Source organism: Monomorium pharaonis, chromosome 8 (genome assembly GCF_013373865.1).
Source record: "Monomorium pharaonis isolate MP-MQ-018 chromosome 8, ASM1337386v2, whole genome shotgun sequence".
NCBI classification, from domain to species: Eukaryota; Metazoa; Arthropoda; class Insecta; order Hymenoptera; family Formicidae; genus Monomorium; species Monomorium pharaonis.
This window is the reverse complement of record NC_050474.1, coordinates 14,653,987-14,775,934: the sequence shown is the minus strand read 5'-3', so window position 1 is coordinate 14,775,934 and position 121,948 is coordinate 14,653,987. Positions and strand designations below refer to the sequence as shown.

Here is a 121,948-nt window from a genome sequence, read left to right as displayed (position 1 = left end):
TTAATATCATCATCAACAAATAAAAACTTAATTTTTTTTTAATTTTTTAATAACAAACACAACATAAAAAACATTAATGTTACAATTTTTTTTATATTTATATTTATATTTTTATATTTATTTTTGTTAACAACCACAACATAAAAAACATTACTATTCATTCCGTTATCAGCATCTTTATCATCATCATTATCATTATTAACATCATCATCAACGATAGCATAAACTTTTTTTTTATTTAAACATCTAGATTCTAAACGTCATTAGCAACATCAATATAATAGCATAAAATAAAACGTCTTTAATAAATTCTTTTAAACTTTTTTTATTTTTTTTGTTATCACCATAACATTAAAAATATTAATATCTAATCCGTTATAAACATCAATTTTTACAGCATCAATATCAAGAGCATAAATATCAGCAGAAATATAAACATTAATATTAATTACATCTAAATTATTATCAACATCAACATCAACATCAACATCAACATCAACATCAACATCAATATCAACATCAACATCAGGATCTAAAAAAAAAAATTAATCGACAACCATAAAAGAAATATAAATATCATACAAAAAAAGACAATTACATTTTACTTTTCTTTACATTTATTTTTTAAGAGTTTAAATAATACATTTGTAAATCAAAATTATAAAATATGATAATTATAACTTTTATATTAAAAAAAAAATTGTGTCTTAAAAATATAAAACATGGATTAATAAACAAATTATATTGAAAAAAGAAAAAAATAATTATATTTCTAAAATTAAAAAAAATATTTATTGATTACACAGGCACACAAAAAAAAAGTGGTTGGTCCGGCGGACTAGACAAGTCAATCCTTATGTATTTCGACCCGCTGAATCCGAATCTGATTCTCATATCGACTACTTCCCAGAAAATCTAGGTGATTATAGTGAAGAACAGGGAGAAAGATTTCATCAGGACATCAAGGAGATGGAGTTTCGATATCAAGGCAAATGGGATGTGAATATGATGGCTGATTTCTGCTGGACGCTCAAACGTGATGTCTCTGTGAAAGGGAAGAAACGTAAGAGAAAGCCATTGCACAGAACCTTCCAGAATAAAAGAGTTAGATATAATAGAAAAAGGGAGTGAATTTTCTACGCTATTTATTCACAGAAGCTCAAACTTCCCACATAGAAATGAAACCTCCAGTAGACGTCTAATGGACGTCTGCCATGGAAGTTTAAACTTCCAGTGGACGTCCATTAGACGTCCTATATAGAGCCATTAGAAATCCACAGTTCCGCACTGTGGACGTCTATTAGACCTTCAATAGAGGTCGTCAAAGAGGTCTATTAGACGTTGTGTGGATCATTAACAGAGGCTTCATGGAGCCTCGATGGATGACTTACGGACGTTTCGTGGATCATTAATAGAGGCTTCACGGAGCCTCGATGGATGATTGACAAAATAAAAATTAAAAATAAAAATTTTATTTCTTTTAAATTATTTTTATCAACAGTACATACTAAATTTAGGACAAATTTTTATTAATTAATTAAATTTAAATTAAATTATTTTATTTTATTCTTACTTGCCTCTGGTTTTGAACCCGGGACCTTAGGATTACAAACCTTGTACTCTATCTGCTATGCCAATTTGACTCATCGATATGGGTACTTGTTATTGTCTACATATACATATATGTTATAAACTGACGCAATTATATTATTTTTTATAAAAGCAATTAAATTTTGCAAAACATTAAAAATAAATAGCATTAATTTATTTACTTATTAATTTCATTGTTAAATTTATCTTTTTCCATAACCTTAATAATTTGATGGAAATTGCGATCTATTTAGCATTAATACTTTGAAGCGTTCAAATGGTTAATTAGATAATTTTAACTATATAAATCATATATTTTAAGAAAAATTGAATAGTTTATTATTCTGTTTTTGTATTCAGTACATGATAAATTTAGATTTTGTGCATTTTTTTGTGCGCAGTAATTGTAGACAAACCGTTATTTTGGAAAACATTATCTTTATGATAATTTTTTTAAATATCAAATAGATCTCTCATTCAGGATGCTATAGTGTTGTCTGATTTCTGAGTCAACTACGACGCGCATGGACGGCTAAAAAATCGGACAGCATTGTGATATCTTTTATGAGATATTAAGCTGATATCATTTAGCTGTGATATCATAAGGATAACAGTTTCAAGAAACTTAAATGAAACTCTTCCATGAGATATCTCAAAGACCTATCTTAGTAGACGTCTCTGATAAATGTTACCATTTGGACATCATTTCCAAGATATCTAAATGTTTTCTTAAAAAAGTTCTCTTAAAGTTTTCATTCTGACAAGCGTGTTGTCTGGGTAACTTTTACCATGAAAATAAATGTTCCATAGAGCTATGGAAGTTTAATGGATCCTTAATGGACGTCTGTATAACTTCCATCATGGAAATAATGTTCCATAGAGCTATGGAAGTTTAGTGGATCCCTAATAGACATCCATCTAACTTCCACTATGGAAGAAAACATCCAATGGAGCTATGGATGTTTAATGGATCCCTAATGGATGTCTATCTAACTTCCACCATGGAGGTAAACCTCCAATGGAGCCATGGACGTTTACTGGATCTTTAATGGACGTCTGTCTAACTTCCGCCATGGAGGTAATCCTTCAATGGAGCCATGGAAGTTTACTGGATCCCTAATGGACGTCTACCTAACTTCCGCCATGGAGGTAAACCTCCAATGGAGCTAAGGAAGTTCACTAGACCTCTAATGGACGTCCATCTGACTTCCACCATGGACATAGACGTCCCATGGATCTATGGAGGTTTAATGGACGTCCATTGGACATCCACTGGATGTCAATTTCTATGTGGGTTGTCATACGTATGGAATTTTCCCCGGATAATGTGGTTACGCAAGCCTGCACGCTCCGGATTATACATTTGTGACCTAAACTGCTTTTATAAGATGTTTTTTTGAGGTTAGGAAAAAATGAGCCAATTTAGCAATTCTGACCTTGGATTTGGATTCAGCGGGTCAAAATACATAAGGATAGACTAGTCTGGTTCGCCGGACCAACATTAAAAAAAAAATTTTTTTTTGAGGTTAGGAAATGCGAGCTAACTTTGCAATTCTGACATTGGATTCGGATTCAGCGGGTCGAAATACATAAGAATAGACTAGTCTGGTCCGCCGGACCAACATTTAAAAAAAATTTTTTTTTGAGGTTAGAAAATGCGAGCTAACTTTGCAATTCTGACTTCAGATTCGGATTCAGCGGGTCGAAATACATAAGGATTGACTAGTCTAGTCTGCCGGACCAACCACTTTTTTTTGTGTGCCTGTGTTATTAATATTTTAAATTAAATTTTAAATTATAAAAAAAAATAATTTCAACATTACTTTTTAAACAAAATCCAAAATTAATTAAAAAAACAATTATTTACTTTTTAAACAAAATCCAAAATTAATTAAAAAAACAATTATTATGTATTTGAAATGAAAAAGTATTATATAATATATTTAATAAATTATTTTTTTTAATCAAATTTTTTAATATAATATAAAATAAATAATAATGTTATTTCTGACTTCCTTTTTAAAACTCTCTCAATCTCAATTTCTTTCTCTCAAATCTTCTTTCTTATCTCTCCCTTACCGTAACGTCGCTGATTTTCCTTCTAATAACTGTTACTGTCAAAATACGGCGAATGTAATGTTAACTAAAAATTAATTTAAAATTAAATTATTTTTCACTCAATCTCTCTCTTACTCTTTCTCTCTCTCTCTCTCTCTCTCTTTCTCTCTCAGATATATTATAATATATTTACCTATAATATATATTACCTGATAATCAACAAACTAAATATTCATGTAACAAAATTAATTTAAAGTTAAATTATTGTTTAACTCACTTCGCTCCCTTACTCTTTCTTTTTCGTTCTTTTTCTCTCCTCTCTCTCCTCTCTCTCGCCCCCCTTCTCTCTCTCTCTCTCTCCTCTCTCCTCCTATCTTCGCTCTCTCTCCCCCCCCCTTCTCTTCTTCTCTCTCTCTCTCTCTTCTCTTCTCTTCTCTCTCTCCTACTCTAATCGCTTCTTGATAAAAAATATACATATAACATGTAACGTTAACTAAAAATTAATTTTAAAGTTAAATTATTTTTCACTCACTCTCTCTCTTACTCTTTCTCTCTCTCTCTCAGATATATATATATATAATATATAATATTACCTGATAATCAACAACACATTAAATTTCTGACTTCCTTTTTAAAACTCTCTCAATCTCAATTTCTTTCTCTCAAATATTCTTTCTTATCTCTCCCTTACCGTAACGTCGCTGATTTTCTTTCTAATAACTGTTACTGTCAAAATACGGCGAAATGTCAAAAGTTTGACAGGAGCAGGAGCAGACGATAGTGTGAAGCAAGTCACACAGCACGAACTTGGCAACCAACAGCCAATCAGCATCGCGGAAAAGCGGTGACAAAATAAATAACACCTCTTTTTTAAAAGAGGATTGAAACGTTTCTCAGAAAAATTTAAAAAATAAAAAATTCCGATTAATTTAGAAAATTTTTTAAATATTTCTAAGTATTTTTAACAGTTTTTGAGAATTGAAAAAAAACTTTAACAAAAAATTAAAAGTTCAAATTATCTCTACGATAATTTTGTAAGAGGAAGAAGAGACTATACATGTTTCAGCGACAGTTGTACCTGTTAAAGCATGTTTAATCTCTGTACCCGAGAAAACGGTCACCCATCCAAGTATCAACCATCGCCGACGATGCTTGACTTCGAAGACCACACGCTTCCTAACGCTTTGTGATGATCCATGAGTATTTCTTGTTTATGCATACATATTTGTTATAGATCATTACAGTAGATGTTGTCAAAAAAATGAAACATATATAGTTAACTTATATTTTTATAAATAAATATAAAGTTTTACAGTTTTTTAAAATCATTTTTACATATGCGTGCGAAATAGCATGTGGAATAACTTATTTAAAAAACTGTTTTTGCGCCATTTGTATAAAATAAAATAAAAAAATTATTTAATATTATCTTTTATAATTTTTTAGTATTGCTAATATGCCATATTGTTTCAATAAATGTAGACATTCAATCTGACTTTGAAGTCAACATTTTTACACATTTGATTTTGCAATACATTCTAGAAATACGTACGATATTCAAAGATTTCTCACTTGCTATATTAATTTACCCGTCTTTTTCAAAAATTACTATACGTCCAGGATGTCCCTGAATACTATTTTGGGATGTCCTGAGGACTTTCGTAGGATGTCCTGAGGACTCTCTTAGGACGTCCTAAGGACTGTCTTGGAATGTCCTGAGGATTGTTTTAGAATGTCCTGAGGACTGTCTTAGGATGTCCTGAGGACTTTCAGGATATCATTTTTAGAACATTCTGTGCTATCTAAAATGTCTGGTATTTATACAGTCATTATATTTAAGTTTATCTTCAGACATTTTGTAGCTAATGAAACTCTTTATACAATATTTTAAGAATAACGTTTTCAGCTAGAATACATATATCCTCAGGACATCCCAAGGATGTCCTCAAGACATGAGTAAAATTTCAATTTATATTAATACTATTACAGAATTTAACATTCTAAACTTACTTTAAAAGTCAAATTCATACATAAAATATTTACAATAATACAACTATTATATCCTGACAAGATTCCAGGACATCCCGGGACATATTCAGGATGATCCTGAGGACGTCCTGTGCTATCTGGGAAGGATGCACTCTTGAGAGATAGACTAAAGAAGATATTAATCCCACCTGGAAAGGATGGAGAAGGAAAGTCTACGGCATATTCAGCCAGTGTTATAAGGCGTAGAAATACCTCTGATTCGCACGCTGACAGTCAAATAAGAATAAATGATCATAGGAAGAGGATCCAATCGGTACCCATGGCGAGACGGATTGAGATCAGTGGAGATAAGAAGATACATCGAATAACATCGACAGAGAGTCAACTCACCCCCATCAACGCTACCAAACCACTTCTACACACGATAAAAGAGAAAGTGAAGAAACTACAACAATATGCAGCAGTTTGAATGTAACCAAAAAATTTACTGAAAACCGCAAATTACTCAAAAGGATGAGTACATGTTAATAAACTTATACGAGCTCTTGAAAAAAGTGATAATTATTAATAATACATCGAGTAAACAGGATGACAGGATAGATAACAACAAGAACCCTCTAAGAACATGATTCTAGTCTTTTGGAACGCCAGAGGAGTTAGAGATAAAACGGAAGTAATTATGAATCAAATTACCGGAACTGATGTATTATGTATAACAGAAACCAAACTAAACACTAAAGATAAATTTACAATACCCGGCTACAATATAATAAGAAGCGATAGAGAAGCGGGCAACAGAGTTGCAGCCGGGGGTGTGGCCATTTGTGTCAACAAAACACTACAGTTTCAAATAAGACAACTTATGTCAAAGCCCGCACACACAAAAATTACAGGCATCAAATTAAAAGTTCAAGACAACGAGAAACCAATAACCATTATTACATATACCGGAAACCAGGATTACATATACAACGCAAGCAATGGAATGTTTTTTTCAACCAGTTTCAACACGAAAGCGTCATATTTGTAGGTGACTTGAACGCACACAATGTCGCATGAAACTGCGACAATACAGATCACAACGGAAGCTTACTGGCAGATATATGCTGCAATAAGAACCTATTCATCATCAACACAGACACGAGATCCTATCCAGATAGCCAAATAAAGGCAACGTGTTGTTATTTTGCTGTCACTTATTCCCTATTAATTTTATCAAACTAAAGCCAAGGTGTTTCCTCAAACTGTCTGTTGTTCTGACATCATGTAAAATTCTACATTAGAATTCAACAAACTGACGACAAGTTGTCAACATGCATGCATAATTTGCAGTCAATGTGACAAGTTTATTATTCCTCAATGCATGCACTTATAATTTTATAAACTCATGAAGATTATATGCTCTCCTGATATTAACTTTGTTCCACGTTAAATTACAATGACAGCAATTTGTGAGCAAGTTTACAACATACATGCAGTGCATTAATTTGCCTGATATGCTTAATCTCACTTGGCTATCTGGGTACTTAGGAGAACCAGGTAAAAATACGTCAAACATAGATCTTGCGTTTTGCTCACTAGATCTATGTAACAAGATAAAACGCAACCAATTGGATGACACATGGGGCTCAGATCATTTCCCAATAAAATGCGACATTAAAATCGATGCTAGAAAATACATAAAAAACAAATAGAATATCCAATAAGAGAACGGATTATTGGAATAAATATAGAGAAGAAATGTCAATCAATCTACCTACTATCTACAAGGAAGCAGACGCATTCATCTTGTACACTGTTCTGGCAAAAACTATGAGAGACGCAGCCATAAAGGCTACTTACAAAGGCAAAAAAAGTAAAGTATCCAGTCAGGATAATCAGGATAAGAACGAATTCATCGATCCCCCCACCAGACCTCAAAAAGCAAAAATTAAAATATGGTGAGATGAAGACTGTCAAAACGCTATTGACAACAGAAAACAGGCTTTAAAAAATTTCTATCAATCAAAGAGCGTAAAGATTTTATAAAATACAAGAAAAATAGAGCGGTAACTAGATTATTATTAAAACACAAAAAGAAAGCATCCTTACACGAATTCATCGAAAGCATTAACAAGAACCATGGCATGGCATACGTATGGAACAAAATTAAAATCTTCAGAAACCCCAGGAGATACATTGAATGGCACAACTGGCAGACGAAAGATAGGGACAAAAAAATTGAAATTGCAATTGACTACAATTTACCATACTGGGTAAAACAGATTGAACCTTTGTCCGTCGAAAATCTACATCCGCTAAACAGACCAATAACCAATCAAGAAGTTGTAAGAGCTATCAGAAGCATCAGAAAAAATTCAGCACCAGGCAAAGACCAGGTCGACTATAATATGATTAGAGAACTACCGGAAGAGTATTTTGAAGTTATTGTAAGGATATTCAACAATTTTTCGACTCGGGCAAAATCCCGGAACAATAGAGAGAGTATCAGGTCTTATTTATAGATAAACCAAATAAAGAAAGCGTTAGACCAATATCTCTATCTTCCTGTTTTGGGAAAGTTTATGAAAGGATAATCAATGAAAGGCTCAACTGGTGGGCAGAAAAGTACAATATTTTCAACAAAAACCAAGCAGGATTCAGAAGAGGAAGATATCATGCCTTGATAATCTCGTCAAAATTGTCACATACATCAACACTGTTTTACTATGCGTTTCTTGCGAGGAAAGGATAGTTTAAACTCTGACAAACAGACAGAAATTGTGTATAGAATTAATTGTTTGGATTGCAGTGCTACATACATATGTCAAACAAAGAGACAACCTTGAGACCCGAATAAAAGAACACAAATCCGATATCAAAAGGCACATTGATAATCAGTCTGTAGTAAGTAACCATCGTGTATCTCAAGGCCACGAATTTGATTGGTCTAATCCGGAGATTTTACACAAAGAAAAGCATACACGTAAAAGAGAAATAGCTAAAATGTTCTTTATTAAAAAACAGAACAACACAATAAATTTGCAAAGACACAGATCTTTTGACTGAGACATATGACAGAACAATAACAATAATTTAGATACTCCGTATCTTTATCGCAAGTCAGTCATTGTTTGTCCGCTACCAAGTCCTAATGTTGCGTAGAGAAATCGTGCATATAAAATTAATAATATCAAAACATTATAGATGCATTTGGCAGCGTGTTCGGACTCGAGATCGTGGCGTGACGTCTGCATGCATACATGACCATATTTGGACTTGTTTAAAGGCCGTCGTCAACGATCATTCTTTTGTCTATAAATAACGCAAATGAGAATTATAAAAAAAAGGGAATTAAAAGTCGAAAAAAATAGCATGTCTTTTGGGCAGAGGACACTCACTTTTGGTTCGGCCCCCGAGTAATATGGATTCTCTCTCTCTCGCGGTCACGCAGTAACCGCTACGATCTCGAAGTCGCGACGCATTACCACTAGTGATCGTGAGATCTACGAATCTTTGACGAGATATTAGCACGGTCATTACGCATCACATCGATACTTGCAGCGACTCAGTTCGCGTGTGCTCCTAGGCGTTGTTGCCGCCTAATCTCAATCACAATACGGCGACTCAGGGCATACGTGTTCCTAGGCGTTGTCGCTGTAAAATAGTGCGTGCGCGATCGAAAGCTTCTTCGTTGTGAAATAAAACTGTCAAGTAAAACGATCAATATCGCGGAGTGTATCAATAAACTCGCCATAAATGTGACTATAATATAATTACGAGACTATTCATTTACAATCCTAAACGTGGTGTGGATGGCAAAACATTCACGCTGATATTCGCATAAACACGTGCTTCTTGATAACGTTTTAAAACTATGGTATCTAACGAAATTGATAAATGAATTTGCACGACTTTATATCTCATAAGACACGCAAAAAACATGTAAGATTGTAAACTTTATTTTTTAACTTATTGTAATGTTATCGTCTACATTGAATATTGTTAATTTATTGTCCAGATTTTCGGGCTTGTTGTGGACACAATGCCTTAAGTGTGGATTTGTATTGAAATATTTATCACTTGATAAAAGGACCAAAAACCATGGTCGAAACGTCGTTGTTATAAGAAGTTTTTAAATAAATTTAGTTAGTTGTGTCAAACTAATAAATCATTTTTGTTATATTTTTATTTAAAAAAATATCATATCGCAACTGTGTGGCTCTTAAAGATATTGTACAACAATCTTTTTTAAATTTTGAAATAAGTAAAATATGTGAAATGTCTAAAACTATTACAAAATATACAGTCTAATAATGTTGCTTAGCTGGCCTACCGATGACGTGGTCACAGACTGTAATATTGGAGATATGTTTATATGGATGTTTATCCATATAAGCCGCCGATCGCACGCGAGCGCTAGCGCGCAATCGGCGGCGCGGCCGAAGATTGCAAGCGGTAGTGAGGGAACGGTAGGCGTTGCCTCTGAAATCAGTCGAAAAAAAGTCAACTAACTCCGAGCACTGAATTATAATAAATTGTTTGGGGAACAACAAAGTATTTAAATAATTACTTTTTAGTTTTTCAATTTGACTAAGAGCCTTATCGGTATACTTCTGTGTCTTATCTATATACCCGGCTTGCATAGAATGCATGACAGTTATTACATAGACTAGATAAATAATTCTTACAAATAACCTTGGATATTCATATAAACATATTTTCAATATTGCAGCTTGTGATCACATCATCGATAAATCAGTTGTGTGGCATTATGGTCTCCATAATTTTTTGTAATTGTTTCAGACAAGATTTTATGCTTTTTACCTATTTTAATACATTGCAAAAGAATAATAAACCGTTTACTTCATCCCATCATTTTTTTGTAAAACTACATTATATTTGATATCTTCAAGTAAACACATTCAGTTAGCCACACAGTTAATTCCAAGTTTTGAAGTTAATTATATTATATAATATTTAGGAGAAAGAAGGGAGGGAGGGAGGGAGGGAGGGACGGAGGGAGCGAGGGAGGGGGGGGGGAGAGAGAGAGAGAGAGAGAGAGAGAGAGAGAGAGAGAGAGAGAGAGAGAGAGAGAGAGAGAGAGAGGGGTGTTTTACAGTCCACATCATTGTAAGTAAGTCCTTTTCAGTGGTGCTGTAATTTTGCTTTGTATATCTTATATATGTCGCGATGTCTGTATGTCCGTAACTCCTCGGACTGCTTCGTCATTGGTCTGATCTTAACGCCACTGGTGTCAAAATTTAGAAAATTTTCCGGAGACTGCTACCATGGGCTCGAATTTTTCAAAAACAGGTTATTTCTTATTTTTCGCGGTTGACACCGATCAAATCAACCGGAATTAGGGAAGTCATTGAAACTTTACAAAATATATATAAAACCTTCAGAAAACCTATCGAAATAGTATCGGACCGCAGGACAGCGTTTGCATCGAAAGATTTTGCCAGTTTCCTCGAAGAGCAGAACGTAAAACATAGAAAATTTGTCGTCGCCGCGCCATGGGCAAATGGTTTAGCAAAACGCGTTAATCGGTTTCTGAAGAGCGCATATCCTATCTCTGTGAGGCAGAACAATGTGGAAATGAACAGCGTGGATCTTGTTTGGCGTGGAAAGTCGCAAAGAGTAAGTTCCAGATGCGCACAGTGTAAAACGGACACCAGTGGGCCTATTCACCCTGTTCTGTAACTTTTTAACGCATGCATTATTATTGTAAGGCCGGTGAATCTCAGTAATGTGTCTGCAATAATGTGAGGTTTAACTCACCATCTTCTTGTTCCACACCGCTTCTTAAATAACTAGAACAACACAGGCGCGCGCTATTTAGCTTTTAATTTTTATATTCAGTAACATAGCCAGATAAAATCATAGGAAAGTGCTCATATTCAGATAATTTAATCGTTTAATTTAGATACGATAAAGAACGATAGAAAAGATAAGGTAATAAATTAATGTATGTTTTCGCTAGCCCTCTTTTTTAACCATTCCTACTGTATATAATTCTTTATTTATATAATTATTATTGCAATTATTACTATTTTTAAAAAGTAAAAAGCTAAATAGCGCGCGCCTGTGTTGTTCTAGTTATTTAGTGTCATTGATAGCATTGATCATATTCATTATTATTAATTATTAAATTTTTTACCATTAATGCAATTTATTGTCTTATTTAAATTATAATAAATTAATTATAATAAAACCAATTATAAATGTACGTTAAGTAATAATAAAAATTTTTTATAAATTATTAAATACAACTAAAAATAGAAAGAGCTGACGAGTTAGCAAAAGATCTTTATATCCAATTTCTTAATTCTATAATAGTTAATAGACATTTCGTTATTCGATCATTTTTAATGTATAGTTTCCCCAGATGTACTATAAATATTAAATAAATACGCCAACATGTCAAATGAAAAATAAGTTAAAATCTTAATTACGTTGCAACTTTTTTAAATATTAATACTCAGTAATTATAAATACATACATAAATTCGTGAAATATGTAAAATTAATGTAACGTGTCATTCTTAAAATTAATTACAAAGTAAATTAAATAAGAGAAATATGAAACTAGTCCACAATTTAACAAAATAAGAAAATAATAAAAATACATATATAATAACAAGACTCGTGACAAACTCATCTCAGACAAAGTATTTAGTCACTGTTAAAACTCAACTAAGTCATATCCAACCGACATTTCAGGAATAAATGTGAGACAGAAAACTCTTGAATTTATTACCTATTCTATTATTATGTATGTATATATTTTTATTACTTACTTTGTTAAATTGCGAATTATTTTTATACTTCTCTTGTCTAATTTATTTTGGAATTAATTTCAAGAACATGAACACGTTATATTAATTTTATACATTTCACAAATTTGTGTGTATTTATTATTAATTACTGTTGATATTAAAAGAAAATACTGTAGTTTAAATCATAATTTAACAATTAATGTTGCAATTATTCTCACCGATGAGAGTTTAACTTATTTTTCTTTCGATGTTGGCGTATTTATGACATTTATTTACTAATTACTAAGTGGCTTCCACGCTACCCATGAGGTGCCACTAATAGCGCGTTAGGTTTTTTTACGTGGACCTTCGCCAGTAGCCCTATTATACCACATTTAATTTTTTGATATTCTTAACACATCTATTATTCATAGATGTGAGGTCTAGCGTTTTAGATCAGTTTTTAATTAATTATTTAACACATCTATTATTCATAGATGTGAGGTCTAGCGTTTTAGACCAGTTTTTAATTAATTATTTAACACATCTGTTATTTATAGATGTGAGGTCTAGCGTTTTAGACTAGTTTTTAATTAATTATTTAACACATCTGTTATTCATAGATGTGAGGTCTAGCGTTTTAGACCAGTTTTAATTAATTATTTAACACATCTATTATTCATAGATGTGAGGTCTACCGTTTTAGACCAGTTTTTAATTAATTATTTAACACATCTATTATTCATAGATGTGAGGTCTAGTGTTTTAGACCAAATTTTTAAACATCATTATTGTTTATTTGAAGTGGAAGGATGATGAATCTCATCATCATCATTATCATCATTATCATCACTACCTGCAGCATATAATGTTAAATGAAATTTGGTTCTTTTAGGACATATAACATATAATTTATTTGTAGACATTAAAGGTAAATGCTTCTCATTAATTTTTATATCGAGAGCATTTTCTTTTCTCGCTTTCAATGCTGATTTTAAGACACAAGTAGCATTGATTGCTGCAGGCGAAAGTTTATTTCGTTTTTTTGTTTTTAAATCAGGTAGAAAGGAAAAGATTCTCTCTGAGTCGGCATTCGAATTAGGCAGTGATCTAACAGTATTGACAAGAGACTTTAAATTTGGAAATTGGTTACTGCGTTGGAAAATTTTTTTCCGCATTTCATCAAAATTTAACATTGTCAAATTATCTTTTTCTGCTTCTGTAAAATCTTGATGTAAAGCAAACCATTCTTTTTTTAATGCATTGTCGTCAAACCCGGTAAAAGTTTGAGCAACAAAAGAAACATCATTAAATGAAGTTTCTCTATTACGATCACGTAATGCTGTCTCTACTTCAAAAACTTTCAATTTTGACAAAAATGGATCGTTTATTGGTAATTTCTTTGAAATGTCTTGAGTAGCAGTAATGTAAAATTGCAAACAGTTTTGTCGAACATTTGCAACTACATCTACGTGTCCTTGTATAATTAATTCATTAAGATATTTTTCACATTCAGTTTCTAAATATATTTCATTTAATGATTTGTGATAATCTGTTTTAGAAAATTCGAAATTAATATTTACAGATTTTAAAAACTCTGTTTTCATAAAAGGTTTACAAATCATGATTAGGAACTGAAGTGATTTCGGTTGCAATAGATGTATTCTCGTTTCTACTGCTTGATAAAATGTATTAAACATATTGAAAAAATGTAAAATATGTTTTAGAAATAATAAATATGCTTTTACATCAAGTTTTTGCATAATATTTAATAAATATTCGCCAGTCTTTATCACAATGTTAAAACATTTTTACAAATGTTCCCAAGCTTTGTTTTAAAAGATGAATTTTTGCCTGTCATTACGGATGCATTATCACATGATAAGGCAACAATGTTTAAAAATGGAATTTGTAATTTATACATAACATTTCTAAATGCCTCAAATAACTTTTCCGCGTTGCAATTTCTTGCATCAATATCGATCAATTTAATTAATTGCGAGCGAACGTCTAATGTTTCAGGATCAACATACCGACTATAAAACGTCATCCATTTTTTATTTGTAATATTAGACGTTTCATCAATAAAAATCGTAAATTTATTATTTTGCAAAATGTCAACAACACGATCGGTTTCAACTGGACATAGTACGTTTGAAATAATTTTGTTACACTTAGTCCGACTCATGTTCATGGCTTCTAATACTTTAGAATCTTTTCCTATCTCTTGGAAAAATGAGAGAATATTATTTGCCGTTTGATGAGAAATATTTTTTTCGGCAAAAGCGATTCGTCCGTAATATTAATATCTTCGTCTGTTTCCTTTATTTCTTTATTTCTATCTGCAGCAATTTTTAAGTGCACTGCGGAATCTGCATGACGATAAATGTGTGACAACCTAGCATCCATGTATTTTTGCCAAAATTCGCAAAAAAAAATGTTTTATCATGTGATGCTTCACGTAACCATGGTTTAAACAATTCAATATCTAACCATTTTTGTCGAAATTTTTGTTTTGTCTGAGAAATAGTTTCATTTATATCGTCATTTTTTGTTAAAGAAAATGTAGCTTTTTGCAGATTTTCTTTGTGAGGCGTAGAATTTGCATGTCTTGAAATACGTGTGTTACAAGACAAATTTTTCTTACATACAGTGCAATGATAAAGCTCGTCATTCAACGGTACTTTGCGTATCCAAAATTTATATTGAGTATCGCTAAGCCAAGCTTCTTGAAAGCTTCGCTTATTTTTTTTCTCTAATGGCTCGCACATTTTTATTGACAACAAGAAAGAAATCAAACGAAGAATCAAAGAAAAGAAAGAATGAAAACAAGGAGAATAAATAAGAGAAAAATATAGAAAAGTTTCTTACTGATTCACAATCGAAACTTTCAGCTTTCTCAATGTAACGTTGTTTGTAAAATGCACTTACGTTCAAAACGTTAACACTCAATCGCATAAAAATAATACATTAACACCGTGAAATCAAGTAATAAACAAATCGTGATATCGTGCTCTCCGCACACAGTCAAACGACAAACGCGGCTCGCACTCACACAATGAAGAATCAGCCGCGTGGCGCTCGGCGGCCGGCGCAACACGTGAACGCGATTTTCAATTGTTTTCATAGCTCTGCCGTTTTGCACAGTTGGAAAGCAACCGCCATGGCACACAGTTTGTCCCATGAGTAATAAATCAATTTATTATTCTCTTTCTTACATTATCATAAAGGTTTCTTTTATATCATATTGTATATTTCTTTTATATTATCAGAATCTAAGGAAGCTGCATCTATGCAGCAAATGCTGCAACAGCTACTGCAGCAACAACAACAGCAGCAGCAGCACCAAGAGGAAGTCCAACAGAAGTTGGACTTCCTTTATGGAAAGCTGCAAAAACAAAAGGAGCAGCAACAGCAGCTGGAGCTGGTACAGCCACAGCAGCCACAGCAGCAAGAGCAGCCACAGCAGCCAAAACGTAAAGTATTTTACATTATTCGTTATTAATATAAAAAATTATTTTATTCCAACGTATTTATTTTTAGAAAAAAAAGAGGGGGCGGTCGCTCGAGGGCCCGTTGGCGTGCCCAGAGGAGAATTCCACCTCGCCGAGGTGGCGGCCGAGGTGGCAGCCGAGGTGGTGGCCCCCCATTTATAATTAATAAATATTACAATTTTTCATAAAAAATATAAAATGATGTAAAAAATACTTCAAATTTTTTAAATATTCTTTTATATTCCTTTCATTATTCCTGTCCTATATATATATATATATATATATATATATATATATATATAATATGTACTTAATAAATTTAAATCTCATCTAGAACGCTAGACCTCACATCTATAAATAGATGTGTTAAGAATATCAAGAAATTAAATGTGGTATAATAGGGCTACTGGCGAAGGTCCACGTAAAAAAACCTAACGCGCTATTAGTGGCACCTCATGGGTAGCGTGGAAGCCACTTAGTAATTAGTAAATAAATGTCATAAATACGCCAACATCGAAAGAAAAATAAGTTAAACTCTCATCGGTGAGAATAATTGCAACATTAATTGTTAAATTATGATTTAAACTACAGTATTTTCTTTTAATATCAACAGTAATTAATAATAAATACACACAAATTTGTGAAATGTATAAAATTAATATAACGTGTTCATGTTCTTGAAATTAATTCCAAAATAAATTAGACAAGAGAAGTATAAAAATAATTCGCAATTTAACAAAGTAAGTAATAAAAATATATACATACATAATAATAGAATAGGTAATAAATTCAAGAGTTTTCTGTCTCACATTTATTCCTGAAATGTCGGTTGGATATGACTTAGTTGAGTTTTAACAGTGACTAAATACTTTGTCTGAGATGAGTTTGTCACGAGTCTTGTTATTATATATGTATTTTTATTATTTTCTTATTTTGTTAAATTGTGGACTAGTTTCATATTTCTCTTATTTAATTTACTTTGTAATTAATTTTAAGAATGACACGTTACATTAATTTTACATATTTCACGAATTTATGTATGTATTTATAATTACTGAGTATTAATATTTAAAAAAGTTGCAACGTAATTAAGATTTTAACTTATTTTTCATTTGACATGTTGGCGTATTTATTTAATATTTATAGTACATCTGGGGAAACTATACATTAAAAATGATCGAATAACGAAATGTCTATTAACTATTATAGAATTAAGAAATTGGATATAAAGATCTTTTGCTAACTCGTCAGCTCTTTCTATTTTTAGTTGTATTTAATAATTTATAAAAAATTTTTATTATTACTTAACGTACATTTATAATTGGTTTTATTATAATTAATTTATTATAATTTAAATAAGACAATAAATTGCATTAATGGTAAAAAATTTAATAATTAATAATAATGAATATGATCAATGCTATCAATGATTGATATCAATTGATCTGCTTGTTGATCGCGATGCTCGAGATGAGCGGGGGACATGCAAGGGGACGGGGGGAGCATAGGCGCCTTTCGTCAATCCTCAATCGCTGGCCGCTGAACGCACGCTTTCGTGGCAGCCTTGAAGGAAGAGAGACGGACGCCTCTCTCTTTTTAATAACCGAGTAGCGGCAGGCGTAGCGAGAGCGACCGAGCCGGCCCGAGACTCGAGGTACGAACACGACCGACTCGGGTGCTCGGCGGTGTTCGGCGGTGCTCGGCGGAGCACCCGAGGTGCTCGCGGCCCAAAACTTGCACCACTGCTTCTAGGTGCTTAAAACAATGAAACATCGCATTAAACAAATAGCGATCATGCGTCCGAACGCATGATTTCGTGCGGGCTGCAGCATACGCGTGAACCCCAGCATGAAAAACTGTGATTAGGAATGGACGCAGTTAAAAGACGCGGACGATAGTTGCGCGCCGCGTGAGTGGAAAATGTAAACACGCTTGCAAAAACTCAGTTAACAATTATAAAACCAAGTACGATAGTTAATTAATTAACAAATTAGGTGACAGGTGATGATTTATCGCCTCGTCTTCCTAGCCCTTTATCCCCGAATACCCTCGTTTTCCGATATATAAGTCGGGATTTTCGGGCGAAAACGGGAATCTTGCCTTTTTGTATCGCGCTGTAAAGCTGTGAGGCTCGCTGTAGTAATTCGGACTTAGAATATTTTCAATTTTTGATGTTCGAACTTAGAATATTTTTAATTATTTCGTCCTCGGACTTAGAATTTTTCAACTGTTGATGTTCAAACTTAGAATATTTCCAATCATTTCATTCTCAGACTTAGAATATTTTCAATTTTTGGTGTTCGAACTTAGAATATTTTTGAAAGTTCTTTTTATATTCTACTTCGCATACGCAACAACTCAACACTATTATTTCAATTGTTTAAATAAAATTATTCACATGTTAGACTCATTAACCCCAAAATATCCGTTTTGATCAGCCAATCTAACATGAAGTTCACATCGACAACACGCATACTATGACAACACGTTCTCATATCTTTATTGGTTGCTATGTTTCCCCATTATTCTGCATTAGAAAGAGAACCTCATATTAATGATGGTTATCCTTTTCTCAGTGACGGATACCCTTACTACCTTCATAAGCAGTCTATTCTAGTAAGTCTGTGGGAGTGCCTCGCAGGCCTCAGCCTCACCGCCGGCCAAGGCCGTCCCGCGGATCGTTTCGATCGAACCGGTCAACCCTGGCACGGTCATCCCAGCTGTGATGACTATGTACGCCTTCGATTGAAATAAACCTATATCAAATTAAAATAAATTACTAATTGCTTTCGTCGCCCCACTATTCCGATCCTAACCCCGCCGGACGTAACAGAAAAATAAATAACTAAATAGTGAATAAACTAATAAGTGAATAAATAAAAATACAATTAGAAATTATTTCAATTTCTTATAATTTTTTATTTTTAATTATTAATGATTTATTTGGGTACTCGTGTTTATTCAATTATAAAAAAATTTTTAAATATTAATTTCATTCAATTACTTAATCCGAAGACTGACGTTATATGTCGTATAAACGTTCCTTTACAACAAAGTTATTACATCGATGTAATAAATTAAGCCTAGAGCACATGATGCTTTTCTTATTTGCTGGATTGCTTGCGCCTGTGCTATATGTCCTGATTGATTCTTACAATTATAAGAACAAATTCAGCACGCATAGCATAGGTGAAGGAAGCAATTCAACAGGTAAAAGCATCGTGTATTCTAGGCTTTTTATCGATAGAAAGACAGTAATTTGTTTCGCAATGTCCTTTTATTTCTTTTATAAATTTGGAAATCCTCCAGAATGAAAGTATACGCATTACTACCAATCTGTGGGGTGAAATTTCTATCAAAAACGGAAAAAAATTGTTAATTCGCTGTCACATCATAACAATGTTTGCTTAATATAAAAGATCTACAGTTTATATTTCCGAAATTTGTATTCTCAGACTAGTAGACGACAAGAACAGTGTCGAGTTTCAAAGATTAGATTTTGATGGCTAAATAAAACTAAATTGCGAAACTTTAGGTTATATACGCGTAAAAAATCGATAAATAGAGCAATATAAAAAAATTTTACGTTCTCAATGAGAGGGTCCCGTTAGCGTACGGTGTGATAGCGCTGATCCCGATAGCACACATAAAGATTTAGTAAATTCCCGATAGCACACGTCCCGATATTGTATAGTAAAAAAGGTATATTAGCCCAAAAGCGCACAAAGTAAAAAGCGCATTATTCCGATAGCGCACATCCCGATATCACACAATGAAAGAAGCATATTATCCCAATAGTGCACCAAGTAAAAACCGCATTATTTCGATAGCGCACATCATGACACTGCACATCCCGATAGTGCACATTTCGATAGCGCACATCCCGATAACGCACATTCTGATAGCGCATATCCTAATAGCGCGCGTGAAGTCCTAGATGCGCACAGATCAAAATGGACACAACAGGTTGAGTGAAACGGATACAGTAACAAACAAACACAGTGCGAAACGGACACAGTAACAAACGGACTTACCACATAGATTTGCGACTTTCCAGGGCACCCCTACAAGTGGGGTGGGTGCGGAAGAGGGGGGACGCGAACCCCCTTGTGTGTATGTGTGTGTGTGTGTGTGTGTGGCCACATCGAAGGAGTGTCCACGCTTTGTACTGTACCACATGGGTTTGCGATTTTCTACGCGTAGCGAAGTCCACTCACACTCCCCTCTTCCCCTGTTTACATTCGACTACATTTAGTAAACACTACGTGTCTATAAAGTTTTATTGACAATTTTGCACAAATTTATTTCTGTCTGATTAACACTGTGTCCGTTTTATTCAGCCTGCTGTGTCCATTTTGATCTGTGCGCATCTAACAAGGGGACCTTACGGGTCATAGATCACCGATTTTTTTTATACTTATAGGATTTGAAGATCAGTACCCGGACTTCAATTTTCTAAAGTAGTACGATGCGCTTCTCAAAAATACTAGAGAAAATCGATTTTGAAGATTTCCGATATCTGTAAGTACAGAAAATTTTACCCTATTGTCAGAGCCGCTTGTAGCCGAGCGCACAGAGCTCTAGTTTCGTAAGCGCGGAGTCGCTGGTTCGATTCTCGCTCTGGCCTCAATTTTTTTTTCATAAGTTAATAAAGTTTTTTTTTTTAATCCTATATCTTAACATTTATCAAATTGAAATGCTAATTAATTATTAAATATTTATTCGTTATTTTTTAAATAAAAATTAACATCTTTTTATTTTTAATTACTACTTGATTGAAAATGCGAATATTTATAATAAATTAAAATTTGGTACAAAAAATGGAAAACATTAAAGAAAATGAAATACTTTTTAAGAGATTACGAGTAAATACAAAAATAATATAAAAAACAAAAATAATATTTATAAAAATGGTTGTTTAATTTTTATGAGTTATTAATTCATGTTATAAAATATATTAATAATAAATACATTTGACATTACTCGTCAGTATTACATGAGCCAATTTAATTTTTATTTAAAAAATAACGAATAAATATTTAATAATTAATTAGCATTTCAATTTGATAAATGTTAAGATATAGGATTAAAAAAAAAACTTTATTAACTTATGAAAAAAAAATTGAGGCCAGAGCGAGAATCGAACCAGCGACTCCGCGCTTACGAAACTAGAGCTCTGTGCGCTCGGCTACGAGCGGCTCTGACAATAGGTTAAAATTTTCTGTACTTACAGATATCGGAAATCTTCAAAATCGATTTTCTCGAGTATTTTTGAGAAGCGCATCGTACTGCTTTAGGAAATTGAAGTCCGGGTACTGATCTTCAAATCCTATAAGTATAAAAAAAATCGGTGATCCATGACCCGTAAGGTCCCTTGTAAGACTTACTCACGCTATTAGAATGTGCGCTATCGGGATAATGTGGTTTTTACTTTGTACGCTATCGGAATAATGTGCCCTTTCATTATGCGATATCGGGACGTGCGCTATCGGGATAATGTGGTTTTTACTTTGTGCGCTATCGGAATAATGTGCCCTTTCATTATGCGATATCGGGACGTGCGCTATTGGGATAATGCGCTTTTTCCTTTATGCGCGCTATTAGGCTAATATACCTTTTTTACTGTGCGATATCGGAACGTGTGCTATCGGGAATTTACTAAATCTTTATGTGTGCTATTGGAATGTGCGCTATCGCATCGTGCGCTAACGGCACCCTCTTGTTCTCGATACAAAATCCAATTTACAGATTGATATTGTGTACTTTAATTCTGAAAAAGAATTTCCAAATCTATAAAAGAAATACATAATCTCATACAAAATCTTTTAGTAATGTGCACAAATGACGAAATTATCGATCCCGATCAAGTTTGAGAAACAGTCCAGCATCCTCTTAAAGTCGTTTGGTAAAGAGGCTTAAGGTTACTATATCAACATAAAAAGGTGTAAACGGACGCATGCAATGACGATAATATCAACCATAAAAATTAAATATTTTAATTTTATTATTTTGTAAGGTATTCCAGTGTACAGAAGGCAAAGAAAATAACTATTCCAACTTGATAAGAATAAGATAAACGTGACCATATAAACGCAATTTACATTAAATAGAAGTTATAATATAACATTAGCATGAATCAAAGTTACAAGCTGCATAAACATATTCATTTCTATAATAATAAACGCTTTGCAAAAATCAATTTTGTAACTAATTTGTAATTAATTGTCATAAACAAATTATTAAAAATTGACTGTAGAAAAAAACTGATTATATCCATCGATTCTATGAAAAAACTCTAAATAAACATGTATGACTTTTTCTTAAATCACACTTATTATGCAAAAAAGCTCAATAAACTTAACCAAGCTAATTGTAAAATTGTTTTTTGTAAGAAATATTTTTCATACTTGTATTCCTTTTCTTATTGTTAATGCTTAGCTAAACCTTGCTGTCTACCCGTTGTTGATAGGAACAATTTCAATAATTTATATTATTTATTCTTTTTTCCATAAATAAAGCACGATTTAAAAAAATTGTTCCTTTAATTTTTCCAATAGAATCTATTGCTGTAATTAGTTTTCTTCTACAATTTTTAATAATTTGTTTATAACAATTAGTTACAAAATTGATTTTTGTAAAGCACTTTTTACGATTGTTATTGGTTTGTTAAACGAGTCCGAATAGCAAGTTTAATCCTTCACATCTTCGAAACGAAAAGTGGACTCAACTTATAATTAATCTCACCATAAGATATCATTTAGCTCACAATTCGGGTCCAAAATCGCGAGCCCCAAATAGGCGAAATTTCATCTGCTTTAAGAGTCATTCTTTACAGTAGAATTAAGGTTTTCATTATTCTAATGTTTAATGCAGCCTGTATATTAGATGATGTTGATACAGTTTACATTGGATGTGCGATATACTGTTTTCCGTTATGGTTGTGGTGGATAATAGTTACGCGGCGGTGCAGCTGACGGAATTGGATTATTCGCTGAAAAATATGACGCATTTGTCGAATAAGAATATGGTTGGAACGTGGTCTGATTGGCAGAAGGTGGTGCCGACGGTGGTGTAGGGCGAATAGCAGCAGTTGATCCTATATGATGTATCGTTGGCACGATATGATTCATTGTATTCACAGGAGGAGGAATCGAAACGTTTGTAGGTGGAAATGCCGGTGGATAATTTGTATTGTTGGACGCAAAATTCGTTGAATACGTGGGGAAATGCGCCGTCGAGGTATCTATCGGTTTTATCGTATCTGTGACGTCCGTAGTGGGACATCCATTTGCAGAAACTATTGACGCTTCGATGCTTTTACAAGACTTCCCAGGTGTAACTGTAACATTCATCGACTTTTTATTACCTGCTTAAATAATGTATTTACTGATTTTTATATATAAATCTGACAAAATGAATCTTCACTAAATACAAGTGTGCATGCACGTATGCATACATATTTTCAATGTAATTAACAAAGTAAATGGTCCAATTACTGATAATGTCTCAAATACTAAAAATCTTATCTTAAATTATTTTTTTAATATATTAATTATATTATACATAATTGTATTTCATTTTACTTGATTCTTAAAAAAAAATTCTTAAAAAAAATTTTTATAACATTTTAATAAAAGCAAAAGGACTCCGTAATTTTCTCATGGAAAAGTACTTTTGGACGAATTGGCTGTAAATATACACTGGCGCAAAAAAACAAGGACACAAATTTTGACCAAATTTTTAGGCAATCTTCAAAGTGATGCAATTTTGCGAAAAATCATCCAAATTACATATAACTTTTTTTAATTAAAGGGCAAAAACTCTACTTTGAGAATTCCTAGGCGAAAGTTTGATTTGTTAAGTGTGAATCTTTTGTATCGCATGAAAACCAAACGTGTTTTTTTTTAAATTGAAAAAAGTAAAAGTTTGTCATTATTTTTCACAAGTTTCTCGTTAAAATCTAATATTAATCTAGATTCTTAAAGTTCATTTTTTTCTAAGCAATTAAAAAAAACATGTCGATACAATGTTTTCTGTTGATTGCACACGAGTTTGAAACTTGCACTGCATTTTAGGATCTTTTAAAGAATAAATACAGTATTCTTTAAATATTATGAATTTCAATATTAATATGATATTGCACATTGATTTTATTCGTGTTTAACTCAATCATACTGCCGTCATCAGAGTGACCCGATGTGCACCACGTAGAAGTTGATCGAATTTTACACATTATATGAAAAGGGCCGATTTTTTTAAATGAAATTCGAACTTTTATTTTTTATGTATGAGTATGTGTATATTTATGTATGTCTGTGTGATCTGAGCAGGCTGCTAAAATGGCGAACCTTCTGTTGACTTCAGTAAAATTAGCGTGTCAGCTATCCGTTATATTCAGATCAGTTAGTGCAAACTTCCACCGATGAATTTCAAAGCCACATGATGTGCAAAATCCGACTGTCAATCTCCACGTGGTGCACATTGGGCCACTCTAATGACGGCGGTATGATTGAGTTAAACACAAATAAAATCAATGTGCAATATCATATTGATACTCAAAATTTATGATATTAAAAAAATACCGTATTTATTCACTAAAATACCCTAAAATGCAGTGTAAATTTCAAACTCGTGTGCAATCAACATCGTATCGACATGTTTTTTATAAATTGCTTAGAAAAGAATAAACTTTAAGAATCTGGATTAATATTAGCAAGATTTTAACAAGAAACTTGTGAAAAATGATGACAAACTTTTACTTTTTTCAATTAAAAAAACATGTTTGGTTTTCATGCGATATAAAAGGTTCACACTTAACAAATCAACTTTCGCCTAGGGATTCTCAAAGTAGAACCCTTTATCCTCTTATAAAATAGCCATGTAACCCTAAAGTTGCCTGCTAATCGCGATTGCATTGTTGCCGCTTTATTCCGATCGCGATTGGCTGTCTCGCGCTTGACTCGCTTCGTGTGCGAGAGTCGTGGTTTGACAGTTTAGTCGAGAGTAGCTGTCATTGCGATTGAATTTTGACAGCTGTCAAATTTGGTGAAAAGAGTCGATCAAGTAAGTTGTAATTTATATAATCCAATTATGATATTTAACTATTTCTTAACAATTTATATAACATATGTGTGTGTGTGTGTGTGTGTGTGTGTGTGTGTGTGTGTGTGTGTGTGTGTGTGTGTGTGTGTGTAAATTCTAGGATTATATATTTGTAATCGAAAAATAGACAAGAAAAAGACGGAAATAGATTGATAAATAGAGAGCGAGAGAGAGAAGGAGAGAGGGGCGGGAAAGGAAAGAAGAAAAGAAATATAAATCCAGTTAATGATATGAAAAAAATACATACTTATCTTTTAATATTATTTATATGAAAAACATAATTATTTATGAAATAATATTTATTACACAATACTAAGTTTTTTCAGAGATAAATACAGAGAGAAATAAAGAGAGAGAAAGGAAAAGAAAGAAGAAAAAAAAACAAATACAAAATCAGGTAATGATATAAAAAAATGCATAGCTGTTTTTACAAAAAAGTCATTTATATAAAAAATATATTTATAATATAATACTTAATACACATCATGTTTTTTTGTAAAAACAGTTATGTGGTTTTTTATAATATTAAAATAAAATGATGAAAAATAAATATTTTACGAAATACTTAATAATTTGTATAAAATGTTTCCTTTTTGCAAAAAATGAAACTATGAAATATTTTGCAAAATGTTCACTTTTTATGATTTTATTTTAATAATGTGCACAAAATAAGAGAAAGAATCAATTGGTATAAGAAAACCACGTAAGTGTTCTAACAAGAAAAAAACCATGATGTTTTGTGCATATAAATATTACATAATATTATGTTTTTTTGTAAAAACAGTTATGTAGTTTTTTTATACCAATTAATCCTTTCTCTTATTTTGTGCATAATATTTTTAAAATAAAATGATAAAAAATAAATATTTTACAAAACACTTTATAATTTGTATGAAATATTTTCTGTTATGCAAAAAAAAACTATGAAAAAACTATAAAATATTTTGTAAAATATTCATTTTATTTTAATAATATTATGCATAAAATAAGAAAAAAAATCAATTGATACAAAAAATCACAAAACTGTTTTTACAAAAAACATGATATTAATAATTGTTTTTTATATAAATATAATTTTTAAAAAATAACTATGTATATTTTTGACATTATTACCTGGTTTTATATTTGTTTTTCTTCTTTTTCTCTCTCTCTCTTTTTCTCCATTTATATATTTAAAAAAAAAAACAACATCGTTTTCTGTATAATAGAGAAAATTTTATAAATAAATTATAAAATATTTTGTAAAATATTTATTTTTTATCATTTTATTTTAATAATATGCACAAAATAAGAAAAAAATAAAAAACCATGACATTTTGTGCATATAAATATTTGTTAGAATATCATACTTTTTTATAAAAAACAGTTATGTGGTCTTTTTATAAAAATAGATTGTTCTTATTGTTTTATACATAATATTATTAAAATAAAATAATAAAAAATGAATATTTTACGAAATATTTTATAGTTTAGTTTTTTGCATAACAAGAAATGTTTTACACAAATTATAAAATATTTCGTAAAATATTCATTTTTTATCGTTTTATTGTAATAATATTATACATAAAATAATAAGAATCTATTGGCATAAAAAGACCACATAACTGTTTTTACAAAAAAAAAAAAAAAAAAAAAAAAAAAAAAAAAACGTAATATTTCAACAAATATTTATATGCACAAAATGTCATAGTTTTTTGTAAAAACAGCTATGTGGTTTTTTTTATATCAATTGATTTCTTTCTTATTTTGTGCATAATATAAATTATTAAAATAAAATAATAAAAAATGAATATTTTAGAAAATATTTTGTAATTTGTATGTTCCAAAATATTTCTTATTATACAAAAAACTAAGCTATAAAATATTTTATAAAATATTTACTTTTTGATTACTTTATCTCAATACTTTTTTGCACAAAATAATGAAGGAATTTATTTATTATATAAGGAAAAAAAAATTAAAAGACAGTAAAGATCTAAAAAAAAATAGAAAAAGTAGTTTTATGTTAATAATATTATGCACAAAATAATAAAAAGGATCTATTAATATAAAAAGATCATATAACTTTTTTTTTTACCAAAAAACATGATATTGTGTACTAAATATTTATATGCACAAAAAGATGAAAAAAATTATTTAATATAAAAAAAATAAAATTTAAAAGAACAGTAAAATAAAGGTGAAATAAAGTCTATTATAGTTTTTGGATATCTCGAGTGGATAAACAAAATACAAATTTTTCAATTTGTACGAAAGAGAGCGCACTAAAAGAAGCGGTGAGCCGCTTTAGCTACAGCACGACCCACTGTGTTAGTCACTGTGAAGTTGGCACCGCAAGTTTTCATGACAGTTCTACTTGCACCCCAAATAGTCCTAGAGGTCCTGATAAGTTTCAGAAATAGTTCCGTTGATGTAGTTAAAAAAAATGAAATTTAAAAAATGAGCTGCTATTTTTCCTGGCACCTTATTAATAAAAATTGAACGTTTTAACAGCACCTGTAGTGTTCTACTTGCACCCGTAATAGTTCTAAAGTTTCCGATAAATTTTAGCAATAGTTCCGTACATTAAATATATTTAAACAATCTTTTAATTTGGCTGTTGGCACCGCTTCACAAGAGTAAAGTACTCTTGTTTAGCGAATTTCGGCCAACTTTGTGGCCTTCTCTAACAGTTCTGCAATAATTCCAAAGCTTTTGTAGATTTCGTCGACAGTTTCCGTCTTTAAGCATTTTTTAATAATTTTTTTATTAGACGGCTGGCACAGCACTACAAGAGTAAACTACCATTTTATAGCAAGTTCCAGACGAGTACATAGTATTTTTCAATAGTTCTGCAATAGTTCCAAAGCTTTTTGTAGGTTTTGTCGACAGTTCATTTGACTAACAATTGTATTTATACGTAACCTCTTTCTAAACCTCTCACGATAAGTATTTATACATGTCATGAATTACTGGTTAACAATAGAGCGACATTGTAAGTTAATTTACAAATAAAATATTATATTAAAATTAAATATATTTGACGCTCAATACTGTAATTATGTTGGTAATTTAACTTAAACAAATCATATGGCCTTTTAATTTAATATAAAAAAGTTTCTCAAAATTAACTTTTATTTTAACTACAAACAAATTAATCTTAACGTAAATTTAATAGAATTAGTATATATTTACGTAACTTTTAACATAATAGAATTAATTTCATAATCAATTAAATTTCATTAACTTACAAGGGAACCTCGCGAACCCAAAAATTTTGATTTTAATGAAACTTGGCATAAATGTAGAGAGGGTAAATACATGAATTTAAAAATTTTTAGTTGGTGCTTATAAACAGTTTAAAGGAGTGAAACCACCCTTCAAAGATGAGACATTTTTGCGTTTTCTCGATATATCTCGCAAACTAAACAAAATATAAAAAAATATTTCATACAAAAGTCTTACAGTATAAATATCTCTATTTAACTGTTCTATTTATTATTTAAAAAAAATTTTTTTTCAAAAAAAAACTTTGAAAAATAAATTTTTTCTGAAAAAATAAATAACACAGTTAAATAGAAATATTTATACTGTAAGACTTTTGTATGAAACATTTTTTTATATTTTGTTTAGTTTGCGAGATATATCGAGAAAACGCAAAAACGTCTCAACTTTGAAAGGTGGTTTCACCCCTTCAAACCGTTTATAAGCACCAACTAAAAATTCCTAAATTCATGTATTTACCCCCTCTACATTTACGCCAAGTTTCATTAAAATCAGAATTTTCGAGTTTGCGAGGTTCCTTTGTTAGTTAAAAAATAGATTAACTAACCCAACTCTAAAATTTAAAAAATGTCAATTACATTACTAACACATACATATTAGATACCATAAAATTGGCTGAAGTTTAAATACAATAACGTAGTATTCATATCTAATAGTACGAGCCAGAATCAAATAAAAAATTGTTTAAAAATGCATAAAGGCCTGAACTGTGGACAAAACTTGCAAAAAGCTTTGGAACTATTGTAGAAATATATTGCTATGGAGAATGCTATGTACTCGTCTGGAACTCGCTATAAAAAAAGAGTTTACTCTTTTAATACGGTGCCAGCCGTCTAATAAAAAAATTGTTTAAGAATGCTTAAAGACCGGAACTGTCGACAAAACCTACAAAAAGCTTTGGAACATTATTGCAAAATTGTTAGAAAATGCCATAAAGTTGGCTGAAACTCGCCAGACAATGGTACTTTACTCTTGTGGTGCGGTGCCAACAGCCAAATTAGAAAATTGCTTAAATATATTTAATGTACAGAACTATTGTTAAAATCTATCAGGAACTCTAGAACTATTGCGGGTGCAAGTAGAACTGCTGTTAAAACGTTCAATTTTTATTAATGAGGTGCCACGGGAAGTTAGCACCTCATTTTTTAAAATTTCATTTTTTTTTAACTAAATCAACGGAACTATTTCTGAAATTTATCAGAAACTCTAGAACTACTTGGGGTGCAAGTAGAACTCTTATGAAAACTTGCGGTGCCAATTTTACAGTAACACGCATAACTCGGTGAAAAATAACCCATCGAATTGATATCAAATTAAGAGAGAATTGATATAAATTGCATTGATTAAATCAAATTGATGTCGATTTGATGGTTATTTCTCTGGAAAATCTATCTTAAAACGATGAATTTTACAACCGTATAAAAATTATTTACAGAAATGCTAACAAAATTTCTCTATTAGTAAAATATTATCAGAGATTGATATAGGTACAAAATGAATGAAAAATGTATTAGAGACGAGAAATGAGCGTAAATAGTTGTTAAAAATTCTATGTAAATATGTAATCATGCCATGTAACCCCCTTCCAAAGTTTGAGAAGTACAAGAAATAAACAAGTTGTGTATATATTATATGCGGTAGTAATTTTATTATGCAGAGTAATAACAAATAAAAAAATAACAGTTGGCGCGCGCGAAGCGCGTGCATGTTCTAGTCCTTTCTAAAAAAAGGCATGTTAAATCGATACTCGCATCTCTCGAAGTCTTCTCGAAAGTCTCGAATTATTATTAACTCTTTTCCGCGATGATCTGATTGGTTCTCTCGCTTAGCTCACTTCGTGCTGCGAGAGAGCTGTCAGCGCGAAGATGTTATGTACATGTATGTTATGTACATGTGACGCGTGTGCCACGCGAGGTTATTATCGAGAATGTATATGTGACGTGGTGCCACGCGAGTTTATTAACGAGACCAAAGGTAAGTAATCCTTTACTACTATAATAATAATCTGATTATTGAAAAAGTTAAGACAGACGATTATTAATGGAGGATTGATGAGAACTTGGTCTGTCAGGAAAAACGTGTCATCATCGAAAATAATTCCAAGCTAGCCTTATCCTTAAAAATTATTCTTTTTAATTACAGTTTATGTAAATGCTATTTACGAAGGAAAGAGGCGATGAAAGAAGCGGTGGAGGGGAGAGACTTGCTTGGATACACGGAGGAAGTCTGCGTGTCATTGGACTTCAACCATACGACTTATTCTTGTGTTTGACGCCAAGGCGGGCATTCCGCAGACCAGCACTTTTATTAATCGCCTAGTAATAACGCCATCAACGTTGTAATAAAACTCTATTTAGAAATTTCAATAATTGTAATATTATGATGCAGGTTTTCTTGGATTGTAATAAAATTTTGATAGAGATTTGATTCTGAAATAACGTGTCTTTTTGCAGGTATGACAACGAATACGGTTACGCGTATCGTATAGCCGGTCTGGTTCAATACTTTAACGCCGATTCCGGTAATGTTCCTGTAACTAATATACATGTGACGTGTGTGCTCATCAACAAATCTATTATCAATAATCGTCCATCATAACTTCTTCAATAATCAAATAATTATTATAATAATAAAGAATTATTTACCTTTGGAAAATCTCATCTAATCTCACTATTTTCTAATAAACTTTTTAAACACATTGTATAAGTTATGTCATTTTATGTCTTACTTATAACATAGGTTGCGGTTTTTGATATATGGTAAAAAAAAAATGCAAGGATTTTTTAAAGTTTTTTTTAGAAAATAAATCTCGTATTTCTATTTTTTTTGATATAGTTATTTCCCTTAAGGAAAATAACTAAAAAAAAACTTTATTAAGTATTATTTACTATTTAATTAAATAGTAAATAATACTTGATAAATAAAGTTTTCGTTAGGTGCGGCAATAATAATATAATTATATATTATAATTATTAATAATATATATATATATAATAATAAAATATATTTTATTATTTTTATTTAATGTAAAATATAAATATAAAATAATTTTAATTTTAATGTAAATATTAATTAACTTTATTTATTAACTTATTAATATAATTAACAATATTTTTTATATAATTTATAAATATAAACATAAATTTAATTTTAATTTTCTTTGTTTAATTTATGTAGAGTTCTTTTTATTTTATCTCTGAAAAATATTACAATTATTTATTGTATGTAAAAATAACAAGTACATAATAATTTTAATTTTAATGTAAATATTAATTAACTTTTATTTATTAACTTATTAATATAATTAACAATATTTTTTTAATATAATTTATAAATATAAAGCATAAATTTAATTTTAATTTTCTTTGTTTAATTTATGTAGAGTTCCTTTTATTTTGTCTCTGAAAAATATTAGAATTATTTATTTTTTATGTAAAATAGTAGTAAAACAAGTACATAATGTACCATATTTTTTTTTTAAATTAGTATTATGTTAATTATTAGTTATTATTATTTTATTATTTTTTAAGTTGGTCTTTATATGTATCTGGCATTGCAATTTTATTTACTTGATCGTCTTCCGCTTTTCTTTTTTGAGGTGTTTCAATAACTCTAACTAATTGAATTAAAGACATTTTTCCTTCTTTGCGTTTTATGTCTTTTATGTCGTTAATTACAAAATATGGTGGAACAGCTGTAAAATTAATTTATTAATTATTAGATTATAAATTTAATATAAAAACAAAAAAGAAAAAAGTAAAAAAAATAAAACAAAAAAAATAAAAAAGCAATAAGAAAAAAAAATAAAAATGGTAGTAATAAACAAATAATTAAATAACAAGCTTACTTAAAAGATATGTAATATATATTTTTACATACAAAAATATATTATGTATGAAAGTAAAATAAATAATAAAGGAATAAATAATTAAAATAATAGTAATAAAGAAATGAATAAAAATCTATTAAAAATTATTTTAAACTGTTATTATTTTGCTTGTTGTTAACTGCTGAAAATTATTATTATTTTAAATTATATTATATTATTATTTATTATTAATATTATTTCTATATCTTTATAAAACTGTATTACCTGAATTTTGCATCGTTCCGACAATTTCAATTTTGTCTCCTTTGTTAAATTTTAAAGCAGCATATTTTTCTGTGTCAAAATTGGTTATATGAACTTCTACTTTGTATGTTCCGTCAGTAATTGAACCGCAACCTATGTTTTTATTTAGTTTAGTATTAAAAATTGACGCAAAATTTGTTTTAATGTATGCTTCCAAAACTGTAAAAATATGAAAAATTATTATTATTATATAAGTTAGAATTATAATTATAATTATTATTATATAAGTTAGAAATATATAGTTATAAATGTGTTAAAACTTAAATTAATAATATACAAAACTTACTAATACATTGTGAGGTGTTTACGACCTCACTTAATGTAACAGGTTTTGGAGCGATTTGCTCTAATTTGGGATGATATTTCCCTAGATTAGTGATTACCGTATTTTTTCGGATTAACAGTTTGTAAGGAACATTTCCATTATTGTACATATTAATTTTTGGCATTCTTGCTTGTACTCCGTCTAAATGAACAACCTTTTCAAAAGTATTTTAATATTATAATACAATCATTTAATAGAAAAAAAGATAACATAAAAAGATAAAAAACAAAATTATTCGAAAAAAATACAAAATTTGATTGAATCAGTTGTTCTACTCGATCCACGTCATCATTCCAAGCTACAATTTGGATTTTTCTCCCGGCACTATTATTAATAAAAAATTTTAAAAATTTGTATTGTTGGTTATTGCCAACAATACGTGGAGATTCAATACTGTCAACGTAACCGATTACTTCTCTGTAAAAATTATAGAATATTATATAAATTATTATTATTATATTTATATTATTATCGTTATAATTATGTTATGTTTATTTTACTGTTATAATTATGTTATGTTGACTTTACTGTTATATTTGTTATGTTTATATTTGTTATGTTTTTTTTATTATGATATAATGTAATGAAAATGTGATTTGTAAAGAATTAATTGTTTATACATTATAATAAGTTACTTACACGGTTGAATCATATATTTCAATTTTATCTAAAACATCATTTGGTGTTAACTGATTTAATAAATCATCTTCATTAAGAATTTCATCAGCTATCGACTGATTTAATAAATTATCATTTATATTTTCTTTCGGTTCATAAATATTTACATTTTTTGAAAATTTGTCTTCAAAATTCATTTTTATATATTTTTAAAATAATTTTTAACTGAAATTTATAAATTCTATATATTATTATTGTATTATATAATCTTATTGTATTATTAATTTAAAATTGTTATAAGTTATTTGATGTTATCTTTAATATGCATTGTATAAAGGAAACCAACGCTTTGTTGCACATTGCTAGAATAGTAAGGTCGCATAAGTATTTAAAAGAAAAAATAAAAATTAAAAAATCTAAAAAATCCAAATTATTTTAAATTTTAATTAAAAATAAAGATTTTTATTTACAAAGTTACTCAAAGCTTTCTTTCTTTTCTTAACTTCTTTTCTGGGGGCAAAAGAACACGAGAGAGTGCGAGAGCACGAGAGCACAGAAGCGCAGAAAAGAGCGAAATAGCATGGAGAGAGAGAGAGAGAGAGAGAGAGAGAGAGAGAGAGAGAGAGAGAGAGAGAGAGAGAGAAAGAGAGAGAGAGAACAAGCGAGAGAGTAAGAGAGCGCGAAAAAGTGTGAGATAACGGGAGCACGAGAGAGTGACAGAGCAAGACAGCGCGAGAAAGCGATAGAGCGGTAGAGTGAGAAAGAGTACGAGGGTACGAGAGTACAGAAACGTTTGAGAGCGAGACAGTGCGAGAGTAAGAGAGAAAGAAAAAGAGAGACTGATAGAGCGAGAGAATGCGAGAGTGCACGAAAGAACTAGAGAAGAAGAACGATAAAATAAAAAATAAAACGGCAATTAAAAAAGAGCGAAAGCAATTAGTAAGAGAGAAAGCAAATAGTGAGATGCAAAAAGTTGTAACTTACTTTTTCTGAATTCTTTCCTTTCTTCTTCCTTTTTTAAATTTCTTCCTTTCTTCTTTTTTCTTTTTTTATAATCTCTTTTTTCTTTCTTCCCTTCCTTATTAACTTTTTCTTAATTTTCTTAATTTCTTTAAATTTGTTGTAATGATAAATAAATGATCATTTAAATAATTAAATTTATTTATACAACAAATGAAAATTGTTTATTTATGTTTAAAATATTAACTTCATATGGCAAAGAAATACTTAAAGTTGAATATGCTTTACTAAAACCCATCGCACATGAAATTGCATAGGCTGTATATGCATAGCATAAGACTGCTAAACCAATGAGCAGCCAACATAAAGTTATTATATTGATTTACATGAGATGCTTATTGGTCCAGCAGTCTTATGCTATGCAGCTTATGCAATTTTATGTGCGATGAGCTTACAATCCTTAGGACTACTTCAATCAACTCCGATTAAACTTTAATCAACGATTAAAGTAAGGGATATGTTCGCATTGCATAAAATTAGAACCTATTAATGTTATGCAAACGTAGAAAATGCAAACACGGTCGAAAACATTTTTTTTGTTATCAACAATTACATTTATAGGTTCCCTATTCCCTAATGTGACGTTGCTTAAATATGTCTGCTCCAACTAAGGCTGCGTTTCGATATTCAATGCCAGTACTGAAATTCTACAGTGTATGTGTGTGACGTAAACTACAGATTTTCAGTACTGGCAGTGAATATCGAAACGCAGCCTTAGTATGTCCAATTTTCAAATTGAATTGCAGACATGCGCGTGTGTAATTAGGAAACCTCAAATCTTTTAAAACAAGTTTAGGTAGCACAGCATGAAAGAATCCATGCACTTTCCTTTTTTTAAAAATGGGTGCTACCTAATATTTCTTTTTTGCATATGTAAAAGTATAACTGTAACTGTAGCAGCTTTCTTTTTTCGTAAATTTATTTGGTAGTAATTATTTATTTGCATATAATTTAACCACTGCATTTGTTGATTATACCAAGTGATTTAGTTTATAACTGAATCATCCTCCATTAAAAAAGATTTAACGACATTGTTATTAATTAATGATTTAATCTGTGACACAGATATGACGCTCAAAAACTATTTGCGGCGAATTATCTGCTACTTCGGGGCGAATTATTTGCTACTTGCTAAAAATTATTTGCAGCGAAAAATTCGCTAGATGAAAAGGTATCTTAATAGAATTACATATGATTGGTTCTCTTGCTGCGTTTACTTCACGAGATATTCTCATTGCGGAGTTCACACATTTTGACAGATCACACGTCAATGTCAAAATATAAATTATTTTGCAAATAGCGAGGATCAACAAGACAAAATATAAATTATTTTACAAATAGTGAGGATCAACAAGCCAATCTTTCAGCTTTCTTGCGTAAATATGAGACATTCGTTTCTTAGGTATAGTCATAATAAGATTAAGGATATACGTATAAGGACGCTAATATTCTTTGTAATTTTATTTAGTGTAAAGTTAAGAAAGGAAATAAGGAAGGAAGAAGAAAAGGAAGAAAGGAAAAAAAGAAAGAAGAAAAGAAGGAAAGAAAGAAAGAAATAAGAAAGAAAATAAGAAAAGAAAAAAGGAAGGAAAGAAAGAAAAAATAAGGAAATTTTAAAAAAAGAGGATGAAAGAAAAGAATTCAGAGAAAGGTAAGTTACATCTTTTTGCATTTCATTATGATTTGCTTCCTCGCATTTTTTGTTTGCCGTTTCATTTTTTCATTTTATTGTCATATCCTCTTTCTCTCTCTCTCTCTCTCTCTCTCTCTCTCTTTCGCTCGCTCGCTCGCTTTTACTTTCTCGTGATCTCGCGTTCTCTCGCTTTCTTGCTTTATCGTTTTCTCACTTTCTCTCGCGCTGTTTCGCTTTCTCGCTGTCTCGTTCTCTCACTCTTTCTTGTTCTCGTACTCTCTTCGAGTAACTGTGAAAATAATGATCTTTAATTTTAATTAGAATTAAAACAATTTTGTATTTTTATTTTTAAATTTTAACGTTTTATTTTTTTAAATTAAATCTTATATCTTTCTAAGCGCGTTTTGAATACAAGCCATAAATAAAAAAATGCTTAAATAATATTCAAATTTTATTAATTTAAAAACGTTCTAAATGCAATAATATTTAATACATAAGTCTACAAAACAAAGTCTAAAATAAACAATGCAATAATTAATTTAACGCATATCAAAATATAAATCTAAAATACCCATTTGTATATTTTTTGGCACTATGCATAAAGAATTCAGAAAAAGATAAGTTATTTCTTTCCATCTCTTTATTATTTGCTTTCTCGCATTTTTTTGCTTGGTGTGTTATTTTTTCATTTTATCTTTCTCTTTCCCTGGCTCTCATGTACTCTCACGTTCTCTCGCTCTTTTATTTTGTCGTTAATACTTTTATAGATTTTTATTTTATTAGATTACACTATTTTTTTAATAATTTATTAGTGAATAAATTGTCTTTTGAGCCTTAGAAAATATAAATTGGCGTACTACGAAACATGCATATTGCTTTGCAGTAGTTCCAGTGTGAACGATGGAAATATAATCAATTAAAAACAAAGAAGCAAGAATCAAAATAAATGCTGCAGTTGATTCAAAAATTAAGCTTAATGCAAAACGTGTAGGAAGAAAACGTTGCCTTGAAAAAATTGTAAGTAACCTTAATAACTAAGATAATAAAATACATGCGCATATATTTATGTTTATATGTGTATACGTATGTACAGATGTATACTATCTTTAAAAAAAAATCGGTCCAACATCTAAATATATAAATATATAAATATATAAATATCTATTTATTATTAATTTAAGAAGAGTAGCATATTGAATAATTATTCATATATTCTTAAACTTTTGACCGGTAATGTTTTATATGCATATATGGAGGAATTAAAGCCATAATAGTGTAAGTTACTTTTTTAACTTTTTTTAGTTTATAGATAGATGCAGTCTACACAGGCAAATATGTAAAAAAAAGTGGTTGAAAAAAGTGACTTACACTACTATGGCTTTATAATATATGCTTGTATGCGTATAATGTATGTATGTGCGTATGTTTTATGTATACAAGTGTGTATATATGTATATATCATTTAACTCTGTCACTCTTTTATTATTACAGGATAAGATTGAATCAAAAATATATTTAGATAAAAAATGTTAGAGAGAGAAACAATGAAATTAATTTAAAACAGTTTTTTTAAGTCATATAAACATCATCACAAATAATACAGGTTGAATAGAAGTTTGTAGATAATTAATTTTAAAAAATGTTTACAAAATTAAAGAAATTAATGTCCGAAGAATTTTTGATAAATTTTTAGTATCAAATTTATGTATAAATATTTCTCAAAAATTTATTATGACAAATATTTCGCGAAAAGAAATAAAAATATTTTTAGAATTTGTAAAGAATTTCGAGTCTTCTATTACAATTAAATTTGTGTTTTATTGTATTATTTTACTGTAATATTCGTATATATTGTCCAATACTGAAAATACAAGATCTATGATTCACATTACATATAAAATAAAAATTTTTTGTAAATTAATTTTTAGAAAATGATTATATGCACTTTTCCAGTTAAAAAAATATTATAGCAATATTACTGCAAAATATTGCCTAGGTTAATTATATTCATCATTATATTTATAGAAGAACAATTATTTTAAAATTATCTCTTTATTCTTAAAAACTATACCTTGTGAATTGCTAAAGTATATATTATTTACATAGAGTAATCCTACTTGAATGCTGGAACAAATTTACACGAATTCTCATCATGATATATGGAACTTCTTGAGGCATTCTTGTTATATTTTATATAAATTTATGAAACATTACAATTTAGAAAGAAAAATACTTGAAATATAGTTTAAGAATTCTTTACGTTATTTGAGGATTTTTTTAATGGAACCATGTAATTCTTTTACATAATATAATTTCTTTAATTAAAAAAAAATTATTTATTTATTTATTAATCTTTTAACATTGGCTATATTCAATAAAAAAACAACTTTGCAATTGTTGTAAGATTCTTTAATGTGATTGATTCTTACCCTTAGTTTCCCACCAAACACAAAGTTACATGTAACGTGCTTGTTAGTTGTAATTTCCTACTCAATAATATAATTGTAATATAACACACGTGGAAATTACAACTAACAGGCACGTTAGATGTAACTTGGTGTTTGGTGGGTTCTCACTAAATTTATATGTCTAAACCAATATTAAAAAACCGTTACAAAAGTTGCAAAGTAACTTTTTCTGATAAACGTAGCCATTATTTATACATCTCCAGACACAACTTACAATTTTTGCCTAAATATATTTTTTATTCTTCTTTACCTTGCAAAGACAAAAAGGTTAGCAGAGTTAAATGAAACATCTTGTATATATCCGTATACATGATAGTATAGTTTAAATATTAAACAGTTCATAAGTGTGTTTTAATTTTACTTGTTTTTTTTAACAATCTACGGTATATTATATTATATTACAATAGTTATAATTTTAATAATTTCATTATTTGTTAAATTAAAAACATTAATACTGATATAATTTTTTTTTGTTTCAGGAACCCGAAGATAGTACAAGAACTTTAGTTTACGAAGATCTATTAAATTATTATTATTATTATTGTAAATTAATATTAATATAATTAGTTATTTGTGTTTAAATTATTGTATTATTTATTATTACTATTAATATAAAATATTATATATTATAACATTAAATAAATCAATTATTATATAAATTTAATAATTATATATATTAATATTATTTAAATAGTCTTATGTATATATTAGAATATAATATTGTATTAATAATATATGTTTAAAAATAAATATTTAAAGAATTATATTTATGATTAATGTTGATGATGATAATGTTGATGATAATAATGATGATGATGATGATAATGATGATGTTGACGATGATGATGATAATGATGATGACGATGACGACGATGATGATGATGATGATGATGATAATGATGATGATGATGATTTAAATTAGCATTTAAATTAAATATAAATATATTGTTTAAAAAATAATAATAATAATAGCAATAATATATCGTATATTAACGATATATTAAAGTTTAAAAAGTAAATATAAAAACTGTATTTTAATAACTGAATTATATTTATTTTTTAATTATTGTATGTCTATATTTTTGTAAAATGTCAAAACGTAAAGTAGAGCGTACCTTAGAAGAGAAAGAGGAGTTTCAGCAACGACGTCGTGAAAAACACGCGGAGTATCAACGTCGTCGTCGTCAAAATATGTCAAAAATAAATAATTGTAGAAATCATGTTTGTATTGCTGGTACAATACATAATAATCGTATAATAGAGTTGAATGATGAAATTGGAGAAAATTCTTCAGATGTTACTTTAGCACACAAACGAGTTATTTGTACTTCCGATACAATACATGATAATCGTGTTATAGAATTGAATGAAGAAATAATTGGCGAAAATTCTACAAATATTATACCATTAGATCGACCACGTGCAGAATATCAATTCCATTATCGATCACGACAAAAACAACAGCCACGTTTAAATATTAATAGTGCAACATTAATTAATGAGATAGTTGAATATTATATTGGTCCTATGGACGTGTCTTGTGTTCATTGTAACGCAAAACATTTTGCATCTGAAAAAATATCTAATAAAGGAAATTCATTTCATGATTGTTGTAATCATGGTGCGGTGCATTTAGAACCTTTGCCCCAATTTCCACAATTCCTTCGCTGTTTATTTGATAGTAGTCATGCAAAATCAAATAATTTTTTCCAACATATTCGTAGTTACAACAGTTCATTTTCATTCGCGTCATTTAACGCTAATTTGGTTAATTTTGGAAATAGGAGACCTGGTCCATATTGTTTCAAAATACATGGCCAAATTTATTATCAAATTAATACAGCATTGTATGCTGATCAAAATGAAAATCCTACTTACGGTCAGCTTTTTATTGTAGATTCTAATGAAGCAATAAATTATCGTCTTAATGAAATTTCAAATTTAGATTTTGAAATCATACAAAATCTTGAATGTATAATGCGAGAATTAAATATATTTGCTCACTCTTATCAAATGATGAGTGAAGAATTAGAAAATCAACAACAATTAGAAATAGAATCTGGAGAATCGTTGCCAGAATTACAATTATTATTTACGTTAAAACCAGGTATGGATCGACGCCGATATAATGCTCAAAGAATTAATGAAGTTGCTGCTGTTTTTCGTACAACTGCTGATGGAGAAATTCCAGAATCATATGTAACAGTATGTAATAGAAATACCAAAACTTTGCAAAATATTAGTAGTATGGATCCAAACGTTGAACCATGGATATATCCATTGTTTTATCCATATGGTACTCAAGGATGGCATCGTCATTTAACAAAATTAAATAGTAATAAACGAATAACTCGGGGACAGTATATTAAATATCGCATGGCTATTCGTGATGAATTTAATGTTTTTTTATTAGGACGTCGTCTATTTCAACAGTGGCTTGTAGATGGTTATGTAAAAATTGAAAAGGATAGAACAGATTATTGCAAAGCTCATCAAAAGGAATTGCGCACTGAAACATATCAAGGATTAAGAGATTATATGCAAACTAGACGAATAATTTAAATGGACGTATTGGGAAAATGGTTATACTTCCATCTACGTTTATTGGATCACCACGAAATATGTTACAAAATTATCAAGATGCAATGGCAATTGTTGGTAAATTTGGAAAACCAGATCTTTTTATTACAATGACTTGCAATCCAAAATGGCGTGAAATCGAAGAAAATCTTTTGCATGGTCAACAAGCTTCAGATAGACCTGACATTTGTGCACGTGTATTTAACATTAAAAAAGACTATTTAATTGATTTAATTGTAAAACAAAAATTTTTTGGTGAAATAGCAGCTTTTGTATATGTCATTGAATTTCAAAAACGCGGTTTGCCACATGTCCACATATTGATTACTTTAAAACACAATTTCAAAATAACAACTCCACAGATTGTTGACAAATATATCTTTGCTGAAATTCCTGATCCTTATGAAAATCGTACTTTACATGACATAGTTATGAGACACATGATTCATGGACCTTGATAGATGGAAAATGTTCGAAACATTACCCAAAATCCTATTGCGAAGAAACCAGAATGGATGAAGATGCTTATCCCTATTATCGTCGACGAAATAACGGTAGCAGTTTTGAACGCCCTGGTGGATATGTAGTTGATAATCGTTATTTAGTTCCATATTGCCCTATTTTATCAATTATATTTAATTGTCATATTAATGTTGAAGTTGTTTCAAGTATCAAATCGGTTAAATATCTGTATAAATATATTTATAAAGGACATGATGCTGCTGCTATTACAATTGAACCAGTAACAGAAAATATAATTATAGATCATGATGAAATACGTGATTTTATAGAAGCTCGTTATGTTGGACCTGTAGAAGCAAGCTGGCGTATTCTTGAAAAAAAATTACAAGATAAAAGTCATACTATAATGCGTTTACCTGTCCATCTTCCTAATGAACAAAATATTATAATTGAAAATGGATCCGATGAAGATACAATAACTTCTGCTTTAGATCAGGTTACTATGTTAATAGATTATTTTGCATTGAATTCTCGTGATGAAGAAGCAAAACAGTATTTGTATATAGAAATTCCATGCCATTATACTTTTAAAAAAGAAAAAATTAACGGTAGAAATGTATCGCGTTGGAGCAAACGCAAGAGTCATTATAATTGTGTAGGACGAATGTATTCCGTTAGTCCAACACAAACTGAATTATATCATTTACGACTATTATTACTCACTGTAAAGGGAGCTACGAGTTTTGAGAATTTAAGAACTGTACATGGAGAAATTTGTCAATCGTTTTCAGCAGCATGTTTGGCTTTAGGTTTGATTGAAAATGATGATGAATGGAAACGAGCTATAAATGAAGCTGTTGGATGGATGATGCCAAGACAACTTCGTAGATTATTTGTACGTATATTATTACACTGTCAACCGTTGCATCCCAAAGAACTCTGGGAAAGTTTTAAAGTAGCAATGTCTGAAGATTATATTCGACATTTTGGAATGATACAAGGACAAAAGAAAGCATATGCGCAAATCAATGCCATGCTGTGTGCTGAAGGCAAAAGTCTTGCTGATTTTCCACAAATGGAACAATTGCAAGAAAATAACGAAGATGATTTTATGACACTTGAACAAGTTATGGAAATTGGTACCAGACAATATAATCAATTAAATAAAAAGCAAAAAGAAATAATAGATTTAATATTAAACAGATTAGACAATAATAGTCAGAACAATAATTGTTTTTATATTGATGGTCCAGGTGGTTCAGGTAAAACGTTTATATACACAACTATTTATTATTTAGCCAAAATTCGAAATAAACATGTATGTACGATGGCTTTTACGGGCATTGCAGCGACGTTACTGCCTGCGGGAAAAACGGTTCATAAGACTTTTGGATTGCCAGTTCCATTATTTGCTGATTCATCATCCAGCATTAAAATACAATCAAAAGAAGCTCAATATTTAAAAGAAACAGATATTTATATTTGGGATGAAGCGCCAATGGCACCCCGATATGCTTTAGAGATTATGGATCGAACGTTGCGTGACATTATGAATAACGACTTACCTTTTGGAGGAAAAATTATCGTACTAGGTGGTGATTTTAGGCAACTTATTCCTATTAAGATACATGGTACTCGATGTGAAATCGTGAATCTTTCTATAAAGTTTAGTTATACTTGGAAAAATTTTGTAAGTTTTTCTTTAACGGAAAACATGCGAGTTCTTCCAAAGGAAACTGATTTTGCAAAATTTTTATTAAATATGGGAGATGGCTTATTAAATGATTCAAATGATAATATACAACTTCCAGATTGTTGTATTGCGTCCATTAATGCTGATATTGTAAAGGATATATATGGTGATCTAATACAAAATAAAGAATTTAATAAAATGGCTAAATGTGCGATACTTTCTGCAAGAAATGCTGATGTAGATGAAATTAATAAACGAGTTGTCGAATTATTAGATATATCTGAAGAACGAATTTATACAAGTATAGATAATACTAAAAATTGCGATGATAACGGTGACATTGGAAAAGATTTATTACCAGAATATTTAAATACTTTGTCTCCGTCATCTCTTCCTCCTTACAAATTGCGTTTAAGACCAAATTGTGTCATTATGTTGATTAGAAATCTTAGTATCAATGAAGGTCTTTGCAACAGCACTAGATTAATGATTATAGAACTTGCAGATCATTTATTAAAATGCAAAATCTTAACAGGTGATAAAGTAGGAGATATCGTTTTCTTAAATCGTATAACGTTGTATTGCGAAAATGTATATCCTTTCACTTTTAAAAGAAGACAGTTTCCGATAAAATTAGCTTTTGCTATGACGATTAATAAGTCACAGGGTCAGACATTTGATAGAGTAGGAATAGATCTTCGCAAAGATGTTTTTAATCATGGGCAACTTTATGTTGCTTTTTCACGAGTTAGATCTTGGGAAGCATTAAAAGTTTATCTTGGTAGTCAGAGAAATAATAAACAAGTTAAAAACTATGTATATAAAGAAATATATGTGTAATTTCTCTTTCTTTAAATTTTTACACATTAAGTATTATAGTCTTTAATATAATTATATGTGCGTATATCATTAAAAACGTAGTGTAAGAGAATAAAAGGCGCGCGCGAAGCGCGCGCTTTGTATTGTTCTAGTAATTAAAAAAAAGTACATATAATTTGGATGATTTTTCGCAAAGTTGCATCACTTTGAAGATTGCTTAAAAATTCGGTCAAAATGTTTGTCTCTTTTTTTTTGCGCCAGTGTAGTATGTGATAGTTCATGGTGTTCTGATCAAAAGTTCCAATGGACGCGAGGTCCTAAAATCAATCACTTCCGAGATACCGGTGGTCAAAAGTCGATTATGAAGCCTCATAATATTTAAGTAACCTCAGGTATTTATACGAGCACAGTATAGCATGGTGAAGATAAGATCGGGAGCTGATCCAGCTATCGAAGGTAAGATCGAGAGAGCATCCAGTGATTGAAGGCATATCTGAGGTTACTTAAATTATAAGGCTCAGAAGTGGTTGATTTTAGGACCTCGTGTCCATTGGAACTTTTGATCAGGACATCATGAATGATCACATACCATATTTACAGTCAATTCGACCAAAAATACTTTCCCGAAAACTGCGGAGTCCTTTCAATCTTTTAATTAAATAGAAAAAATTACTTATAAACTGTGCAAATATTGATTTTTGTTCAAACAACATTCTTTCTTACAAAAAAATTAATTTTAAAAAGCAAGAAAAATTAGTTGTGAAAATAAGTAATTTTAGGTTAAAATAAAAAAATGTTACATATTAAACTGTTGTATACAACTCACAAAAAAATTTTTTTAATCAGAAAAGATTAATTTATTTTAAATAATAATGTAAAAGAAAGGTCAGTGAATGAATTAAGTCATAAGTAATATAAAAGTATTTGTAATTTATTAATAAGTAGACATTAATAAGTAAAATTATAGTTGTCTAATAAAAAACTATACCAAATAAATCAATGACTCTACCAATATGTGACATTTCGACTAGTACAAAGTCCTCTTCAAATTTAATAAATTTTATAAAAACATTATGAAAACAGAAATTACAAAATATAAATACTCAAGTCAATGGATAAAAACATAAGTTAAAAGGTGAAAAGCAAGTGTAATCTCGCCGTCCTAATTGCTGCAACGGAAAATATAAAAAGTCAGAGCATAAAAACATAGTATAATATAATAAACAGGCCGGGAAAATTTCTTCGTTCGCAAACGAGAAATGACAAGATATCTGTGTTACATCTAGATAACGTGTTACAAGTCAAAAAGAGCGCGAAAACAAAGTATTTTGTTCATTCAGTAGCAAAAACAAATCATCGTAGTCTGATAAAAAAACAATGTAAAATCCCTTGATTTCAATTTTTTGTTTTGCATATTTTGCAAGTATATGATATAGAAAATATGTCTACAAAAGATTTTGCCCGATTCATAAAATTAACAAAGTTATAACACTTAATAAAGGGCAGCGCTCGGACGCCGCATAATAGAGCAGTGTATCCTTCAGATCCAACGTCTCATCGACCTATTTCGGCTAAGATTCAACTAGGATTGTAAGATCATTATCCTATGATCATATTTGGTCATAGAATGCTATCAATTTTTATTCCACATAGAATGCATTAATTTTTTGCTCCAAAATACCTTTACTCTGAAACAAAAATCGTCTAAATAGCAACGTTTCTAGCAGTTATTTTTAATAAAAAATTTATGTCAATTTTAAAAGTTATGAACGTAATGGGAGTGATTATTGGTCAGGAGATATACGCGAATCTGCGGAATGCAACTCGTATCACTCACTCAGAGCGGCGCTCAACCGATTTAACTAAGAACAAAAGAACATATCGTAAAAAAGAAAGAGTAGCTCTGCAAGACTTATGAATAGAAGAAAGGTTTCCTTCCTTCTATTAGCCCTGGACTAGCTGATTAATCGTAAGTAAAATTATCTTTATGTAATCAGTACGAAAAACTTAAAAAAAACTTTAAACACGTTTTTCCTTAAATCACGTTTTCAAGATCCGTATATATATATACACGATATCTCAAAAACTTATGAACCGATCGGGTCGCCGTTTTGTACACATTTTCAAAAGACGTGTACCTATAGTGCCGACCAAAATTACATTAAAATACTTATTTTGACTAAAGTTATAGCCCGAAAACCGACAAAAAAAATTATAAAAATCAATGTTTTATTTTCAAATATCCGCCATTTTAAAAATTTTTCACATTTTTACTTAAATTTTTTGTTTTAAATTATCTAAAGAGCCGGAATTATGTCTACCATTCTACACCTTTTTTTTTTGAAGCCTCGACTTCGACGCTCTGTAACGCTATTTTATGTATTTTATTATAAAAAAAATTTTGTAAATTTAAATAGTAAATAATTTAGAAAAAAGTTTTGATAACAATATTGTTTGTCTACTTTCTTAAAAAAAATCTCAAAAAAGCTATGAAAAAGTACCCGTTATACTAAAATACCTCCTTAACTTATGCTTTTATTCATTGTCTTGAGTATTTACATTTTGTCATTTCTGTCTTCATGTTTTTACACAATTTATTAAGTGACTGTAATGTAGATTAAAAATGTATTGACACTACATAAAAGTAAAAAAATTAATCTTTAATAAACTAAAGCAGTGCTTGAGCCTAGTTGCTCTTTTCGAGCCGATTCCCGAACGCGCCGCCTCCTATGCCCCCACTACCGCGCGCGGCCTTGACGGCCGAGCCGCCGATCTCGCCCGTACGCTTTGTCTCAGGAGCAGCTCTGTATAAGAAATGGTGCCCTGCACCACAAAATTCATCAAAATTACTCTAAGTAAATAATTTTTGTTTTTATAAACAAAAAAGTACTAATTTTTTTATTTCTAATTTATTTTATATGTAGTATAACAATATGTAAAATCATAATATATAAATTAGAATTTTGACAATAGTTTAATTTTTACATCACCCGTGAGGTATTATTATTGATGCTTTTTTTTAAGTGGTTTTCTCAGTAGGCCTAATCCACTAAAAGATGAAATATAATATATAGCTTGGCATTCTTCTAATTTTCCTGTCGTTTTTATATATCTTACAATATATAAAATTTTGTTTTTCTGCCAAGCTGTATATTATATTTCATCTTTTAGTGAATTAGGCCTACTGGGGAAACCACTTAAAAAAAAACGCATCAATAATAGTATCTCACGGGTGATGTGGAAAACTATTGTCAAAATTCTAATTTACATATTATGTTTTTACATATTGTTATACTACATAAAATAAATTAGTAATAAAAAAGTTAATACTTTTTTGTTTATAAAAACAAAAATTATTTACTTAAAGTAATTTTAATGAATTTTGTGCAGGGCACTATTTCTTATACAGAGCTGCTCCTGAGACAAAGCGTACGGGCGAGATCGGCGGCTCGGCCGTCAAGGCCGCGCGCGGTAGTGGGGGCATAGGAGGCGGCGGCGCGTTCGGGAATCGGCTCGAAAAGAGCAACTAGGCTCAAGCACTGAACTAAAGTATTAAAGTATCATATATTTACTTATACAAAGTTAAGCCAGCAGCATGATGCTTGTTTTCGTGTTAAATTGCTTGCTAAATGGTGATACTCTATTCTGATTAATGCATTTTTATCTTCAAAAATGCCAATTAAAACAGTCCATCCAGCAAGCAATCCTATATAAAACAATTGTGTTCCGCTGGATTTATATATGTCAATAATTAAACAGTTTATCCTACATTTATAATTGTTATTGCTACTTACTGTTTGGTGTGTTAGATGCAGATTCTATAGTAGTAACAGTAACAGATCGTTCTCTGCACACTTCGCTAGGTGGTATCATAGGTGGTGAATCTGGTGGTTTTGTATTATTAGCTTGCGAATATAAATCCAGCACCTGATGACAAATATCTGGAAATATATTGGACGCGTTCAATGAGATATATTATCAACGTAATAACAATCAATGACAAAAGGAATGGATAAAAAATACGGTCAATACAAATCAAGTGCGTTAATAATGCGCATAAAACAAAACAATTCGTTAAAATTTAAAACTCAATATATTATTTGAACGTTTCAGCTCTTCCTTTTTCCATATTTACACATTAAACAACGTAATGGTTTGAATTTACAATATAACACGAAATATTTACACCAAGCATATCTTTCTATCACAAATAATTTAATATTTTACTATTTTGTCTCTATACGCTCTATTTGGCCTGCAACACGAATTTTGTTTTCATTTCTTTTTGAGAGAAGACATCCGAGACTTTATACTAAATTTTGTACATTATAAAAAAAATTTCTTTATTGAATTGTGACCATGATCCTATCGCAACGTTTGTAATTGATATGTTTTATCGTTTGTAACTTTTAAAATGATTTATCAGCCCATATAAATTGACATCTCTTTACTAATCTCTTTACTACTAAAACTTTCCTCCTCAAGTTAACAATATCACATATATTTATGTTATATATTACACAACTTTTGCTAAAGATGACTCAAAAAAAGAAATCTTGAACATAATAATAAATAAATTTTAAATTGTAACGAATTATTTTATTTTGCGTGCATTATTAAACGCATATTGACTCGTATTTTTTACACATTTTTATTTTTGACAATTTGACGAGTCCTATTATTTATTGCATTTTAAAAGAGATGGAACTTAAAGAGTCAAATTATTCGAAAATCTTTGACAATTTGTCAAAAATATTTACAATTTTGTGTAACTGAATAAATAAAAGTTAAGATTTGTACAACATAATATAAAAATAAAAAACAAATAAAATAAAAATAGCAGATACTAACTTTTATTATTAATAATAGATCTTATTACTAAAAACTAAATTTTTTTAATTGAAAAAATTAAACTTATAATTGTTGCTTTATTAATATTTATTATATCTATTTTGCAGAAGTTGATACCGGTAAGCCTATTAAAAACGCATTACAATTTTGTCATAATCGGATTATCTAGAGCTAATGTTAAAGATAAATTCAAGAAATAACTCAGAAAACTGGAAAAAAAAGAAAAAAAGTTTCTTTCCTAAGAACCTGTAATAAAAAAAACAATTTTTTAATTATATTACTTATATAAAGTGTTTGGAAAAGTCAAGGCCAAACTTACATTACGTTTTAAGTCGAGTAGATAAAAATAGTTTATGTAAATTCATATCCGAAAATATTTTGCTAAAATTTTATAAATATTTAAGGATTATTGTCAATTATTATAATAATTATAAGAAATGTTCGAAGATATTCTAAAGGGTTTGACAGTCATTAGTTTGACGAACAGAAACTTGCATTCTTTTAGAAGAAAGAATTTTTGTACACTTACATCCCAGATAGCACAGAAAATTTATCATAAATATTCATAAATATTTTACAAATTTATTTTCAAAAAATATATTTGAAAGATTATATAATTATTTTTCATAAACCATTTAGAAATGATACAAAAATTATTATTAACAATTATAGAATATATTTTCAAAATGTACTGAAAAATATTTATGGTATATAAACTCGAAATATTTTTTATATTCTTTGATAATAATAGTATAAATATTTATTTTAAATATTTTCATAAATATTTATTATAATTTTTTTATACCTGGCAAACTCGGATATAAAAATACGTACAAAATATTTATCATAAATATTTTTCCTTCTTATAAATATTTTATAAATATTTTATGAATATTCTGTGCTATCTGGATATTATAATTATAACAATTTGTAAAAATCTTTATATGTCTGAACTTCAGTAAAGTATTTTCAGGTATAAGTTTATTTTATATAAACTTTTTTCTCTTACTCGATCTCATTAACATAAGTAAATTTGATCTCAACCTTTCTGAATACTCTGTACAGCTATATGTTAAGCGTTTCCAACTTCGTTCTGGGCCGCCGTAGTAGAAGGACGTGGTTCGCTACCTCCCGACTCATAGTCACGAATACTATATTCAGTATTGAAATATTTCTGAATCAGTGATTGTTCTATATAAATTGACTTCGGCGCCTGATCTACTACTCAACAGGAAAAATCTTGTCGCCGGTGACCATAATAATTATTTCGGCGCCTGGCTGGGAGGCAGGCGGCGAAATCTCGCCGAACCATCCGGCCATTTTGTATAGTTTTAAACTGCGTTTCAATCGCATGGTCCATTTGTCGCAAGTTTACTAACTATAACAATTAATTACTGGCCCAAAAGGATCAAAATGAGTACAATTCTAAAAGAGGTTGTATCCATACGGCTTATCTAACACAGGAGAGTGATATCAAAGAACTCCAACCCGGGCCAAGGAAGACATTACATAATTATTAAACATTCGAGCAGCATCAAGAGACCTGCAACCAATTACTAAGGTGGGTCCCCACAGCATTTACTCAGCAAGAATACAGTTAATATGATAAAACATAATTTTAATACACATTCATGGTGTATAGCATTATATATAGCTATTTCAAAGTCTTAAGTGTAGCTCAAATTATGACCTGTTTCTGGGCATTTCTATTGCAAATGAGCAAACGAGTTTGTTAAGGTGAACCTAACTTGTTGGAAGGTCGACATTACACAAACGTGAAATTCAGCCTTGTATTACTTTTTCTGTCGAGATAAAAGACATTGAACTTCTAATATATTGTAATTTCCTCATCAAACGCTGGCTTACTGTTCCAATATTATGGTTTTAATTAATATACTAATACCTAACTAAATCAATATCTTGATTTGAAGGATTTTATTGCGTTTTTAAACTCAAAAATATAGACAACATATCTCGAAGTTGAATTTCATTACCGGTCCACGAGCTTAGGACATGAGAAATATGTTTATTCTTGCCAATGAAAATATAAGAATGTCAACGACGGTGGAGTTTTGAGTTGACTTGAGAGAGTAAAAGAGTCTGTTAGGAATACATAAGTTATCGTGTAATTATTATTGCATTGATGTGAGATCCAGCCTTGCACTACTATTTCTTTTGAGTCATAAATCAATTAACCTCTAATATATTATAAATTCCTCATCAAACGCTGATTTACTGTATTAATTTTAATATTCTAATTAAAGTATTAATTTATGGTAAAATTTTCAATATAAATTTGAAGGATTTTTTCGGGGACTTATGATCCAATAACATATCTAGTATATCTCAAGGTTGAATTGCTTTACCAATCCACGAGTTTAGCGCATGATTGATTCGTTTACTCTCTTTCAACGAAAACATAAGAAGGTTAACTACAGTGGAGCTTTGAGCGGACTTAAGGAAATAAGACTGAAATTCGTTGACTTTATCTTATTCTTTAATACTCTTCTCGATATTATTACATTATTATATATATTGAATATTGTTCGTTCAATTATTAATATATTTCTCATCAGTTATTAATTTAAGACACTTTTCAATTTATCATTGTACAATTATAAGACTGAATCGACTCAATATTCAAACAGAATTATCAGAGTCTGTAAATAGTAATAGGATATGGAAGTGTTTGCGAAGAATATATTAAGGGATATAGCTGAATAGTTTCAAGCTGGGTAACACTTAAATAAAAGTGATAATCTCTTAAGCTCGGTACCAAAAAATTAAGCAATTTACATATCTGTGATTAATAATATATAATATTAAAAAAAAATAAAGAAAAATATTTTTAATATAACGGCAGCTGACACGGGAAATCTTTTGTATTTGTTGTATAGTATATGTAATACTCATATTTGTCGATACTCTGGAAGCACACATGAGATATAATTAAGTAGTTCTATAATATATTATTGGGAACTGAGATTTATAGTAGCTGTGCTCACAGGGGTCATTTAAAAAAAATGGAATTAAAGAGGAAACCTCTACAAAAAAGTTATATTAACAAAATTGCAATATATAAGAGTATGAGCAATATCGTATTAACTCGTTTCAACTTACAAAATTTATTAAAAAGAAAATTTAAAAAAATTTAATTAAAAATGAAATAAAATAAAATAATTATTTATATTGCTATATTTATATATTTCTTCCTTTATTTATTTATTTATTTAAATATTTAAAAAAAATTAAAAATTGTACATATGGCATAGTCTGTGATCTTTATCTTGTTGTTATTCACTGCTCTATCCGTCCGGTAAGAGCGCACAATAACAAAGTTCAAAATCCACTATGGTAACTCAACTATCCTATATGAGTGTATTAAATTGAAGTTTACTAAATTGCATAATGGCTAAATGAGAAGTCTTGCATACAAATAATCTCATATAGATTATCAGCTACCAATAAAACCATTTTTATATTCGGCTAAACAGTAAGCCATACTATTCTGATTAGCTGATTTTCACGTGAGAGATAAAATACCTAAGAATATCTGAGACTGAATCTACCTCTTTAAACTGCGTACCGAAAGTGAAAATTTTATATTGTGTATGTATGTTAATGGTTATTTAGTTGTATAATAGTTATTTATGTATTTTGCTAAGACTATCTGAATGTTTATATAAAATCGTTCCTTAACAAAAATCATAATACATTACAATAAATCAACTATTACATATTTTTCCTATGAATTTATGGAACTGTTGTTAAGCTAAAGTGCTTATTTATAAAACAAAAATCTTCCTTAAAAAATTATAACGAAACACCAACTACTACATAAACTAGTAATCTACTCGGAAGAACATTAAGCTGTCATTATTTTGAATAGTTGATTTTTCGTGAGTGTCAGAACACATAAGAATACTTGAGACTGGTACTACCTCAGTAAACTTTTTGCTAAAACTAAGAACTTTTCCATACTGCTGCATATATTCTATACTATTGTACACTGTTGTAAACATCTAGTCATTTATTTACTGTTATTATTTTTCTGCTAAGATTGTTTCTGAAAGTCAATATATAGCATACCCTTAGAATCTTAATTTATCGGTAATTATATTGCACTACGGTAAACCTACCGTCATATATCCTCCCTGAAGTTTTTGGATCGACATACCTGTAATTGCCTACTTATTAAACAAAAAACCTCCCACTCAAATAACTACAAATAGAGGATCCACAACCAACATTAAATTCCATTATACTCGGATGATTATTAAACCGGCAATATTTTGAATAGTAATCCTCACGGGAGCGCTAGTATTTAGAAGAATATCTAACACTGAAATTACCTTAATAAGTTGTTTTAACGGTACACTTAAGACGATTGTACCCACAATTGAACTGATAAATATATAATTGAATACTCGGGTGACCGCACCATATAATTGTTAGGACCTACTCTGTTGACAACTCCTCTAAACACATTTATTTGAATGCTTGGGTGACCGCACCAAGCAATCGTTAAGGACCTTCTCTGTTGATAACTCCTTAAAACATATTTAGTGATTTCAAGATAGTTTATTCTAAATAGAAAAGATGATTAAAAACAGTGGTAAGAATCACAACAAAAGTGATTCCTTTCCGGGTAATCATGATATGTCAACTAATAAAAGAGAAGCGAAGAATACAAGCAATAAGAAAAGGAAGGATATCTCCCCGACTCAAGAAAATACAAATAAAGCGAAAAAGTCTCAAGGTCCAAGTATAATAGATAATCTGATTTTACCTGACCCCATTCACGGCACAGTTGCCCAAGAAGTGACAGTAACATCAGAGTCAATAACAACGTCTAATACGCACACAGAAGATACTTCCTTAATCAAAAAGAATCACATTGAACTTCAGCAACAAAATAGACATTCAAAAACAAGCTTGGCTCCATATTTAGTTCACATTGAGACCTTTTCTGAGGCTACAATAAGGAATATCGGGAACCTGCATCTCATTAGCATAGGTCGGATACTCTATGAAAGAAAGAAAGAGACAAAATGTCGACTCATATACAATAATATATTAAACATAAAGAAAAAGGGAAGAAATCTCGTTAGTGTATGCTTTTCCTCCTACGAAGAGGCCAATAATTTTGTGGAAAACAGGAAACTGATTCCTGACGAGTGGATAGCCTACATACCCAATTTCAATGTACCGCACGGGAGTTATAAAAGACGTCGCCGAGGACAGCGAAGTCTTCAGAGAGACTTTCTCTGAAGAAAAGATTCTAGAAGGGCTTGAAGGCTCTAACGGACCAAGAATCAAGATTAAAATCCACGGAGTAGAAAGACTTATGTACAGGGATCGAAAAGACAATGATTCTTTAAAGATTTCTAACTCAGTCAAAATAACCTTTGAATCAGGATTACTGCCGGAGTATTTATATTTATATAAAGTTAGGCACAGAGTTTTACCTTACATCAATAAAGTGAGAAATGTACAAAATGTTGCAGATGGGGCCATCATTTACGAGGGTGTCATGGTAACACCAGATGCCCAATCTGTGAAGAGAATCACGAATTCAACGATTGTAAAAGTGAAGCCCCAAAATGCGTTAATTGCAGAGGGAATCACGCCTCATTAGATCCTATATGCCCGGCACTTCGGTATTATAGGTTGGTCAATCACGTGATGGCATATGCTAAGTGCTCCAAGTTTAGCGCCAAAAGGCACATCAAAAACAAGGGAATAACTAACTCATCACAGGTTCATCATCTCATGAAATCATATGCATTTCTAGGCTGGAGCAATGTATACCCGGGACCCATCGATCGTTCCTGACACGCAAATTAACAATGAGATCATGCCGATCCGTGCCGTGAGACGATGGCCAGAAGCGGCGCAGGGTAGCGCCCTAATTGATTATGCGGATGTTGAACGAGGTAGTTTTGAAGGATCTTTGGATAATGAATCAAATCAAATAGGTGAGGGCTCATCTAGGACGCTCATGGATTCTCAAAGTGGAAAACTAAATAAGGTTCGGCACCCTTGCCTCCTCAATGGCTTCTGGAAAACTTACACCATGACAATCACGAGGAGACCTAAGAGTGATAGGATCATAGACGCAGATGTTATAATTAGCGACGTAATGAAACTTCTTTCTTCTGGAAAAAACAACGAAATTAAATTAAAAGATCTTACATACTACGTTGCTGCTATTTACGAAAAACTCCTAACTACCTAATGATTAATTTAATTTATTTTAAGGTAGCAATTCATCAAATATCTATTACAATGTATCTTAAAATCCTTCAATGGAATTGTAGAAGGATTGCGGGAAAGAAACAGGAGCTCACAAACCTAATAAATAAATTTGAAATAATCTGCCTTCAAGAAACATGGCTACATCAAAGGAATAAATTTGATTTTAACAATTACGTAGTTTTCAGGAACGATAGACCGGAAAATTTGCTTGGTGGAGATACGGCGATTGTAATTAAAAACAGCATCAGTGCGATATGTTTTGAACTAAATATACCAAGGAATATGGCTTGAGCACACTGCAATTCTGGTGGAAGATGACGCACACTCAAAAAGGAAGATTTTGATTGTTTCACTGTATAGGCCGCCTAATACACACTTGAATCGGACAGGATGCTTCCGTTTAATAAATATCTTAACAGAACTAACAAAAGATTACGATATATACGTCTGTGGTGACTTCAACGCGTAGAACGTAGTTTGGGATCCTGCCAGATGAATGCGATCGGTAGATCCTTGGGCATGGCGATTGATGGATCACCATTCGTCTTTTTGAACAATGGATCTTTTACCAGGATATCAGCAAATACAGAATATGTTAGCGTCCCGGATCTAACTTTGGCGTCGGATCCAAACTGCACGAGGATTTCGTGGTCCACATGGGGCAATTCCCTAGGAAGTGATCACGTACCCATCGAAATAACTATTCCAAAGCTAAATAAGGAACAAAGAACTAAAGAAGGGAACGGAGCTGTTAATAAAAAGAGGAGAAGATTAGACATCTCCAACATAAATAAAGACTCCTTTACGGAATAGGTTTCTGAAAATGTAGAAAGTCTCCTGGAATCTGAAGCGTCTGGAGTCGAACAGTATGCATCCTGGACGAAAATGGTGATCACAAACGCTATGTATGCGGGAGCCCGTATGCATGATGATGAAGGTGGAATGATCCTCTTCGATCGCAAGAAGGGTGGCATGGAGTCAAAAAAGCTCAAACCCTCCAACAAACCAAGAAACCAACCTTGGTGGAACAATGAATGTACTCAGGCGGTCTCTAAGAGAAAAGAGGGATACGACAAACTCGTTAAATGTAATTCACGACTGAACTTAGCTAATTATAGAAAAATATCAAATGAAACCAGAAGAATTATTAAGATAAGGAAAAGAAAAAACTTTAAATCGCTCATTAATAAACTTAACGCAACCACCGGCACAAGAAACTTTTGGCAAATTATAAACAACTTTAAGAGGTGAGCATTTTTAAATCCTATAAACCCACCAAATTTATGGAAATCGACAAAGATCAAAAACACAATTAACAGCATAGCATCTGACTGAGTCAACAATGTATTTGACCAAGTTATGGATTCCAATCCAAATGATGATTTAGACGCCCCTTTTGAAATAAATGAACTGAAGGCTGTGATTTTCAATCTTAACGTGAATAGTTCACCGGGACCGGATTTGATTTCCAATTTTCTTCTAAAGCTCTTACCATGAAGCGCCTGGAAGGCCTTGTTGAACATCTTCAACCATATGGTAAGTGAAGGATCTTTTCCGGCTGAGTGGAAACAGATTGACGTAATACTAATTCCCAAGAATAACAAAAATGACTTCAGACCGATATCTCTTACATCCAATACTTCAAAGATCTTAGAGAAATTGATATTGAAGAGATTTATTAGATGGATAGAAATAAATAATATTCTTCCGAAAACCCAATACAGGTTCAGAAGAGAAAAGTCGTGCGAGGAATGCCTGGCTATGTTTAATTTGGAGGTGTACAGATCCTTTTCAAGGGGACAGGTTTTTGGGGTTCTTTTTCTGGACATAAAATTAGCGTACAATAATGTAAACCCTCAACTCATGTTTACATCAATAACGCGTGGGCAATAGTTACGTGGGCAATAAAGACGTGGTCAATATTGACACGTGGCCATTATTGACGTGGGCAATATCACGCGTGGCCAATATTGACGTGGGCAATATCACTCGTGGCTAATAATGACGCATGGGCAATAATGACGCGTGGGCAATAATGACGTGGGCAATAATGACGTGGGCAATAATGACGCGTGGCCAATATTGACGTGGGCAATATCACGCGTGGCCAATATTGACGTGGTCAATAATGACGTGGCCAATCCATCCCGTGGTCAATAATGACGTGGCCAATCGGGACCGTGGCCAATACTGACGTGGGCAAATGGGACGCTCCCCGGAAAACCAGCAGGGAAGAAGAAGAAGAAGAAGAAGAAGAAGCGTTCCCAATACAAGTAATCTATTTGCGTTCCAATTTCAATAAGCATGCTGATAGTGAGAATACAATTTTTTAATTAAAATGATATTTGCGTGCTGACAGCAACAACAAGATAACTTAGAAATATAGAAAAAAATATGCAAAAGAAATTTTTATTTGAAATAATTTTAAAAGTGATTGTTGAAGATTCTAGCGAAGAATCTAGTGACTCAGACTCAACAGAGATAATAAATAATTATTTTGAAGAAAGTTTAACTTTGTATTTTGTATTATTTTCGGAATCAATTAAAGTTACCTCTTCCATGGCGTGCGCAATTTTTGATGACGTACCTTGTTGCCTCACCTCTTTAGTTACAGCAGCCACAGCAGGAAGTATCGAAAAATTTAATGATGTCACTACTCCTCAACAGCACTGTCGCAGTGTGCTGCGAGGCATTTTGGAACGGTAGCAGTGCTGCCAGTGCTAACAGCAATTTTGAAACACAGCCATAGTATATTGTAACGAACCTCCCGTCCGCCGGCACCACCGACCGCGAACGGCCCGACCGAACATCCGCCGGGCCGCGAAACAGGCACCGGCCCGTCCTAAACGCCGCACAAAAAAGCGAGACGATCACTGTTTTCGCTCTACGTATTTCCCCGCGCTCTCCCAACCTCCATAAAGGGGAGGGAGCAGGCGCGGGGAAACTTGAAGATCCACGAGGATCCCCGATCCTCCATCCGAGCAGGTATAAAGAGCCGCTCCGGTGGAGGCTGCAACACTTCTCGCTCCGAACCGTACACTGGTAGTCCGATCCCGACCAGAGTACGATCCTGAGAAGATTCCTGCGATACGACAATTAGGGTAGAGCGTTCTCTGCCTTCGTCGAGAATTCTCGGCTACGGATATTTCCGTGGACCGCCCGATCATCCAGCTCAAACAAAAACGGGGTGGAGAGTTCTCCGTCTCCCTCGAGAGATCTCGAGATCTACCGGCGCCTTTTCCTCGATCACCAGACGCAAGTCAAAATCACCGCACGTCACAATACCCCGCGCTTCACACCGCGTACCGCGCACCACCGATCTCGAGGTACCGGCGATTACCGCTCGCCGTACCGCTCACCTCGCCACGCCACGAAACGTCGCTACGCGCCTTGGAACATTGCCCGCCGGCTCGTCGCCGCACACCGCGACCCGCGTGGGTTATCCACACGAGTGGGGAAAAACAGCTGATACGACCGAGCGACGCGCTGTACATACATCATTATATTCATCTGTATATATTGTAAATACGTTTCAAGTTAAAATATATTATTCTATCGTTTCACTAAAACCAAAAAGTCTATTGTCTCAGGGACTTTTCCTACACCCGATCCCCGGCGAATTAAAAGTCCGCGTAGAAAATACGGTCCGTTACAATATCAAATTTAACAAGTATCAACAGAGACATGAGTTGGATAGGGATAAGGTAAGAGTTCTTGACTACGGTGCACCCGTTTAGGCCGACGCTCTGATGGCAAAAAAGAATCAAAGGAGTGTGTCGCTGCTGCACTCTGTCGGGCATGCTCCCCCTGGATCTTGCCGTGCGGGCGCAGGCCCGCGTATACGACGCGGTAGATCCGGGAGGGGGGCGGGATAGTGACGGACAGGGTCCGTCGTTTATTGAGGCTCCAGGCCCGGCGGTCGCTGATCGAGGAGTGGAGCGCGCGCCTCGAGAATCCGAGATGCGCGGGTCAGTGGACCGTCGGGGCCCTGGCCCCGGTGCTGGCGGACTGGCTGGACCGGGGTTAGGGCAGGGTGTCTTTCCGGATGGCACAGATGTTCACCGGACATGGGTGTTTCGGTGATTTCCTGTGCCGAAACCGGAAGGAAGACACGGCTCGCTGCCACCACTGTGGGAACGAGAAGGAGGCGGACACCGCGCTCCACACGCTGGCCACGTGCCCGGCGTGGGAGAGGGAGCGCGGTGTCCTGAGGGCCAAATTAAGGCCCGGCGAGGACTTGTCCCTCAGCACGCTGGTGCGAGCGATGCTGAGGGACGAATCCACGTAGGAGGTGGCCTTCTCCTTCTGCGAGACAGTAATGTCGCGGAAGGAGGAGGCCGAGAGGGTGAAGAGGGGAGTCCTGGTGGATCCCCCCCACCGGACATAGGAGAGGCTGGTGCGGGGGGTGCACCTCCCCCCTCGCCGGCGTCGCAGTCGTCCGCCAGACTCGGTGGGCAGGGACCGCGACCGGGCGCTGATGCCCCCGCCTCCCCGGCCGCCGCCACGACGGCTCCGCTCAGCCTCCGGCGAACCGCGGGGGGCAACAGGGGACGCCCCCCAGACGACAGCGACGGGAGGAGAAGTCGCAAGCGCGCGTCGGCCTCGGGTTGAGTGCGAGGTCGGCGCGCGTGAACGGAAAGGATAGCCTGGTCTGGGGGAAAACCGGGGAAACGGGCCGATAGTTACGGCCCTTTCTCCCCCTCCCCCCCCCCGGACCAGCATGGTAACATTCGCCCGCCGCACAGGTGTGCCGCGGGTCGCCGCTGGGGCATCGATGCTGCCCGGGGCGACGCCTGCCCCTACCCGACTCCCCCGGCGCGTGAAATACCCGGGGGACGGAACATCGGTCCCCCGTCTCTCTCCCCCCTCCGCGCGTTGTGTGGACAAGGGAGGAGAGGGGAGAAGTGGTGGCCGGGAAAAGACTAAAACAGCGACGGTTTCCCCTCCGCCCCTCCCAGTCGATGGCCGGTCCAAAATAAAGGACCAGTCGGGTGAGCAAGGCTCTCCAGTATTGGAGACGTCCGCCCCGCCCGCCCGACGTGACGCGCGTGCCTAAGGCGCGTCGGCGCGAGGGGGGGGGGCACCGGCAGTTATGCTGAACAGCGATTCCTGATGGGTCCCCCATATCGCGCTGTCAAGGCCATCCGAGGTGAGTTTAATAGGTAGTACGGGTATTGCACGCGGTCGGGAAGGACTTAGCCTCCCCGATCGCAAACCCGTGAGTCCCACATAACCCCCACCCGTGAGTCATCGGCAGCGGGGGTATGCGTAAATGCATTCCCACCTCGTACAAAAAAAAAGAGTTCTTGATGCAGAGATGCATCAACAGAGACATGAGTTTGATTCGGATAAAGTGAGAGTTCTTGATGCAGAGATAAACATGATATATCAAAAAGCACGGTAGTGCCTCGCGCCAAGTGTACGCGCAGCGCAAGGCATCACCGCTGATTCTTTTACGCAAAACGTCGTTTGCAAAAATCCGTAGTTATCAGATTCTCAATAACGACTAAACCGATGGATTTCTCAATAGGCTTAATGGATAGTTCGCATCCGATTTATATAATAAGTGTTTTTATTTTTCCGCTACGTGATTTACGAACGGAGATATCGCGATTAAAATTTTTCGCTCAAGAATAAATTTGATTAAGAAACGTCGTCGTCGTTATTATTATCGTCGTCGTCCGGCCGTCAGATGGCTATACGAATTGACACTTGCATCGCTGATTGGCGGTCCGCGCCGTCCGTATGCTTATGACGATTTATGCTGGAAGCTGATTGGTTCAATGGTCTTATGCTATGCATATGCAGCTTGTCATTTCATGTGTGATGGCCCTTAATCCGCAGCGTTTACGGTAATGATATGATGACAATTCAAGATTAGTGACGTGTGATGTATGCGAGGTTAGTGTCGAGTCAGTTTATATTTTATTTATGCACAATGTGCATATTATATCGTGAAGAGAAATACTTTGTATATTACATCGTGGAGGGAAATACGGCTGTCTAATTGAAGATCAAATAAGTTATACAAAATTTTCATTTTTGGAATAAGTATTCTGAGATAAGAGTAATACTCGTGTGATGTTTTATTTTTAGTTATATTAAAGAAAAGAAAGGAAGAAACACTTCATTTGAACCGGAACTAGAATTAAAAAAGAAAAGAGTGGACGAGTGAAGACAGGAAGATTATAATTATCAAAGCTCAGAATTTACAGTGTGCCAATGGATGCTGCTGTTAATAAGAAGTTCACAGAGGTTCATCCCCTTTTAAATTGAGTGAAATATCCTATAGAGAATTGACAGAGCAATTTATAAAATCAAAAGAATATCAAAATAATATCAAAAGGATTATTTGAAGGTGTACTTGCTAGTTTTTCAAGTATGCCATTATCTTATGGCAAGCCAGGGTAAGAGAATAGTTACAAGTGTTATATTTTTCTTCTAAAAAATATCGTATTGCAACTGTGTGGCTCTTAAAGATATCGTACAACCATCTTTTTTAGATTTTGCAATAGGTGAAATATATGAAATCTTGTCTTAAATTATTACAACAAATTATATAGTCTAGTGTCACCTAGCTGGCTTGCCGATAACGTGGCCACAAGCTGTAATATTGGACATGGATACCAAAGATTACCTCTACGTCTATTTAGTAATTGTCATGTATTCTATGCGAGTTGGATATACGGATAAGGCACAGAAATATACAGATAAGGTTTTTAGTTAAATTGAAAATTAAAAAGTAAGTACTTAAATACTTTGTTCCCAAAACAATTTAATCTAATTAATACAATTCTTTTTATACATTTACAAAGATCACATTTAAAATTGTTACTTATATTTTTGATTCTCTAACTTATTTTTTTGTAAATCAAGGCATACATGAGATGAAAGATTTCAAAATAATTACAAGTTTACTTCTCAAATATGGAGCGACATGTCATCTCCTATATTTACTTTTCATTCTCTTTGCATAAATTTAATATAGCATTATATTTATTGCTATTTTACAGTTAAGATTGTAGTTAAATTGTAATGGTACATTTATAATTATATTGATTGTTCTTTTACAGTTATTGATAATAAACCTATTTTGCCCATGTTTAAAATTAATTTTCTTGGAATATATAATCATGTGCCAGCTTGTAATGAGACATAAATGTGGCTCTTATAGAAATTTCTCAAGTTTGTTAACTTTGTATGTAACAGCCTATGTTACTTAAAGGCTATAGACCACATTCACAATAAGAGTCACGCTTTTGTTTCCCATTATAAGCTGGCATATGAATGTATGTTCCAAGCGCTTTAAGTAAAACACAGACAAAATAAATTTATTATCAATAACAGTAAAAGAACAATAAACATAATTATAAATGTACAATTATAATTGAGCTATAACTAACAAATTTTTAATATGATCTTTATGTATGTATGGACAGAATGTTATTAATTATAATAAATTGTTTCGGAAATAACAAAGTATTTAAATACTTACTTTTTAGTTTTTCGATTTGACTAAAAGCCTTATCAGTACCTGTGCCTTATCCATATATCCGGCTTGTATAGAATGCTTGAGTTACTAAATAGACTAAGATGTACAGATGATCCTTGGACATCCATATAAACATATCACCGATATTGCAGCCTGTGACCATGTCATCGGCAAGCCAGCTGGGGTAACATAGTCTGTATCGTTTCAGACAAGATTTCATGCTTTTTACCTATTTCAATACTTTGCAAAAAAATAAACCATTCACTTTATTTTATCTTTTTTTTAAAATACGTTATATTTGGTACCTTCAAGTAAACATATTTTGTTGGCTACTGTTACTTCCGACCTTTGATTCTAATTATATTATATAATATTCAGAGAAAGAATTACTTACACAAAGAAAGAAAGAAAGAGAGAGAGAGAGAGAGAGAGAGAGAGAGAGAGAGAGAAAGAGAAATAAAATACACACAAATGCATATATATGTACATACATGCACATATGTATATGTATAGACATTATTACACAATGTTATTTCCCTCCCTCCTCCCTCCCCCCCTCTCTCTCTCACTCAATTTAACAATAATACTCTTTCTAGTACAAAAATTATAATTTATTTATATGTTAAATAATTTACTTTATGTTACTTTTCTTACTTTTTCTTATTATTTCTTAACTACTAATTTTCGCTCTCTCTCTCTCCTCTTCCCTCTCTCTTTCTCTTTTCTTACTCGTCCACTTATTTTTTTCTACTCTTCTAATTTAGGTTCAAATAAAGTTTTTTTTTCTTTTTCTTTTAATATATAATAACTAAAAATAAACCATAACACAAAGTATTAACTTATCTCTGAATACTTATTCCCAATAAAAAATAAAAATTTTGTGTAATATACTTATCTGATTGTACTACACATAGTGTTATACTTCAAATTGGACACAGCCGTATTTCCATCTATGATATAACAGGCATATTATAAAAATAAATTAAAATGTAATCAGAAAAAAAATAAAACCAATATATTGTTTAATTAGATATAGACTTTAAAATTGTCTTAAGGATCTTCATATATATTATAAAAAGAAATGAGATATCTGACACTACAAAATGAGTGAAATCCCAACAAAATTACCTTTTTGAAAAAAGGTATAAAAAAGCGCCAAGTATACGCGCGCAAAAAACGCCATCAAAAATATATTCTTGTACAAAATAATTTTAATTTGGCACTACAAATGTACGAAATATTTTAATAAAATTCTCTTTTTCTTAAAAAACAACAAAGTTTATTTTTTTTACAAAAGTAATGATATGAAGAAAATGCGCCAACTATGAAAATGGATGTTTATACGAACTAAAACATCCACTTTTACAAATAATTATTTGTACAAATATTACAAATAAATATTTTAATACAAATTTTACTACAAAAACTGGGCGCCGCTAAACCGAATAATTTGCCAGCTCTCTTTCTTCTTCTTTTGTGCGTGCATCTGAATGTGTGAGTGCATGCGTATGTGTGTTAGTATATATTCTGTTTATATAATATTTTATTGTTCCCCTTAGGGTTACAATTATATAGACCATTACAATTATACTATATACATTTTATACATTTGTTCGTTACAATTACATTTACACTGTACATATACTATTACATCTACGCCATACTTTCGCCGTGCCCTGCAACGCAATATCTCTCCTTTCCTCTCTCGTCTCTATTTCATATTTATGCCATTCACATCGCTCTTCTATTCTCTTCCTGTTACCTACTCGCTTGTCTATCGCCATCTCTTTATTAATATCTATGTCGCCATCGCCATGCCGCTCTGTGCCCTATCATTCCCTATCCTGTTTCCTATCTCTCCAAGACTTCCGTTTCCGTTTACATTTTATTTACTTTTCACTCACTCTTCACACTCGCATTCACTCTCCCTTCCCTCCTCCATCCTTTTCCTTTTCTCTCTTTCTACCTCTCTTGTCCATCCCTCTCCTCCTCCATCGTCCGCTAATATCCTTCCCACCTCATATTGCCAACTTCCCTCTCCCCTCTCCCTCCAAGTTCTGCACCTCTCCCACATATGCTCCCATGTCTCCTCCTCCCCTTCGCATAATTTCTTTTCGTCCTCTTCCTAGTATCTACCTTCTCTCGTTTCATTCCTCAACCTAAACCTAGCTACTCTTTTCCATCTATTTCCCCCCCACCCCTTCTTCAAATATTCCAGGATCCTTCTCTTTTTACCTATTTATAGTACCTACTAAATTTCCTGTTTCATATTTTTTCCCCACCTTTCCTCTTTTTGCATCCTACTTTCTTTTTCTTCCCAATTCATCGTCCCCCTCCCTACCTCCTCCCTCGTCTCCTCCCAATTTCTTAGTGCTATTCCTCTATCTTCAAAGAATCTCTTTCTCTCCATCTCCTACTCTGATAGTCCTTTCTCCTTTAGTGCCCTTTCCCTTATTTCTCCTAAACATCTCCTAGCCAAACCTCCTTCTAATACTCTCTCCTCATACCTACATGCCCCTTTTCCCGCCTCTCTTTATTTTTTCTCTCTGAAGTTCCTCTCTTACCAAATATTTCGGTGTTCTTCCCTCCACTCCTAACACCCATCTCAGATACCTTTCCTGTAGCCTTTCTGGATTTTGCCTCCCTTTCCACCCCCAATCTCTACTCCGCTCGCTACGGTCCCTACCAACCTGTCAAACAGCCAAATTCTCTTTTTCCAATCCCTACCGAATCTCCTTTTTCCTATCCCCCATACCTGTCCCATTATCCTCGCCGCTTTCTCTACTCTATCCTTAACTTGCGCCTCTTGTCCTCCGTTTCTTTTAAATTTGTATCCTAGATAGATGCATTCTTTTACCTCCTCCCTCCATTTTCTTACCTTCCAGTACCAGTTCGTTTGCAATCCCTACCCCCTCCTTTCCTAAATCTCATTATCTTCGATTTCTCTGCATTTAACTCTAACCCTTTTTTCTCTAAGTATCCCTCAAATCTACCTATCATATACTTCTCATGCTTCCTTCATCCTCTGCTAACATTACTATGTCGTCTGCATACATCAGCGCGTAAATCTTCTCTTTCCCTAGCCTCACTCCTCCCCACCTGACTTTTCTTAGTTCCTCCTCTAAATCTGTTATCAATATGTTAAACAGCGTGGGGCTTAGTGGGCATCCTTGTCTCAGTCCTCTCGCCGTCCAGAAACTCTCACTCAGATTACTTCCTATTCTCACTCTACTTTTCGTTTCCCTTAGTATCTCCTCTGTCCTTTCCACTAGTCCCTCCCTTATCCCCCTTTCTGTCATTGCCTTTATCACTTCCCTCCTATCCACCAAATCGAAAGCTGCCCTACAAAAAATCTACAAAAAATGCTATTAGCTTTCCTTCTTTTCTGCTTATTTCCCTGTTTATCAAATAATTTAGCACGTAAATATTGTCTATTGTTCCCATTCCCTTCCTAAAACCTGTCTGATTTGGTAATATCATCCTCTTCTATTTCCTCTCTCCTATCTGCTAATATCGTCGCGTATATTTTGTACAAAAAAGGCATTATCGTTATACCCCTATAATCTTCCGTTTTATCTCCTTGCCCCTTTTTTAGTACCGATACTACCACCTGCTCCTTTCATTCCTTCGGCCATCCTTCCCCTTCCCACACCCTGTTACATACTGTCCATACTCATTCTTTAATCTCTTTTCCTCCGTATTTCTACACTTCATTTGGAATCCCGTCTATCCCCATCGCTTTATCTTCCTTTAGTTTTCTGATAACTCTATTTCTATCCTGTCTATTTCCGATTCCTCTCCTAACTCTTTTCTCTCTCCCCATCTAATTCTTTTTTCTATACCCTCTAATAACCCCCTAAAATATCCTTCCCATTCCTCTATCTCTATCCCTCAATTTATCCCCTTTTTTCTCTTTCTATCCTTGTTCACTACCTGTCATATCTGTCTGTCCGTTACCGCAACTTCGACCTCCCTTTCTCATCTTTCGTTCTCTTCTGCTTTTTTCTTATTACATAGCTCCTTATATTCTCTTCTCCCCTCCATGTATAATTCTCCTATTTTACCTTTTTCCACTCTCTTAACCTCCTTACCTCTTTCTTTTTTGTCGCGCACTCCGTGTCCCACTACCCTTTCCTCTCCACTTTTTCTCCCCTCCTCTCTTCTACTGATTTCTTCAAGATATTCCTAATCTTTTTCTCTACCTCGTTCACCGTCCTTTGAATATCCTCCCCTCCCCATTCCATGTCCCTTAGCCCTTGCCTGAATTTTTCCCTTCCCATCTCATCCCATATACCCCTATTCCATCCACCTAATCTAGCCTTTCCTTTTCTATCCTTAACTTTCTTACCCTTTAGCCATACTACCACTGGATGGTGATCCGAATATATTTTTTTCACCTATCTCTAATTTTGTCACCTCCTCCACTATCTCTTCATCTCCTAACGCGTAATCTATTACCGATTCCCCTCTTGCTCCTGTGTACGTCCATTCCCCTTCCTCATCCCCTTTTATACTCCCATTCATAATAAACCATCCTCTTTCCTTTATAAATTCTAACAATATCTCCCCTTCTTTATTTATTTTACTATCCTTCAACCTCCTGCTAACCCACTCTTCCCCTCCTCTCCCCATTTCCATCTCCCTCCTTCTCCTCCTGTTCTAGCATTAAAGTCTTCCCCTATTACCGTCCTTACCCCTTCTTCTCTTTCATCCATCCACCCTTAATTACTTCCAGCTTCTTTTCCATGTCCCCATTAATATAACCCCCTTTCTCAGGACCTCTTTACCCCACCTGACATTCCTTCTTATAATCCCCTCCCCTTCATCTACCTTATCTCCCTCCTTTCCCTTTATTATTAATTCCCTCCTGACTCCCATAATTATCCGCCTCTTAACTCTCCCCTTTTTACGTTCCCTGCTTGCGTCCTGTATGCTCCATTCATGACTCTTTGCACATTTCTTTTTTATCTCTCCCCAGTTCTTTTTTTCCACCCATGTTTCTATCAATACGATAACATCCCACTTCTCTAAACCTTTCCAAAAATCATAATCTTTATTCTTTAATCCTGCTACATTCTAAAATGCCACGCTTATATCATTCCTAGCTTTGCATTCCTTCCTCTCTCCTCTCTCCCCATCTCTCCACCCCTCCTCCTTCCCCCAACTTCCTCTACCTTCACTCCTCCCCTTATTCCCCCCGTTTTACTTCTACCTCCATTTTCTCCATTTCTATTCGCTTTTCTTTCTCTCCCTCTCTATTCCATCTCCTCCCTTCTTAATCCCTTAGTTCTCCATAGCTTTCTCTGTCTATCCATAGCTTTCCCTGTCCTACTCTCACATTTTTACCTGTAATTTCTAATTCTCTTGCTATTCTCCTTATCTTCCACCTAACTCTTCTCTCCTCCCACGTAAGATCATTATCTAATCACATTTCCCCTCCCTTCAATTTCCACTTATTCTCCATTACTTTCCTTTTCTCCTCTTCGCTACCTACTTTAACTACTATCATTCCTCCTTTACCTGCCCTTCCTGCTTCTACTTGTCTTACTTCCTCAACTTTAAATTCTACACCTATTCTCTTCATTACTCCCTCTATCTCTTCTTTTCTGTTTTCTCCCCCCTCCCTTAATCCCTTAATCACTATGTTCCTTCTCTTTTCTCTTCTCTTCCTCATCTCATATCTTCTTTCTAGATTCCATACCCTCTCTTCCCATTCTCCCCTCCCTTCTACACCTCTGTTCATCATTTCTCTTCCCCCTCCCCCTCTTCCCTCCTTCCCTCCTATCGCCTCCATTCCACTCCTCCATAATCCCTCTATTTCTCGTTTCAGTCCTAACCCCCATTTCCTCCCTTTCCTTCTTCCATTCTTATTCTGTTTTCCTAAACTCCTCTTTCATTTTTTCTAACTCTACTCTAACCATTTCTTTCTGCTCTCCTGCTACTTCTCTAGTTTCTTTACTTACATTTTTTAATCCCTCTCCTAATTCTCTTCTCATCTCATTTATCATCATCTTCCAGTCTCCTTCTTTCCCCTCCGGTGATCTCGCCATTTTCCTACTCCTTTTGAAAATATCCGCTTCTTTCTCTAACACCTCTCCTAATAGCTCTCTTTTCCTCTTCGCACGCTCCTCTATGCTATCTCCTAGCTGTCGCACCTCACTCTATTTTATGCCTGTTCTCTACCTTCCCGCTTGCCGCCTCTCTATCCTACTGTATACTCCCTGCCCCTTCTCGATTCCCGCTCGCCTAAATGTCTCTCTCTCCCCTCCCGACAATCTAACCTCTATTTCTGCCTACACTATTCTCACTTCCCTTCCCCTTATTCCTAAATTCTTTTCACTCTCTTCAATCACAGCTATCCCTACTTATTCTCCCGTACTTACTTTCCCTTCTTTCACTCAAAATCACACTCACACAGTATCTCTCACTCTTACAATATCTTAACAAACTTATCTCCTATCCCACCGGAAACGGAAGTCCTATAATTCTGTTTATAAAAAAGCGATTTTTAATATCTCAGTCTCTTAAGGCTAGTTGTTCCAACTTCTTGAAAAACTTACTAAGTAAGTGTCTATCTTCATTTCTTTTCTTAAATAAATAAAAACAAACATATATTTACTTGATAGGTGTTTACAAAGAAGTTGCAACAATCGAGCCTTATGCGTGCGTACGTTCGAATATGTATGTCTTCCCCCCCCCCCTCTCTCTCTCTCTCTGACTGGTGAGTACAGTGTGTTGACGCACTTTTCTTCGCTCCGTAATTTTGAACTTTTACTGCTGGTTCTTACCCTTTGGGGTCTTCTTTTTACAGTCTCACGGGCACACTTTCTTGACACTTTCCTCTTATAGTGAGTGTCCACTTATCTCTATTCTACAAGTTACGGCATTTTTTGGGGCTTGGACGCACTGAAATATTTTGGAGCACATCTTCTGTCTCGTCATCTCCATTGGCTGTTTCTCTTCTGCGCCACTTCCTCCGGCTGCCTTTCTCTATGCTTCATCGTTCTGTCTGGTCGCTGCCTTACCTCTGCGGCGTGTGCTCTGCGTGATCTCTGTGCCTACCGGATGTTCAGTTAAATTCTTACTGTTAATTGCAGAGTGCTAATTGAGACTGCTGCATTTTGTAGTGTGCCTTCAAGTCTCATATTCATTACTGACACATCGGGACATCAGTTGTAGCTGCGTTAACTACTATCTGTGCTTTTATCTTACTACCGAATTGTGATTTGCAATGTTGTGATTTGCAAGTTGCTGTACATACTGCTTATCCTGTATGCCTTTCTGTGCATTCTTTACTATTATCTGTAGCAATTTGCCTGCCAATTACTTTATTTTTTGTGTGTACAGTGCTATTATTTTAGTGTTATTGCTGCGCTTGCTACTGTAGTATCATGCCGCCCGTATGTGCTAGATGTAAGAAATCAGTTGCGACCGCGTCTGTCGAATGCGAGTGCAAGAAAGTGTTTCACCATGGTTGCGTTAAGGCTTATTCTCTTGCAAAATATGCCGATGCATGTTGCAAATCATTAACTTCTTCATTGTGTTTACCTCTTACTCCTTCTGAGGATATTTCTGCACGGCCTTTTGAGTCAGATTCTGTCAGCTCAGTGACTCCTTGGTGTGCTGGTGCTGTGGCAATCGCAATCGCAAGAAGATATTAATGCTGACAATACTACTAACAGACTTTTGCGTCAATTAATTGACCAACTAAAACAATCTGAAGCGAGATTTTCAGATTTTGCTGAAGAACAGCGGCGCACCAATAGCGTACTCAATGACAAACTAAATCAACTAAAAGTTTAGCGTGTAGTGTCGAGCAAAATGGTCAGCGCATAGATGCGTTGGAACAGCAATGTGCTGCCCTCGAGAGTGCAGTCCGGGATCTTAAGGGCAATTGTAAGCTTTCTCTTCCTACCTCGCGCGGTCCTGAAGATGCTCTTATTCTTTCCGGGGTTCCTGCTGCGATGCCTATTTCTCCTTCGGAGTGCGCTCAAAACGTATTTACAGTCTTGGGAATTCCGGATCTGTGTTGTCATATCCTTAACGTTAGGTCTGTTACTCGCAGAAATCAATCTGAGGCAGTTAGAGATCCACCTGGGCCAATCTCATCCACCAAATCTCTTATCATCACTGTAGCCTCTAGTGCCGTTCATGACTTAGTAATAGCTAAAAAGCGAGGACAAGGTACTCTTACTCAGAGAAAAATTTGCTGTAATGATTCTAACAAAAGTGTACATGTTAACGAGCTCCTACCAAAAGACACTTATGAGCTTCTTCAAAAAACTAAGCAAGTCGCCAAAGTTAATTCATATGCATATGTCTGGGTAAAGAATAGTCGTATTCATGTCAGGCATTCTGATGGTAAGCCCATCACCTATATCAACTCCAAAAATGACCTTGATAAGCTCATTTGACGTGCTAGTCTTATTTCGTCCTCGTCTCCCGTTGGGCGTGGTTATTTAACTCCCAGCTCTTCTCATTTCCGTGTAGCTCAATTTAATGCCAATTCCTTGCGTGGACACATTAATTTCATCAGACTTCACTTCAATATCATCCCATATCATGTTATCTCAGTCTCTGAGACTTGGCTCCATGCTGGTGTCTCAGATGACTTTGTTGCGTGTCGGAAACATTGGCGGAAGTGTTGCTTGCTATCTCCACAAATCATTACGAGCTACTATTGTTGCTGCGTCATCAGGTGGCCAATTAAAGGACCCTGAATACTTAATTATTGATATTCGCTTACCGCTTAACGAATCGATACTATTCGCGTCCGTCTACAGAAAACCAAAAGGCAACCTTCTTCATGATTTTGTTATGTCGTTAACCAGCGTTTCTCACCTTTATAAAAATATAATTATTGGCGGCGACCTTAACTGTAATCTGTTATCCAACCAGTATGAAGCGACTTATTTGCGTCAACTCATGTTTAGTCTTTCATTGTATCATTCTATCAGATGCCACTCATCACACTGCTACTTCTAACTCATGTCTTGATGTCCTGATAGTGGATGATAGTGATAAGGTTTTATCCTTTGCTAAATCATCCAGCCCTTTCATTGCTGGCCACAATCTTCTCTCTTTCGCTGTCACTCTTTTCTCCTATCAATACTGAACGTTTCTTTATGCGACGCTGTTTTAGAAACATCAATGTCACTGAGTTTTGTGAATTCCTATCTGTTAGTGTTAATAATGCCAATTTTACTCGTACTAATTTGTCTAAGAAAGCTTATGTGCAAGAATCTAGTATCTTACTTTCCTGTACTTTACGTACTGCACTAGATGTGTTTGCGCCCGCCCGTTCTTTTGTCTCCAAAAGGCCACCTCTGCGATGGCTTACTGATGAACTTAAGTCTCGTCTTCGCATTCGCAACACGTTATTTAAGCAAGCTAAACGCTCCAACAGCTTGCTTGGTTTTCTTAGGTACAGACTCTTCAGGAATCAGCTTAATCTGCATATCAAGCGTGCCAAGAGTGAGTTTCTTCTCGGTTCTTTGAACATTACTGAACCTGCCAAATTATGACGAGAGCTAGCTTGCCTTGGTCTCGTTAAATCCACCTTGGTTTCTCCTCTCCATTTTTTTTCCTTGTAAGTCGGTCAGCTGCAGCAATCAGCATCGAGCGCATCACGCGAGGTTTCGCGCAATCCGCTCGACAATTAGCGCAATGCTTCTTAGACAGTACTTGCTGTCTAAGCAATAATTTGGAATACTGACCAATTACGCAATCCTCCCCTTCTTTCGATCCAACTACCGAATTATCGGATATATAAACCGGCGAAAGAAGGTGAGGAGCGGGTCAATCCAAAGTAGACAAACTAAGACAACACACGACACTCTGCTTTGCGGGGTCGTGTATCGCCGAGATAACTTATTGTAAATACACAACCACGACACTCTGCTTTGCGGGGTCGTGGACAACGAGCTCATAGACGCGACACTCTGCCTTGCGGGGTCGCGATCTATTCACTGTAACGAATACAAGAATAAAAGTGTTCAATACAAATAACGGTGTAAGTGACAAAATACCTTCCTCGCGAGATCTCTGGCAGCGATCCCTAATCGTACTCATAACGAGGGGTATAACACTTGTCTCAATTAAATTTTTATTGTACCTCTGTCTCTTCTGCCGTACCTCTGTTTTTCCGATTTTGTGTCAGCTATCTCCTGCCTCACCTATCCTCCTTGTCGGTCTGAGTTTGTATTTTCTCTGGTTACACTTAATACTATCTATAAACTTATAATTGCTCACCTCCTTCACTCTTATGCTTTCGGTGCCGATGGTATTTCCCTTTTTATTTTACGTATTGCTTGGCCTTGTATATCTTCCTGGCTTACTAATATCTTTAATAATTCACTAAAGCTCTCCTCGTTTCCTTCTGAGTGGAAGAATGCTTTAATACGCCCACTATCTAAAATTCGTACACCTTTGTCTCCGTCTGACACGCGATCGATTGCTAATTTGCCTGAACTATCTAAAACTCTCGAAAAGATTGTTACTGATCAGATAGTTGATTATCTAAACTTAAACAATTTACTCGACCCTAGGCAGAGTCGGCATATCGTTCTGGCTTTAACACTCTGCTCTTCTTCGTATATGTAATGATGTCAGGGCGGGGATAGATGGTGGACTTATCACTATTATGGTGTTATTCGATTTTACTAAAGCGTTCGATACTGTCCCGCATCTTCGTCTTCTCATCAAGCTTAAAGAACTTGGTTTCTCCGATTCTGTGGTCACTTGGTTTTACTCTTATTTAACATGCCGTTCTCAGGCTGTAATTGACGATGCCGGAAATCGCTCTGAATGGCTTCCCACTTCCCTTGACGTTCCTCAAGGCTCGGTGCTTGGACCATTTTTATTCTTACTTTTCGTTAACGATATTAGCAATGTCCTATCTTTCACCAGCCATATGATCTTCGCCTACGACCTGCAAATTTATTTGTCTTGCTCTCCAGCAGACATTCTTCGTGGTTTGAATTGATCTCAAGGGATGTGAATGCCATATTTGATTACACTATTGTTAATGGTTTTAAACTTAATCTTACCAAGTCTAAGGCCATTATCCTTGGCAGCCAAAAACATGTTAATGGCATTGACACCTCTCTTCTTCCTCCGATCATTGTTGATCGTACGCCTTTGCTTTTTGTGAGTGAAGTGAAAAATCTGGGCGTTATCTTCACGTCTAACCTGTCATGGCATAAACACATCCTACAAGTTTTAAAGAATGTTCACCATGCTCTGTATAAATTAAAATTTAACCGAAACTCTCTCTACTGAACTCAGAATTAAACTGGTCAATACTTTGATCCTGCCACATATTGATTACTGTTGTGTATCACGGATTGAGTAAAAAACTTAATACTAAGTTGCAAAGACTTGTTAACTGCTGTATAAGATTCATCTTTAATCTTAGGCGAGACGAACATATTACGCCGTTTAGACATCATCTTGAGTGGCTTTCGGTTGAAAACAGGAGACTGTACTTTCTAGGCTGTCTAACTTATCGTATTCTCCACTTGCAGGCTCCGTCTTACTTATATTAATTATTTACCCCTCCTGATCCTTCAGTAAGATAAGATCGCACAATTTCTTTGTCACATGTTTTTCATAGTAGTCCTCTTCACAGGATTACTACTTATAGAAATTCCTTTCATCTCTCGGCGGTCTATTTTTGGCATTCTCTCCCTGTAAACATTGTATCCGCTTTTTCGCTCGACTCTTTCAAGATCCTCCTCCGCTCATTTCTGCAGGCGTCTGAGTTAGCATGATTTTGCATTCTTGTATTGTCTGTCTTACTTTCTGTCATTTTTATTGTCTCCCCTAATTCTCAGCTTTAGCTCTTTATTTGTATAGTTAGTATTAGGATTTAGGTTAGTTATATAGTTATACTTATATTAATGCGATTTTCCATTATGTTAGCTATTTTTTGCGTTCATTTTGTTTTTAAAAATGTATTCTAACTTGTGTTATCATACTTTGCCCTATAGCCTATATGCTTGGGCATAATAAATATCTCTCTCCCCCCCTCCCGCCCCCCTCTCTCTCTCTCTCTTCTCTCTCTCTCGTGGATGAAGTTCGAAATTTGAAAAGTGAGATCAAGGCCCATCACTCTGCATTGAATCATACCGAGCACTCGCTTATTGTTTCGGGTGTTCCGGCGGCAATGTCTGTGTCGCTTATGGCTTGCGCACGTAATTTTTTTAAGGCCCTTGACATTCCGAAATTATCCTACCACATTCTGGATGCAAAAACTGTTGTCAGAAAGACTCTACCAGTGGCATCCAGCGATCAACCATTGCCTGCATCATCCACAACTTCAATTATTGTTGCTCTAACCTCGCGCGCCGTTCGAGACGTAGTTATAACCAGGAAGCGTTTATTTGTAGTAACGGTTCCGATCGGAGGGTTTACGTAAATGAGCTTCTCCCTAAAGATACTTATGAGTTGCTCCAGCTCACAAAGCGTATGGCTAAAGAAAGATCTTATGCGTATGTCTGGGTCAATGACGGTCATATCCAGGTCAGGCGCTCTGACGATGACCCGATTATTCGCATTGACTCCAAGAACGATTTTAATAGGCTCATTTGATGTACATCCTCTGTTCGCTCTTTAACACCTGTCTCACATGGTAACAGTGATTCTCGGCATTTACTTCGCATAGCTCAATTTAATACGAATTCCCTGCGGGGCCGTATAGATTTCATTAGAATACATTTTAATACTAACTTTCATCATATCATTTCTGTTTCTGAAACTTGGCTGAAAGAAGGCATCTCTGATGATTTAGTGATTAGATGCCTTAGATGATTATTTCTTAATTCGCAATGATCGTGTGGGCCCAATGGGTGGGGGGGGGAGTAGCTTGTTACGTACATAAATCACTTAAAGCTTCTATTATTTCTATGTCGGACGGTGGTCACATTAATGAACCGGAATATTTGATTATTGAAATTCGATTACCTAATAATGAATCTTTGTTGTTTGCATCCGTTTACAGAAGGCCAAAAGGCTACTATCTTAATAAATTTGTTGCGTCGCTCACCTGTGTTTCTCATATGTATAAAAACGTAATTATCGGAGGCGATCTAAATTGCAACTTGTTGACCGACCAATTCGAGGCAACTTATTTACGGAAACTTATGTTTGGCCTATCACTTCATATTGTCCAATCTGAAGCCACTTTTCATACAGCTATCTCTAATACATAGCTTGATGTCTTCATAGTTGATGATTGCGAAAAAATTGTATCTTTTTTGAAATCTTCTAATCCTTTCATAGCCGGTCATGACCTTCTGTCTCTCGCCCTGTCCATAAGATTTCAAGCTGACACTGAGCACTTTATTAGGAGGAGAGGTTACGGGCGTATAGTGGACTCTGAATTTCTTGAGCTTCTTAACGTCGAAGTTGACAGTGCTTCTACAGTCATTAGCAACTTATCTTATAAATCTTATGTTCATGAATCTAGTGCAATGCTGACTCGGGCTTTTTGCAATGCACTCGACGTTTGTGCTCCGGCTCGCACTTTTGTGGTTAAAAGACCGCCGGCGCGATGGCTTACTGAAGACTTGAAGAACCGCCTACGCGCTCGCAATACTCTATTCAAGCAGGCCAAGCGTGCTAACAGTCTGCTCGGATATCTCAGATATAAACACTTCAGGAACCAACTGAACTCTGATATTAGGCGTGCTAAGAACGAGTTTCTTCTTGCCTCCCTTGACAATATTACTGATCCTGCCAAACTATGGAGGGAACTGGCTCAACTTGGTCTTGCCAGGTCCACCTTTAGTTCTCCACTCAATTTTTTCACCTCATCCCAGCTAAACTCTTATTATGTTTTTGTTTCTTCTGCTTCGCCGCTATGCTTTGCTGACTTTACTTCTGCCATCTCTTCTTTATCCTGTCCATCTTGTCCTGAATTTGTGTTCTCTCCTGTCACATCTAACAAGATCTATAATTTAATTGCTCATAGCCCCCTTCACTCTTATGCGTCGGGCGCTGATGGTATTCCACTTTATGTTCTGCGTTTAGCATGGCCTCGTATCTCGTCCTGGATTGCAGATCTATTTAATAAGTCGTTGGAACTCTGTTTTTCCATCTCACTGGAAGCATGCTCTTATCCGTCTCCTATCTAAGATTAGTAATCCTAGGTCCCCGTCTGACACTCGACCGATTGCCAATTTGCCGGAAAATGTCCAAAATCCTTAAAAGGTTAGTCGCTGGCCAAATTGTTGACTACTTAAATAACTATAATCTTTTGGATCCGAGGCAATCAGCATATCGGTCCAACCATAACACTCAATCCGCTCTACTACGTGTTTGTGATGATGTTAGGGCAGGGATGGATGCCGGACTCATTACTATCTTAGTCTTATTTGACTTCAGCAAGACGTTTGATACCGTCCCGCATCTCTGACTTCTTACCAAACTAAAAGTACTTGGTATTTCTGATTCAGTTGTCACTTGGCTTTACTCATACTTAACTGGTAGATCTCAGGCTGTAATAGATGAAACCGGAAATCACTCTGAATGGCTTCCAACTTCCCTTGGTGTACCTCAAGGTTCTGTATTGGGTCCGTTGCTATTCTCACTTTTCATAAATGATATTGGCAATGTTTTGTCATTTTCTAGTCATATGTTGTTCGCTGATGACCTGCAAATTTATCTTTGGCTTGTGAACTGCTGTATTAGATTCATCTTCAACTTAAGGCGCGATGAACATATTACACCGTACAGACGTCGCCTTGAGTGGCTCTCTGTTAAAAATAGAAGACTGTATTTTCTTGGTTGCCTAACATACCGCATTCTTTATCTTCAGTCTCCTTCCTACCTTCGCGAACTCTTCATACATCTTGATCCTTCAGTTAGGAGATTTAATCGCACAATTTCATCATCACAAATTTTCCATATTCCTCCTCATCCAACCAGTGCTTATAGAAATTCCTTTCATTTATCTGCGGTTTACTTTTGGCACTCTCTCCCTGATCATATTATATCTGCGCCTTCACTACATACTTTAAAGTGTTTTCTTCGCGCATATCTTCTAGCTTACAAATCTGTCTAAATGTCATTTACTGCGTTTTCTAGGTATAGTCTATCTCAGCGTCCTTATTTTACTCTTATTTTGTTCTATCTCTATGTTGACCTTAGTTTACTTATGATTAGGGTTTAATACTGCCAACTCTTACTAGCTCTTATTAGTTATTAGAAAGTTGTTAATCATTATAACTTTTATATTCAAATCATTATGTTATTAATCATTATTACTTATGTACAAATCAATCAAAATCACTTGCGCTTCGTTGGCTTTATACAAATATGTTATAATTTTATGCTTTATAATCACAATTTGCCTAGGCTTGGGCATAATAAACGTATCTATCTATCTCTCTCTCTCTCTCATGCGTACGTGTATAATGTTACGCGTATGTAATGCCATTGCAATTTCTAAATTTGTAAAAAAATGTAATTTTAAGTAATTATTATTTTATTGTGTAAATTAAATTATAAGAAAGCGATTTTGTATTAAAGCAAATTATTCGGTTTAGCGGCGCCAAGTTTCTGTAGTAAAATTTGTATTAAAATATTTATTTGTACAAATGATTACACAGGCACACAAAAAAAAAGTGGTTGGTCCGGCGGACTAGACTAGTCAATCCTTATGTATTTCGACCCGCTGAATCCGAATCTGAAGTCAGAATTGCAAAGTTAGCTCGCATTTTCTAACCTCAAAAAAAAATTTTTTTTAAATGTTGGTCCGGCGGACCAGACTAGTCTATTCTTATGTATTTCGACCCGCTAAATCCGAATCCAATGTCAGAATTGCAAAGTTAGCTCGCATTTCCTAACCTCAAAAAAAAAATTTTTTTTTTAATGTTGGTCCGGCGAACCAGACTAGTCTATCCTTATGTATTTTGACCCGCTGAATCCAAATCCAAGGTCAGAATTGCTGAAATGACTCATTTTTTCCTAACCGCAAAAAAAAATTTTTTTTTAACGTTAGTTTGGCGGACCAGACTAATCTATTTTTATGTTTTTTGACCCGCTGAATCCAAATTCAAGGTCAGAATTGCTAAATTGGCTCATTTTTTCCTAACCTCAAAAAAACATCTTATAAAAGCAGTTTAGGTCACAAATGTATAATCCGGAGCGTGCAGGCTTGCGTAACCACATTTAGGTTTGCCCAAAGATGGAGCAGAGTTTTTGGCGTCCTGGTTGAAACACAATGTTAAGGAGGCGAAAAATGTGAAAACCTCCTTTTATCGTGACAGAGAAAGAGAATATCGGCAATATTTCTTTGCAGATGAGGAACATTCATTAGTCTATTGTCACGATGTTATCGGATTAATGAACAAACTGAAACCTGGATGTTACAAGTCTGATGAGTGGAGACTATTTATCGATTCTTCTAAGAGAAGCTTGAAAGCAGTGTTGCTGCACAATACTAATGTATATGCCTCCATTCCTGTAGCGCACTCGGTAGTGATAAAAGAAGAGTACACAAACTTGAAAACAGTTCTTGAAAAAATTAAATACACAGAACATAGGTGGCAAATTTGTGGGGATTTAAAAATTCTCACCATATTATTGGGTCAACAATCAGGTTACACAAAAAATCCATGCTTTCTATGTGAATGGGATAGTAGAGATCGAACAAACCATTACATTAGAAAAGAATGGCCGACAAGAACGTCTCTGCAACCTGGGTCTAAAAATATCATAAATGAACCGTTAGTTGAGCCTTCAAAAGTTCTTCTTCCACCTCTTCATATCAAATTAAGACTCATGAAACAATGGGTGAAAGCTCTGAATAAAAATGGTAAATGCTACCAGTATTTACAAGAAAAATTTCCCAACATCTCTGATGCAAAATTGCGAGAAGGAATTTTTGATGGACCTCAAATACGTAAAATGTTGAGAGACGACAATTTTGTTACCAAAATGAATGAAGATGAGAGAGCAGCAGGCTGAGTTTCAAAGGTGTCACAGAAAATTTTTTAGGAAACCACAAAAGTCAAGATTACAGACAAAAGGTGGCGGAAATGATGGAGAACTATAAAAAACTAGGTTGCCTAATAAATCTTAAGTTGCATTTCTTAGATTCTCATATCGACTACTTCCCAGAAAATCAAGGTGATTATAGTGAAGAACAGGGAGAAAGATTTCATCAGGACATCAAGGAGATGGAGTTTCGATATCAAGGCAAATGGGATGTGAATATGATGGCTGATTTCTGCTGGACGCTCAAACGTGATGTCTCTGTGAAAGGGAAGAAACGTAAGAGAAAGCCATTGCACAGAACCTTCCAGAATAAAAGAGTTAGATATAATAGAAAAAGGGAGTAAATTTTCTACGCTATTTATTCACAGAAGCTCAAACTTGTCATACGTATGGAATTTTCCCCGGATAATGTGGTTACGCAAGCCTGCACGCTCCGGATTATACATTTGTGACCTAAACTGCTTTTATAAGATGTTTTTTTGAGATTAGGAAAAAATGAGCCAATTTAGCAATTCTGACCTTGAATTTGGATTCAGCGGGTCAAAATACATAAAAATAGATTAGTCTGGTCTGTCGGACCAACGTTAAAAAAAAATTTTTTTTTGAGGTTAAGAAAAAATGAGCCAATTTAGCAATTCTGACCTTGGATTTGGATTCAGCGGGTCAAAATACATAAGGATAGACTAGTCTGATTCGCCGGACCAACATTAAAAAAAAATTTTTTTTTTGAGGTTAGGAAATGCGAGCTAACTTTGCAATTCTGACATTGGATTCGGATTCAGCGGGTCGAAATACATAAGAATAGACTAGTCTGGTCCACCGGACCAACATTTAAAAAAAATTTTTTTTTGAGGTTAGAAAATGCGAGCTAACTTTGCAATTCTGACTTCAGATTCGGATTCAGCGGGTCGAAATACATAAGGATTGACTAGTCTAGTCCGCCGGACCAACCATTTTTTTTTTGTGTGCCTGTGTTATTTGTAAAAGTGGATGTTTTAGTTTGTATGAACATCCATTTTCATAGTTGGCGCATTTTCTTCATATCATTACTTTTGTAGAAAAAATAAACTTTTTGTTGTTTTTGGGAGAAAAGAGGATTTTATTAAAATTTCGTATATTTGTAGTACCAAATTAAAATTATTTTGTACAAAAATATATTTTTGATGGCGTTTCTTGCGCGTATACTCGGCGCTTTTTATATAAAAGATTAACGTCAGAGATATTATATATTATGGGATAACACCACCCTTGAGACTTTAAATAATTACCTAAATTCGGGAATTTTTTGTGGGTAAATAAATAGCTTTATTGAGAAACTAATATTTTTTCAATAACTAATTTTTAAAATAACTTTTTTAATTATTTTAGGCACTAAAAGCTACTTTTTTTTCGCTTTTTTTGCATTTTTATCTCATCAATATCTTTATTAACACTAAGGTTCTTGTTATTTTCATGAATTATTTATAAAATTGTTTATATCATTAATTAATTGACAAAAAATGCCTTTTTACAGGAAAAATTCAAATCAGAACAAGCATTAAGTAATATTGATGTAACAATTATAATCTAATGGTTTTTTGGGTCGCTGATTACGAATCTGACATCAGAATTTCAAAATTCAAAATGGCAGATCCAATATGGTGGACCAAAAATATTTTAATTTAGTTTATTTGGATAAAATTCATAATACAGAGGTGTTTGGTACGATAACTGCAAATTTTAGATCAGTTTTCAATTTAATAACTTATAAATTATAAAAGAAAGTGTTAAAAAGTCGATTTTTGTCCATCACATGCAATCTGTATAAACCTTATCTTTCTATCCTATGGGTCACTTGGACACAAACTAATGTACACAGTTCAAATGGACAGGATTTATTTGAACACAGGAATTTTGTACGCCGCAAAGTTATACACCGTACATTTCTATACCTTTCTGTTTACCCTTACCGACGGGGTAGGTGCGGGAGGAGGGCCGAAGGACCCCTTTGCATGCGCGCGCGCGCGCGCGCGTGTGTGTGTGTGGCCACGGTTACAATGTAGAAATGTACGGTGTACAACTTTACGGTGTACAACTTTGCGATGTACAACTTTACGATGTAGAAATGTAAGGTGTACATTATTTTGTGTCCATTTGCAACGTGTCCATTTGCACTGTGTCCAATTGTACTGTGTCCAAGTGAAGGCCACTCATGAAAACAATAGTTATGAATATTTATTATAGTTGGAACATTTTAGAATCCACTCAGATTTAGAGCAAAGTGGCTAGTATCAAAATAAACATCCTATAGTATGTTGCGTGAAGAGCGACGACCCCGCGGTTCGTCACGTGACTTTACGACTAAAAATTACCTCTTTATATGTATACAAGTATCTAAATGTCATATAGATTTTGTCTCGAAAACTCGTAAAAATTAATATTTATTGATCTTAAAAAATTAAAAAAAAAAAAAAAAACCATTTAGCGTGCTATACCAAATCTGTCATTTTGAATTTTGAATATTTTTAATCAGATTCGTAATTAAGAACTCCTATACACCAAATTTTAACAAAAGCAATAAATTTGGAAATTTAATGATGCTCCATGTTGAATCCGCCATTTTAAATTTTAAAATTCTGATCAGATTCGTAATCAGCAAGCCCAAAAATTTGTGTATATAATGTTTGTATTTCATGAACGCGCCTGTAAAAATTCGGGTCTCAAAGGGTTAATATGTGTATATAATAAAATGGTATATATTTGTTTTTTCAATAAAGTTATTCATTTGCTCACAAAAAATTCCCTTAGATAATCATTTTAGGGCTTTAAGAATGATGTTACTCCTTAAATTACAAAAAGCAAGGCTTAAATTTGCAAACAAATACAAATTTTCCAGACCATGTGTACTTCAATTATTAGGAATTTGTAATTATTTACCGACACTTTCACTTGTTGATCTTTACCAAATTTGACGTTTTACCCAGATAACACAGAGATGAACAGAAATTCCTAAAGAAGTCATTTTAATGAATACTTGGCAAAGTAAAAAAATGAATACATAAAGAATTCTTGAGGAATTAGCTACAATGAGTTCACATTGAAGTATTCCTTAAGAGTTCATTGCAATGAATACCTCGCGATTTATTATTTGAAATACTTTGAGTATTTATCAGAAATTACTCGAGTGTTTCGATAATCTCAATTACATTTTTACAATTATATATCGCTTAATAAATGCTAATTTATACTTTTATACACGAAATGCGCTATATATAATTAACAAAACAATTAATATACAACTTAAGAGCGTGCTGATCTGCAACGACAGGGTGTCGCGTTGCGTTTCACACATGATATGCATGATGCAACATTCATCCTCGTTTGTGTTAACTATACATATGTTTCATTCCTTCTGACATCTATTGTAATAATCTGTACCAAATATGTATGCATAAACAAGAAGTGTTCATGGATCATCACGGGGCGTTAGGATGCGTACGGTCTTCGAAGTCAAGCAACGTCGGAGATGGTTAACACTTGGATGGGTGACCGTTTTTTCAGGTACAGAAATTAAACATGCTTTAACAGGACTATGGCTTGGCTGAAACATGGTATAGTCTTCTTCCTCTTACAAAATTATCGTAGAAATAATTTTTTATTTTTTGTTTAAGTTTTTTGTAATACTCAGAAACTCTTAAAAATGCTTAGTAGAAATATAAAAAAATTGTCTAAATTAATCAAAATTTTTCTGAGAAACGTTCCAATTATAAAAATCGAAACATTTATCAGAAATCTTAAAAAAAATTTTTTTAATTTCGTTTAAGACATCTACTTAGAAAAGTCCTAATAAATACTTTAAGAAGTTCTGAGGAATTCTAACAAGTAATTCTATATGAATATTTTAAGAAGTCCTGAAAAATTCGAATCATGGTGCATGTAACATCCTACATTATTCCTAAAGTATTCTTCTATAAATTCCTCAGGAATTACTGTTCAGAAAGGAAGACTTACTTTATAAATTCTTTAAGAAGACACTGTGCTATCTGGATAGTTTACTTGTTTTCTAACCGTCTAACTGTTAACACCATTCTTACTTATGCGTATTTACAGGTAAGTAATTCCATAAGATTTCAGAATTTTAGATATATTGTTAATTTTTCATACGTTGTAAAAAAAATGGCGCTGTTTACAGAACCAATTGCATTTTGTTGGATAGCAACAGCAATTATATGGCGCATACGTGGTTGGTGCGACGAGTGCTCCCTTCGCGCTGTACGCTGCTCTTGGTATGTGTGTAAGCGCTCGACGACTGGCTTTGAGCACACGTGTATCAATATAATAAGTTTCTTTTATACTCTATCATACATTTGTAATGTGCATAATATACGGAATATAGTTTGCCAGCCATATATCAGCGTTATTGCTCTCTAACCACCCATAAGGCATATTGTTCTAACACATTTCTATCCAGTACCCTTGGATGAGTGAATTGAAATTAATGCTTTTGCACAACATGATTTGAGCTCATGTAACGCTGTTGTTTTGCACTCCGTTCTTGTCAACAAGTTTATTCGTGTTAGTAATGTCAAACAGGTTTCAATCACTGCTGTTTGACAATCTACTTGTATCAATATATCGTTGGAAATGACTTTAAAGTAAAAATCGAAACGCGTACGGTGTCATATTTTATACGTTAAGCATTAGTCTGATGTCTTAAGAAGAATTAAATTCGATATACTGAACATGTAATTTCATTTGCGCATTGATCCCCGCGCTGACTCACATTACTTTTGTATTTATCAATTTGTTTCATCACATTTACGTATTTGTTGATAAAAAATACTTTTCTCCTTTTTTTAAATATTAATTAAAACTTTACTTTTGTACGTTTATTTAATCCATCACAAAATATTATCAAAGACAAGTTTGACTAATCTCATACAGCCCCCTTAAAAAAACGAAATTACCTTCTAAAAGATCCATAGTCACATCTTCGACAAACATATCCCACCAGCGTAAATGTTTCGGTTGTCTTCCAACCCAATCTACCACTTCGAATTTGCTTAGTTTTCCTGCCAAATACATTAGAGCAACAGCTATGATTTCTGGTTCCCATTGTAGCGACAGAGTGGTACATAAACTACAAAAGTAATATAATAAAGAACTTTTTATCACATCAAATGTTAGCATAAGATAACAAAGATATGTTGTAGTTAATATTATTTTATCATTCCTTTGCACATTTATCTACCTATCATTGACAAATGTCCACGCCATTTGAACCATTTTTTGTAATTTGTTTTTATCACCTGCAAATAGCACAAAATTTTCTTTAGAAATATCTTTAATAATAAATCTAGTAATGTTAATTTTTTATAACAAACATATTTAACCTATATAAATATTACCTTTTAGACACTTTGCATATTTTAGTAAATAACTATATGGGTGTTCCACTTGCAAATCAAATTTAATAGTTTGTAACAAAATTCTTTCCAAGGTCAATACTTCTTCCTGAAAAAAATTTGATTATATAAAATACCTGAATCGAATAAGCACTACTTAATTAATCTTTCAAAGGCTATATACGAATATTGAAATAGAAACGTTACATGAGAATAAAATTTTTATTTCAATCACTCACAAAAACAAAATATACCTTCTATTTAGAATATTTGTAAATAAACAAAAAAATTTTTTATTCTGACATTAGGCATTACTATATAAATAATTGCCAATTTTTAAAATATCTTGCAACATTATCTGATGCTCTTTATATCTGTGGTACACACCTCGATTATATACAAATATATGGGACCTACAGTTTAACATCGCTTTCAAACAGTTAAGATAGAAAGGCTTTAAGGCATAGAATATTCTTAATGACCTGCTATTCCATCAAAGAAAAGAATATAAAATTTTTCCAGTTCTATATACCTAGCATCAAACTCAAGACCTTCAGTGTAAACTGTAACAGATCAGTGCACTATCCGTTACATGATGGGCCTTATTATGTGCTTATAAATATAAAGGGATTTGGTTAGCAGGTGCGAATGTGTGCGGACGCATGGTATGAGTGCGACTGTAAGATAGTAATTAAGGCGGAATTAGGTAAGATAGAGTAAAAGTGTTTATAAGGTAAGATAGGAGAAGAGAGGTGATTAAAATTGTAGGATAATTGGAGGAAATTGCGAGAGATAAAAAAAAAGATCTGGGAAGCAAAAAACAAACAAAGAGGTTAGGAGATTAGGTTGTTGTAGGAGATTGCGAGAAAAAATATACAGGGAGACGAGGGAAAGAGGAATAAAAGGAATAGAGAAAGGGCAGAAGAAATTAACAATGGAAGACAGTAAACAGGGTAATATGGTAAGTTTTAAGAATCAAGAGGAGGATAGTAAGAATAGCATAGATAAGGAGAACCTAAAAAAGATAAAAAAAGAGGTTAAATTAATAGCAATGGAATTAAAGGAATTCAAAGATGAAAAAAGCAGGAATTGAAAATTTTGAAGTTAGAACAGGAAATTTGGGATAAAAAAGTAAAAGAGATAAAAGATGTATAGGTTTAGAGAAAAAAGTCATGGAGTTAGGAGAGGTAGCAAAGAGGGGGAAAATCAAAGAGAAGTTTTTTTGATAAAGGAGAGGAGTATCAGTGTGGAAAGTGTAGCAGTAGGTAGTAGAAGGAGTAAAAGTAGAGGTAGTAGAGCAAGTACTAGATTCACCTCAAAGAGCGGTAGCAGAGTCTTTAGTGACAGGGAAGTATGTAAGCTCAAAAGATGAGTAGAAGAAAGAGAAAAAGAAGAGACAAGAAATAATATAGTAATAAGAGGTTTAAAAAAGAAGGAATTAAATAGTTTACAGAAAGGGTGGTTAGAAGACATGTAATAACCGTTTTTCGCGCGAAACTTAGCTCGTCGGAAAGGGTCTAGAGCGAAAAAGGTTCAGAGATAGCAAACGTGACGATTGATCAATCAATACAAAATTTTATTATTCTCAATTACATTGATTTCGCGATTATTTACAACGGGGCGACGAGTACACAATGATCTAGCTTCGCGATATATACAACGGTATTTACAAGAATTGGTAACGGCGCGCGTGATAGTCGGCCGATCAGCTGTTCGGCTCGGCGGGATGTCTGCGGAGCGCGCGGTGAGACGGGCGGTACGCGCCTCGAACTCGACGCTCGGAGTTCGGTGGCCGGCGGGCGTGCGGCGCGGAAGCGGTATTTTCGTTCCCGGGTGTTCGGTGATCGGCGGGCGCGCGGTGCGGGAACGGGTGTCTCGCGTTCCCGAGTTTTCTCCGAATTGCTTCAGTAATTCCGCGGAGCGTTGGTAAATTTCGGGGAACAGCGTCGGCCCCGAGAACGCTCGGGAGGAGACGCAGAACACTTTGTGCCGGTTATCGGGCCACTGAGATTTTGAGGCGAGGATTGTAGCTAGCGGCCGAGAGCTCTCGGCGGAGACAGAGAACACTCTCCCCGCGGCTTGCTAGCAAAAGGAGGCAAGGAGTTGAGCTAGGCCGAGAACTCTCGGCGATGACGGAGAACACTCCACCGTGAATCGCAGCTCTAGGTTTGGCTTCTCGTCGGAACGGGTTCGGACGGGATGCGAGAAGTAGAGTTCGCTGCTGCCGGGCGGTCCTTATATATGGTCCCCAGCAGCTGCTCGGGGATCTTCGGCGGTCCTCGGCCTTCTCTCGATGACGTATCCTCTCGAATCGGGATGCTGGCTCAAGAGGGGAGGAGATATGCCTCCGAGATGCGCGTTATTTCGGCGGCGCGAAGCTCTTATGGCGGGCGCGTTCGGCCCGGCGGTTGGTCGGCCGGACCACGCGGTCGTTGTTAGCCGCTAGGAACGTAGTTCGTTACAGACATAATAAGAGAAAAATTAGATCTTGAAGTTAAAGTAACAAAGTTTTGGGTAAGCGGAACGGTAATAATAGGATGTTTCGAAAATGAGAAAATGAAAAGGAAAGTCATAAGTAATAAGAGGAAGCTTAGAGGAAAGCGTATCTTTATAGAACAAGATCTGACGTGGGAAGAGAAAAATGTGCAGAGAGTCATAGCTAGGTGAGTAAAAGAGGAGAAAGAAAAAGGTAGAATAGTCAAGACAGGTACAGGCAGAGTAAAAATAAATGGGATTTGGAAAAAATGGGAAGATGTGGCGGTAGAGTAGAGTAGAAAAGTGACAAAGGAGAAGGGGGGAAAATAAAGATGTAGGGATAGACAAGGAAGATGTTAGAATAAATAGAGATAAGAAGTCGAAAAAAAAGGAAATTTTAAAAGAAAAGGAAAACTAAATAATTGCCAAGAAGGGAATAAAAGAAAGAAAAGCCATAGGATACGGTCGGATAGGACAGTTTTATTTTAGAACGTAGTGGGTATATAAAGACAAGACAGGGAATTCTGGGAATATATTAAAGGTTATGATTATGTAGATTTAATTGAAACATGGATGGAGGAAAAGAGTTGGAATAATTTAAAAGGACTGCTTCCAAGTTCACATATGTGTATTGCTATTACACAGAAAGGAGTAACAAGAGGATAAATAGAGCAAAAGGAGGTTTCATAGGAAAAAAAAGGATTGGGGAACTAAGGATAGGAAATCGATAGATATGAGCGGAGAAAGATGGATAGCAACTAGAATAGTGAAAGCATTTAAAGGAAAAAGCTTATTGATAACAACGGTATATAATCAAGGTAGCTGGGAAAGTATTAAAAGATCAATTTTGGAAATAGTAGAAAAAATAGGAACAAAACGATTCTAATAAGAGATTTTTATATAAGAATAGGTAAAATAGGTTTAGAAAAGGAGGTGATAGGAGTTGGTAGAAAAAGCAGAGATAAGACAATAAGTAATAATAAGAAGTAGGTAAAATAGGCTTAGAAAAGGAGATGATAGGAGTTGGTAAGAAAAATGTACAATATCATTTTGATACCTTTTCATGGTATCGAAAGAATATTGTATTTATTCGCTAAAATACCCTAAAATGCAGTGCAAATTTCAAACTCGCGTACAATCAACAAAAATCGTATCATGTTCTTTTTTTAAAAATTGCTTAGAATAAAATAAACTTTAAGAATCCGGATTAATATTAACAAAATTTTAACGAGAAACTTGTAAAAAATAATAACAAACTTTTACTTTTTTCAATTAAAAAAATATGTTTGATTTTCATGCGATACAAAAGGGTTACACTTAACAAATCAAACTTTCGCCTAGGGATTCTTAAAGTAGAATTTTTGCCCTTTAATTTAAAAAAGTTCATGTAATTTGGATGATTTTTCGCAAAGTTGCATCACTTTAAAAATTGCCTAAAAATTCGATCAAAATTTGTCTCGGTTTTTTTGCGCCAATGTATTCAATGTTCATTTATCGGTTTAACTGACATTTATGTCACATTACCTAATATTTTATTATAAATTTTTATCTGGAACATTACTTTTTGTAATTATTTTCTTGCAATTAATTTTCTTGTTTATTAAAAAAAGATCTGTAATGTCGATTTGATTCAAATTGTAAGTTTGATTTGTATTTTAATCAAAGAGATTTGATTCAATTCGATAAAAAAATTTCAAGTTTGATTTAATTTGTTTTCGATTTACTATAAAAGATTCAGTTCAATTCAATTCAATTCAATCTAACAAATATTAACTTATTAGTGCGCAAAAAAGTTCTGGGCTTTTTTATGCAAAATTCAATTTATTTTAATTAAATTTAATTAAAAATAAACTTTAATTAAAATTAAACTTATATACTAAAACCCTTTAATTAAAAATAAACAAAAAGATATTAATCAGCAAAATATTCTCCATTTGCATCGATGACTTTTTGCCATCTGTTTGCCAAGCAGTTTGCGAATTTCCTGATGATAGAAACTCACTGGCTTCGAAGCAATAGTCATTAATTTTCGTATTTCTTCAATTGTCACGAAGTGTGTATCAGCCAAGTGATGCTGCAGCGACCGGAATAGGTAGTAATCGAAAGGCGCCGTGGACTTTGTTCTGAGCAGCTAACATAGAAGGACGTGGTCCGTTCTCTCTCTTCAAATAATTACTACTATATTACTCAGTATTATTTAATTATCGGAAGACGTGATTGTCTCTTAATATTTTTCGTCCTTCGGCGCTTGAATTTTTGGTAAAATTGAAGATTTTAAACTATCAGATTATTGGGGAATCAGAGATTATTGGGGATATTTCGGCGCTTGGTCGAGAGAGGCAAGCAACAAAGTTCTACCCGGCATGACTATATTGGTCTGACCATATTGGAAGAGATTTGCTGTGTAATTGCTGCGTAGTTATTCGAGCATCATGAAAACCGCCATTTCACCAACCAACAAATAGCTGGCTTACGAAAGAATATTATTTAAAACAATACAAAAATAAATTTCAATTGAGTTACCCGTTTAACCTGAGAGGTGAGTTCGCACAGTAATGTAACTCAACAAGTTATCCAACATTTTGCTTTAATAGTATTAATCTTTATACGCACAGACCTATTTCTGAGGCTGAAAATGTTATCCCTGTAATGATGGCTTGGTTCTAATTATAATTTGATATGGTTGCGGGACCAGGCTTATTGTAGAGAATATAATTATCTTTTAATTCCAAAATCAAAATATATGATTATAACATATTAAATTCTAGATTATTCTTATATCAGGCAAATTAAAATAAAATAATTAATTAAAGAATCTCTTGTATTATTATACTTTCTCTATATTGATAATAATATGAATATAAAAGCCTTTTGTGAATAATTTTGTAGTCTGATATAAAGACAATTGTCTAAAGTAGAAATCCTAATATTCGAAGAATAAAGTAGGCCTTAACATTCATCGACTCTCAATTGATAATAACAAACATGGCCCCAAGGCCATAAATTCCAATAAGAATCTCCTGAAATAATACACAGAAGTTGTTGATATCCTAGTCGAGCTTACACACAAATAATAATTGTGTTCTGAAACAATTATTTTGCTACTTTACTTGATTCTTATTCTTTGTATGTATTTTTCTACTTAGCTAGTAATTTGTATTTCAAACTTAATTAAATATCCAGTTTTTAGTAAAAATATGATCACACGTCGCAGTGAGCGTCAATTACAAAATAAACGCATTTGCCTAAGGTTGATTGTACTACTTCAAACATTATAATTCTATTCTCAAAAAAAGTAAGAGAGATAAAAATAATAAAAATAAATATATAATTTATTATATAAAAAAAATATATATGTACATATATAAGTACAAATTTATGCCAAGTGCTGAACATATTCAACAAGTTTTATCGTGGCATAAGCCCATAACTCACATATTGACCCATTTTTCGAGGTCGACTCTCACACTGTGATATAGACCTCAAAAATCTATTTTTGTAAAAAATAATTTTAATTTGGCACTACAAATGTACGAAATTTTAATAAAATTCTCTTTTTCCAAAAAAAAAAAAACAAAAAAAAATTTATTTTCTCTACAAAAATAATAATATGAAAAAAATGCGCCAACTATGAAAATCGATGTTTATACGAACTAAAACATCCGCTTTTACAAATAATTATTTGTACAAATATTACAAATAAATATTTTAATACAAATTTTGCTACAAAAGCTTAACGCCGCTAAACCGAATGGTTTGCTTTAATACAGAATCGCTTTCTTACAATTTAACTTACATAATAAAATAATAATTATTTAAAATTACAATTTTTTATAATAGAAATCGCAATGGCATTATGCGCGTAATGTTATACACGTACGCATGAGAGAGAGAAAGAGAAAGAGAGAGAAAGAGAGATGATGATGATGATACACTTTATTATGCCCAAGCATAAGCTGAAGAGCAAAAGATACAATAAGTACAGATGTAAATTATAATTTGAGAACAGCACAGGTGTAAAGACGCTAATAATACATAAAATTTAAACTAAAGCGCAAATAGGTACAAGCATAGCATTAGCTAAAGAACCAGAACTATTGACAATAGTAACCGTATTGAAGTAAATGTAAAGCATATGAAAAAGGAAGCTTAAGTTGCTAGATTTATATACAAGATTCGCAAAAAGTTAAAAGCTAAAGTTTCATATGAACCTAAGCCTAGACAGTGGATAATGAGATAGGTAAGATGAAAATAGAGAGACAATGACATCATGAAGAGCGGGAGGCGTAAAAGATAAGCTAAGGTCTACAGTAGAACTGACCACTCAGAGTGTAAAAATTGAAATAGAGGCAAAGTACAAATGTAAAGTAAAAGAACGAGTATTAATAAGATGAAAACATGAAAAATGAAAAACTTATGAGATGAAAAACTTTGAAGCCAAATAGAAATAGCTGAGAGAGATTAGATAAAACTATGTCGCTAATCTACATTATGTACATGCACATACTCTAAAATGCTGAACTAAGAATTCGCGTAAAAAAGCAAAATAGCACAGCAATCAGACGGCAATCAGACGGGCTCCGATGCGCTCAGGAACGTGCGAAGAAGAACCTTAAAGGAATCAAGGGAGGACGCGGAAGCAATGTGGTCTGAGAGTGAGTGTCAAAAATAAATAGCGGAAAGGCGAAAAAAATTTCTATAGATGATGGTACGATGAGAAAGGATGTGGAAGGTGGAGGACTGAGACGTGGAATGATCAGATCTCCTGACCAGAGGGTCGGGGGGGGGGGGAGAGTTCACTAAGATACGAAAAAGAGCGTAAATGGAGAATGCGGTAGGTCAAACAGCCAAAAAAGTAGAGCCTTCTGCTCTCAACCGAAAGCCATCCCAAACTGCGTCGGTACAGCGTAATATGCTCATCCCGTCTGAGATTGAAAATAAATCTTATGCAGTAATTGACCAAACGTTGTAATTTAGTATTTAGTTCAGAACTTAAGTCATGATATACTAGGCAACAATAGTCAATGTGCGGAAGAATAAGGGTATTGACAAGTTTGATCCTGAGCTTGATAGAGCATTTTTATTAAATTTAAGTTTGTATAAGGCACGATGTACAGCCTGAGAGATGTGCACAACATGCTTCCTCCAAGAAAGGTTTGAGGTCAGTGTGACACCCAAATTACGCACCTCGCTAACGAAAGGCAATCTGGTCTGGTCAACAGTGACAGGTGGTAATAGATTAAAATCGATGCTTCTAAAATATTCCTGGCTGGCAAAAACAATTACTTTGAATTCGGCTAAATTAAGTTTAAGCCTATTTGCTCTCGCATATTCAGAAATAGCAGACGCATCCCTGGTGATCAGTTCAAGGCCATGAAGTATCTCTGCAGATGAGCAGGAGAGATATATTTGGAGGTCATCGGCGAAGAGCATGTGATTGGAGAATAACAAGACCTCACTGATGTCATTAACAAATAGAGAGAATAATAGAGGGCCAAGAACAGAACCCTAAGGAACGCCCAGGGACACAGGGAGCCATCTCAAACGGATCCCAGAATCGTCAACAACAGCCTGAGTCCTGCCAGTCAGATACGAGAAAAGCCAAGCTAGAACAGTCTCAGAGAAACCTAGGCTTTTAAGCTTAGTAAGCAAAAGAAGATGAGGGACGGTGTCAAATGCCTTGCTAAAGTCAAATAAAACGAGAATGGTTACAAGTCTGTTATCGATCGCCAACCTGATGTCATCACAGACACATAGAAGGACAGATTGAGTGTTGTAACCCAAGCGATAGGCAGATTGTCTATGATCTAGAAGACTGTACTCCTCAATGTAATCAGTAATTTGTTTAATCACTATCCTTTCAAGGATTTTGGAAATTTCCGGTAGATTTACAATGGGTCAGATATCAGATGGAGATATAAGAGCTCGAATCTTTGAGAGCGGACAAACAAAGGCTCGCTTTCAATCCGACGGAAACACCGAAGATTTTAGTGAGTGGTTAAACAAAGCAGTGAGCCACGAAGCAATGCCAGACCAGGCCATTTGTATAATAGAAAGAGGGATGCCATCAAAACCTGAAGCATAAGAATGAGGCGGTCGAGAGGCAATAAGCTTGTACACTTCGCTAAGCGAAACAGAGAAAAAAGAGAGCTGAAGTCGACTAGTAGGGCAAGAAAAAAGCGTAATAGCTAAGGAAAAATCATGATAAGACAATAGCGAAGCACCGGAAACAGAAACATAGTAGGAATTAAGTTCATCAGATTTGAATAAATGAAGAGAAAACACAAAATTTGATTTTGTGAGACCAAGTCGAGCGAGCTCTTTCCAGAGTCCTTTCAGAGTTTCTTTCCGGGTCAGTGATGTTATTAAGAGAGGTAAAAAGAAACTCAGCCTTAGCCTGCCTGATATCAACGTTGAGTTGGTTCCTAAAAAGTTTGTACCTAGCAAACCCAAGGAGGCTGCCCGACCGCTTGGCTTGTTTATAGAGTAAATTACGATATTTTAGACGGGCTCTAAATTGTTCTGAAAGCCACTTGATGCGGGGGCCTCTAATCACGATCTCACGAGCGGGTGCAAAAACATCCAATGCATCATGCAGGGTGCCAGACAGGAGTTTCCACAATCGAGAAACATCTGCTCCATCGAACAAAAAGTCAAACCCAGACTGGACCTCAGTCACCCTCTCAAGGATAAAGCAGAGAAACTCATCACTATTGATGTCTCTGAAAGCAACGCCGCACCATGGATCGCCTAATGTTTTCTTCAGAAAGAAAAGAAAGAGAAAGATGAAGGAGATCATAACCGGCTATAAATGGACAAGAGGACTTGGTGAAGGACCGAATTTTTGTCAAGATCATTCACAACTAAAACGTCCAACCACAAATCAGAGATGGAGGTGTCGTGGGTAGCATCCAAGGGAACAATGTGTAGAGACAGACATGATGCAAGTTCTCGCAGGTGGTTGGCCTCAAAGTTATTCATTAACAAGTTACAGTTTAAGTCACCGCCAATGACAATATTCTTATAGAGATGAGAAACGGCAGTAAACTTTTCTACGAAAAATCGTGAAAAAGATGGCCCTTAGGTCTTCTGTAGATGGACGCAAACAGTACAGACTCACCATGAGGCAAGCGAATTTCGATGATAAGGAATTCAGGGCTATTGATATCGTTACACCTGGACGCAGCAATGACTGTAGCCTTGAGCGACTTATGAATATAGCATGCAATGTCGGTCTTGCCGACATGTTAAGGCCACTAACCAAATCTTTGAAGTTTTGACTTTTCTTTTTTATTAATTTTCTAGTATCTTCTGAAATCTTTCTGTATGTTAGTAAATTTGCACAAGAATGAAACCTCATTAAATCATTGAATGCTTTTTTCCTTTTGACGACAGCCCAGGAGCACTCTTCGTTTCCACCAGGGTTTCAGCTTCATTTTTTCTCACCTTTATTTTTAATAGATTTAACATTATCCCTATTGAAATCAAAAACCTTGACAATTTCTCTTCTCATCAAGAAGTCTCGCACCGGATAATAAGGCACAATCAAGTATTACTGTGGCCCACGCCTCACAATGAGAGAAATGCTCCATTTACTGATTCCTGTGGTAGTCAATTTCCCTCTAGACCTTTCGCTGACTATAGGGTTTCCGAGCCTCACCCTATTACTGTGGGAATCACTAATATTAATAATAATAGGGATATGATCGCTACCTATTGCATCCGGCCTTATAACCCAAGATGCAGACGAACAGGTTCCTCAAAATCAAAGAAATATCGGGAGCACTTATATAATTGGCATTTGCCGAAATTCTGATCTGAGAGCCATCGTTCAAAATACAGAAGGGTGAATCATCAATGACCTCTGCAAGTAGTCTGCCAGCCGAGTTAGTGAGAGGGGAACCCCATATCTCGTTTTGGGCGTTAAAGTCCCCGCATGTGCACACTTTATGATCTACCAATAATGCTGAGATCGTCTGAAAAAATTGAGTCCAATTATATTTATTCATACCACTATCAGATGGTCTATAAAGCGAAACAAGAACAGTTTTCTTTATCCCGTCACCAAGTCCGTTAATTAAGACTGCAATATATTCTAGTCCAAATTCATCCGGCAACCTCAAATTTAAGGCAATCGAATCAATGCTCTTCTTGACAAGAACTGCGGTACCTCCACCCAATGTCATCAGCTCTATCTGATCTATATGTTATAAAATTTTTTTAATTAAAATTAATTCCAGGCTAAAGCCAAGTTTTTTGTAGGCATATCAAGTCAAAGTTTAAAATCAAATTGGAAAATTCCTGTTTTTTCCCAGAAATGCCCCTGGAATTCCATTGCATAATTTTAATATCCATTACTGAGCGGACGATAAGCTATACTTGATGCCTACGAGAAAGACTCAAATTAACTCCCTATGATTCCTTAAATAGTTTAGAGACGAACATGTAATAATTAAACTCTCGCCATTTTTTCTTCTTTAGATCTATCCGAAGAGATTAACTAAGAGATATGTGAGAATATCACGTCCAAATCAATGTCCTGATTACTGGGTACCACTCGAAATGGTGGCAGAGCGGAAGGAGTTTGACAGGGCAACGAGCCCAATCTATCTCTGGAACTAAGAGATGAGATTGATCTCATCTTGGGGAATTCCTTAGGTAAACCATCGATTCTTTACGGCTATGATATTGGCAATTCCCTCTGTCGGGGAGGACCCATTGAATTCTGCGAAGGAGCAGTCAGATTAGCGTTCTTATTTAAGAGATGAAGATTAGAACCTGGTTTCCATTAATTGTGTCAATATTATAATTCGTAGTCCTATGTACACGCCTGTCTAGACTGTGAAGGGAGCCTAAGTCGAGTTGAGAATTCCAACCCGAATAAACTTGTGATTTAAACATGTTACTAATCTGGGAGACATTAGTGATATCTCTATTTTTTATAATTCTTTTTGCTCCAAAGTGAGAACAATTTACGAATGCCATGACATGAGCCACTAGGTTATGATAATGAAATGAGGGACAAGAGCTCTCGAAAGAATCATGGGGACCCCACAATTAACATATTTGAATGATTCATTTTTACAATCTTCGAGAGGGTGATTCTCCCCACTTCATGCACCTTACTGTACCCCTACACATCTTCGTTGAGTGACCCCAATGGCAACATTTCGTACATTTTTTGTTTATTAACAAATGGGGTTATTTATTCTATGTCTGACTTTATATAGATAAACGAATTCCGGCAATAAACTAGACTCAAAGGTAACTTTGACGGTATTTGATAATTTAAGCGTGTTATTATCTCTACAATCCAAAAATTTTAATCTCTCAATGTTAGCTATCTTGAATGAATTGTTTCTGTTAGGCCATTCTATACCCTAATAATTCTTCCTCCCAGATATCCGCAAACACATCTCTAATTAACCCCGTTCTAAAAATTTTAAAATTTGGTATATAAGCAAAAAGGTATATAATCTTCCGGGATCAATTCTTTATGGTCCAAAAAATTATTAGCTTCATCTAAGGTTTTAAAACTGATACTAATTAAATTTTTTTCCTTCCTTTTAATATTCAAGATATTGTTATAAATATGTTTATACTTGGATTCAATTCTCCTCTTATATAGTTTTTGGCCAATGCTAATAGGATGAAGGTTCCCAATATTCTTATCTGATATTTCAGAAGAAGATTCTATGAAGACCAAATACGGATCACCATTTTCCACCAAATAGCAATTTTTTAATTGATTTTCTGTAAAAGCCATTCTTGAAGATTTTTTTGCAGGTCTAGAAGAGTCACTATTAGCTTCAATATTAGGCTCAAGAATCGTTGAAACTATTACTTCACGATCAATTTCCATAGGGAATGGATCATTAACAGATTGCTGGGATAATAAAGGGTCCTGAGTTTTCTTAAGTTTGTTAAGATCCTTATTATCTAGAAGAAGGAGAGTTAATTTTACGTTTTTTACTACTAGAAGTATCCATATAAAAATTTCCCGAGCCGGATGGTCTTATAGGTTCGAGGAAGATGCTTTTTTACTAACAAATTTATCGTTATTCTTAAACATTTTGGATTCGCAAAACAAATATATAATTATAAATGAATTACGTAGTAGATTGTTAATACAAGATCTTCAAGCGACTGTAAGAAATTATTTTATGATTGCTAATGAAAAACAGAATACAGATTAGTTTTGGTTAACTTAAAATGATCCTTTTGAATATAAGTCAATAATATGCCTGAAAGAAATCGAAATTAGCAATATATTTACAATTGACACAGGTGTATTTCAAGAAATAATGCCAGAGTGTTGTTTAAGTTGATACCATATATAAGTATAAAAATGATAAACCAGAAAAAATAATATAATAAAGCCAAAAGAGCAAATTTATAATAGTAGCCGCTAATACACATTAAAGGTGTGACGCGCTATTAATATATATACATGAAAATTTCATGTGACCAAATTCAAAAATGGGTCAAAGTGCAATGTACAAGCAAAATGAGTGAAATATTTTATTATTTCAATTTAATTTGCTAAATATACAACTATAATAGATAGTAATTAACTATACATACAATTACTTAAGTTAATAAATTAATAAACAAAACAATAATTAGAGTAAATAAATAAGGACTATAACACTTTTAAATAAATAACTGTATAATATAAAAATTAATAATTAATAAATTATCTAAAACATCTAAAGAGTGAATATAAATAGGAACAATTATATCGAATTTCCTTCTAACTTAATAAATAAGATTTCAAAACTACAGATTAATATAGCATCAAAAGTGTTCGAGAATCATTTTACTATGTAATAATTTCGCGACCGGCCTGAGAGATGGCAGCATCTATCGGGCTCGGACAGTCCTGCTGTCCACAAAGCGCCATGCAAGCACTGCTCGCGTATGCCCGATGGGCGCAGCAGGCGACGGCGCTGCTTCACCATCATTTCCGGTCTCAGAGTTTTTTATGGCTACCGTGCGTTACGTACGCGTGAAATAGTGTGTACAGTTTTCTTGTGTTCTTCTCATCTCGTAGACATTCCAAACGCTCTCATCGGTACTCAGAACAAGGATCAACTCATTTGTCAGACGCATCTAAGAATTTCCAGTGCATCAACATCGTCTACTCAAATTCACCGCGTGCAGCGCACGCTGGCGCCACGCGGTCTACACGACTCACGGGCATTATCATCACCAGGCCGGTATTCAATTAATATAATTGACCCGTACAAGTGAGAATATTTTACATCTCAATGAAAGACATTGCTAACTCATTCGGACATATCACGTGTGTATTTTACATTTAAACAACTTTAATTCTGTGATAGATCAAACTCGCTCTGATCACTGTGTGAGAGATATTACAATATTAAAACCATCTATATTTTACTCGTGAGCATTATTGCCACTACGTCCTCTCACCCTCCTCCCATCCGTAGGGTTCCAGCGAACTTTATTGCAAGATTCGCATACAAAAAGGAAATAGAAAATGCACATGTCTTGTAAAGCCCCTTTTCTCTAAAATGTGGGACTTAAAACTCCGCATACAATACTTGTGAAAACAATATAAAGTTAATTATTCCATCTCACATTTAAATACACTTTCCAAACTGATGCTCGTAAATTATATAATTATATGTTAAATAATATCGTAAAGGTATCATCTATATTTATGGCTGTATTATAAATGAAAGACTAATTGAATATCACAGTTATAATTGACCTTTATTTTAAGAAATAAAGTTTATTAAAATTAATACGTAAAGTTCAACTTGTATATCCTCTGAAGATTGTTCAACTATAGGATAAATATAAAAAGGGAAATATTGAGCTTGTTCTTAGCTAGGTAGATGAACGTTTATACATAAATAGCATAAACCAAAATAAGGTCGAAGCCTGGTAAGTTAAAGTAGAAGCAAATAAAGCAATCACGAAAGGGTTTCAGAATTACTTTCAGCTTTTTCTCTCTCATTACAAATATTACATATAAAATTATTTAATTGTTATGTTAAATGCATAAATTGATACCGTCCATGTAATTCATTTTTCCCTTTTTGTTCTCTCTCTTTTTTTTACAATTATCAAAATTGCTACTGTGGCTTAAATAAAGGAGGGTATTATTATCTATCAAAAACGATTTCAAACTAATTATAAATGCCAAAATAAAAGAGCCTCTATAAAATCACACGGAAACAATACATTGTACTTAAGTACAGATTATCTTATGATTGTATACCAGGCAAATTCAATAAGATATACAAGAAAATCGACAAGGCGGTAGTCAAAAGAAAAATGTGCTCATGTGGGAGAAAAAAACAGAGTAAATATGAAAACAGAATAGGCCATGCAGATAACGCATGATTGATATCTCTTGTTGAGTTTTGTACCTTGAGACTTACCTCTTTCGGTCAAAGAAGGGGTTATTAAAATAGTCGTCTTATAATCTCTAGCAATTGTGTAAAAATTATGCTCAGAACGCGGATTAAGATTGATTTTCATGGATCCAATTTCGGTTCTTCTGCATAATGCGCATTTACTTTCCACAAAATGGCCGTTTGTGATAACTTCTATTCTATACTCAGCTTATGGAATAAAGAGAGTGCTAGATCAGACGATTACTCTCTCTCCTACAGATTCCAGATCAATCGGACTGATTGATCAACTAATAAAAGCCGACCCGATGGATTTAATGATATTCACTATTATCATAGGACTTGGTTAGGTGGTGTGAAAGTGAATGGTCGTGTGGCGATAGCGGTGTGAGAATAGAGATAGGAATAATCGGAATGAGATTTAGGTTGTAAAAATTGTTGTAAGAAGGAAGAGAGGAGAGTAAAGTTGTAAGATAATTGAAGGCAACGCGGTAAAAATAGGAGATAAGGTCAGAATTTGGATAAACGATTATAGAAATGGAGGTTAGAATACGTAGTCGTGCGCGGGAAAAGGCATAGAGAGGAGAGTGGAAAAAGAGGTAAAGAATGTTAGAAGAGGGCTAGAGAAATCGAATAGGTAAGATATAAGGTAGATACGTGTGTCATAGTGAAGTGATAGAAGATTGTAAAAAAAAAAATGAGTATAGAAATGAGCAAGAGAAAGTTAAGTTAGGTTAGGTTAGGTTAGGTTCGGTTATTGAGGGAAGAAGGGGGGAGGGGGGCCTCGAGCGCCGTGACGCAGGGGTCCCCCCTCCTCCCCCCACTGGCCGCGTGAGGGCGCCCCAATGGGGGGATCTCGGGGCGCCGGGTTGCCCTTTTGGGCGGCCCGGCGCGCCGGGACTGGGGCGCCCCTCACGCACTAAAGCCGGACGAGATTGGGGAGGGGCAGGTCACCGTGGCCGGGACCTGTCCCTCCATTGGTAGCGGAGGAGGGGGGGAGAAGACAAACTCTCCACCCCCCCCCCACTAGAAAAGGGAGTTCGGTCTAGGACTCACTCGCCTGGGGGGTTGCGGTAGAATGCCGATGGCGACCCCGCGACTCCCCCACCGAAAAGGCGAATAGACGACCACCGTGAGGTTTTAGTGGGTAGACTGGGGGTCCCAAGGCAGCCCCAGGAGTCCCACATAATCCCCGCCCAGGTCCCCTCGTAAACGCATTTCCTCACGTAAAAAAAAAAAAAAAGTTCGGTTAACGGGTGTACACTAGAGAAGAGGAAAGCAAGGTTCTATGAAGAGGCAAACAAAATGTAGATAAAAAAATTGAAAAAAGAAAATTAAAGGGTTTTCTGGTCCGAAAAAAAAGGGATAGATCAGAGATGCAGTAGAGAGAAGAGATAACGGGTCTAGGATAATGGCAGTATACATTAAAGAAAAGGAAAGATAAGTGTTATGAAGAGGTGAAAGAAAGGAGAGAGGAGTAAAATGAGAAGAGTAATTTAAAGGACTTTCTGGACCGAAAACAAGAAAAAATTAGATCAAAGATGCAAGAGAGAGATAAGACAAGAGGAAATATTAAGGTAAAAGATTTTAAAAAAAGGAGCGAAGGATACATTTTTATTGGTGCCACATAGTACGGACTGCGTGCAAAAAGTAAAGAAAAAAGGGTTGCGGTCTCCTTTGGGTTATAGATCGGGACTTGAAAACAGCTCACAATAGTACAAGAAGAAAAAATCCAGGAGGTATACGAGAAGAATGTAAAATATAAGAAGAAGTGAAGATGGAAAAAAGATTCAAGGACATAAGGGTGACAGGAAGAATAAAAGAATAAGGAGTAACAAGTACAACGAATTTAGTATGACGAAGATAGTAGATAGTGGAACAGGTTAAGTGCACGTGGAGTAGAGGGATAGGAATTATAAGTAGAGTAGGAAAGGATAGAATTATCAATGTATGTAGGTAATGGAAGAGGTAGAGCAGTTTAATTATCTTATCGTTGTCATTGGTATATTAGAATATTGAAAGTGTGTAGCGAGAAAAATGATTTAAGGAAGATTATATTGTATTCTATGTAGGATTCTCTTCTTGGCAATAGATGCTGAAAAGAAAAAAAAATTTGTTGTATAAAAAGGAATCTTGCGATTATAGGGTAAGATAAGATAAGATACATTACATTAGGTTTATAGGTATATAGGTTTATTTGATAGTGAGAAGTCATGCGACTGGAGATTAGGACAGAAAGCTGGTTAAATGATTGGAGAAATGTAAAAATGTAGAAGGTATAATATATAAGATATAGTATAAGATATAGAAAAAGGAAAGGTATCTAGAAAACAGAGAAACTGAATGCAAATAAACAGGTTAATGTCAAGAGAAATAATGATTAAGAAATTAGGAGTTTAGGTTAAACCAGTATAAGATAAGGTGTGGATGAATGTAAGATTAAGATTTTGAATGTAAACCAAGTCCCTTCTTGGCATTGTATATGCTTGAAGTAATAAAGATTCTTAACTATTATCAGAGTTATAATGATAACAGAAAGCGGAATGCTTTCCATGTATTAACTTGAAGAACAGAAAGACTACGTCCGCTATGGTCGGCTGCTCGGTACGAAGTCACGCCAAAAATTTTAATAGTGACGACGGCGGAATCGGCGGCGCAGAAGTCTACTGCGGATTAAGGGCCATCACACACGAAATGACAAGCTGCATATGCATAGCAGCATAGATATAAAACCGTTGAACCAATCAGCATAAATCGCCATAAGCATACGGACCGCCAATCAGCGATGCAAGTGTCAATTCGTACAGCCATCTGACGGCGCGAAAAGCAACCGTACAAATTTCCACCACTTGGTCGGGCGTTGACGATAATATTATAATAACAACGACGACGTTTCTTAATCAAATTTATTCTTGAGCTAAAAATTTTAATCGCGATATCTCCGCTCGTAAATCACGTAGTGGAAAAATAAAAACACTTTTATTATATAAATCGGATACGAGCTATCCATTAAGCCTATTGAGAAATCCATCAGTTCAGTCGTTATTGAGAATCCGATAACTACGGATTTTCGCAAACGACGTCTCGCGTAAAAGCAGCAGTGGTGCCTCGCGCTGCGCGTACACTTGGCGAGAGACACTACCGTGTCTCTTGATACAAATTGCTAGCTAGTTAATATGTTCTACCTGTAATATTTTTACGCAATCTGTTTATTTAATCGTCTGATTAAATAAACTTATTATACTTCACATCTATGTATATATGTCATATTTCTATTTTTATGGTTTGCTGTTTATATCTATTAATAAAGTAAGTATAACCAATTTTCATGTGTACAGAATTGTATTTGTTAACAAATTTATTTATTTATTTGTCAAGTTCCTCCATTGATAGTCATACCCTACTAAAATTCCCCTTCAGTCTTAATTTTAACCTAATCTACTATTTTCATTTTCATTAAAAAATAAATAAGAGAGGGGTGAATAAATTAAACAGAAATCTTTATCCCATGGACGGACTATAATAGCAGATATAAACCTGTTATCTATAAGTTAACCCAAAATTTGAGGTATGTCCCCACGTCGTTTAATAAATAATATTCTCACAATATTCAGTCTGTGATAAATGTACCTATCCTATATATCTTGCTGTGCTATAATTCCCCATGTTTTTGCTTAGTGTTATATGATTCCACTCAATTATGAAATTTACATATTTATTTTGTATATAAAATTTATACAATAATTGATCAATATATACAATAATTGATTTATTTTATTGACTGTCAACTGTTGACACAGACAATCATATTTGTAAATATTTAACCTTACATAAAATTCATACAGCATCGCATATCAGTTTAATAAACATAACGAGAGTTAAATTAAGAGCCATCCTAACAAAACTGGCCTAGTAATAAAACCGATCCTACAAAAGCGTGAATAAGTCTGGTCTTGTCACAAACCAACAGAAACAATTATATTAAAGCTGAATATTACGAATATTCAGATAACTGTATTCACCAACTGTCTACCCAGTAGGGCTGCCAAATTGGATCCAGATTTTATAGTATCGGATATCCGCCCGGTCAGATATTCGAATATATTAAAACTTCCGATTCGAGTGTCCGGATATTCGGTTCTAGAGATTCGAATCTTTAACATTTGAACAACAAAACAAACAAATATAAAGAGCTCGTTAGTGCTAAACAAAAATAAATAGTCAATAAGTCTTGTCGATAAATCTAAAAGATCAAAAATGATGGAATACGTGTTATGAATAACATAAACTGATATGCGTATTGTAGAAAACTATAAACTTATATATGTTGATCCCAGATATTAAAACACAATATTAAAACAAACAACAAACACACAGAGTATTCGACAAAGCGTTAAAGACAAGTGTAACGTTCGGTAGTCAGAGTAGGTAGAATTTTCTACCTCTGACTACCGTTACACTTGTCTTTAACGCTTTGTCGAATACTCTGTGTATTTGTTGTTCGTTTTAATATTGTGTTTTAATATCTGGGATCAACATATATGTAAGAGGATAACGTTAGTAGAGTAAAAGGATAGCGTGTTAAGAGTAAGAGAGACGGAGGGCGACACAAGCGACTTGCAGCAAAGACGGACCCAACCCAACGCTTGCAGTTCAGTTGTTGCCTGACTCGAGCCACGAGAATTATTGTACTAACAAACGACGCAGTAATAAAGAACGGTTGTTTTAAGTCGGAATAATTCCTTTCATAGATCAGGCCTTACAGTTCATGAGTGGGATCGACGAGTGACCGCAGTTGTCCGGGTAGTTGGCTCAATTAGTGATACACGCGAATCGCAAAGCGAGCAAGAAGACACAACGGCGAGAACAGCTTAGTGCGTGTGGCTCTCGAAGGCGTAATCGTGGTCTCATAATATTGTCCAGTGGTGGGCACCTACGATTATACTAACATTATGACAATTGGTAGTGCCAGCCTCGTGTTCAAAAGCACGGTGAATCGTATCGTGCCATTGCCGCCTTGAAGCATATTCATTGCAACGGAAAAAACGCCATCTTTGTGCGCGGCGGACCCGTTTGCTTCGAGACCCTTCGACGTCAAGGCGATCGGCTGCTGAGTGATCAGCCTACGTCTCCAGTGATTGCCGCAATTATATTAGCATTGTGATGACCGGCGCGGCGGTGCCAGTCTCATGTTTGAAAGCACGGTGAATCGTGTCGTGCCAATGCCGTCCTAAAGCATACTTAGTGCACCAGAAGGAACGCCATCTTTGTACACGGTGGACCCATTTCGAGATCCTTTGACAGAGATGATTGGCGGCTGAGTGACAAACCTACGTCTTTAGTGATTATCGGTGCAAGTGACCGCATAATTATTACGCAATAGCAGCCGATCTAATGATAAATGACTTGAGAGAAATTTTGCGCGCGAAAAATCTCAGTACAAGTGGCAACAAGGCAGAATTGATACAAAGATTGAAACAAGTGGACACAGATGGCGCTTGGATAGCAGAGTGGAAGCAGGGACGCCAATCTCGCCATAACCAAAGCAGTAAAATTGACGAGATAAGACAACAATTGGCAGCAATACAATCTACGTTGACAGCACTGACTGTACGTCTAGAGCAGACACCACAATCACCGAGGACAGCAGCTCCGTCTACAGGATCGACAGACTCACGTACAGACCCAGGAATTCCTCCTCCAACCATTGGTAAAACATCGCAAGAAGCCGTGGCGCTAACCTCCGACCCGCCGCCGCGTGTATCTATAAGTACGATAGCCGAATTACTAGGGTCATCCGCAAAGCGGAAAGTTACGAAGGATGGGCACAACAGCTAGAGTTGATACGCAGAACGTACAGGTTAACCGATGATGTAGCACGTCTTGTTATTACGGGTAAGCTCAAAGATAAGGCCTTAGATTGGTTTCACTCGCGGCCGGAATTTAAATCTACCTATTGACAATTTGATTTTAGAAATAAAAAATATGTAAATTGAGTAGAATGCAATTGCGCAAACAATTCGAAAATCGTATTTGGCAACGTAACGAATTATTCAGCGAGTACGCGCATGATAAAGTAATACTAACTAATAAAGCCAAAATTGACGAATCGGAGTTAGTTAACTTTCTGATTGAGAGTATCCCGGATGATATCTTACGCGATCAAGCACGTATGCAACGTTTTGAAACAAAGGCTGATTTACTTATATCTTTTGAGAAAATTACGCTTAATAAAAAGAATACCACACAAGACGCGAATAGAGACGTACAGAAATAGAATAATGATAAAAAGTGCTTTGTTAAGTCTAACCGCGGAAATTATGAAAATAAAGACGATGCAGAAGGTAGTTCGAAATCTGAGAAAAACGAAAAACGTTGTTATAATTGCGGCATGTACAGTCATTTGTCGACTGCGTGCGATAAAGAGAAAAGGCCAAAAGATTCGTGTTTTAATTTTTTCCTTGGAGCACACGATTAAAGATTGTCCTAACGCGAAAAAAAAAACCATTAAGGAAATACTAAACTGCTCTGTTTTATCACTAATTTTTCGGACACTGAAATCTTTTTATTAATTGCATGGAATTGAAAATCCTTCTCCAAAATTAAAGTACAGATAGTAACGCGGTGCGCTGCGGTCAATTTCATACGAAAAACAAAAAAAAGTTAAAAAATTATAGTTTTGTTGTTGACTTCTGTAGTCGACTCGTGAAAACATTTGCTGTATAAAAGTTTTAGACTTTGTACGTATAAAATAAGCATGAGGCGCACTTGGCATTTCAGCAAAGAATAATACTGTGCTTTTAGAATGAGCCTAGGAACTTTAGAAAAAGTTTTCCGCGTTTAAGGAAATCCTATCTGTTTTATCCACAGAATTATACAATTTGTTCCAAAATCTTTCTCCACAATTAAAGTATAGACGATAATAATGTGCGGAATACATAAACTTTAATTCTGGAAAAGGATTTCTAAATCTATAAAAGAAATACATACAAAATTTTGTTAATGACGTGCCTAAATGACTCTACATTATCGACCTCGGTCAAATTTGACGAGCAGTTTAGCATCCCCTTAATTCTGAGGTTAGTAATGTTGAATTAGATACAAATATTGACCGCGATTATTACCCGACGGTAACATTACATTTTGAGAATAACGAACCTTTTGACATTCAATTATCTACTCCAGGCCCGTCTAACCTGCGGCTCGCGAGTCACTCCTGGCTCCTTCCCCGATCGCGAAGCTCAAACTCGGCTCCCCCCACTCTACCAACTGGTTCAGCGCTTGATACCCCGCCCGCGTCCTGCGGCTCGCGGGCCGCACGAGTCTTTTTCCTCTACCGCGGAGCTCGAACTCGACTCCCTTCACTCTTCCCAGCCCGCCAGCACTCGATGTTTGAACCTTGGCGCGCAGATCGTACGCGATTTATTCATGATTTTTCCCGATGTTTATTCTTTTGGGAGCATCGCGCATTTTGAGAAATTATTATTTGATCATTATTGCTGATATTTCTATTATTACTAATTACTATATTATATTCTCTCTGTGTCATTATATTATTATTTTATTCTATAATTTTATTATTATATTAATATTATAATATTTTACTAACATGTCAAAAAGGAAGCTTGACACGTCCAATCGTCAATTTCAACAGAAATGGGAAATTGATTATTTATTTTTCTTAAATGCGGAAAATAAACCGCATTTAATATGTAACACTGTAATTTCTTCTATGAAATCTTTTAATATTTTTCGCCATTATAGCACAAGTCATGCAAAAGATTACGGGCATTATGATGAAGACAGTAGAAAACTTATTTTAAAAAATTTCAAAATGCAGCAACACACACAAGAAAATGTTAACCATAATTTATCTTCAAATAAAACCTTACAACAATGCCTTGCAGCGTCTTATGCTGTATCTTTAGAAATTGCACGAGCAAAAGTGCTTTTCGGATGGAGAACTTATTAAAAAAGTCTATGTCTTGATGAAAGCACTGATATTTCAGATGTTAGTCAATTATGTATTTTTGTGAGATATATCCAAAACGACTTTACTGTTAATGAAGAGTTATTGTCATGAGTTTCATTACACAATACAACAAAAGGTATTGATATATTTAATGCTTTGGAACATGTAAATAAATTTTGTAATGGTTTTGAAAAATGCACTGCTATTGTAACTGATGGAGCTAAGGCAATGGTAGGAACTGAAAATGGATTTTGTGGGCAATTAAGAAAACATAATATACATTGTCCAATGCTTCATTGTATTATTCACCAAAAGGCATTATGTGGAAAAATTATAAAGATAGCTACAGTAATGAAATTAGTGACAAAAATCACAAATTTAATTAGAGGAGGTAATAAATCATTATCTCATCGCAAATTTCAAGCATTTTTGCAAGAAGTAAATGCTGCATACGGAGATCTATCTCTGCATTGCGAAGTTCGCTGGTTAAGTGCCGGTAAATGTTTAAATCGTTTCTTCGTTCTTAGGAAAGAAATACCTATATTTTTAAAAGATGAAGTTAAGAGCGATACCGCTGATTTGGTAAAATTATTTCAAGATTCAAAATTTCTGAGTAAGCTTGATTTTGCACAAACACAACACTTGAATAAACTTAGTTTAAAATTACAAATTCAAAAACAAACTGTTTCAAATTTAATGCATCACATAAATAAATTTCGAAATCGTTTAACGTTTAAAACAGAACTGAAAGACGAATTAATTCACTTCCCTTGTTGTGAAGATTTAAAAAAAGATTTTCCTTCTATAAGTTTTATCCCATTTTCTGATTTTATAAATAACATTCTTAACGAATTTAATAAACGTTTTACCGATTTTGACAAATTAAAAAGTGATATTATTCTTTTCAACAACCCTATGACATTACAATTGATGAACAAAAAGTTAAATATCGAATGGAGTTGTGCGATCTACAGGCTGATCCTTTGCTGATAAGACGAACAGAAAGTGGATTAGAATTTTTTAAGTTGTTACCAGAACTACTTATCCTAAATTAAAAGATTTCGGCCTTAAAATCTGCTCTATGTTTGGTTCAACTTATCGTTGTGAGTTCATTTTCAATAATGAAGCTAATAAAAAGTAAAAATCGTTCTTCGATGACCGATGCTGCATTGTCACATTTAATGCGGATTGCAACATCTGAAATCTCGGTCAATATTTCAACACTTGTTGATCGAGCGATACAAGCACAAATTTCGCATTAGACAAAACATATTACCCCTTTGGCAGTGGAAAGTATAGTTGTTACCTGTTTTTTTTTCATTTTTGCTATATAAAATTTATAATTTAACAAAACTAGATACGATTTTACATTTTTCTGATATGCTAATATTTACTTTACATGTTATTTATAGATTTAAAACAAAAATAAAAACAAAAAAAAAATTAATAATAAAACCAAAAACCCCCAAAAAATAAAAAACAAAAATAAAAACGTAAAAAAACAAAGGAGCTAGTATATCCCCACGTCCACGTCGTTAACTCTGGATAACGCTAGAAGGAATTATTACAAGTTTTCAAAAATGCAGCATATATGTTTCCGAAATATTACTTGTATTTTTTGTATCTGTATACATATTTCAATAAATTTTTTTTCTTTAGGAGGGATCTGTATTGGGACTTTTTGAAATTTTTCGAATTTACAGATTTCCAATAACTTATTAAAATATGTTCTTATTTTGCATATTTATACTATACATATTTTTATGATTTTACTTCTATCTAACGGGCATATTGAATCCGTCATTTTGAATTTTGTAAATTTAATATGAAATTTGTAATTAGAGACCTAAAAACGTATATATACATATATGCGTGTGTATATATCGTATATCTAATTCTTATTCAGATTTGCACTAAATTATCCCTACATGACTATCATTGTATCCGCCATTTTTTATGTTTAACTTCAGATTTGTAATCAGTAAACCAAAAAACATAAAAACATAAAACTGCAAAATATCACAGAAATCTGTTAATTAAGTAAAAAGAATTGCACCAGTCAACAAATTTTAAAAGACAAAATAGCATTGCAACTTGTTGTATTACTTGAAGTAATATATTATCACTCGATATAATCTCTGATGTATTCGTTTTTTCGTTTCTATTTATGTGTAAATAAGAACATTACGTCGCGCCATGGCCACGCGCCGCGCTCGCTGCACAGGGCGCCGCGCACGGCACGTCATGACTGGGGCATAACTGGGGGTGGGGAAAGCCCGTAGTGGAAGAAGTGGGAGCGGAGGCTCTCGAGCTTCTAGCGGTTAGACAGGCCTGATCTACTCTATTGGATAGAAGAAGCCCCATTAGTTTCATTAAATTACAATTTGTAAAACCGGATCTTATTTTACCTTTAGATGAGGCTAGCAAAAAATATCACGGACTTAATAACTCAAAATTGAATATTATTGGAAAAGTAGAAGTAAAGTGCATGCTGTACGATTATTAGAGATGTGCAAATTATTCGAATTCGAATCAAATCGAATCGAATCTGACGATATTCGATTCGATTCGAATCCGAATCAACATAGTTCGAATTCGAAAGATTCGATAACGTCGAATCACTGCAATTTGAATTCGAATAAAAAAACCGCGTAAGAAGATTTAAAACCCGTTAAATTCTATCGTGCATCCAGCGCCTTTGCGGTCAGAAAATTCTTCTAAAGAATTTTAGGCTGCGTTCGGAAACATCACCCGGGTACATTCGAGTATCGTTCTGTCTTTGTTTACTACCCAAAGTTAAACAAAGACTTTTAATAAAGTATAATTTTTAATTTTAATTTATGTTTAAATGCTTTTCATTTTACTAACACATTTCTCATTTGACGCTAAGAGATCATCACAATTAGTCCTCTACAATTCTGCTGTTGTAACGGAATTTTACATAGGCTCGCATAAAGACTCCATTTTGCATTTTGTCTAAGTATTTGAATATTTATTGTCAGTTATACCTACCAATACTATGTCGTGATTTGTGGATTATCTTGTTAGACTCTTGGTGCAAACGGAGTAAGTTGCACATTGCACAGTTGGTCGTTACGAGACTTCGTTCAGACTTCGTTAATTTTGATTCACCTATTCGATGTTTCAAATGCTTATGTCACATTCCTGCTTGCAGGATTCCTATGCATTGATTCGATTCGAATTCGAAATATGGGTGATTCGATTCGATTCGATTCGGCGATATTTTTGTCAATTCGATTCAATTCGATTCGAATTTTTTTTTGCAAATTCGATTCGATTCGATTCGAATTAGAAAACCTTGATTCGCACATCTCTAACGATTATATACGTGAAATCAAACTTTTTGTCGTCAAAGACGAGACAATAGTCTCACCAATGATCTTAGGTCGAGATTCTTTTAAAATATTTGAGCTAGGTATTGCTAGACCTATACATTCCATCAATAATAATATTGATATCAACGATGCACATTTGACCAAAATAATGAATATCGAAGTAGAAAAAAGATATTGCAGATACCTTAGATATTAATCCGGAAATTTCTTTTAAATTCAAAGAGTAATTGTCGAACTTATTTGAAGAAATCTATGTTAAGCCTATGCGACCTAAAATACCTAAGATAAGAACAGAACTCCGTCTTCGACTTAAGGCACACAAACCTTTCCAATTCATGCCAAGACGTTTGGCTTATTTCGAGAAAAGCAAACTAAAAAAAATAACTGACGACTTATTAGAGCGGAAAATTATTAGAGTAAGCGAATCCGAGTATTCATCAGCTGTAGTACTTACAAAAAAAAACGGAAAAACACGAATGTGTATCAACTTTAAAACGCTAAATAAATATCTCGAGTCCGATAATTATCCGCTCATCGATGATCAGATTGATGTATTGAGAGGGAAAAAATATTTTAGTTCACTCAACTTGAAAGACTATCGTGTGGAAATGGCAAATGACTCTATCAAATATACATCTTTGTCACTCCCTACGGCCAATTCAAGTTCTTAAAGATGCCGTTCGGATTGAAAGTTGCCCCAAAATATTTCCAAAAATATGTTAACGAGGTATTAAAAGAATTAATCGATTCGAGAGATGTCGTTGTTTATATGGACGACGTGTTGGTAGCAACAATAACTCTTGAACACCATTTGATTGTTCTACAGAAAATTTTTAAAATCTTACAATTAGAAAGGGAGAGTCCTACCGAAATTTCCCTTCAGAAACCGAAATCACAATTTGGTTTCTGAAGGGGAGTCATGTAAGGACAGCCTTGCGTTGATAAATTTAGAAATCTATAGGTTATTTTTCTAGGAGTACTATGTCCGGAGCTATCTTTCTAGATATCAAATGTCTATGATAATGTAAATCCGAATATTTTATTTTCCATAATTAATAATCTTTGTTTACCCAACATTTATAAAACGATCTTCAAAAACTTCCTTTATCCAAATAATTTTTATGAATCGGGCATTTGGTTTGATAACAGGATGATTGGGAGGAGCTTGCCTCAGGGTTCCGCTCTGAGTTCACTGCTCTTTAATATTTATATTAAAGATATTCTGTGGCATGCCCTTACGAGTGCCAAGTGATTCAGTTTGCAAATGACATTGCTATTTATAGTTTGCTCCGACAAGAATGTAAATAATATCAAGGGCTCTTTGTCTGTGGCCTTTTCAAGAATAAAAGCGTGGTTAAAATCTCTCGACCTAAAATTGTCCATACCCAAATCCCAAAGCATAAATTTTAATAGGAAAAAACTTTCACGTAATACAGGGGAAACACTATAGACGAAAAATCGATCAAATTCCAGACAGAAGTTAATACCTGGGTATAATCTTGGATGAAGAACTGAGATGGAAAAGTCGTACTTCATTACTTCATTAAAAGTGAAGGCTATTAACGTGAAGTATATTAACATTTAAAAGTGGATTGCAGGCCCATCATGGAGAATTAACCATTATTATTGTCTAAAATAAACGCGACTGTCAGATCGCAACTGGATAGTATGTAGTATATGAACAGAGCCGAGTCACACGTGAAAATAATAGAGAAGATACTTAGTTATTCATTTAAAGTAGCTGCCGGCCTTCCTAGATCAACGCCCAACAGAATATGTTGGAAATTTTGCTCCCAGAGAAGTGGGCAAATTCATTCAAATAAAAAATAACATTATTATATAGTTAATAGTTATATAGTTATTAACATAGTTAATAAAATTAAAAATTACTACATAATAACCCAATCCAAAAAAATCGCTAATAAAAACATACCATTTATTGTTAAGAAATGGCCAACAATCAGACCATATGAGATTCCTTATCAAATGGGACCTGCACCCCACGTATTCCTTCCCTCTCCAAATTTCTCAGGAGAAAATTGACATTGAAATCAGGGCTTCAATGGCAGGGAAATCAGGCCTTCTGGCAACTAGATGCAACAATCCTAACAATGCATTTTATAACTTTATAATCTTCAGAAGGGAGGTAAACTCAAAAGTTACAATGTATACAGACGGTTCCAAGATGGAACTAAAGAATGGAATTTCTCTTGTTGGTTGCTCTGTTTTCGTTCCGCATCTTAACACTTCTTTTAAATATAAGCTCAATTCATACACTAGCTCCTTTACTACGAAGTCTATCGCCATAATTGGAAAATCGTTGGCAGTTCGTTAATGTCTGTACAGATTCAAAGAGTAATCTGGATATATTGGAATCTTCTTTCGAGATTTACAAACATACATGCAAAAAACTTGACTCTTGGGTAGAAAGGATCAGAAGCCCCCCATTGCGTGTGCGTGTGTGCGTGCGTGCGTGTAAAGCATTCTCTGCACCACATGAGTTTGCGACTGTGTCCGTTTCGCACTGTATCAGTTTGTTACTGTGTCCGTTTCGTACTGTGTCCGTTTCGCACTGTGTCCGTTTGTTACTGTGTCCATTTCGCACTCTGTCCGTTTGGTCTGTATCCATTTGTTACTGTGCGCATCTGAGACTCACTCTTTTCTAAAATAATATTTTCTTTAAGGAATGATTATGCCATTGACGAAAGATACATAGATAAAATAAATATCGATACTGGAAATTATTATATGAACAATTTTTTAGAGCCGAAAATCGCCAAAGTCGCCAAGTTTGGACTTTCTCAAAAACAGACATGTATTTTGTCTAGATTAATAGTGGGATATTCTTTCATTAACTCAATTAAATTTAAATTCCTTATTGACTCACCTAAATGTGAGTGTCGGACACATTGGCCAGGATATCAACCATATTTTTGGGGGTCCGTCCTAGGTTTTCCAATGCAAGAATAAATCTTTACAATAAGCTCTTTGGCTACAAATGTATAGCGCCTTTTACAATTAAATATCTATTGTTTATTCTTGATAAAAAGATTCCTAAAGCCATCATCACTTTCTTAAATAATAATATAATAGTAGAATGAAAATAGTAATATTCAAGCATAAACCATTCCCTTAGTAATATAAACTTGTGTTTTTGCCAAGGAGCCTGCCTTGTAGGTCTTTAGGAGCATTCCTGAAGCACTACGGCTTGGACTGCAGAGTAATTCTGTAAATCCCAGAAGAGATAACCTGAGTCAAATAAGGGCACGGTTCTTTCCCACGACTATTGCCCAACGGAAGAAAAGAATAAATGGTACTCTATCTCGCAAGAAACAGAAATCCAACGAGGTAAAGAAGAAGAAAAAGAAAAGCGCTATATCTAGACTAGACGTTGCGTGCGAGAGAAGTTCCCAACCTAACGCAAAGATATGATCCTGAATCGCTTCCGCAACATGTAGGCGGGCATTGCTATAAAACAGGATCACTTTTCGACGTCCTCAGCCAGTAAATGGCCTCTTTTCCTCCAACGCATCGATCAAATTGGTCAATTGTTCTTGATAGCGGTCTGCCGTTTGTTTCACCTGGCAGTTCATCCATCTCAATCTTTTGAGAGCGTCCAGTACACGGTTCATCTTCAAGACTGAAATCTCCTTAGCGAAATTTTTGATACCACTTTTTACACGTAGAATGACTTACAGCGTTCTTGCCATATACAGTACAAATTATTTCAGTGGCTTCAGCAGCGATTTTCTTCAAATAAAACGCGAAGTGGATAGAAAATCGAATGTGCTCTTTTGTTATTGCCATCGTAAACACTACTGATTTTTGAGATTATGTGCATCAAACATCAAACCGCGTGGTATTTTAAAAGGCTAAGCGTCGACGCTTTAAAACCGCAAAAAGGCGGAAAAAAAGTAAAATTTAAATTATGGTTTCAGTTGTTTGAAATCTAAAGCCCGGAGCTTTTTTGCGCCTAATACATACATTTAATTAGTAGCATTGAAAATAGTAATTCTCTGGTGTAAACCATAATAACAAACAAGTAACTATGGCCATAATAATGACCAAAAAAGTGAATCTTATTTGATTAGTTTGTCATTTCTAAAAAATATATATATTCCCCTCTACTCTTCCCAAAAATATATAAATATATATTTTATTAATATATACATAACATTTGTGTTATTCTGTAATTAGAAAGTTGATTATATATTATAATAAACCATAAAATGTAATTTAATAAATTTTGCAGCTAATTTTTATAAAAATATACTCACTTTATCTCTTTTTTAATGCACTGCTAGTTTTAATTCCTTAACCTTTCTTTACTTATTTTTTATAACACATCTTATAAATATGTATATATACATTATAAGTATAAAGCACTTTTTTAAGTGATAAATTAAAAAGTGGACTTTATTTAGTACTAAATTTTATTTGGAATAGGTATTTTAGTATAAATGTTATGCGCTAAAGCATCTTTTCAGGATGTATGAACTAACCTTGGGATCTTCTCCAAATGTCATAAACTTTTGTTCTGACACTAAAGTTTTGGCAGTCTTTATGATATCCTTACACTTCTTTGGAGTTTCTTCAACTTTGCCAGCTAAGAGTAAACAGCAACAAGCCGTCACCTATATATATATATATATATATAATATATAATATATATATTAAATATAAAAAAAATTTTAGCAGTACTGATATTAGTCAACAGGTTTTCATTTTTTACATCTTTTACTCACATTTCTGTCAAGCTCTGAACCGTGCGTACCAGACCTATATTTCCGTTACTTTTAATATTCAAATAGTAGTAAGACTTAAAATAAGAGGTGCTGAAATTGGCCGAAAATTTCTATTGCTAGCTCTCAGACTAATAGACTGATATGTGAATAACGCAAGAAATAAGAAGAAATGCTATTTCTCAGTTGAAACGGAATTTGGTGTTTTATAATATTTCTTGTGTTATATATTTTTTTATATCACAAGTTGCATACATTACATACATGTGTGTATTGAAATATTGTATCTGAGCTCCATTGTTGTGATATATATATATATATATATATATATATATATATATATATATATAATATATACATTACATACATGTGTGTATTGAAATATTGTATCTGAGCTCCATTGTTGTGATATATATATATATATATATATATATATATATAATATACATTACATAAATGTGTGTATTGAAATATTGTATCTGAGCTCCATTGTTGTGATATATATATATATATATCACAACAATGGAGCTCAGATACAATATTTCAATACACACATGTATGTAATGTATGCAACTTGTGATATAAAAAAATATATAACACAAGAAATATTATAAAACACCAAATTCCGTTTCAACTGAGAAATAGCATTTCTTCTTATTTCTTGCGTTATTCACATATCAGTCTATTAGTCTGAGAGCTAGCAATAGAAATTTTCGGCCAATTTCAGCACCTCTTATTTTAAGTCTTACTATTATTTGAATATTAAAAGTAACGGAAATATAGGTCTGGTACGCACGATTCAGAGCTTGACAGGAATGTGAGTAAAAGATGTAAAAAATGAAAACCTGTTGACTAATATCAGTACTGCTAAAATTTTTTTTACTAATAATGTATAGAATAAAATGCCTAAAAAAGATGGTCTGACATTTTTTACCTGCAGTTCAAAGTGGGTCTGGCACTTAAACAAACATATCAAAAAAATTATGTATTTTGATTCAAATCATTGTTCTTGAAACTTTTTGCATAAGTAATTTATATTATAAAATATTGAAAACAATAGTCCAACAGTCTTTCAGTGAGACAAATGTGGTCTGACAGCTATTTGAAAAATTGAAGACGGTATGCCGCGCGAATCAGGAGCGTTAGAAAGAGCACTACAATTAAATTTTATCTTTTGCCTAATTAAATACTTTTTGATAAGTCTTCTATAAAATTGATTCTTAATAAAAATATAAAAAATACTTATTTTATAAATAAATAAAGAGTTCCCCGCATAGATCCCCGCATTAATTTATATAAAGCACGCATTTTCGCGTGCTGTAAAAAAAAATCTATTAATTTATGCTTTATAAAAATTACTGCGAGGATATAAGGAGAAGGCGACCTTGTCCTTGCACCCCGCTCACGCGTTTTCTGCATCACATGAGTTTGCGACTTTGCATAAAAGATTAGAATAATAATAATAATTAATAGACCTTATTTTAAAGCACGCATAAATGTATGCCTTATTTTAACCTTCAATCCCTCCCGTGTTTTTCGGCACCTTCTATCCCTCCCTATGGGTCATTTTCGTCCTTATAACTATATAAATAATGGTTTAATGTATACTCTTTAAACATTTCTCTTTAAGAAACTACCATTATATTATCCCCCTCTCCCAAATTTAATATGTATTTTTTAATAAACAATGAGAAAAATCAATAAAAAAGTTGATTTATAAAAAAATATATAGCAATGGTAAAAATTTTGAAAAAAATTTTTTTACATCAGTTTCTATAAGGAAAAAAGTTCCTCTTTACGAAAAAAAATGTCTGATCAACGTAGAATGAAAGCAGATATCCAATTTCAGCGTATAAAAATTGGTATTTTTTGAGGATGATAAATAGTGTTGTAAAATAGGGAAACATCAATAAATCTACAATTATTTTTTCTGCTTAAAGTTTTAACAAATTATTATTTAATGCATAGTAAAAATACAAAATTTTGTTATAAAAATAGAAAAAGAACAGTTTAAAAACAGTCGCGACAGCAACTTAAACGATGATCATCGCAAACGGGTTTGTTGCATCGAGCATAACATTGATTGGTCTTTTTATGATTTTTATATAAACAATAAAAACATCTTTTTCTTTTTTTTAATTTATTAGTTAATGTCCAGTCTTCCCAATATTTGCCGAATGCTGAATTTTATTGGTCTGCTCAAAGTATTCTGGATTTTTAATTTCCATTGTAGATGTTCAACTTAAAATATATACATAATTATGTTCTAAAATGCATGTACGTGTCCAAAAATACTTAATTTACAAAAAAAATTTTTTTCGAAAAAGTCACTTTTACTGACGTAATCCCTCCTTATGGGTCGAAAACGTCATATTTGAATTTTATCTAGCTGGCGTTTGGAGTAGAATAAACGGACCGGGCTGGCCTTTTGCACTGAAGACCCTTCCCTCCCAAAGTTTCTTTTAGTATAACTTTGATGGCGCTAGCATCGCGGTTGTACGAGAAATTAACAATAGTAAATTTAAGCAGGACAAAAACGATCCATAGAGAGGGATTGAGGGTTAATAATGAATTTATTATTTATTGAGGCTAGGTCTCCTTTTGCTAAGATTTATCCATATTACTTTATAGGATTTAAATTAGGACAATAATAATTAGGTTTAGATTAGGATAATAATAAATTAATGGATTTTCTTATTTTTAAGCATGCAAAAATGCATGCTTTATAAAAATTAATGCTGGGATGTAGGGTGAGGGCAAAACCCTCCCCTTGTACCCTGCCTATATGTTCTCTGCACCACATAGATTTGCAACTTTAAGTAAAGCAAAGATATCATGTATTTATAAAATTTTTTTTAATAACTTTTTAACGGATCATGAGCGACGTGAATTAAAATCCCTTAAATATTACTCAGGAGGGTGACCTTGATAACATGTGTCAAGGTCAAGGTTATCAAAGCTGAGTGTTCTTTTGTATAAGTTTACCTTATTTTTTTTTGTACCAAACAATAATTTTACAAAAAAAAATAAAACTATTATAAACAAATATGGACATATTTTATATTTATATGCTTTTAAATAAAAAAAATTATTTCTGGATAGTTTAAGTATTACCTTCTGTAAAATTTTTACACAATTTTTTGGGTTAAAGCCTATAATAAACCAAACAAATATAAGATAAATAATAATAGTAATTATTATGACTTAAAAAAAAATAATAAAGAGAATTGTCTGCTACTTAAGTACTTACCGCATGTAAACTTGTTTATATTTTTAAATGTCTGTATTATTTAACCTGCTAGAAGTTAAAACAGATGTTACATTTTATATTATTAATTAACATTTTAGAAAATTTGAAAGCTAATGAAATGATTATAATTGAATAAAAATTAGAAAGAATAAGACGTTATCTTCATATTTCTCCCATGCACAAATATGTACTATTTCAAACAGCTGCCAGACAATATTTGTTCAACTAGAAGATTGCAAGACAAAGTTTTTTTAATATTTTATAATATAATGTAATATTTTATAATATAAATTATACAAAAAGTTTCAAGAATAATGATTGAAGTCAAAATACATAATTTTTTGACATGTTTGTTTAAGTACCAGACCCACTTTAAACCGCAGGTAAATTACCAAACTAACTCTTTTAGATATTTTATCTTATGAATGATTAACCCTTTGCGGCACATATTTTTCTATTAATCGGATTTTTATGAAAATTGGTGTAGAAAGGTTTTTAGGGTCGCTGACTACGAATCTGCCATCAGATTTCAACAATTCTTTTTTAAAATGACGGATTCAATATGGCAAGTCATGATTTTGAGTATTTTTTATCGGTTTTTTATGGAAATTGATATACAGAAATTTTTCAGAACATTGATTACGAATCTGCCATCAGATTTCAACAATTATTTTTCAAAATGGCGAATCCAATATGGCGATTTACGATTTTGAGTATTTTTATAGGTTTTTTATGGAAATTGATATATTGAATTTTTTAGGGTCGGAATGTTGAAAAATTTCGAACTTTTTTATTTTTTTTTTACAAGAACAGATGTACAGAACCAGCTTTTTTAGATTGATTATGTGTAGATCATCAGATTTTTGAAATTTAAATATGGAAAATTTCAAATAATGGGTAATAAAAAATGTTTTTTTGAGATTTTATATTTTTTCATTTTTTCAACAATGGTACATAGAACATAAAATTTTTTCATAAAAGAAACCGCACTTAGTTTACTTCAGAGACACGAACGTGGACGTGGCGGTCATTGTCTCTATTTTTTTTGTATTTTACAATTTTTTTTACTTTTTTATTTTTTTGCACAATTTACTTTTTTTATTACAGTTAGCACAGCACATCAATTTTTATATTCGTAATTAGCATTTTGAAAAATCTCTGTATACCAATTTCCATAAAAAACCGATAAAAAATACTCAAAATCATAAATCGCCATATTGGATCGCCATTTTGAAAAAGAATCGTCAAAATCTGATAGCAAATTCGTAATCAGCGACCCAAAAAACCTCTGTATACTGATTTTCACAGCTTTATGATTCTTCCTTCTTTCTGACATACATTTTTTGTAAAAAACACACTTTTTTTCACTTTGTTTATTTATATAACAAAATTAACTAATAATAAAGGAAAATTATACCTTACCAAATATTACTAAGACTCTTACTAAAGTAAAATTACAAGAAAAAGTAATAAAATACAGTATTTGGTGTCCGAAGAATTAAAGAAATGACTTCAAGATAGGTGGTCGATATATCGACCACCGTGCCGCAAAGGGTTAAGAAAAGAAATTTCAATGGCGATAAATTTGGCAAAAATGCTATTATTATAAAATGCCCCTGCCAAGTGTTATTCTCACATGCCAGACCTGTCATTTACTGATAAAGAAGATGCATATCAAAGGAAAAATAGGCTTTAAAAGGTGATGAAATAATTCACTGGAATCTATCGCTAGCTCTCGGAGTATAATGTTAAATTCTTTATTTTACGCACGCACGCGTAAAATAAAGAGTGTTTGTGCGTGTGTGTGGTGTCACATATTATACTTACATATCGTGGAAAATTTTTGAACGAATGAAACATGTAAAACCGATGAAAATAAACAACACCCGTTGCCATCGTATTATAACCTAAATCCATTTTTGTACCAGTATCTATTATAAAACGCGCACCTTCTTTTCGATATCTACATTCTGTTTCATAATCGATACCATCCTGAATAGATGGTGTGTTGCGAAGTTCTTTCTTTTCATAATACCAGCACGGCATGTTTAAGTCACTTTTGAAATAGGATTCAATATTAACAGCAACACTTAGACCCGGTTCCACAACTCACGGTTAACTGCTAACGGGAGATTAATCGACTACCTATCTTTCTCTGTATTATTATCTAAGGAGAGACAGAAAATCTATTAACCTCCCGTTAGCAGTTAACCGTGAGTTGTGGAACCGGGCCTTAAACTAACATTTAATAATGATACTTGACATTTCTTTTTGTGCACTTTAACACTTTATTCAGAGACTGACAACTTAATTCCAACCATTTAAATTGATTAATACATTAATGCATTAAACAGCAAATAAAATGAATACTTTATTCTTTTTCGTTTCACTCGTTTTGCACAGTATCATAACCTGAAGTACTGAATGGTTGTGAATAACGTGAATAAAGGTGGAAGCACATAAAATTACAGTAGCCTTAAGGCCCTCACACATGAATTGACATAACCGTAACAGTAAGGTTTTGACCAATCACGTACTTGAATTAGCCGGTTACGGTAGGTTACGGTTATGGGGTACGTTCGGGGAGACACTTGTGGTTTGTTCGCGTCGCCATGCTCCGACATGCTCCTACTCACTCCAACGCATTCTAATAGGTTGGCGTCATCGGAATCAACGTATTGGAGTGCGTTGGGGTGAATAGGAGCATGTCGGAGCATGTGACGCGAACAGACCTACTATTAACGCTACAAACGCTAATGCTAAGAGTCTGTTCGCGTCACATGCCCCAACAC

General features: G+C 33.8%; 2 protein-coding genes across 11 annotated transcripts; one reads left to right on the top strand and one right to left on the bottom strand.

The window, feature by feature from the left end:
- Nucleotides 1-21,852: 21,852 nt before the first annotated feature.
- LOC105830634 (cyclin-K) lies at nucleotides 21,853-121,635 on the bottom strand. 10 transcript variants are annotated; one of them, XM_036291276.1, is made up of 9 exons: nucleotides 121,527-121,635; nucleotides 120,984-121,212; nucleotides 115,667-115,798; nucleotides 84,976-85,081; nucleotides 84,819-84,897; nucleotides 84,535-84,707; nucleotides 47,781-47,927; nucleotides 32,330-32,527; nucleotides 21,853-23,209 (listed from the first exon to the last, which is right to left on the bottom strand). In XM_036291276.1, the coding sequence occupies exons 2-9, from the start codon at nucleotides 121,200-121,202 to the stop codon at nucleotides 22,803-22,805; spliced, it is 1,461 nt and encodes a 486-aa protein (XP_036147169.1). In that variant the 5' UTR covers nucleotides 121,203-121,212; nucleotides 121,527-121,635; the 3' UTR covers nucleotides 21,853-22,802. The 10 variants fall into 10 exon arrangements, with proteins under 10 accessions (XP_036147169.1, XP_036147167.1, XP_036147166.1 ...); XM_036291274.1 differs by having other exon boundaries at nucleotides 120,984-121,261; nucleotides 121,473-121,607; XM_036291273.1 differs by lacking the exon at nucleotides 121,527-121,635 and adding an exon at nucleotides 121,351-121,520.
- Nucleotides 41,502-44,734, top strand: LOC118647075. The gene has a single exon (XM_036291269.1). It carries the CDS (start codon nucleotides 41,524-41,526, stop codon nucleotides 44,005-44,007), a length of 2,484 nt encoding a protein of 827 aa, XP_036147162.1. The 5' UTR covers nucleotides 41,502-41,523; the 3' UTR covers nucleotides 44,008-44,734.
- Nucleotides 121,636-121,948: the final 313 nt, after the last annotated feature.

What these genes read in the sequence shown, in the direction of transcription:
- LOC118647075 (XM_036291269.1), top strand. Translation starts at nt 41,524, where the DNA reads ATGGATGAAGATGCTTATCCCTATTATCGTCGACGAAATAACGGTAGC.
- LOC105830634 (XM_036291276.1), bottom strand. Translation starts at nt 121,202, where the DNA reads ATGCCGTGCTGGTATTATGAAAAGAAAGAACTTCGCAACACACCATCT. An exon ending in ATATGCAAAGTGTCTAAAAG is followed by an intron (nt 84,898 to 84,975) that starts GTAATATTTATA and finishes ATATTTCTAAAG; the next exon opens with AAAATTTTGTGCTATTTGCA. An exon ending in GACTATGGATCTTTTAGAAG is followed by an intron (nt 47,928 to 84,534) that starts GTAATTTCGTTT and finishes ATATATTTCCAG; the next exon opens with ATATTTGTCATCAGGTGCTG.